Consider the following 143,221-nt stretch of genomic DNA (forward strand, 5'->3'; position numbering starts at 1 on the left):
ACAGATGTTATATTGAAAATATTTTCAATTCTTTGTCAGAATGTTGCTAGTATTTTGGTTTTTTAACATAAAACAGGACTATTGCCAATGGTGTTTATTGATGTCTAACTGCATAAAATACTTCTTAGCTAAGACCAGAATCAATACACTTTTTAGTCAGAGAAACCCTTTCTCTGACTGCATTACAGTTTAAGTCATGCCCCTATATTGCCATCAATGTAAAATTAGGGTGAACAGGTACATGTACTTATGTATACACGTGCGACCCAGTGGCATTCCTTCTACGCCACTAGCTACTTCAGGGTTCTAGCATGCTGATCAGTCATTATTACTGACATTAACTGAAGCATTTTTGTGCAGTTGCTTAAGACTGAGCCAATCCGACAGTGGCATAATAAAATAACCACACTTGTATCTTTTCTTACACAGAGCAAGCAATCACCTATACAGCAAAAGTCTTTTATTAAAAATCACAGCACACAGATCCTTTGGCCAATAAAGGCATACATGAAAGGACATAAATACATACACAATACGCTTACGCAATTACCAAGAGTTTTCATCATCACAGACAGCTTCAGGTTTCTAGCCGTTTATTTCCTATATAAATGCTGAGGAAATAAACTGTGTGCCACACCCCACCCCCAAATGCTAAAGTTATGCGGCTGCCAAAAATGTGCAATTTCATTCAATCGTTTAAAAGATACTCAGCACAGTACCCCACGCTAGTTCTTTTTCATAAAGGCACACTTATTATGAAGTATCCTTCAGCTTCAGACAGGCTATAAGTAACAGACTGATCCATTTCCAAGTTTTACTAGACATTACCTAAATAGTCTGTATTAGAAAGTAATAACTGGCATATTATGTTGGCATAAAGTAGTTCCAGTTCCAAGGTAAAAGCATATCTTACACAGGTAAGCACATGTAGCAACAGATTCGAATCTTGCAGGCAGTGTGTTCTAAATAAAATATATAATAGTGTAGGTGTTGACAGTTTGTCAAGCATACAGCAATACCAAAAACGTATTTCAACTCTGAAGCTGGAGCTGAACAGAAACTAATAGAAATGCAACTCTTAATCACCTTCCAATGCTGCTGGGCTTTTAATCAAATCTGCAAAGCTAACACTTTGGCCCCCAAAACATTAGCATTGACAGATATGAAACACAAATTTAAATGCTCAAAAAAGAGGCATTTCAACTACAGAAAATGTAACGTTTGTCAAAAGCATGGCACACAGAAGCTGTATTTGAGCAAACTTCACGTGAACAAGGCTAGACATTCGGAAAAGAAAGTATTCAGTTACAGGATAGTAATTTCTAAGTTAGGGTTTTTTTAAAAAAATCTTGAACTGACTATAGGAATTCTTGGAAGCTTGAGGGTTTTTTAAGTGGAACGGTTAGTTTATTTAGTATGGAAATTAATGTTTTAGCTATTTATTTTTACCCACTAAAGTAATTAAGTCATGTTGCACATAACTTAAAAAAATTCACTGGACAATAAAATCAACTTTCTAGTTGAGTTTAAGCCATTGTCAGCTTTAAATATTTCAGTATCAAGACTTAGATATGATCACGGAGAGAACACGTCATGAACAATTAACTCCTCTACTGTATCTATTAGCTCTGGCAGAATGCTAAATGCCTGATTTAAAAAATCATTTTTAATAAAATCTGTAAATAATAACAAAAAGCTCAATAGTGTTACAGATCAACTCAATGGTAGTCCTGAACGGATACCAACACAAGCTTATAGACTTGACACAGTTGCCTAACTTATAGTGCGTAACACACTGATATCTAGAAAAGCTGAGGTGATAATTTTTCCCCATACTAACAATAATATTAAAAATGTAAAGTAATTATGAAGAGGAAACTTGGAAACCAGCAGAAATACTATTTAAAAAAATAAAAAGCCCAACATATCACTGACCTATTGCCACTAAGAATGGCTACAAAAAAGAAGATAAATCTGTTCCTGGATAACTTTGTTTTCACAAAGGCCCACAACAAAACTTTCCAGTCTAATATAGGTGCTATAAAGACAAAAACCGCTTATTTCTCAGCAGCTGGACCCACTGAAGTTGGACTCCTCCCCCTGACTTTCAAGAGAAACAAAGATTACATCATGGTTTTCAAGTATAAAACCATCATATACTAGAACTCTGAGATGATGTCAGGAAATACGGAACCCGGTCCTGAGAATGTATGAAAGATAGCCTTTAATTACTACTTTTAAAATACTCAATTCATATGTTGTTCAAAATGTGCTTTATATTTTGCTTTGGAAAAAATGGGCTCAAAAATGAATTTTGGACTGAAACTTTAAAACTTTCATGACTCACTCATGCAATACACAGATGTTTCTTGCTTATTCAAAATAACATCAATAGGTCTTTCACATGCAAATTCTTTCTAGTAAAATATATAAAAAAAAAAATCCTGTCCTAGTTAATGTTTTTCTGGGTTTTTCCACACAACATGTGGGATGAATGCTCTCTCCCAAATGATTCAATTTGCTTTTAAAATATCAAAAAAGTCTAAACCTGTCATCTTTCACTTTTCTGGAATTTCCCAATTAACTGGGATTGAAATCTAAGCGCTATATTTGCAGTAAGCGGGTGTCTATTAAGAAAACTAAAACCACTTACCAAAGGAAAAGAATCTGTCTAACCTTCCATGTTAATCCGTTTTGCAAGTAGTGCAAAACACGGGTAACTTTAAACAGAAAAGGGTATAACGAAGCTGTGTCAGACCGAGATCCAGATATCAAGAACGCAAGAGGGGTCACCGTTGTTTCTGAGCTTCATCTTGCAGGTGTGCAGGCAGTGCCCCCAGGCAGGCCACGGGCCGTGCTGCTGTCGAGAGATCTGCTATGCCCGGTACTTCAGGGTGCACGCTGTACGCCTGACACTTGTGTAAGAAACTCTTCAAGAGAATATCTTAACTATTAAATATTTGTATGCATAACGTCTTCCATGGGGTCAAATATCAGCTGGAGATCCAGCACTTCTCTGCCATTAATTTTGCCAGCACTTTTTTTTGGGGGGTGGGGATGGGGGTTGTGGGCAGGGAGAGTCAAAGTCAACAACGTCAACAACTTCCATGAACGCAGTTATTGGTAGAAATGGATAAACAGTACATTCTTACTAGCTTAAGAGACATGCAGCAGACTTTTGATCTGCAGTTCAGATCCCAGTACTTTAAATAATGGCTTGTGCACCAATAAATTCAAGCACTGCTTGATATGTAACTCTTGTGGACATTACAGTACCTCCTTAAACAAATTTAAAATGACATTTAACTATCTTATTTTTCCTATACATAATACATTTTCAATAATTATAAATAAATACTCACATTACAAGCATTTAATCACATATATACACACAATACTAGTGAACCCCAAATGGCAAATAGATACTTTTAAAAATGCTAAAACCAATTTAAATTTCCTGTAATCTTGTTAAATTCTTGTTTTGGAATAGTATATCTTGCTGAAAAGCACATCTGTCTATCTGTCAATACATAAGCATGCTTTAGAATGGACACATGCTAAAATAACTTTTTTTTTTCAGTATCTTAATTTAACTTTGTTTTAGAAGGAAGTCAAAGATTTGGTCAAATTTTCAAAACAGAAAATTATCAGCCTCTGTGGAACACTTTTCTTAATCTTCAATAATTTAATCAAAATAAGAGAAGAATAACAAAAAAAACCCTACTTGATTCCTTTGGTATGAATTGCCAACTTGCTGATTTAAGAAGCAAAAATACAGAGATATTGGCACCCTTGTTTTTTTTTCCTTTGCAATTTGTCTCTTCCTGCAGGTGGGAACAGACACTGACCTAGGCAGAGGAGGAAATGAAATTGTATGAAAGTGCAGTGTGCAACAAACAGTAAAACTGATAATTAAGAATGCCCTTCAGGCATAAAAGTAAAAACTCTGCTTATACTGAAAGATCTGTAGTTGACAAAGGTTACTGGAAGTCAGTAGCTCTGTAGTAGTACTGGAAAAGGTATTTCTGTGCATTAGAGCACCTGCCATTCAAAAATGTTTGAATTACAGGCTTACCTAAAGGTTTGAAGATAAGTAACCTGGTGAAATTGTGTAAGTGGTTTGTTCTACTGTCAAGAATGTCCTGCCTGCATTTACTGTTCAATACTGCACCTGATGCTGACAAGCTCTGTCAGTACTAGAGTTATTTGTAGTGTAGACAGGAGTAAGGGACATAATCCCATTTACTGATGTATCACTTGAGCAATTAACTTAGACCTCCTGTAAAATTATTTTTAGTTCCACTATAAGGTGCTGTTGGAGAGGAGGGCATCCACACAGTCTAGCTTCAGGCATCTAAATGTGACTGTTTGGGGATTAGTCTCCTTAGACTGCAATGTAGCTCCTGAAGAGAGAGACAAGGTTCCCCTCAAACAGGAATTTGGGGGAATGGGGGAACCTATTTCTCTTGACTACATACAGAGTTTACTTTCTTAGCTGAGGTACCCACATTAGGGCAATCTTGTTTGAATTCCAAATAGCTTCCACTGATCTAATCCTGCTAATTTACATTTTACAGAAGTAATCCAGAACAACATAAATCTGAAGCCTACAATGTCTGACCTCGTAGTAGTCAGTGAGATTACTTAGTATTGGGAGGGGAAATGTTTCTTCATACACAGTATGTTTGGAGGATAAGCTAAGAACAACACCTATGCCTAACAACTGAAGGCTAGCTTTGTAGCGTAACTATTTGCCCCCAAAATAAGATAATATAGTCTATATCTGCCAAATACCATAACTCATCCACCTTTCTAAATATAGACTTACTCTGTAGCTGCCAGATAATTTATGTACATGATGTCTTTAAAAACAACAAAAAGCTTAGAGACAAGTCACACAGAAGGTCTAATAATTCCACTCTTGTAAATCAGAGCACTCGCCGAAGAACAGATTCTCTCTCCCTCCCTTAATGCAAATATCCTAGGTAAAATTGTTCCCTTTACTTGGCTGCTTGTGTCAATAACCAGCCACCTGTTCCCACTGGCAATAGCAACTGATTTGTGGCTCCATTAGAATCTTCAAACCTTGCCAAACTGACACTTGTTCCTTGCCAAGAAATAAACAGCAGATGCTAGTTTCACAATCTTATAGATAGCATAAAGGCCTGTCATGATCTTTAGCAAATAAATCTTAGGGTCTGTTAAAAATCTTGTGGAAACTTTTCATCCAAGTTATCTCCCCCAGATTTTCTGTACTATCCATGTTTTGCAACCTATTATTTGCCTTCAATCCTGCCATATGAGCCTTTCTACGCTTTTTGTCATCTATTTTTTTTTTTTAAACATCTCTACATCATGCCACATCAGTAGCTCTTAGGAGTTTCAGGGTTTCATTGAATGTGACATAATGAATCGTGCAAAATCTTTTGAGTAATTTTTAAGCCCTAGTTACTGGGATTCTCCCCAAGTAAGAGTAACCAAGCTTGGAGAGTCCATCAACATTCTGCCTTTTCCTTCCTCGGACTTTCACGGGATGCCATCCTTCCTTTGGCAACACTGTGAAGGAGGCACTCCCCAATCATACATGTAGGAAAGCCTGAGCTTAACCTCCTCTTTACAGAGCTTTCCTTCTTTAGCCAGGGTCTGGTGCTTTTCCAGCATGTCCTCGATGCTTTGCTTATGAGTTACTATATACTTATTGTTGCAACCTCGTGACTTATACTCAGTGTCAAAACGAGGGTCGTGCACTCTCTTCACATCGATGGGAGCCAGCCACACCCCCAGGGAGACATCTTCACTCTGCCACATGTTCAGGTAGTCTTTGCTAAGACGCAAATAGTGCACCAGGTCTGCAGAAATCACATAACCACCACCCAGAGCATATGGTAGGTAGTAGTCACAGAGCACCCAGGCGCTCTCTTTCCATTTGCCACCAGATTTGACTCGACCGCGGCCAGAAAAGAAGCCCCAATAGAGGCGACGTGGCTCCTTGGCCCTCAGCTCTTCCACGAGCACATCAAGGCGTACGAAGGTATCGTCATCGGCCTTCAGGGCAAACTGGAAGTCCAGGTGCAGATCCAGCCAGACGTACGTGGCCAGGACTTTAGCAGTCAGGTTCTCGTAGGAATCCCGCAGCTCTGGCAGAAGGAGGAGGTCTCTGTGCCGGCTCTGCTCTAGCTCCAGGCTACGAAGCTCCTCTGCCCCGAGGCCAGCCGTGCCGATCACAAAGCGGCTCCAGATGTCATCGTGAGGGGGGTGCCCGGCGGCCGAGAGCCACGTGCTGCGGATGATGCTGCGACGCTCGCTGTACTTGGGGCCGCTCATAATGAGCACGGCCAGGAAGGCGGTCTCCTCAGGGGAGGGTGGCGGGGCTGCCGGGGGATGCGGCCCCCTGGCACCCCGCGGCGGCAGGGCTGCAGGCTGGTTGTGCGGGAGCCCGCGGGGGGCTGGCAGAGGCCGGAGGCCCTCCGAGGTGCACTTGGCCAGGTAAAGCAGGACCACGGCGAAGAGCGACAGGCCGCCCAGGCCCAGGGCCGTCTTGTGGCGGCACAGCAGCCGCAGCAGCTTCATGGCCGCGGGGCCTCGACGGGGCGAGCGGGCCCCTGCCGGAGCCCCCTCCCTTCCGGGCCGCGAGGCCCCGCCCCCCGAAGATTTAGGCGGGAACGGCAGGAGTCCCGCCCCCGGGGGTTGGAGCGGCTTACGGCCGCCGAAAGGAGACAAGATTCCGGCGGGAACCCTCACCGCGCTTCGCCGTCCCTCAGAGGTGGTTTCATGTCTCCTTCCTGCCTTTTCCCCTTCTCCTCGGGGAAGCGCCGGCTCAGGCCGGGAGGAGGAGCGGCTCCGTCCCTACCTACCTGCTGGGCCTCCGGCGCGGATTCGGTGTGTGCAGCGGCCGCCGCTTCGCTCGCCGCCTGCCTTGTGGGGGAAGGAGCAGGAGGAGTGGCCGCGCCCCGCACCACCTGACCGCACACGGCGGCGCCTTGCGGCGGCCATCTTACAGCAGGGCATGCGAGGCTGAGACGCTGCCATTTTGGTTCCGGGCGCGCCGCGCCGCGCCGGCCTCTGTTTGGGGTCACGGCAAGGGAAGCCGCGGCAAGTGGCGTTTGAGGCCAGTGACCGCCTGCGCCTCGGCAGGCTGTGCTTCCAGCCCCAGGGGAAGCTGTGGTGCGTGTGGTGCTGCCTCGTTGCGGCAGAGGAGCGCAGGTAGTCCTGTGAGAGGAGCCGTGTGTTAGCTGGCTGTTTTTCTGGTTTCATAAAAGATTGCTAGTGGCGTTACAGTATTTTAAGGGCTCCCAAGCAGAACAGATGAATGAGACGTACGTATAGGTAGGAAAAGGGACCTGACAGGGAATTAAAAAGATTCCTTCACGCTTGGAGGAAAGCTGCTTTATTATTAACTGAGGTGAGGAGGAGCACGTGAGCAAATACGTTCAAATTTCTAGCACCGGGAGTTTTGCCTTCCCCGGGTCACGGCAAGCGCAAGGCCCGGGCAGCTGCGACGGGCCGGGGAAGCCCCGCTGTGAGGGAAAATGGCCGCCGCAAGCGGAACAGGGCGCTTTCTTGCCCTACTCCAAGATGGCCGCTGCCCGCCCGTCACGCACGCACAGTTCTGACGAAGTTCCTACGCGGCGCTGGCGCGGCCCGGTCTCCTCCCTCCGCCCGTGCCTCTGGGGCGGGAGCGGGCCTGGGGTCCTCCGCGCCGGCTGACGTCCTTCCGTGAGGAGCCGCCGCGGCCCGCGCAGGGACCGGGGGAGCGGGGCGAGGGGCAGCGAGGCCGAGGCTGGCCTCCCCCGCGGCCTGTCACCGTTCTTGGAGGCTGCTGGCAAGGGGCACCTCGAGCGCCCCGGAGCTCTCGGTGAGTGCTTGCGGCCTTTCCTGGAGCGGGGTCGGGACCGCCACTGCCCTTTGAGTCGGGCGGGGCGGCCCCGGCCGGGCTCCCCCTCTCCGGTGGGGAGTTAGCCGTCGCTGTTCGGTCTGTGACTCCTGCCGCGGGCTGGGCGGGTCCTCCCTGCCCAAGGCTCTGCTGTGCCTCGCGGGACTGGGTTTTGTGCTCCTCGAGGCTCTGTCTGTCGGGCTGCGGTCCTTCTCCCTGTCCCTGCGGTCTGTGAACTCGTACATCGCAGCGATTTTCATGCACTAGCAAGCAGGTCATGACAGGTTCTTCCCTGGGGTTGCTTTTCCTGCCGGCTGTTTCCTCTGTGTTTCCAGCTCCGCTTGATGTGATGGCATTTGTAATCGTATTTCCCTCGGTTATCTCTTTCCAAAATGACCTTTACGTCTTTCAGCCTTTCTAAAGAGGTGGTCTGTTGAGATCTCTGGTAAACTGTTGTGCTGTCGTGGCTGTTTCTACAGCTTGCTGGGAAGTGCAGTGCTGGTGTTAGGGACGTTGTCACAGCTGAGCTTGGGCTGCAGATTCGGACAGTAACTGCTTCGTGCGCTGGGTTGACTTCTCAATAAATGCTTGGGTTTCAGTTGTCAGGTCAGCTCATGCCGTAACACCTGAAGACAGTTTTCAGAGCAGAACTAGGCCATTTAAAGGATGCTGTCTTCCAAAGTCCTCTGACAGAGGTTGCAATTGTGCAGACTGAAAACTAACACAGATTAATTTCTTGTCGTATATTTATTATTTAACAGGCTTTTTTATTCTTTCACAGCAAATACTTGTGTGTGCGTGTAGGTTTTTCTGAATTTTAGGAGACGTGACATAATGTTCTAGAGTTTAATTTGCATGTGTTTTTTCCTTTTTGTTTTTAGATCATTTGATCCATTCACAGTAATTTAATCAGCCAATATTTTGAATAAAAAGGAAAAAATGATGTCAAGACAGGCCTTTCTCTGCAGTTTGGGATCTCTGTATTTGTCCCTTCTGTTTGTATTTCTTCTAATGGATGTTTATGCAAGGCCTGCAAATAATTCGGCCCTCAAAGAAAAGCCAGCTGACAATAAAGATGAAAATGAAATCTTGCCCCCGGATCACTTGAATGGGGTCAAAATGGAGATGGATGGACATCTTAACAAAGAATTTCATCAAGAAGTTTTTCTAGGAAAAGAGATGGAAGAGTTTGAGGAAGATTCAGAACCCAGAAAAAATAGGAAGAAGCTCATGGTCATCTTTTCAAAGTAAGTTATGTACATTGCCAAGAACAGTGCAGCCTCTTTCTCTGATCTTCAGAGTAAAATTTGCAAATTTTTCTGTGATATTTAAGAATTGCAATGATGAGGTGGAAAGCACCATACTATAAGCACTGTGCTCGTGTTATTAAGGTATTAACATACCTGTATAAACCATTCTCAGGAGTGAGAATGCATGTGTTGAGAGTCACAATCAGTATACAGGATTCATGCTGTGATCTAGTAAAATTTATGACAAAATATACTGCTTTTATGTGAAAAAACCTACCTAGCCTCTCGAGGTATGAAAATTAATATTACTTTTTCCTGGTTTCCTGGCTCAATGAATAATCAACCACACTTGTATTTTAAACCAAGGAACTGGTAAGGAAGGGCTTCCTTAGTGGTAGGATGCCCATGCAATGAATTGGGAGGGTGGGAGTTTGTTCCAGTTTTGTTCTAGCGGTAGTGTGCTCTATTGCTTTGCTGTAAGTTTGGTTTCAGTTGGCAATCTAAGTTTCTTATTTATTGTTTGGGCTTATATTCCATACGGATCTTGGTTTTGTTTCTATTGTGACTTCTGCAAATAACTGCAGAGGAAAAACACTGAAAAGACAATAGTAAAGGCGGAAGGGAAGAAAAGGGACAGACAAACAATGAGGTAAGGTTGTGGTAAACAAACTAGCAGCTGCTTTCTGTTCATAAAACTTTCTAGTAGGTGCTGAGTGTCTAAACTTTGAGCGTTTCAAATGAAATACATGAAGGTTAAAAATAATCATGCCTAACTGCACATACCAAGAATTCAGGAATTGACACGACAGCTTTCTTCATTAATTTAGCAGTGTTGTTAACAAAACATTTAGTTCCTCAGAATTTAGAAAAAGAGAATGAGAATGAAACATAAGAATAGAAAGGTTAAATTTTTCTTTTGTAGCCTTTTTGAAAACTTCATCTAGCTCTTTACCTGGTGTAAAAATATTAACTTTACTTTTAGACATTTTATAAAGCACTTCTTGTGCTAGATAAGGTTTGTGTCAACGAATAAACTGTCAGATGTTTGTAGGTCAGTAAACATAATGGAAATGGAAATCAATATCAGTGCATACTTTTAGACACTAGGTGGCAGAATTGACTTTATTTGCATTTTTGCAATGGAGGATTAATTTTATTAGAACAGCTTAAATTACATTGGTGCTTTTAATGCTGATGATGGTGTGGGGATGCGCATATACTTGAGATAAAATGAGAGGGCTTAACAAAGCTTTTTTTCTGCAAACTTTTAATTAACAGGGAAAAAATATCAATAATAACAGTGATAACAATAATAACATATTATTATTAACATAATAACAATAATAACAATAACAACATAATAACAATAACTCAGGTGTTCTCCTGAGTAAAGGTAGCTAAGGCAAATAGGCAAATCAGAGTGCTTTTTTCGTTTAGAGTAGTATCCTTTTTTACTGTGTCTGCTATTCAGACCGCTCACTTCATTGGTAGGATATATACAAATATTAAGATTGTGCTTAGAAGGTTTCATTTTCTTTATTGCTATATGTTTATTGGAAACATTCAACTGATGGTTAGTAAATTGTCATTCACAAATTGCGAACTCCGTTCATTTCTGCCTGTTTGTTATGAAAGAGGTTGTCTTAGGAAGCTTCAAGCAATTGGATTCAAGATCAACTTCACTCAGATACTTACTTAAAATTACATTCCGTCAGATGATCAGATTAGAAATGTAGAAAGGCATACTGAGGAATTTGGTTGCTTTCTAGACATACTTTTAAAGGCTAAGTGAAAAGAGAAATACTGTGAACTTATGTGAAAAGCTAGTAAGTCACAGGCTTCCAGGTGCTTTGGAAATATTTTCTTTGAAGACATAAAGAAAACACACAATGTGTTTTTAATTAATGAAAGCTGAGATTCTATGGCGTGCCAGTATGATATAAAGTAGTCAATTCAAAGCATAAATTGTTGTCTGATCGGAATACTGAAAATAAAGTTCAAGCGTGGAAGAAAAGCTCCCCAAACCATGTTTTTCTAGGTAAGCAAGATGTATGTGACTGAAAGAACAAATGGCATTTCATAATTCTGTATTTCAGTTTCTGAAGTCACTCTTTACTGGGAGGACAAGCCTTACTTGTCTACACAAGTGTTTTTTTACAGGTTAACCAGTACTTCCACTTTGCCCTGTGAAACTAGGGCATGGTGCAGAAAATCGTGGTGCACCTTTTTAGTCTTTATTCCCTGCCAAGGGTAAGTGTTCAGGTACCTTTAGGTCAAGAAAATCTGTGGGAGGGGCTTACTTGATCCTTCCTTCTTGTACTTCTCTTAATTGCAAAAAAACCCATTTGTTGTAGTCTCCATTTAGATAGTTTAAATTACCCTGAAATCCATAGATTTTCTATTCTTTTGCTGTATAGTGTAGTTTAGCTTGTGTAGGTGAGTGTTGATGGGAGGGAAGGAGGAAGGATATCGAAAGCGATCAAGTGTATTTGTGGTGACGCTGATTTTGCTAAATCGATGGCATTGGGTACTAGAATTCAGCTTGGTGAGCCTTGCTTCTAAGGGTCAGTTATCTTGTAAATTAAATTACATGTGTTGAACAAAACTGATAAATTCAAGTACAGAAGAATGTAATGTGTGTGGCTTTCTGTCAGGGTGTTTTTGTGGTGATGGAGTTACCTCTGTGAGTTTGAAAGTTGAGTATCCTTCTAGTATTTGCATTTTGCTGATGTTTTCATAGAATCATTAATGTTGGAAAAGACCTCTAAGATCATCGAGTCCAACCGTCAACCCAGCACACCATGCCCACTACACCATGTCCCTAAGGGCCTCATCTACACGTCTTTTAAATACTTCCAGGGATGGTGACTCAACCATCCTGTTCCAAGGCCTGTTCCAAGGCCTGACCACTCTTTCAGTAAAGAAATCTTTCCTAATGTCCAATCTAAACCTCCCTTGGCGTAACTTGAGGCTATTTCCTCTCGTCCTAGAGATGAGAGCTACTTAGCGGCAGTCCTAGTTGTGATTTAAAAATTAAAATCTTTGTGTTAGCTGAGTGCCTTACCTTGACGTTCATTCATCAGGTCACAGGCTTAAATACACCTTCTGTTAACTACTACCATGTACAGAGGTGTTTTGGTTTGTTTTTTTCCCCTTGTTTAAAAGTCATGAACTTATCCTTTCTTAAAGCAGAACTTGTCCTGAATCTCACAATGCTTTTAAGTGTAGCTCTCTTAGACTTTACAGCTGTGACTGTTTGTGTTCAGGTAGGGAGTGGTTTTGGCAAGATCCATGCCCCCTTCCTTAATTTCAGGTTTGTCTCAGAGCCTAACACAGTATTCATTTCTACTGGTATGTATTCTGTCTATGGCAGGAAGATGCCAGTGATGACAGCCGATGTTGGACAATATCAGGTAGAATAAAGAATGACGAGAGGGGACATTTTCAGCTTTCCTGTTTTGATATCTTCAGTTTAGATTACAGATTTTTATTATTCAGTTAAAAAGCTGTTTATGCTGTAAGCCATTGGAAGGTTTTAAGTAGTGTGTGCACCCTGATTTGTGTTTTTCCTAACCTGTACATTTAAATGTACATCTAATAAATTTTGCATACCTCCTACCATGTAAAGTAGAGCTTTGCTTTGTTTTCTGTTATTAAAAATAATTTTCTGGATCTGTTTTTCATTATTTGGATGAAACAAAAACCAACTCTAAAGTGATACGCATTAGGTGCTCAAGGAAATTGTTATCTTAGTCCTTTAGGTAAGAACACTGCCTTCCTACTCCCCCCAATACCTCGGGCAGCATTGCGGTGTTGTCATTTAGGAACCTGAAAACATGAATCTGAAAACCTGAGTGGCCAATGCTTATAGATGTGGATTTTTGAAAGGTGGCCACAAAAATCTGATTTTTAATGGCTTGTAGTTGAGAAACTGGGCTGAAGTGTTTAAAACCTGTTCTTCCAGGCTTGACATCTATATTCAATGTAGCCCTTACTATAGGCTTTTGTTAAGGAAAAATTTCCAGTTATCCTACAAAATAGCATACTTACTCAAAGGTAGTATTAACATTTAGGCTGTGAATAGGTAATGAAGTATAGTTTGAATAGTCAGTGAAGTGTTAACCTTGAACTTAGACATTATAAAGAGCTGTTATGTCTGGTGTTGCCCATTGCTGAAACGTATTAATATTAGTGGTACTTACCACGTTGCATCAACTACTGTCTGGGCTGTGGTTTATCTATAATTTTCTTTGGAATGGGACAGGTAAGCAATAAGGTAAGTTGCTCTCTGTAGTCTGTGTTTTAATTCAAATTTATGCTAACAGTAGTCCCTATTTTTACAAAAACTTTCTTTGCTGTCAATTCAGGAAGTAGTGCATCATATACCTAAGTTTCTAAAAATCTGAGATAGCACACTAGCAGAAAACCATGCTTCTTGTAGAAAAAGAGCAATCAGGATTTTTCTTTTTTTTTTTTTTTTTTTTGGAACTGGTGTATCATGAAGTTTGAGAAATCGTCACAAGATTTCTAGACACATATTGCTGAGGAAGGTTTGAGCAAAGTTGTAATCTGGGATCCTTGGATTCATCTTGTTTTCTTGAACTTAAATTCTTTCTTGTCAGTACTTGTTCTTTGGCAATTTTTTTAAGGAGTGCATTGAAATGTACCAAAAGATGTACTAACATCTTTTGAGCGTTCAGGCTGATCTGCCTCAGAGAACTGATTGCCCATCACCGTGTTATAAAATCAGTTTTCCTTGACTTACCAGTATTAGGTTGTTCGGCAACATGTAATTATCTAAGCTTGTCATTATTAGTGGAAATGTTTTCAGTAGTCCCTTCTGAATGAGATGGTTGTCTAAGGAAGCATGGACAGTCTTTTGCTTTTATCACCTTAGATGGTAACCTCACAACAGGACCATATTTTATATTTCATACAGTTGTAGATACTCCTCTCAAAAATAGTGCTGTTTATGGACACTGAAAGGATTTCAGCTCACCTTGCACAGTGGTTGCCTGCTAGTTCATGAAAATCTGACTCACTGGAGACTTCTTGTGAACTGTGGTAGCAGAACAAAGGTGTACTTTCATGAGCTAGAAGGGCAATAAATGGGATGTTTGTTACCTTTCTGCCTCACATTGTAATGTGATTTAGATGGAAAGTACAGCTTGGAAGTAGTAAGTTTGAGAGCTTTGATCTAAGGACACTTCAATGTTAAATGTTGAGGGGAAAATGCCTTGTTTTCCCTTCTCATTTTTGACAGTACCTATACCATATCAAACCCCACATTTGTTCACCCGGTAAGTGCAAGGTGGCACGAGTTGAACATAACCATTTTACTGGTCTTGCCATTGATACTGAAAAGTTGCTAATACTGAACCTGTGGATATATATGTGGAAAGATGTGACACAACATTTGAAACCACTAATACTGCATTTATTAATACAGCTAAGGGTTGTAGAAGATTAGGTGCTACGGTTGTTACTTGGCTTAAGCTTTTAACATTTAGTTGACATTTAAAGGCAAATCACATATTTAATAACTTGAGTTTCAATGGTAACACTTCAGTAATGTTAAGACAGTGATACAAACAGATAAAAAAGCCAGAGTCAAGCTGGGGGTTTTTTTTGTGTTTTTCTTTGTTGGTGTGGTTTTTTTGGTTGTTTTTGTTTTTTTTTTTTTTTAATTGAAATAGAGTGGTTTTGGTGTGCTTTAAATAGAATCGTGCCTCCTAAATGTTAGTGATGTCTTTTCAGTTTTAAATATTGTTACATCTTTTTTGAATAAATACTTAATGATATGCTCAAAAAAACCTTCAAGTGGCATGTTATTGTTTTTGTATTTGTTCTTCAACTGTAATTTTTGTATTAACTTCTTTTCAATGAAATAAGCATTAATGGGATTAATGGTGTGACAGTGTATCTTAATACAGTAAAGCAATATCGGTAGTACATTAAGGAGAACGGTGGATTATCAGATTGGACGTTTACTGATAATATTAGTCAGGTAGAAAAAGTTTAGTTCTGTAGCTCAGTAGCACAGAGTACAAGCATATCCTTTGACAAAGCAAAGTGAGCCTGATACCCCAGAAACCTAATGGAGAACAAATGTATGTGCACAACTTCTAAATGTGTTAAGAATTAAAAGCTATCAGCTGTTATGTGTTACCAGAGATCGAGGTACAATAGAGGAAACTTGGTTGGTTTGTTTGTTTCCACTTACAAGTACTATGGTCAAAGTATTAAATAGTTTGAAAGTCCTTGCATCAAGGTTATTCACATTATATTTTCATTGTTTTTAATGGTCACGACAGTTGTGATGTGATCTAGCAGACACAGGGAGGCAGCTCATCAGTAGACTTCAGAGATCTTGGAAGTCAAGGTAAAAGGATTTGGAAAGATAAATTGAGAGGGAGTTAATGGTTTGAGAGAAGAAAATTTTCAAACTAGTGAAAGTCTGCAGCAGCTGACAGTTGACAATTCTGAACCAATAGGAGATGAGCTAAGTGCCGTGAGTGATGTATCTGTGGTTTCCTCTACTTTAAAAATTTACTCAAAAACATAATACTGAAATGAGTTAACTTACAGCAAAGTGAAGTATGGCTGAATGTTTTTCACTGAGTAGTAACCTGGATGTTGTAGTTACTTAAATGTAATTATGAAATAAATGGCTAACTTGCTACTTTTTTACTCTGTAGTTCAAAGAATGTACAACTTCTCAGAGAGGTTTATAAATACACTCTTTTGTGTAGCAACCTATGTTTGTTATTGTTGAATAAAGTAATTAATTTAGAATCTAAAAATATACCACACCTCCCCCCCCCAAATCTAAATCTTGTTTGCTATTCATCCATAGGGTGGATATAAATAATGATAAAAAGATAAGCGCAAAAGAGATGCAGCGCTGGGTTATAGAAAAGACAGATGAACATTTCCAGGAAGCTGTGGAAGAGAATAAAATGCACTTCCGAGCTGTGGACCCTGATGGTGATGGTAAGATGAATGATTCCTCTGTCTCCTGATGACATCTTAAGTCAGTTCTTAGCAGCCAAACCTACTGGCTGCTCTTCAGATGTGTTGTGTCAAAATCCAAGTTTCTTTGGACTGCATGTAATCGCAACAGTTTTGATCCATACAGAAGACAATAGAGCAAAGAGGGAATGTGCCTCAGTCAGCATTGTAGTTCTGTGTTGACTGCTATGTTATTTCACTTGCGGTCGTAGGAAGTTGTAAACAAGTTAAGTGGCACTGCCAGGGATGAGGTGAGGACAGTGACATGAATAGGTTATTTTCATAAGGCCTGTCTGGTCTAAAGAAACATAAAAGTGAATCAGGTGATAGTTTTCATATTGCCATTCATAAGCTTAGTGTGATGGTTATAGTGCTGAACCAAAAGATTTTAGCACATACTGTTTTAAGTAATGAGACCAAAAGTTCGTCATTTAAGCATGCTTGTCATGTCTGAGATATGGCTCTTTCTTACAGGCCATGTGTCCTGGGATGAATACAAAATTAAATTTTTGGCAAGTAAGGGCTTTAATGAAAAAGAGATCGCAGAGAAGATCAGAAACAATGAAGAGTTGAAAATAGATGAAGAAAGTAAGTGCAGACCGTCGATGTGTGTCAGTTTTTCTTTTACTTTCTAAAACTTGAATATCAAAACTGTTCTTAATATAAGATGAATGTTTTAGTTGTTCTTTTGCTTTTACACAAATGTTAGAATGTGTAAGTCATAAGACAGAAATACTAGATTTCTTTCCAACTCAAATCTGCCTTCTTGACACTCTTGATATAAATATTTAACATTGAAAAATCTTGATTGCTTATTTTTTTCTGCCTATTTGAATAGTTTTTAGTTATTTATGTTTAACAGTCTGCTACAATTTGTCAGACCTGTGTTGTCTGTGGACCATTGTATTGTTAATGTGGGAACCAGGTCCCCTGTTGCTCCAAATGAAAGGGACCTGCTATACACGATTCCTGTTCTAAAACTGCGGTGGGGTGTATGTGCTACCAAACAGTGTTGGGTTTAAATCGGTACATGCTTAGGCACTGCAAAACATACTAGAAGTTAATAGCAGAAGGTTGCCTAACAATCGTTTCATGTTTCATCTAAGTTCTCTGTAGAGAGTGAGTGATCATTTCTTCCTTACTACTTTTGAAACTTTCATTTGAGTCTGGCTGGTATAAACACGGCAACTCTTAACAGAATAATCTCCCTGCTCCCCCCCCGCCCATCTAAAAGTGTTTAAATTTACTGTTAAGTAAAACACGAAGCCTTAGCCTTTCCTTGCAGGAATTAGTCATTTAAAAATGGGTTATGTTATATTTTCCATTTATCAAAAAGCAACTAAAATGCAAATGGGCCTTTGAATTTTATGGCAGGGAAAACACCTGTGCAGCGTGTTCTATGGCAGTGTGGTTAACTACAGTTTACAGGAATGCTCATCAGATAAAAGATTTGCTGAATAAGGGAAGTCTGTACACAATCATTTTTCTACCTAGGTAGCAAGCCTTGTTCGGGAAAATCAAATTAGTTATCTACCGCTTCCTGAGGATGATAGGCAAAACTTATTTTCATACTCTAGTGCAGTGCAAAAGTACTCTTTTTCGGTCTGTATAATAAAAAATAACTGAATGTGTGGATCTTAAGGCATATTCTGAGTCTTGCGCAGAGGCACACTACAGTTTGGATGCCAGGCCAAAACTAGGGACACAACTTTATTTAATTTATGCAGATAACAGCAGTTTCAACTGATGACTGACAGTTGAGTTTCATTTAAGACTGAGTAAGAAAGGTAGGCAAAAAGAGATTGACTTATGACTTCTAACCTTTGCATTGGCTACACGACAAAACCATAAGCAAGTGATTTGATTATTCTGTGTTTACTTGTGTCCTTGATAGAACTAAAACTTGCCATTTACAAACTTGCCCTAAGATTCGTATTAAGACTCTGAAGGATTTCTTTACTCTTCGCAAAAAAAAAAAATAATTCACTGAAGACTTAACTCTTAATTGCAACTAGCAGTTCAAAAATGTAGATGTGACTGTTGTTATTTTTTTTTCCCCTCTTGTAACTCAGCAGCCAAAAGCATGCAGGAGCTATTTAAGACAGTTTATTAAATTAAAAAAAAAAGTTTATTATCTGAAGACTATAGTCTTTCAGAGTGTTTTTAAAACTTATGAAAAGCAAATGCTTCAGATTTGTGTTTGTTAGTGTATTTTACAGATAGCAGGGTGTGCTACAGACAGTATTTTTTCCAGTGTGTCATTTAGAAAATGCCTACACTAGAAAAAGAATACTCTATACAGGTATTTTTTTTCCTGTTTGGTTATGTTCAGGACCATAAGGTGCACATAATATTCACGTTGTGTGTTGCAAGGTGTTTTTTTCTTCAAATCAGATGCATGGTTTTAGTGGAAACTCATGTACAAATTATGATTCTTAAGTTAATTTTTTTAAAGTCAACTAAAAAGTGCTTGTCTGCATGGTGTAAGATGAAATAAGTGGAAATAAAAAGTGATTTTGGTGCTGATGTATCTGTTCGTACATGTGTACTTCAACTTGCATTTGCTTCTTGAAGCAAAAATATTTCCCGTTATTAAATTATAGTGATAGCTAAAACATATGCAGGGTTTAGGTCTGAAGTCAGAATGCTTTCTGATATAGAATAGACAAGGTAGCTAAAAGGAGTAATAAGTACTTGTATCCTTAAGTAACTGAAAACTAAATGCATTTCTTGGTGCTTAGCTTAGCATCTGTTCTTGATGTTTCCAAACTTTCTTTTGTAGAGCTACCTTCTTAAATCTCTCATAGTTCCAACAAATAACATTTTTAGGCTGAAATACTGGATGATGTATCTGAGTCTAAGGATATAAGTTCTCTCTGGGTAGGTGAGTCTTTTAAATTCTGAGCCTTTGACAGGGTAAAGGAAGAAGGAAGGAGCAGAGGCAGGGCAGAAGTCTTTTCATCGCTTTCCTAGTCCTCTGCTTTATGGCTTTGCTTATACTGCCTTTTGAGTTAGATACTTTGTAAAGAACAGCTGTCCATTGAAATGTATTGTTGATTGCTGTAAAAACTAGGCTTTGATTTTTCTTTTTTGTAATCTGTTTAATACAATTCTTAAGCTTAATTCATATATGTAGTTTTGTGGAGGTGAGGGTGCTATCTGGAATTGCAGCGTGGCTGGAGAAAAAAATTCTGCACTTAAAATTGTGTGGAGTATGCATAATTCGATCATCACTTTGTGGTAGGTCACTGTACTGTTTTGTTAACTCAAATCCTGTGAGCTTGAACATAGCTAAAAAGAATTCAAAACAATAATACAACTGGTTTTGGTTTAGATAATGTTGTGTTAAGAAATGCCAAGTTGAAATAAGTTGAGTGTTGTAAAATTGGAGTAATAAAATGTGTCCCTTTGATCATGCTTGGAACCGCTGTGTTGGCAAAGAATATTTTCTTACCTGTGGTAGACTTAACAAGTGCTGTAGAGTAGAATAAACCTCTGTGGTGCTCTTAGCCAAAGCACTAGTACAATGGTGCTTCCCAGATTGGAAGCATCTTTCTAGATTTAATGATAGTCATGTTATTTAGTCTTAGAAGAAAACACGCTAAATGTTAAAGGGTTTGTTCTATGGTTATTGTTTGGGTAGGAAAATAATGGGTTGACATCTTCCTTTCTTGTAGATATTAACTAGTTCTGTGATGTCACAATTGCAATCTGAAGAATATTTTGAATTTGAAGAATGTTTTGGCTATTTCAATGCGCAGGATTGGTTTGAAGTAGAAAACAAAAATGATTCGTTCAGAAGAAAGGTACTACTGGTATTCAGTCAGGTGAAAGATTTCTGTTGGTAGTGGGCTTCAAAATATGAAAATAAGAAAGGAGAACAACAAGTACTGAACAAAGTTGAATTATTCATACCTCCTACCAGAACCAGCTAACAATACTAGTAGGGACAATACTTTTCACTTGACACGTTGAAGTTTTGATACAGGTGTAGCTAAATCTTTATTTTCATCTCCTAATTTCAATTCAGTTGTTTGGTTAAAGGATCTTTCGTAATGTTTCAGCACAAACTAGATGAAACTAATTGCACTTTGTTTCCCCTCAGCACCTGCTTTCCAGTAGTTGAACTGTAAAATAACTGGTTCGTAGGTCATCCTTGTTTAAACAACTGAGTAACAAGGGAAGGTGTATTTTAAGAACTTTAAATAGATTGAACATGATGGCTTAAATCTTTTTCTTAAATTTCTAGCACAGGAAGTTTTAGATAACCTGAAGGATCGGTGGTACCAAGCTGACAACCCACCTCCTGATCTGTTGTTGAATGAGGAAGAATTCTTGTCCTTTCTTCATCCAGAGCATAGTAGAGGAATGCTGAAGTTCATGGTGAAAGAAATCATCCGAGATTTGGGTATGCCATTTTAAAACCCATTTCTTGGGAGTTGTTTACTTGCAAACTATTTTATTGGGTAGACTTTGTTAGGTCATTGCACTGTCATGGGTCTGTCTAAATTTTGGCACATCTTGTTTGCTCTGTTCTACACATCTTCTAATGTGATGAGTAAGAAAAACAAACTTAGCACAAATGCTGGCATCTCTATGAAGTTGTCTGTGCATTTCTCAAGACTAAATTTAGTCTCTGGTTGTTAAAGAACAGCACAACATTCTATGTTAGAAAGATACTCTGAGCACTTCATACAGAGAAGATCAGCTGCCACTACTTGACACCGAAATGCTGCTGCATTGTAGAGTCACTGTGGTAATAGTAGAAAAGGTTTGATGAATAGTAAAATATTATAAAATATATTGATGTGAATGTTCCGTGAGGAGGGCATTAATTGTTTTGTACTTCCCCAGTACAGCAGCCATGTAAGAATCGTGACGTACAGTCATGGAAGTGGAAATAAATGTTGAGGTTTCTAAGAAAATAGTACTTTTTTTTTAAATTCATAAGTATTGGCACACATGTTTTTTTTTTTTTCCTATTGAGTCAATAGGAACTTAAAACTGCTAGAACACCTGGATTAAAAAAAAAAAGAGAACTGTGACTTTGCTAGTTGTTAGCTTAATAAATGTGAAGAGTTTCCAGTGGTGCTTGAGTGTGTGACACGCACAGACAGAACAATTCCAGTACACAGTCTTTTATGAGGGTTAATTTACCTGAATGCTAATACAAGGGGAGACTGGATGCAGCTGTAAGAAACTTTCTATTGCAGTCGATTGTTGAAAAAATAAGCAAACAACAATTTGAAAAAAAAAAAAAGCCCAACTTGCCACCTGGTATGTCCTTCAGGACCAGTAAAATTCTTTTTTTTTAGATATTGATGAGTGTATGTTTTTTAGCTTTCTGAAACATTGTGTGTGTACTATAATACAGAGAGGTTTTGACTATAAAAGATATAAATGGTAACTATTCTTCTCTGCTAGAGTCAGGATTGTGGACTGCTGAAACCAGGCAGACTGTACCAATGACATCTCTGACGTGAAGGAATTTCTCATTTTTAATGGGCATTAAGCAAATACTTTTCTGTTATTATATACTTCTGTTGTAGATCAAGACGGAGATAAGAAACTTACTCTTTCAGAGTTCATTTCATTACCTGTTGGTACTGTAGAGAACCAGCAAGCTCAAGATATTGATGATGACTGGGTAAAAGATAGAAGGAAGGAGTTTGAGGAGCTCATTGATGCTAACCATGATGGTATTGTCACAATGGAAGAGCTGGAGGTAAGTCTTCCTCAAATAGTAGTTCTAATGTTTTTAAAACCAACAGTTGGTTTTTAAATACAGGATTGAAACTGCTTTAGAGAATATGAAGTCCAAAAATATTTGAATTAACAGTACGAGGTGTCTATTTTACAAAACTTGGGATTGTAGTGGTGTTCTATAGTGCTTGCAGATAGTGTTTTATGCTTTTTGTTAAAGAGGAGGGGGAGTTTTCCTGGCATGACTGTTATTCATAGGTATGCTTTTAGGGTTTTTTGTCACATAGACACTTGTATGGATATGGAGTGCATGAAAGCAAGTCACAGACTTCATTAGGTGCACTGGTTAATGGGACAATGAGTCATACTTTCAGTTGCAAAAGGAGTAACTGGCAATCTATATCTTCATTTAAAAAAAAGAAAACAACAAAAAAAACCCAAAACCAAAACAAACCCAAAAAACCCAATGACCAACAAACCCTGGGGCCCCACTAGCCTAGAAAATAGCAGAGATCTCTTGTCTTTCAGAGTGTTTTTTCTTTTTTAATAAACCAAATTATTATTTTCAAGTGTGGATTCTAGTTTGTGGCCTTTTTGGACTTTGGTTTGCAGAATTAAGGCTTTCTTCTAATAATTCTGTCTGCAGAAGAGTCCACCAAACAACATCAAATATTTTGCACCCTGTAGTTGTGGCAGTTTTGTGGCCAATGGAAGAGGCTCATGGCTCGTTTCTGGCTTTTTTTGCTTTCTGGATGTAGGAATGTACTTTGACTAGCAGAATTCAAACTGCAGCATAGGCAGTGTGAAAGGAGAACCTCTAAAATGTTGGCCTTCTCCCCGAGATGGGATGAATCTTAAAGTTCCTAACCTTCTCAGTATGCAAATATGTGGGTATGAACGATAGTGGTAGTATGGATAAACAGTTATATTGTGACATAGACAATGTTAATAGCCTTTTTACTGAGAACTTTCTTTTAAAAACAGCTGTTTTATCCCTGAAGTTTTTGTATACATATACACACATAGATGCACGCACATGTATGTCACATCTTCTGGGAAGAAATTGAAGATAATATGGAGTCTTCTGTGATGAACTAAAGTGCACCACTTGAAAACTTTTAATCTATTTCAAGTTAGATGAAGGAGCAAAATGCTTTGTTTCTGAGACTTCTGACCTCTGTAGTGTCTGTCTGGTGGTTTAAAATGGAACAAGAAAGTTCTAAATTGAACATGTTCTAAAAAGATTATTTCCAGAAACAAGAAAATTTAGGTCCTACAGATTGACAGTGTGCCACTTTTAAATTTTGAATTGATATTTCTTCACAAAAAACACCAAATTTGATAGTGAGTTTAGTTTGCAACCAAAATGTCAAAAATATTTCTATTGTTACACACTGGCATAAGCTGAGAAAATCTGGATTTCTGCTGAGAACAGCCAAGGAAGCAGTGAATGGAAAAATAGCTGGGAGGTAGATGTAAGCCTGTTAAAAAGATGTGCTAACACCTTTTTCCAAGATTTATGTTCACTTATGTTATTCTCATAATTGCTGAAGCTTACACAGAGCGCAGGTTCATTATTCTGATATGTGGAAATGTGTGCTTAGTGATTGAAAATTATTTTCTTATTTGTTTTAGGAATATATGGATCCTAGGAATGAATACAATGCCCTAAATGAAGCAAAGCAAATGATAGCAGTAGCAGATGAAAATCAAAACCATCACTTAGAGCTGGAGGAGATCCTGAAATACAGTGAATACTTCACAGGCAGCAAGCTTATGGACTATGCACGTAACGTCCATGAGGAGTTCTGATCCTGCTCACTTTTCCAGAGCTCTGAAGCACTTTCTTGCTTTCAAAAAAAAAAAAAAAAAGAAAAAAAAATCCGACGCCCAAACAGACAGAAAGTTACTTTGCTGCTATCTGTGTTATATGCCTACAGTGCGTTGTCCTAGACTTAAAAAAAAACTTCCGTCCATACATAAGATCTACAGCTCTGTTGCGTTCAGTATGAGGGGCAAAAAAAGGTCCATATATAATGGGGCAGGTACTGGACTATATCAGTTCGCCCTGGTTTGTACAGTTAATCCAGCTGAAGTTTCAGCTGCTTTTGGCTAATCATATTTGGTGGAGGCTTCTTAAATATTTAACTCTTCTTGTTGCCCTCATAGCTGCTGATCCATGGAAATCACAATTAACACTGAAAGATGTTGGCTTTTGTAAAGGGGATTGTGGTTCAGATATGTGTGTTCTGACCTCATGAGAATATCCATACATAGACTGATTGGCTAATCTTCCAGTATTTTTCTCAATGCATCTCAACCTACTTATGTATTGTTGAGAATTTAATACAAGTTCTCCTGCCATTGCTGAACTATCTTTAGGAGCTGTGGGGAAGAACTTACGTTACAGAGAAACTCTTCTGCATCTACTTTAAAAAGAAAACTGGTTATAGTGTGACAGGTTTTGGGTTTGCAACTGCACTAGGAATGTGAGAGACTTGAGATTGCTTATGTCTTAAAAAATCAAATTTCATTCTAAAATGAAACAATGGGGAAGGTTTCTTCGTGGACTTAAAGATGTTGAACAGAGCAATGGGTTTCACCTAGGTGTATGATTACTACTTAACTAAAATTTATTGTTAAAATTAGTACTTGCCTCTGTGCAAATTAATGATGAACTCATGAATGATGAAGCTGGGGGAAATTCAGGCTTTGCTTTTGAACTACTTTTGCCAGAGCAACGTACAGTCAGCACTTGGGAAGCTTTTTAATCAGTCTGGTTTTGGATAATCTCTAGAAAGCATCTTGCAACACAAGGGTCATATCCACTACTGTCTAAAATAGAAAATTTATTTTTACTCTGGTTCCATCTTTACTGTAAAAACCCCTCTTTCTGAAGGGTTGCCTGAAAATCCAAGTGAGATGTTATATTTGATTAAATTTATTCTCTTAATATAATGTAAATATAAGGATTGCTGTCTATTTCTGTTTCCGTATTCCCTCTCTTTTTTTTTCTTTTTTTTTTGTTTGTTTGTTTTTAAGTGGCTTGTATCAATGTTGTCTTTACATACATATATCTTTTTTCATTAAATATTTTTCTCCATGCTTTGGAAATGTTGCTGTTTTTAGGTTTGTCAGTGAGTGGGAAAAATTGACACTCTTCAGAAGACAGACAAAATATGATTTTGAAAGAACTGTAAGAGAGGGATAAATTCAGTTGATAATCTCATGTTAAATTCAGTTGATAATCTCGAGCTTAGAATGTCTGCCATGTTAGTCAGCCCCCACTCCCTTTCACCCCCTTACCAACACCCCACATGTACTTGATTGCAGGGTAGTGAGATTTTAATATGGCTAGAATTTGGAGATGTTGAAAACAAGATCCCGTGTCTAAAAATGTGGTGCTTAGCAGAAGTCATAAGTATGGCTGTTTTAGATTGATTGGCAAAAGGTCTAGGTTTTGCTTTGCTGCTGTTTTAACTAAGGCTTCATAAATATGCAATGACCTGCACTTTGAACTGGCACAAAATTATACATGTAAACATACAGTTTTGCAATGTGATGGTTCACAATCTAGTCAAGACAAAACTTTTAGTAATATTAGTTGATAATTGTATAAATGTCCTGACTGTGTTCTTGTATTATACTCTAGTTGTTTGCACAATTCAATTTAGATATAATTTGAGCGGACAAGTTCTATCTTGTCACACCTGATGCTCAGAAAGCAAGTGCTAGTTTGTAGAGGAATTCTTGAGCAGCTGAAATATGATGATGAAATTTGGAACTTTATTTGTCAATAGAGGCAAAGGTTATGCATACGCAGTCTTAGTTTAATCTTCTGATAACGTGAGGATGGAATCCCTTGAAAAATACAGGGTAACACAGTATTTAGCTAGCAACCGCAAAAATATTAAGGTATGTACTGTTGTTGCAGTATTTGCCACGCACCTGATAAATCTGAAACTTGAGGAACAACTGTGAAAAATTCATTTTTAATGTATGCATGGAGTTCTGCACCTTAATGTGTTTTGTTTTTCTCTGCCAGAAATCGGGATCATATGTTAACTAACAGCTGTAAGGATAAAGCGGACTGCATGGTGAGATTTGGAGGTATATGAGATTATTCCTGTCCTGGAATTTTAGCAGCTCAAACTATTCTAGTTTGTCCATAGACTTATTTATTTATAAAAATTCTTCAGATATTTTATATGCACTCAATCTTTCTCAGACCTTTGTAGGCTCTTTCCCATAGGGGAACCCTTACTTGCCTGTAATCGCTAAGGAATCTAGTGACTTTGTCTTTAAAGCTTTTTATTAAGCACTAGTTTTGAGTTCCATGTTCTTTTTTTTTTTTTTTTTTCCATGTACACAAGCAATTTGCCTACTGTTAATAGGACTTGGTATCTGAGTAGTACTATCTCATGGACATGTTTTGTCTTTCCAGAATTCAAAAGCTTGTTTAGAATATCTAGAATAAGCATCTATAGTCAAAAATGATACATGTATATTAAATAAAAGCAGAACAGGAACAGGGTCTTATTTCTGAGCCATAGCATGGCTCAATTCACCACTCTGAAGCTCTCCTCTCCCACTTACAGCCAGAGTAGCTGCATCCAGGCTGTTTTTTGGGAGCAGCTGGTGGCACATGTGATGCCCATGGCAATGCCAAGCAGCATTTGGGAGAGGTTAATTTGCATTGGTGAAAATCCAGCCAAGGATTTTGCTAGATACCAAATGCTATGGGATAATCGCTGTGTTTTCTCCCTGTTTTATTTACTTGCATAATATGGCCATGTAAAGGAATCTGGCAATATCAAGCCTGGTAACACTTAAGGATGCCATATATAAAAGTTGAATTCTCAAGATGGTATATGAAGTTTGTGTGCTAACTGCTTTTTATTAAATGAGCATTTAATTTGTATTAAAGTATCCTTAACAAGAATATCAATACTTCATCATCACTGCTCTAAGTAATTTGGGAGTTTTCAGTTTAATTTTAGCAGAATTTTAACCTTACCTTGTTTGTGAACATGATAGAAGTTTGCATTTTCAACTTCTTACTGAATAATAATTGACTTACTGAATAGGTAAAGTCTGCTTGTGAAAGAGAATTGGGGAAAAAAAAATCTGGTTAAATAGTGCTGAGGGAATGACTGAGTCATGAGGCGTAAAGCCGCTTAAATGGTATTGAGTGTGATACTACAGTGGGAAGAGATTTGGATATTTCCTGCATGCAGCTACTGAGTGTGAAGGTAGTTGAGGTTCAGTTGGTATGGTTTACTTGCTGTCAGTTTTGTTTCCTTTTGAAAAGAATGGTTTTAAGGTATAACTTCTTTTCCATAGTGGTGGTTTTCCAAAATGCTTGGAAAATAGGAGAGGTAGAAAAATAGTTACTGTTCTGTAACACTTTTGTCTGCCCTTCCACTCTTAAACAGTCTAACAGAAATTTAAGAAAGCAATGAAAAGCAGCAGTTCTGGATAAAACATGCCACGATATTGCTATTCAGTCCTCCCAAATACTGCAGGCTAATTGGATTCCAAATGTGCTTTCGTTGCAATCAAATCTCCTTTGCATTTAGATGTAAATTGACTGTAGATCTGCGTTGTCTGGGAATTCTGGCTGTTTTTTAACTAACAAATAGAACATCTTTGATTACTGTAGGATGTCTGGTTTACTTGGGCCTTTGCATAAGAGTTGCTCAAGTCTCTTAGAACTGGAAGACCTAAAATTTAGATCCTAGATCAATAAGATCAAATTAGTAAAATTCTAATAATGAGCCTAGAAAGTTAAACTCACTAGTTCCTAGTGTGATCAATTTTTTCTCTACTTTACATGTTTGTGTTAGGCGAGGGCAGGACTGCAATGCCAGTGTGCTATTCAGCCTCCTCCATTGCTGTCCTGTTGTTGCTGGCTTGCACAGCCAGATGGAGAAGCCTTCTTGGGGTTTGGATTCCAGAGTTAACATGCTTCTGTGGAACAAAATAGGCATCAAAAGTAGCTGGTACGTGAATATTGCATCCTTTGCTTTCGCAGAGCGCACCACTGCTGGCAGCTTTTACTTCCATGGGAGCAAATGGTAACACAAAGTCTCTATTTCGGAGTCAGGAGCTTCCTTTTCTTCAATGGCAATGCAGGGAGTCTCATATTAAGAGTTGAAATGGAAACTGCAAGTGCTTCTCATCTGTAGCTTTTGCTAGCTCCTGAGGGCAATATCAAGATGACTGGTGATTTGTGATTCCACACTCTCCCTGAGAAGAGAAATGTATTAACGACGTTGGTTTTCATGCAGCAATAAAAGTCACGGGTCTGCCGTTACCGTGAGACCAAGGGGAGAGAATCTGTCTGTACTTTGCCTTTTAAGGAGCAAACCTATGTGGGCTATGTTTCATTTTACCTATAGCTCTCATCCGTAAAGGTTTTCAGGCATTACCTCTGTATTGCTTTAATACTCCTCTTTACAATAACAAGGATCATCTCTTCTAGTTCTCCTGGCATTCAAGGCCTGGGCTTTAATACTATGTAGAGAGGTACGTACCTGGCTGGAGGCACTCTGTTTTAAGGCTATGAATAGAAGTCTTTTCATAATGCTATTCAGCGTGCTGTCTTTCTGCCTATGAATGTTTCAGTTGTGAACTGCAAAAAATAGGTTTGTGGGGTGTGGGAAGAAGGATGAGGGCGTGGAGCACATGCTGGGAATTTCCCAGCAGCTGACATATGAATTTGTTCTGGTCACCAGTGTTTTAGAATCACTTCTCCAAGAGTTTGCTGCTATCAAAATTTTGCTGGGACAGTAGGGCTGCATTATGGTAGCTGTAGGTTTTTACTCGCATTTTTCTACTGTTTTGTTCTTGCTGCTGGCAGTCGCTATTAGCCATTGCTTGGGATTGAAATGCAAGGAACATGAATATCCTTCCCATGAAAAATGCTGCAAGGACTGTGCCCCTGGTAAGTAATTTTCTCTGGATGTGTGTTATACTTGCTGGATGTAATATCTATCAGTTAATAACCCACAGGTGGTAGAAAACAGCTTGATGGAAATATCATTCAAATGTAGGAAGCATAACATGGAGAAAAAGCATTTGATGAGGAGACTTTCATATCGGTCTAGAATGACAAAGATTATTTCTGTAATATACTAAATTTAGGAATCCTCCACTTTGAAAGAGCTACATGTTCTTTAACTTCTTATGTGTGGCTTAGCTTCCTTAATGTGTCAGTCTGGTGCATTTTTGTTGTGGGAATATTAGCTGAGAAAAGATGGTAGCATTTACGTTACGGTCCTTTACCTATCACATAAAGAAGCTCAGAAATCCTGCATAATAATGTAAAACTTCAGGTAATTAGTTCTGTGGCTAAAGATGTTTTTTAAGCTTTTTTTTGTAGCAAGGTTTATACTACTTAAGACCGTGGGTTTTTAAGGAAAAAGATATGCTTGATTCATAGACAGATATTAGCAAAGCGTAACTTCACAGGAAATGTATTTGTTTCCTCCTTTTTGTAGAAACTGAATTAGTCTGAATTCTGGGCATGCATATGTGTGGTTTTTTCCACAATCTGAGTATCTCTGAAGGCAATGCAGTATTGAGAAGCACAAATGCAAAATATCAAACTTCAAATACTTTAATAGTTGGGATTTCATTATAGAAATTACTTAGTGATGAAGAGTAACAACAATTAATAGATAATATTGCTGTTCAAGGGGCAATCCCCTTAACAGAATGGATTATTTTTAGTACAGTCAATATTGACTGTACTAAAAGAAGGGTACATCTGCGCACCTAGGGGGAGTGTAGATCATGTCTGTAAATGCAGTTGCAGCTTAAAATCTTGCGTATGTTTTTATGTGCATCTTTCAGAATAGTTACTCTTTATTTTCAAAATTAAGTCTACTACACTGGAGTGTAAATGGATATGGTATGAACTGGTGCTTCAGAGATGCTAATTGGAATAAATTCAACCTTTAATCTAAAACTTAAGGCAGTTTATTGCATTATTTTCAAAACTTTAAATCTGAGTGTTTCTGAACTCAATTTAAAGAAAGGCATACTTGTGTGCAGATACAGATAATCCTTTAGATAAAGTTTTTTTGTTCTTCTTACGCTGAAAGAACTTTTATCGGGTTTTTGCATTGTTAGCAAATCTGCTGCTGTTGGGGAAAGATTTCTTCGTGGTCTCTTCCTGATTGTGTAGATGGTAAAAATGTAGAAGTATATTGCATGTATTTTGGTCACTAAAAATCTCCTGTATTTTGCCACTGATAGCACTCAATAAAAGGCAGAGAAAGTTAGAGTGAGCAAGAGAACTTGGTGCTCATTGTTTACCTACAGAATGAGAAAATGGAGAACCAAAATGAAAGAAGCAGTCTGTGAGAATAAGGACGTATTTAAGTTCAACTGTAAAAATCCTAGTCATTAAAGCTGTCTGTAGTTCCCGGAGCCTGTGCTGTATGGAGAGAAGCTAGTGAGATAGAAGGAACGTGTCTGGCTCCTTTTCCAAAATCCACTGTTAACTTGCTGTTTCAGTTTGGGCAAGTCGCTTTGCTCACGAACCTTGTCATCTAGCGCATCAAGCCGAACTTCTGTGTAAGACTGTGTATCATACAGGTCGGAATTTGTGGGCGCAGGCATTCAGAGCTTGTTTCTAAATGCAATGTGTGATACACAGATACTGTTTGGAATAGTAACAAATGCCTGCCTTACATCTTGCGCTGTATCTCACGGTTTATGAAATGGAGCTAGTAACATCTTTGATGTTGTTGGGTGCCAATACAGATGTGTATCGAAATACAACCGCATTCTTTCATGCCTAATGGACTTTCAGAATGCCAACAGAAAGATACTACAAACATTTATTCTTGACTGCTTCAGTAATGAATTTTCTGCAAACCTGAGCAGTCCATTGCCGTCTTTTGTACCTTTTATACATTGTGCATCTTTTGTTTGGGATTACTTCAGGTTGAATTGCATGATTTATCTCATAAGGGAAGGCATCTGTCATAAAGCCATTGTATTACACTGGAGATCAGACCTATTGCTATGCTAAAAACCTGCTTTTTTTTCTAACTGACATTGGCTGCAAACTGTGATGTCTAAACTTTATGAAAAGGTGGTCTAGAGAAGTGATATTTGGAATCCACTGGGAGAATCATTTGGGGCATTGCCTCAACTCCCAGCAAGTCATCAGGCCCCTACTAGCCCATTTTAGCTGCTTAATTTACAGTGATGCTATGGATCAAAACTTCTAGGTATTCTGGCATGTCTAAATCTGCTGAATGTTTTCAGCCAGAGTTGTAAGTGGAACTGTCGCTTTCTGGGCACTCTTTTATTCTAATGCATGAAAATGAAGAGGATTTCCTTCTGATAACAATCAGTTCCTCCTTCTACATGGTCTCTGTTCTAGGTGAAAGAATGAGAAGCCGCTGCACAGCAACAACAGACACGGTCTGTGCCCCCTGTCAAGACGAATACTTTAGCAGTGAGCACAACCACAACTTCTGCCAGAGTTGTACAATCTGCAACGCTAGTAAGTCAGCTGTGTAATGGTCATTTCTTGATACGAATTTGGGAGGCAATCAGTCTTCATATGCTTTCTTATCTTTGTGTGCTCCTCAAAGATTGATGACATAAAGCCTGTCACTGGAGATGACCAAGTCCAAAGACTGGGTTGTTATTTCAATAGCTGATATCTCCTGGTTGGTAGTGATGGTAGAGCCTTCAAAGGAAGCAGCCTTGCACTACCTGAAAATTGGTGTCTTCAGAATTGTTAATAAACTCTGTTCTCTGCAGTTGTTTCTATGCACAACAGATAGGCACTGAGTAATTGATTTTTTTTCTTTCTTGTTTCTTGTCTCTCACTTGCCCTTTATTCTGTTGTTGCTAGGGAAGGGGAGCGTGGAAGTGAAGAAGTGTGAGAAGACCTCTGATAGAATTTGCAAGTGTATGGCAGGTTACATGCCAGATGTCAGCTTTACACTGGGAAGTGGTAAGTTAGTGATGTGTTAAGACTCTCCAAACTCTTGCCTCCACTTCAGATGAGATGGTTGTTATTTCTAGTGTAAAAGCTGTTGTCATTTGTGTCGTTGATATCTCCACAGAAGTGTTATAGCAGGGTAGTTGTGCAGACTGTTGCTCTGTGATTCCTGAGCTCTCAGAAGTCTTAATGCTCTCCTTGTTAATATCTGTAATTAGCCAGTAGAGAAAACAGGAAACCTTGCCAGTTGCAGATTAAAATGAACCATTGAGCATATTGTGTTACTTCTGACCTAATGACTATGGTTTTTAGAGGCTATGTGGGTTTTGTTGGGTCTGTTCTGTAAGCTAGACTATTAGTATAAGCTATTAGTGTAATTACTGTGTAGCTGTCGTACAGTTATTTTGCTAACTGAACTCAAATTCTGCCTCTCTCTTCTTTCTCAGTATGCTCACCATGTCCTGAAGGGTCTTATTCCATAGGGGAAAATGAAAACTGTCGACCTTGGACCAAGTATGTATCACTGATCCAGACGTGTTTAGAGTGACATTTTGGGTTTACTTCTGTAGCGGTTGATGCCCAAATCATGGTGTGTAGAGTAAACCTGCAGTAGGTGCAGTGAAACCATGTTCCTCATGACTCTGGGGAGCCTTGAGCAGTCTCTGTACTGGTTTGAAGCATCTGTCTGCCTTCTGCCCTTTTTCTCTTCACTTATGGCAACAACAGTATTTTCAGCCTTTTTTTTTAAAGGTCTGGATGTTTTGTGTCGGTAGCAAAAAGTTCCCCTGCCAAATGTAGCTGTGCTCCAAGGCTGTTACATGCACAGATGCTAAGAAAAACAGAATGTCAGGTTTTTTCCAGTAATAACTTCGATTAGTTTAGTTGTTCTTCAGGTATCTGTAGAATCTAGGAAAGGTTAAGCCTGAGTTTGTATTGATAAAACAAGAATTGTAATGTTCACTCACTTGTTCCGTGGAGATCACTTATAAAGTCATTACTGCAACTGTTTGAAAAACTACGCTAATTTATTTTACATCTCTAGCTGCAGCATTCTTGGGAAAAACACTCTTCAGCGAGGGACAAAAACACATGATGCTGTTTGCAGCAGCCATGTCACACAGCCAGCTACCTCTCAGAGTGTAACACCTGCTTTGAATCTTTCCACCACTGAGCACAAGAATAATACGTCAACTGCAATATTCTCACCGTCCAGACCCAGTGTGATTACTTTCATTTGCCCGGATACAAACAGCCCCACAGAGACTAACTGGGGTAAGGAGAGGGAATGACTCTTGGAAAATTGGAAATGAAATCACACTCTCAGAAGCCATGTCTGTATTTTACACAGTCTTTCAGTGAGACACCCACAGGATTCCAGACTGTGTGCTAGTCTGCTTGGCAGCTGGGACTTCTAGGCTTTGCGGTTCAGGGGTACTTCTGGAGTTCTAGGTTCCTTCTTTTGAAGCTGGAAAGCTCCATGGAAACTCCAGCTAGAACCATGAATCTTTTTTAGTGTATTCTTCTTCTGTTTTTCTTCCAGGGTCTTTATCACTTATCCTTATTTGTCTGATACTGCTCATGGTGAGTGGAATGTCCATCCTCCTGTTGATTATCCAAGCAGCCAAAAAAGAGACCAAGAGGAGGCCTTATAAAAACAACCATCAACGTGAGTTTCTTTTTATGGGGAAGAATGTATAGGAAAGAGAATAATCAGGGCCCCCTGTTTGAACTTTGATAATTGTTTCAGTCGTAATGAAGTCTACCTGGCTAAGTAGCACAGTGTCATCTGCAGTTAATACCAGTGGTTGATCCTCTATTTAGTCCTGATGCACTGGAGGTCATAGAGTTTGCATTCTTAGAGAGTACAAATTCCCCTGCTTGTTGCCACGCAGAAGGATTCTCTCTCTCTCTTTTTCTCTGATTTTAACTCCTCCTAGCTTTTTCGTCCCTTAGTCCCTGCAAAAATGATGTAATGATTTTGTGCAGGGAATTCTATTCAGTACAGAGAGGATCCAGAATCAACAGTCTTTAAAAGTGTATATTGTGAACTTTTTTGCCTACATAGAAATGAACTGTTCTGAAGTGTCTCCTGCAAACACAGGAAAGGTTTGACTGAGAAGAGCTGAACTCTATATTCAGAATTAAGTGGCAGCCTAACTCTTGAGTCAGCTCACAGCTGCCTCATGTTCCGTTCACAGAGCAAAATGGTAAAGTGTATTTTCGCTGTTCCCTACACTTGGTGTTTCCTAGCACTGGCTGGAAAGACAAGCACTGACCTAAACGTCACTCATAGGTGCCTAGTCATCCATGAAACTAGAAAAGTCCCTGGCTTCCCTTTTCCTGCCCCTTCCACTCTGTACAGTATTTTTTTTTATTATTTGTCTTTCAGAAGAAAGGAGCTTTCGAATTCCTATCCAGGAAGAACAAATTGACTCCAATTCTAGTCTCATCAAAAACTGACTCCACATTGCATTACTGTTTCCTGCATTTCTGAGCCAATACTGATTGTATCAAGTAATGTGACAGAGCATTCTGTGGCTATATGTGTGGATGTGTGTAACTGTTTAATTGCGCTTCGGTTCCTTTGAGTCTCGTTGAGCAGCCTCTTTGGCATTAGGACCCATGGGAATAGCTGTTCTCAGAATCATGTGATTCTTTCTTAGGCAGATCTTGTGCACAGCATCCCTGTTGCCAGGGCTGAGTTGATATAGTCCTCCTTGCATTTCTAGCTAATTCTGTATGTAGTGATGGGCAGTTGTCTTTGGACTGAATGAAGTGTTTATGAAGCTGTAAGAGCTGATTCATTGAGCAGACAGAAAACCAGGGAAATCAAAAGACCTGCTTTATGACTGAGTTTATATCTTGTCTTACAATTCTGAGATGCTAAGCAGAGCATGTCTCTCTGTTCTCAGTGCAGATTATCTCCAGTGTTTCAGTTTAGTTCCCACATGAACTCTCCTCACTTTAAGTGGAGAATCTCCCCTGTTGAACCTAGCCACCTTCCTTTGTGTTTCCATTTTTTCAAGTTATTTCTTGGTCAAGTTGAATGGCATTTGTCAGCTGTGCCTCTAGAGACGGTTGTTGTTGCTGGTAACTTGTGCTGGCCGTGCACCAGAATAGCACAAGAATTCTGGTGCTAGTTGTTAAGTGACTGTTGAGAGATGGCTATTCAATGCCACTTCTCTCTTCTCTGCATTTCTTCAAACATATCTGTTGAGAAAATGTCGTGTTAACATATTGAGCAGTATCCCCATTGTCAGGCCAACATGGAATTACTCATCATCACCAGGTAGCTCCAGATCTCCACTGTTTGGAAATCTCCATGGAGATCTTCATGTGTGTGGAAAGTAGAATATGTGGATTGCCAGAAGGCAAAGGGAATGGTAATTTCTGATTAGAACATTATTAGTGGAAACTGGAGTTCAAAACAGGGGGGAAGGTAGAGTACCACTTGTCTGCACTGTAAACTTCAGGAGTTTCCGTGTATAACTAATGTTTTATCTGTAAGCCCTGTGCAACCGACATGCTGTGTGCTTCCTCTTGTGGACATCCTGTTGTGCTGAATACCCTGGTGTGTCTGTCGTCAGCAAGGCTGCTTCAGTCAAGCTTGGACATCTCCACAGTAAAACTCCTTAGCTTAAACTACTTTTGGTGTGGATGTAGGGAGAAACCCGCAAGCAAGTTTGGTTCCAGACAGTGCTCTGGATTTTGGAAAAGTCTGTTAATGTCTCAGGTTTAGGAACATGTACATGGACATTTAGAGTTTTTCTGCTTATGAATGTTTGTGATGGTTTAGAAAAGAGTAACTCCTTAGATGTTCTCTGTTGATAAGAGGCAAGAGATGAACTCTTAAGACAGTGCTGACTGACTGGGCCTTCAGGGGTTGCATTTTAGCAAAGATGTGCAAAGATCATGTAACAGTGGATAGATGCCTAAACTATATTCTGACCATTCATCTGGATGATCAGCTTGTGCATGCTGTCAATGGAACCTGCATTCAGAACTGAAGAAGTGTTCTTGATTCGGTCTCTGTGCAGTTAAAATACCTGGTTGTTTGCCTGTACACTGTATGAAATGAATTTTACTTTTGTAACATTTTACCACAAGTTAATCAGTCTGTAGTTTTGGAAAGCATTCAAAATCTGAAGTGTCTGAGAGAAACCTGAAGTGTTATTGTCAATACCTTTTGATGTAATTTAAATACCTCAGTGTAAAAGTTGAAGGAGAAGTAAACTTGAAAGTTATATAATTCAGAAGTGTTTTTCACTTCAAATATAACTCCTCAGTAGATAACTCATTAGAGATAGGTATTTTATATACACAGTACCAAAGCATATGCCAAAATACGCAACAGGAAATGTATTCAAGAATACAACTGGTGTCTAGAAACATGTTTTTAAACATATGTTTTCTTGTATGTTATACATATGGTGTACTTAGCAGTGATTTCCTATTTTGAAGTGTATATACAATGTATATAAACATTTGTATTATATACAAAGTGTGATAGTGGCTTTTTGAAATAAATTGTGGTAGCAGCTAGATGCACATGTATGATGTGTATGATTGGAGAGTACAAGTGAGCAAAAAGTTATTCCAGTGTGTATAATTCTCACAGAAAGCAGGATCGCCAAATGGTCAGTCCTATGGCTTAGCAGGCTTTGAGTTCACATGCTGCCTTGCCCCTGGCTTTCTGTGCAATTTGAGAAAGCTGGGTGTAGTGTGTTTCTCTCTAAATCTGGCCTGGCAGCAGTTCTGACCTAAGAGTTGCTGGGACGTTCAAGATGATAAGGCTCAGCCCCTTCAAAAACATAGAGCCCCTGTTGTGAATGTGGAGGTCTTTGAAAGTGTGCTGTGGCCTAAACGCTCTCATCTTGCAGTGAATTGGATGGCAAAGTGCAATGGATGAATCCGAGAAATGCATTCCAGGGAACAGCCAACAAATTCTTGGAAACGATGCTGATCAAGTTTGTAGGCTGCACTGCAGAGGCAATAAAGCAAGTACGGGGTTTCCATGTAACTGAGCAAGGTGCAGATAACTAATGAGCTATCTGAGGTTGTGGGCTATATGGTGAAAACAGCCCACAGGAATGGATGAGCTGTTGGTTTGACAGAAGTGCTGCAGTGGCAGCAGAGCTCCTCTGTGGTGTGGGCTCATCAGCTGTTTCCACGAATCTTACTTGTTTTCTGGCCCTCTTTAACTGCACAGGAAGATGCCTGAGTGCACTGTGTTCTTGTGCCTTCCTACAGCTTCCTGATACAAGAGATTTCCTGCAAACTAGGGCATGGGTTCCCTCTGGCTGAAGAAGGAACTGATACTGGCCCTGGAAGTGCCCACCAGAGGTAGGGTAGCTGAGGACGGGTTGCATTTGCTCATCAACATTTGGAAAACTGAAGACAACGCAGCGTGCTGTGTGGCTGAAAGCCTGTAACAGCCAGCCCTCAGGGGCTGTAATTGCTGGCTTTTGTGCTAATGCGTGCCTGTGAGCCAGTCTGTGCTGGCTGTACTGCTGTAGAACTGTATCCAATCACTGTGCCAAGACATATAATCCTATCAGAAGAGTTAAACCATAATAACATTTTATAGGATTGGGGGCATTTAGGATTTGATTTTTTTTAGGATTTGGGTGTTGGTAGACTACCGGTTTAAATAAACTAATGTAGATATTTCACTCTAAATAAAGGAATGACAATATTTTTTAATTGCCATGTTCAGTCTTGTCACTCTTCTGTGAAAAATTTGCTTGGATTTTTTGTTCCAATCATCCCTAAAATGGCAGAAAATAGTTAAAAATAGGTAGAGAATCTTGAACAAATTGATGCTGCCTTCTGCCCACGCTTGTCTTCCTACGTGCCAGAAACGAAACTTTCCCTTCTCAAAGGGATGGGCCTGTGTTACAAAGTAAGTTCCTGTTTTTCAACCATTCAGATTTCCCCATTTTCAGGCACTTGAGAAAGACACAGTCTAAGTTGTGCAGCTTCATCTAAGGTGATAAAGATAGGGCTGTACTGGAAATTTTTTCCAGTGTGATGCAGTAACCTGAGGTGTCAGTTCTTCTTTTATTCTGCAAACCAATGCTAACTCTGGTTTTAGTGTGAACTGTATTGGCATTTAGAGTACTTGGTAAACCTATATGATTTGTAAATTAAATGCATCTTGGTTGCCATAGAGCCCTGATTCGGAAGTCACTTAAGCACATACAAAACTGTCTGCATGAATGTTGTCACTAGAATTGGCCTCTTGATTGTTCTAAGAACTATCTGTAAAACTGACTAATAATTCCTATAATTTTGTATTTCTGGGTGAGAATAATGCCATTTTCTCATTAATAACTTTAACTTCTTTTCAACTGCATTAGCCATGAGTTACAGGCCACATGGCCAGCCCCTTACATTGTTGTTTGTAATTAGCTACAGACAGAGGTTAGGTCAGATTGCTACAAAAAACCCGAGGAAAACCAAACAAAAAACCAACCCCTCTTGTCTTTGGGATTTCTATCTACAATATTTTTTCTCTCTTAATATGAGGCTATCATATATGACTGCCTGGAGTTTTAACAAGGCTATTTGTTTAAAATGGAGGTTTGTTTTGCTTATTGCCTTACTGCATTCAGTTTTGGAGAAGCATTAGGACAAGAACAGATGGTATTTGAGAGCCTCGTTGGAAAAAATTTATATAAATGAGCTGGGTTTTGCAGTTCTTGAACGCTCCTTTCAGATTTTGCAGTTCTTGAACGCTCCTTTCAGACTGCAGGTTTGGCAGTTAACATACGTATTTCATGTTTCAGCAGTTACTATAATTTGAAAAAAAAAAAACCGCAGGTCCATAAGTTTATGCTTTTTATGTTCACTTCCTCCTTTGTCTTTTTTTTGGTTTTCCCCTACAAATATATGACCGGTTTCTGCTACTGTGGCTACCCCAGATCCTTTATCTCCTGCAGTTTCTCTTCACATTCTCCTGTGACTTAGAAGTGCATCAAAGTGACTCAGGTTTGCCGTGAGAGACTTGAGAAAGGTCACATCCGCTGATACACGCCATGCCAGGTGCTAAGCTGGAAAGGAAATACATAGCTTGGTAACGTCAGGGACTTGGGGTTTTTGCCTCTGTCTGGTTTGGTTTCCCTCTATGAAATGTCACTTACATTACTGCCTGGCCTCTGCTCCATTGGGATTGTCTGCAAGGAGGCGCCGCTTTTGGCGGCCAGGCTGTGCAAACAACCCAGGGAGGTGACTGCGAGACTCATTCCGTCGGCTAAGGCAGAGCTCTGATGAGTGCACGCTGCAGGCTCCTTAGTGCTGCTCGAAGGAAGGACGCAGGGGTCTTTGCAAAGCCCAAATTGGTTTGGGGTGAGAATTTAGCTTGCCTCAGGAACCCTGTGTGGCACTACATGAATTACGCATGCCTCTGCCACCTTGTTTGACTCCTGTGCCCCCAGCCTTACCTGTTACAGGTTTGCAGGGCAGTAATCCTCCCTGTGTGCCAAAAGAGGGCAGGCATCAGACAGGCACTGCAAATACCCCAAGATCTGGAAACCCCCAGGGCAGCCAGTCCTACTGACTGCAAAATCTCAAGGCTGGCCTAAAGCTCAGCAGAGCTGAAAGGGACACAACAATTTTGTCTTCTAGTTTCAGGCCGCAGCTAAATTATTTGTCCTTCAGCTTTCTTTTACCCCAGTCTTTGGACAGTACTACGTGAGCTGTCACTACTCATACGGTATCCTTCTGGGGAGCTGGTGTCCCTGTGCCCCCTCTGGCACCAGCCTCACCATGGGCTTGCTGCAGTGCTGACCTGCGCCCCTGTTCCTCTACGCTTTCTGCAGCCCATCAGAAGTGCTGTTCTATCACGGTGTGGCAAGTCACTTCCCCTTGTGTGAGTATATCTCTCATAGCTGTCATCATATAGTAAAGGGCCCTTTAAATAAAGACTGACTGACAGTTGTTTCACGGGAGCATAGACAAGTTCTGTACAACAGAATGTGAATCCTGTAGCTAGCAATGGAGTTTTTTTACAGTGGGATGAAAACAACTTACAAGATGGAGCTTACAAGGCAATTTATACATCGGTTTAACAAATATCATTAGTCATTCAGAAATTACGTAGATTTCATGTGAACAACTTGTAGGAGAACTGCATGGCTTCTTTGGTCACCCATTATGGGTAATCAGCAAAATCTCAATGTCAGGAAACCAAATACTTTCCCTGGTGACAATACTATCTCACTGATGACGCTAAGTCCAAGGAGCGTAAGTAAAGCTACTGGATTTGCAAGAACTAATTGTGTGTTTGAGAAATGGTTACGTTCTTTTTTTGTTTTCTTTGTTTTTGTTCTTTCCAAAAGGTTAGTAATTTGGACAGTTCAGCAAACTGGCAGCTCAAGTGGCCTCAAGCAAAAAGGAAACTGTAAAATGAGGTTCCTGGCAATGTGTATAATGTTCAGCTCGTGGCTAGATATCCTTAAGGTGGGCAAAAGTAGAATTCATAGCCGGTTCCCTAAATACCCTTAGGAATCTGCGCCCTGAAGACAGAGGTACAAGTTGCCACCTCGGTGCACTTCAGTGGGTGGAGAAATCCACTGGTTCTTCCTTCAAATCTCATCCTTGAGTGCTCCTTCTAGTGGTACGTGTGCAGGTCATGGTAGGGAGAAGGGATTAGGAGATCTGTAACAGCTTTTCTTCTGTTCCATCACTGCGTGCACTTACGTTTCAGCCTTAATCTGCCCTGAGCCTCTGTATGGGTGTGGGCAGGTGCGGCTGGAAGAGAGTCCTTTCTTCTGTGGAGGTCAGGGCTGGAAGTGAGGCATTGCATTTGGGGTCTTTTGCCATACGTGTTTCTGTGCCTCCCTTTGCTGAAGGAAGGGGAAGCAATCCGTCTTCCCCAGGTCTCCTGATACAGTGAGGCCCCACACTCAGAACTGAGGTTCATTTCTTGGAGACAGTCATAAAAGATTAAAACCTCTTCACCCAAGAGGAACTAGATGCTTCGGTTCAAACTCCAGCACAAGCCATTGCAGAGTCTCTTAAAAGGGACAGTATTTGGATGCTCCTTTTTAGTGGCAACTGGGAACTCTGAACCCTGAGGCATTTCTGAACATCTCAGCCCGTAGCTTCTCCTCTTTGCCTGTTCGAGACTGTGCTACGTCTCCCTGTTTCATGCAAAGAAGGCACTGGGTGATACACGTGCTCAGACAACCCCGAAGACCATATTGCTTCCAATGGCCTTTTAACCCTTGGGATTATAATTTTGAACACAGGTCACATGGATTGAAAGCAACTCTGCAGGCCACAGAACCTCTGCTTGTGTGTGAAGGTAAAGACTGTAAGGATTCCTAATTTCTGAAAAGTCTCAGCCAAATATTGTCTAGTTAATCCTGTAGCTGCTGCTGAATAAAACCACTAAACAGTCAGGTGATGAGGAGTGAGAACTAGTGCGTATTGATGAGTGAAACAGGCATTTATTCTGTCAATAGGTGCAGAGAGAACTGGAAACCCTACCGGATCAGGCAGCAGCATGGAACCTAGCAGCACTGACATACATGACATACAAAACTGAGCAAGAAAGGGATTGACAGATGAAATGTCACTACCTTACATAGAGACAGGTAAGGTTAGCTTTAGAAAAAACCCCAAAGATTTTAAAGCCAGATAGTCAGGTTGTCTCTGAAAGGTCACTGCTGATTCTGGAGATTTAGACTTGGCACGTACAACTGTTGTCTGTGATCTGACTGTAAATGTTCCATCATCTGGCAGTATCTGTGCACGACTGTAATGCTTGAACAAGAATGAAAACGTGCAGAGACCAATTCAGAAAAAAACAACATTCAAAAAAGATAGAGGGAAATAAATTATTAGTTCCTATTCTGATAAACACCAGGTATCACATACGCTAACTGCCTGCCTGCAACCTTTGCCAGGCAAAGGGTTCTCTTGTGTACCACCTGCCAGTGTCTCAGTAGGACCTTTGGAGGTCCCTTCTCTATTGCTGTGTTTGTGACACTCAGCAAAAGTCTGATTTGTGTTCGTATTTGGTATTTAGGCAGTGCTAGTTATTGATGTCCATCTCTGAGCTTCAGGAGAGTGGCCAATTCCTCCATCTGGAACACTACACTGTCCTTGTCCTTTCTGATAGACACAGTCTACTCTATTGCTAGTGCTATACTTCTTCTAAAGATGAAGAAAGTGAGGCAGCAGGAGACTAAGCATGGTGCCTAACTTGGAGACCTGGTCTTCTACCGCTCAAGTCTTTCTGTTAGTTATAAAATTACCCATCCCAGCTGTTGCTGGAAGTAACAGTTCTTCCTGTTGGTTATTCAGCAGCATTAGTTATCAGTGACTGGTGTGCCAGATATTCCAGGGTATGGCCTTGACGTGTAACTTCCAGAAAGTGAGGCTAAATGACTCTCAGCCCAGCTTGGCATCAGAACAACTGTCGGGGTCCTGACAGGGTTTGTCTCCTCCACACCACTGTTGACAGTGGGACTCCACCCGGGGTACCAGTACACATACCAAAGCCTCAGGGAGTTTCTGGGGAGCCTGAGCTGCACCCCTGGGCATGTCTGCCAGCCACACACAGAGCTGATCCCCTCTCTTCCTATTCCTGAGTTACATTTTTCTCTGCACTCTTCATGAATAAATGATTTGTCAGGGTTACTCCTAAGACCATTTGTGACCTGTCCCACAATTTCTATCAGTGTTGCTAGCTACTGTAAGAGGGTTTGCAGCCCTTCTGGGTTTGCAGGGAGCCTACACATTATCTTTTAATGAAACTGGAAGCACCTGACCTCAAAGGCGGGTGCTGCTGGGACAATGAAGAAATCTTGATTTCAAGAAATTTGGCTTTCCTTCATGGGTCCTTTGTTCTTGCTTTCTTCATGCAGATGGGACTAAATACCTCTTTTACAGACTCTGAGAAAGACTTGCAGAGCCAGGGAAAGTCTTGGGCTGAATGGGAAGGTGTACCCCCTCCTGTCCACAATCTCTTTATGGACGCGGTGAGGAGCTTCTGAAGGTTGCTGGTGCCACATTTCCCAGTTGTACCAGCCTGTGCTGGAGAAGGGGCAAAGGGTAGGAGGAGGTGGAAGGGAGAATTTGGCTAGCACGCTGTTTACAAGAGCAGTAGCGGCACTTGTTATTAGGGCAGATGTGGGCTGCTCTGTCCCCAGGACTTCTAGCTGCAGCCACAGTAAGGTGGAGGGGCTTAGTGTGCTCCAGATATTCCTTGCCTTACTATGTGAGGAGGAGTATTTTCAAATGGTTTTGCAGCTAGCATGCCCTGGGGTGAATCTTAACGTAACCACGTAGTAAGGATTTTGAAACAAGTTCTTGTTACTAGCCTGTTCTTATAAGAGCCAGGGATAATAAAAATATGCTCAAGTTGGTCAGGGCTTGAGTGCAATTCAGAAATGGTCATAACTGATTGGTCTGCAGAGCGTATTGCTGCAGTGTCCAAGTGCTTTGCCTGATAACTTGTCTTCATCGTAAGACTATGCAGAGTTCTGAAGAGGATGAGACAAAGTTCTGCATGCTGCTGAGTGCACCGTGGTTTCTGTACAGGGGCAGCGCCCTGACCAGTACCTGTAAACCTTTCCTGTCTCTGCGTTGCCCAAGCGTTGTGGTCATGCTGTTTGGAGGAGCTGGTGAAGGGAATCCTGGCTTGGGGGACTGAACGCAAGAGCTGCGGTGTCCGTGACTCTCCGTGGCCAGCTGGGCAGCAGCCGCAGCAGGCAGCGTGTCTGTGTTTCCAGTGCAGCGTGAGTGGTACGGGCTGTGACAAGCGTGAGGAGCAGTGCTGTGTGGGGAGAGGAGGGGATCTCCTGTATGGCAGAAGTACAGAGTAGGAGGCTTTTCGTTTCCGAAACATAACAGTTGGCCTTCTAGGGGCATTATGTGGGAAAAACTGACGGCAGAGACCTGTGTCTTTTGCCTGCTTGCAGCTATTTTGGATGTCATCTTTTGATAGAAAGGTTTCACTTAGCACATTTAAGAGTACAAGCAGCTTTGCAGCATACATTTGTAAAACTAGAAGGGTCTGTTGCATACCAATCTGATTGTTTCCAACCAGTGACAGGAACACAGGTAGATCCCTGAATAGACCAAAGACTGAGTGAAAAGTGTGTTGACTGACCTACTCTTTGAGATCCATAGATGAATCTTCAGGAAGAAAGTGTAGAACAGACTGAAGGAAGAGTGACGGTGTCTGTGTGGGAAGTTTGTTCAGGCTTCATTGGCTGTATATTAAACTAAGGAATTAACAGGGCAAATGTCAAATGCTGTAGGCATGGCATTTTCTAGAGACACTCATCTCTCTTCAAAGGTCTGACTCTCCCTTGCCTTGACCTATTTGTCATCACATGCAGTGTGGAAAAGAATCCGTTAAAAACTGCTTCTGCATCAGAATTCATCTGTTCAGTTGAGAAGGAGGTTGGATTTTAAATACTGTCTTTACTGTGCACACATAAAAGCAACCACAAGCTACAGGGATAGAAGCAAACCCTAGGGTACAGTGGCAATAGAAGGGGAGGGGAGGGAAAGCAAGCAAGCTGTCTACACATAAAGCAGAGATGGAGGTTTGCATATGCATTTGTATACGGCAAGACATTTTGGAATTGAAACCCAGCCGCAGGTGACAATTACAGGCAGCGTGTCTGTGCCTGTGTACAATTTTGCTGAGCAGCTGTCTTTTGTTACCTAAATCCCAGGGGTCTGGGGGTCAGAGGAGCTGTACGTGTCTCTAAAGACCCCACTGCAGCCGTTTTCAGTTTTGGTACCAGGGCTGGTCTTGCAGCCTGTGGGGAAGACACAGATTTCTCTTGATTTCATGGTATCCGTATGGAGTTACCTCGGCTCTGGAAAATAATTCAAGAGTCTCCTGATCCAGAGTGAAGGAAGTTGAAAGCAATTAACAGAATCGGAAAATCTGAGTGGATGGATGGACTTACTATACATTGCAATCTGATACTTAAATCCCTGAAGGTTTCTAAATTCATTAGGAACTCTAAGTCAGAATGAAGTAGTCTGAGAGCGCTGAAGTTCACACACTAATTTAATTTGCATTAATTTTCAATTGTATATCAACTTACAAAATCCTTTGAAAATGAAATTACGTGATGCTACATCTTGCTCGTAACCTGCTGCTTTCTTAATGGAGTCACTGATGCATGGTTACTTAGCCCTGCTTTGTTAAGAATTTGATGACGTAAAATAAAATCTTTTCCCCGCCCCAAAAGAAACAGGAAGAGTGCAGCCACAAAAAGCGCAGTGCCTTCCCACAGTGTCAGGGGAAGGAGTACTTTTGTGGGGAAGTCCTGATACAAGCCCACCCTAGTGTGCTTTTGGGTTGTATAGCTCAAGACATGACTGAACGGACGAGTGAAGTCAGTCACCTCAAGATTCGAGCTTGCTTGCTGCTGGTGGTGTGCCTATGGCAAGGGACACAGCAGACGCTGGCAATATCATGCCAGGATGGTGAACTGAGAATAATCGGTAAAGATGAGAAGAGATGCTGCCCCAAATGCAGCTCAAACACAGGTAAGGGAATGATGTGTCTGTCTTCTTTCTGTTTGTCAGCATTGTTTTATGTCAACCAGGGTGATCAAGTGTGGGGAACGGGCGTGTGTGTGTGCGTATGTAAATGTATCTTGAGTAACTGTATATGCAAAACAAAATGGCAAGGACTTCCCTCCTCCCCCCTAAATTCATAATGTGCCTTAGCTATAAACTTCAGAGTGAACTCGTGTTTCAGATTTGTTATGTGCTTGTAGTTGTTATTCTGTAGTGGGAAAGGGAAAGCTAAGTTTCTGCGGGTTGGTCTTGCTCACTGGGAGAGAAGGTGTTCACTTAACACTGATTCTGAGCCCTTGCTCCATTCAAACGTGGTTTCAAGGTTTGTCTGTGCCATTCAGACGTCAGAGGGAATACAGGGAGTGATGCTTTCTGTAAGGCTGTTCTTTGCAATCTGTCGTCCTAAAGAGCAGGAAGCATCCCACTTCAATCCCTCCATTCCACTGACCTGTGCTTGTCCCAGAAGTAAATGCACAGACAAGGTCTCAGGTGATCATTAGTTTCAGCAGTGTGTTTTAACATCTATCCTTGCCTGATCTTGGGATGGTGGTGAGATGGTAATGGATTCTCACTTGCCTGTAATTTTAAGTCAAATTAAGGCACTAGAGGTGGAACAGGCTAGTTGCAGGACTTACTGGGTGGCATTTCTGTGCCTGTTAGGCTGAGCAGGTGATTCTAATGGCCTCTGCCATGGTCCCAGGAGCAATCATACCATTCTTCCTAATCTATTGCTGTCCATAACGGTGGCCAGAGCTGAACAGTAGGGAACATGCAGCTGTTTCTATGGCCTACAGCAAGGAATGCACCTTCCTTTTCTGTTTGTCCCGAAACAGGGTTGCTGGAAGCCATGTATAGCTAGTATGGTAGTGCTGTTCTCCTGCAGATTTGCCACAGGATTAGCTGAGAAGTTACATCTTTCATTGCTGCCTAGGTAGGAGCCTCCCACCTATTAGTAGCTTGAATATATTTGCCTCAACCGACAACAAGGACACTGAGTTCCCTGTGGAAGGAGTGAGTGGACACATGGGATTTGTGGGAATGAGCAATAAATAGGTGAAGAGCTATAGAGTCCTCAGTAGTGTGGAGACCCCAGGGTACTTCCCACTGAGATAAAGTCATTCAGCATGAGGTAGGAGAGTCATTGCTTGGTGGCATCAACTCCAGAATCACCCACTAGTAATACACAGAAAGAAGCATCCCCAAGCTGTTTCCTTTTTGCTGCCAGACTTCATTAAGTTTTGAAGGCCAGTAGGAGGAGGCCAGTGGGCAGAGGAAGGTGTGGGCAGTTCCCTGGTGGCCCTGCACATTCCATCACCAACCAGAGGAAGTAATCTTTGCTTGATCTTTGTTACTCACTGTGGGTTTTTAAGCATGCTATTGCGTTTCCCTCTGTATTTTTTTTTCTTTAAGGTTATACAGCTTCCTGGTTGAACAGCACTTCTCCTCTAACTGGTCTCCAACTGCCTGAAGGATTGCTTGATGCTGTTTACTGATGGGATCAGTATATATGATGAATCCTTTGCTTTCATGAACCCAGGAGCCTCTCAGAATTAGAGATGATATTTTTGGAGTGCAAGCAAAGTTCACAAGAGAATTCCTCTAGAAATAGAAGGACAGAGGGTAGGAAGGGTGCTGGTTCTATGGCTTGGATTTAGACCCACTTCTGCCAACAGAGCGTAGGAAGCAGCTGCTGTTTTTAGGAAAGGCATGGAAAAGGAGCTCTAGCTTCACTGGCCAAGGATCTTTTGGGCATCTCTCCTCTAACATGGCTGAGCCTAACTGAGAAGAGCTCTGGCAGTGTCCTGAGAGCTGACCGGATGGCTAGTTAATGTGTAGTGCTTCTTTGGGGCACTGGCAGTGCCCTCCTCACCCCACAGTGTCTAAATCTGCACGATGTAGTAAAGCAAACCTGCTGCCTTACTTCTGTCTACCATGACCTACACTGGTATTCCAGATAAGAGAGAAGCATTACAGTGGTAAGTCATGCAGTGCTTAGATAACCATGGTGTAAAAATCTGAGTGGTGCTGAATTTGAGTACTCTAAACTTTTTCCAGTATGCATGGGAGTGACATCTTTCTGGTATGGTATCCATTTTTTCTACCACAGCACAGTAAGGAACTATCTCTGTGTCAGCCAGTAAGACTAATGGTTAAGTTAATTTCTGGCCTCTATGCAAGTCTAATTTCTTTCTTCTTGACAGGAGACAACAGCACATGTCAAAATACTGAGGACCATGACTGCAAATGTCGCCAGGGATACAGCTGTATTGATAGTGCATGTCTCTACTGCAAAAAGCTGCCTGAATGTGCAGAGGGCGAGGAGCTGGTGAAGCTTGGTAACTAAAGAAACGCAAATGACTCTAAAAGGCAGAGTTCAATATAAGTGGCTGGCTGAGCAGCAGACAGTTTCTCTCACTTATTATAACCTGCTTTTGGGAGGGCTCATGATGCAGAGAGAAATGGCATTTATACTGTGGCCTCCGTGACTAAAACCCTTGTTTCCCTATTTTATAACTGTTCCCTTCCTAAATTTGAGACTTTTACTTTCATGCTAGGACTTTCGGTATTACTTTTCTTCCAAGCTGCTAGAACTGTCAGTAGAAGACTGTTTTACTCTGTGTTGCCTCCTAGCTTTACACCCTCTGCTGTCGATCAGACTATTCTGTACCTCTTCTGCACTAGGTCCGCCCATACACTTCCCAAAACGCAAAGGTGGCAAGAAGTTTATGTGTTTCTCCAGGGGGGTGATTCATAATGCAGAAAGAGCGTAAAGGGAATGCATTGTGCTTTAATCTGCTGTATCCCCATCTTTCAGTAAAGGCACTGACTACTAATCATGTTCTCTTTTCTTGTAGGCATTTTAGACTTCACATTCAAGTGTAAACCGTGTGAGATAGGAACCTACTCTAATGTTAAGAATGGCTGGTGCCGTAACTGGACTGAGTATGTATTTGTTAATACTTTCCTTCTTTGGAAATATGCCTGATAAAATTCTCAAATGATTAATACTTAAATTAGAAAATAAAATTGAATCAAGGATGGGATCAACAATGAGATTAAATGATTAGTTTTTAAAATTCAGCAATATATGATATTTCTCTCTCCTTTGGCTTTATAAATAGTCAGTCTCAAAGCAGAACTTAAGACAAAGTGCTGTGTATTCAACTTGCTTCCAAGTCCAGCTCAAACTGATGCAAAATTATTCCAAATGTGGACACCACTTGAAACGAAGAGACTAAAAAAAATGTGCACATAAACAATTGTGATGTAGTGTTTTCTTTGTAACTTTACCTGCACTGCTATAAAAAGGAAAGAAAGGAAACAAGTTGTGGAAAGAGTGGAGGGAAGGAAGAAAGGGAGCCAAGAGAAAGGCTGGAGAGGAATGAAGGGAAAGGCAGGGACATTCTAAATGTGACTCTATTCTTCTTTTAGTTGTGAAAGTTCTGGGTTTCTAACAATCAAGCAAGGCAACAGTACACATAATGCAATATGTGGTTTCCCTGCTAAAGATTTGGAGCAAGGTACCTTCTCACAATGATTTGTTTCTTTGAGCTTATAACTTTTCTGTCTGCTTCTCCAGTTGGTGATTTGCTGCATAGTTATCATCCAGAGCTTGCTATCATGAAAATTTGCTTTGAAAATTACTGTTGTGTTTCTTGCAATATTTATAGAGGTAGAATTGTTGACCTGGGCAAAGATTCCTCCACTAAAGCACTGTCAGTAATAACGGTACAGAAAAGCCCAACAATTGTCCCTGAATAGAGCACACTTATTTGGCAAATTATCAGAGTTTTCCGTTGGACTGCTCTTGCTGTTTTGCTAGATTTTCTTAGGAAGGCAATAGCTTAGTTAGCTGTCTAGTTCCTTTACAAGTATTGGTTGAGTCTGGAACACCCAGAATTGAAATCTCATGTCTTATCAGGGATCAGATTAGATAGGAATAAGTGGGTACAGGCTTTGCAGGCACTGAGTATCTTGAAGGCAGCAAGCTGCACTGTTCCTGCCTTTCCCCCCACCCTTGTCCCTACAATGAATTGGTGCCTTTCAGGTCTGGGCCCTTCGTTCAGAGAAATTGTTAGTTCTGCTGAGACAAACTGCAAAAAGCTGCTACTTTTAACTTCCATTAGGCAGACACAAGTGTGAAAATTTGGTTTGCTGTAGTGCTATTCAGGGAAACATTGAAGGCAAATCCCCCCCAAAAGCAAAAACCAAAACGGAGTAGATAGAACAAGTGATAGCTGCAAGAGAGAGAGACGTTGAACAATGAAGAGATCAGGCATGTGGGGTTTTTGCATGAATGCTTCTTACCGCAGACAGTGATCTATTGCACCCTTGACTTGGAGCATCTCACTTTTATTGTTAATACTCACACTGTTTTTTTTTCCTTGGAAAATTATGCCTTCCCTTTAACAATAGTCTGGGCACATGATTTCTTAATCTTTATTAAATGTATTTAATTGCAGTTCCTGTTACAAATGACTCTCTATATACCACCGTCCTGGCCATCCTTACGGCAGTGGCTGTATTTGTTCTCATCTTGCTGACCTTTTTCTTGCATTTGTGCATATGGTCACTGAAGAAAGAAAAATACCACACAGCTGACGGTAAGTGCACCTTTGTGGACTTCTATGTAGCTTTTCAGTGGCGAACAATGTGTCCGTTGATCCAGAGTCAGAATGGAATACGTCAAGTTGAATAAATAGAGTAAATACGGATTTACTCTGTGATTTTGGGCAGGTTACTTGGTGAAGCAGCACATCACCTGTATCTTTGACTTTTCCTCAGAGAGAGGCTGTGTTGGTACAGGTGATGGGCAGCTAACTGACATGTATGAAGACCTCTTGTATGTGCAGTGCTTTTGCTTATTCTCACTGCAGATCTGGAACATAACTTCCCTAGGCTGCCGGTGGCTTCACAACCGTCACACCATAGAGAAGAGACTTACAGCTGCCAGTTTCCAGAAGAAGAACATGGAGGCAAAATACTAGAAGAAAAGCCTTGCTCTTTCCACCCTCAGAGTCTACAATGAAGCAGATAAATTGCAATGTGCTGTGAGAACGGGGAGCTGAGCTCAGCTTTTCAAAAAAAAGAAGGGAGGGGCTAGGTGCGTAAAGCATCATTATATACATAGCAATAAGGAACAGGCTTTGGGGGAGTTTCACTTTGTTTCTTCTCAACAAACCTAGCATTTAGAAACAGAAAAACTGGTAAATCAGGCTGGCATTCGGTTCAGCTGCATCGCATTATTGCAAGTATCCTAGGTTGTTGGTTTTTTTTTTTTCATTGATGCTCTCTTCAACTTTGTTTGGAACCAAACATAATTTGCCTTTGCGTCTTCTGCACGTGTCTCCGTGGTGCTCCCACAGGTTGATACGCATGTAGAAGGCCGGCGTCCCGCTATCAATCCCTTCAGCGCTACAAGAAATACAGTAGCACCTGCAGGGCACCCTCACAGCTTTCACGGGCTATCTGTATTTCCAAAACGTGTCCTGATGCTCATATTAAGGGAATAAGGCCTTGTGCCTAGCAACCATATCTACTACTCTTCTCTAAGCAGACAGTGCTTTTCACTCCTGCCAAATTGCCCTCTTTTTTATGCAGCAAAGGGCCGTTCCTCTTCATCCATTCCGTACTCTCCTCTCCAATCCCAGCAGAAGGCGTTGGTTAGGCCAGTCTCAGTGCACAGAGGTGCCGGTGTGAGACTGCCACCATCTGTGCTTGCAGAGATTTCTCTGTGCAAGTTCTGTGATCGCCTCATCCCCTCCAGGGAAGCTTGGGGAAGGAGGGAGTAACATTTATCCTCCTCCTCTTCTATAACTCGGCAATCCTTGGCACCTGGAATACTGAAGGGAGACTTCCGAAAGGCTCAAACGAGGGTCACGCTGTCTAGAGAAAGACATTCGGTTTAATGCTCTCTTCTCACCTAGTTTATAGAGTAGGAAAAGACAGTGGAAAACAGAGAAAAGCCCGACATTTGTTCTTCATGCCTTTTTTCCCCACCCCAGAACAAAAAGAACCAGAGCGTCTGCGGGTGTATACCAGCATAGCTCCAGTGATTTGATCATCAGCTGAAAGATGTTCTCCTTACTGAAAGTTGTACCATGGAGGATATTTTCTTAATGTTAGATTAGTGCTCCTCCAGTTTCATAGAGCTCTAACATGGCTAGAATTAATTGTTTTGCCTGAATTTAAAGGGACAGGGTTTCAGCTGGAGTTGGTTGCTTTTTGTGAATTGACACTGATTTCAAATAAGAATCTAGCCTGTGGCTTCAACTGGTTAAAACTCGCTTTTTTTAATATAATTATTTTCGTGTCATGTGACTGCAATAATAGATTCAAAGCTCTGGATGCCTCCTGGTTTGGCCTTCTGGTGAAAGCTGCTTGGAGTAGACTCTTTTATGACCGAATCAGCTCTGGGCAAAAATGAGTTTTGACTCAGCCTTCACATGAAAGGTTATAAATCTCTCACAGTACAGCCATTACATCAGCTTCCTCACGATTTCTCACAGATAACGTAAACAGTACAGGGCTTCTAAATTAAATCCTAACAGAATAATGAAATTTCTGTTAATCACCTTAACTAAATACTCAGAGGGGATTATTCCAAGTCTGAATGACATGCTGGTTTAAGTAGGGCTCTGTGAAATTACAATAGCTGCAGAGCCGAAGTTATTGCCTCCACAGATGTGTGTTGCAAAAACACTTGAACAGAGACTCCTAAGAAGTGGGACAGGTTATTGCCTTGGTAAGCCAGTCACATAGCCTCTGTGCTCCAAGGCAGGCTTGGTGAGACTGGATAACCAGCTGCTTGTTAGGCTTTCGTTGGGGTGACTCCATGTCCTCCCTAGGCAATCCAGTCCAGTGACTGATTTCAAATCAGAGAAGAAAAGAGATTTTTTTAGTTAAAATTTATATCGTCCATTATGATTATGAGGAAGAATTGACTCTTCAGCATCTTTTTAAGCATTCACAAACTATCATCTCTCCTTGATTTCTCTAGGCTCTTATCCTACTGCACAGGCTGTGGTTTCTAGACCTCAGCCTCTCTCTCTAAGCTCTTTCCAGTTGGTCTTTCTTGAAGCCTTCTCTGGAGGAGGTCTTGGCAAGCTTGAATAAAGCTGAAGGATTCATTTTATGATTTGTGGACATGGTTTTATTGCTGAACATTTCTTCAGTGATTATGTCAAGAGGAGGAGTTATCCTGTCTTTTTTACTTTTTTTTTTTTTTTTTTGTGCATTATAGAATCTTGTAACTGGGTGAAATAATTGTAAGAGCAAATGAAGTGCAAAGGGTTTTCCCTTCGCTATAATGTATTCCTCCATAGTCCTAGTTTTAATCTTCTAACTTCTCTGTTATTGTGTTTACTGCAACTGACATCCATATACCTGAGCTTCCCCTTCATGTAGAATGAGAGCAGTGATACTTCTCAACCCTAAAAGGATGTTGTGAGACGTAATTAGTACTTTCAATGTATTTTTGCCTTCTTTGATCCTCTTACTGCTAATCCTCGTGTTGCTGAGAATTTTTCCCGTAGATATCCCTATGTGCAATTCACTTAAAAAGAGAGAGTTTTCCTTCATTGCTCTGGGAGATGTGCAGATTCTTAATTGGAGGTGATCTGGAGATTCAGCCAAGGAAAGGTGAAAGCATTGCATTGGATTAAATAAGATAACTTTTTGAAAGTGTAAGACTGTCTCTGCCTTGCAAGCGGTTTTGCTGTGGGATTTAATATACTCAGAAGTCTAAACACCGGTTAGTAAAGACATTTCTTACAGCTCCTTCTATGTTGGCCATGTTTATTCTCGGCTCTGTATTGACCCTTCTTTTTTTTTTAATGTTTTCAACAAGATTGCTGATTGTGACCTTTTGTAAAGGTAAAATAAACTTGAAAATTGAATGAAGTGCCTATGTGATATAATTAAGCAAATTGGAAAGGAAGGATTTTATTCTTTAGCTTGTCCCAGTGTCCTTGAGCACACTTAGTTTTACTTTCCCAATTCACTTCCCCTCTCTTACAGAACTCTGGCTATTTCAGCAACGTACCCCCAACCAAACTCTTCTGTCATTGCATTTTAGATCGGTGCACTTGCACTTTTTTCCCTTTTTAAGCAAGTGGTTTAACGTTTCCTGGCTGCTGGCTAAACCGGCTTTTCAGCTACCCACTACCAAAATAGGAGGAAACTGTGGCTGACAATTTTTTCCGTTCCTGAAAATGGCAGAGAAGCAGCAACATTTTGGGCAAAAAAAATTCAACAGAGCTTACTATTTGAGGAATGAAAGATTTGAGTGTCTAGTGGAAGTCTGTGCCTCTGGCAACACGCGGCAGATCTTGGTGAGTTGTACAAGACTTTCTGGGCTGTGGGTGTTGAATAGCCGACACTGCTGCCAGTTCATATTGAAACATGATGAGCAGAGCCATATTATTCATTGGAAATTTGCACAGTGGCCTTTTGGGTTTCTATATGCCTACCTTGAAGAACAGTTCCACTTCCTGCTTACCTAACCACCTGACTTCATGGCTGCTTATTGATGGGAAAAGCAACCAATTTCCTGACTTCTTAAAGCTCCAATTCAAAGGGAAAAACCCAAAGTGTGAATCATTTAAGCCCTGGAGAGTTTCAGTAAAAGAGCTGTTCTTTGCCTCAAAGCAAATGAAAGCTATTGGCTCAGAACAGTGAGCTTGTAAGAAAACACTATATTTAAATTTCCATTCAGACAGAACAATAGCTTTATTTTATTGGTGTGCCATTACTGTAATATTTGAATCAGATCATGGCTGAATTTTCAGCTCAAATCCTGGAGTTTATGGGGTTTTTCAAGTTCTGATTTGAACTTCAGCTTGATTTCTGTATATGGACTGTAGGTTAAAAAAGGCTTCTTCCTCAAATCATTTACGTGCAATTAAATATCTGTAACAATTTTTTTTTTTTTGCTTGAATCTCTTTTCAAAAGAGAAAATAAAATATCGCTGAAAAATATCCCAAAGTTTCTAAAGGCTAAGTGATCAAGCAAATTTAGAAATACAATGTTTCATTAATGTTATTGTCATGAGTAAATAGTTAAAATATGATATATGGTGATATCTAAAAAACCAAAACAAAGTTCCTTGACAGTGCTAACAAAAAGGCAAATATGCAGGCTCCAAAACGACAACATCAAACTGTGGCTTAACTGAGGACATAAGAAGTTTTACACTATATGTAGGTGAAGCTTAAAAGATATACTTCATGTTTGTGGAAAAAAATGCAATTTTTTTGTGGGACAGTTGGTAGCACTTAGTCCTTGTTTTATTAGGAGTTGTCCAGCACTTATCTTGAGCTTGTCTTGGGGTTGTCCTATGAGCTGAGGAATCTAATTGTCAAAAAAGCTCTTGAGCTGCCAGCGATGAGGAAAGTCTTGTTGCTGTTTAGTGGGAGTCCTCCTTGGATACGTATTTTGTCACACCAGTCTGGGAGCAATCTTAATGCTGACCCTGACTTCACACACTTGAATCCATCCCAGAGGGAAGGACGTGGGTCACTCCGTTACAGCTGTGGCTGGGCATCGGAGCCGGGGATGGGAGCTGGGTTTGTGCCGCCGCGGCCGCCGAGGACGGAGGTCCGGCTGCTCCACGGGCTCTGTCCCTGCCCCGTGGCGGTGTGGGCTGTCTGCCCGTGGGGAAATGCTGATCGGCCTCGGCTCGGGGCTAGCTGGTGCCGTGGAGCTCTGGCCGTGTCCGTCTTTGGCTGTAAAAGGAGCAACGCTCGGGTGATGCCTTGGGGTTGGATTTGGTCGTGGTGTCTGTCTGTCTGTCCGTGAGGCTGCCTGCTCCCGGACCCCACGGGCTCTGCGTACGACGGTGATGGCATTTCACTGGGTTTGCCCGGCTGTTAACCCAGCGCTGTTGCCTTTGTTGAGGAAATGGTAGATAAAAAGAGCGTTGCACACAGATGTGTCCTGCTGCAGCCTACCTGGGAGTGAGGACTCTGAAAAGGGGATAGCACTTAACTAAGAAATTTCCGGAACAATTCTGTTTACGCAAGAGAGGTGGAAGAGGTCTCCTATGTGCTGAAAGGTGTACCTTTTCGTTCTGCTTTCCATTCTACTTGAGACAGCCTCACAAGCTGCCAGAGGGCGTTGAGTGTCTCAGACCTGGTCAGCGAAATCTTTCACCATCTTAAGAGCCAGCTCTTTTAGCACATGTGCTTTAATAATACTTAGAAAGGAACACCACTGACAAATTTCAAGAAGCTGCTAATACAACATGTTTTGTGATTTCTTAGAAGCTGGCGTCCCTTGGCTGGCCCGAGCTGCCTTGCCTGCCCCCGAAGCGGGGGGCAGTGGCCGGCGCAGTGAGAATCGAAACTGGCCTTCAGGAGGGAAACCTCCGATTGCTCCCAGTTCTGGGGTCTTGCAGTGACCTAGCTCTGAAGTTAGAACCAAATTGACCAGCTTTTCACTGAGTATGTATAATGTATATTATTTTCCTGGTGCCAGATCCAGTGTTACCATTTAGTGTTTTGTGCTTCTAACTTGGATCTGTATTCTCAAATTTTGACTTCTAAAAGGAAAAAGGCGTGACGGCAAAATTTCAGGGCAGGGAAATGGCACCTAGCAGAGAAGAGGAGTTATCTTTCTATTTTTGTTTTCATGCACATTCTCCAAAAGTTTAATAAAAAAAATTATTCTGGATCTACAGTTCTTCAGGATTTTCTCTGTGTAAATGTTTAAGAAACTTCACACTGTTAAGACTAAGTTTTAAACTTTGTTTAAAACAATGTTTGATGCTTAGAAGTGGCTTGATGTTCAGAACCAGATGAAGACCTTCCCTCACAGTTTTAGGAAATGCAGGTAGCAGTTAGGAGAATAAGGTATCACCCTTTCATATAGTCATTCACTTAGATAAATAATGATCACGGGTGTTTGGGGCCCCAGTGAGCTCTGGGGATTTCTTCATCTTTTAGCTGCAAAAAAGAGTGAAACAGGGTAAGAGAAATGCCTGACGTATAGAAACAGCTTTTCTCGTACTAGAGGTTTTGCTCCAACAGAAGGCCACTAAGGATATGTGCAGACAGTGTCACGTCTGCTCGTGTTTCCTGCAAATTATTAGTGTTTTGAAACTGAAGGAGGTAAAACAGTATTTTCATGGGACTTCCTGTCCTTAATTCTTTCTGTCTCCTTTCCCAAGGAGAGGGAAATTAAGCAATTGTGTGATTACACACCTGTTTTTCCAAATAACTTTTCAACTTACTGCCTAGTTTCAGCCCAACCCGGCAGAGGTGTTCAGTTCTTAAAAGCCTCAGGAAAAGAAACTCATAATTTACGGTGCTTGTGGGCATACCTTTGTTAGGTATTTTTTTTCTTCTAAAATTGTTCAAATTTTTTTTTGCAGTATACGAAGCTGTCTCTTTTCTTGATTTAGATGTGGCCAGTGTAGGCTGCATAAAGGAAAAATTGGGATAGATCAGGGACCCTGGGACCACACAAAGCTTGTTCAGGTGACTTTGCAGCTATACCACAGATACAGCCTGGATGATAAACCTGCAGGTCACTGAGAACTGTTTGAAATTAAATGCTTGGTTGTTTTGGTTTATAGCAACACTTCCTTTTCAGTGCTACATGTATGTAGAGTGGGGAAAAAATTCTTAAGGCATTCAAAATCTAAATGAAATATTTTGAAATTGTCAAAATGAATAGATTTGATTCAGCCTGGAGGTTTTTGGGTTGTTCTTCTTGGAGGGTAGAAGACAGCAATGAGTATTTGGGGAAACAATTTTTGGTTTGTGAAAATTTCTAGCATTAACATTTCTTCTTGATTTGGGCAGGGAAGAAAAGGCATAGAAAAGGGGCTGTTCACCATCAGGAATTGCACTATGCCTGCCATTTCGAAGGAAGGCAACGGCTGTCCAACAGTTATCTGAATGCTGCTTTCTACACGTGGTTTAGGCTCAGGTAAATGGGTTTTATTTGTAGTATTCACACAGTATTTTACAATGTTTCTTTTTCTGATAAGAATCAGGCAATAAATATAGTAAGAACACTGAAAAAGATTTCTCCTTGAGGCATACGTACAGGTGAGGTCAGAATCGCAGGATCCCACGTCGGTTGCAATGGCCCATTCAAAACAGCAGCCAGCGGAGAACAGTTCATGTGCAGACCCTTACTCAGCTCTCATCTGAAAGAAGCTCAGCTTCCAATTTCCAGTCTATTCTTACTCATTCTTGCAGCTGCTTTGTCCCGGTTCCGGCTGGGACGGAGTTAACTTTCTTCCCAGTACTGGGGGGTGTGCTGCCTTTCGGGTTCGGTGTGAGAGGAGCGCTGGTGGCCCGCTGATGGCCCGCTGGTGGCCCGCTGACGGCCCGCTGGTGGCCCGCTGACGGCCCGCTGATGGCCCGTTGATGGCCCGCTGACGGCCCGTTGGTGGCCCGCTGACGGCCCGCTGATGGCCCGCTGGTGGCCCGCTGATGGCCCGCTGGTGGCCGGCTGATGGCCCGCTGACGGCCCGTTGGTGGCCCGCTGGTGGCCCGCTGATGGCCCGCTGATGCTTTGGCTGTTGCTGGGCGGTGCCTGCACCGGGGCGACTTTTGTTTTCCCTTTCCGGCCTCCCATGCCCTGCCACGTGCAGGGGGGAGCACAGCCGGGGCGGTTGACCCAGCTGGCCAATGGGGTAGCCTATACGTGTGACGTCACGCGCAGTATAAAAACCAGGGGTGTGGGGGCCTCGCGCCCGCTCGTGACACGCGGTCGGCGGTAGGTGAGCAGTTGCATTGTGCATCGCCTCCTTTGTGTAGTCTGTTGTTGTTGTTCTCACTGTTGTTATTACTGTTCTACCTCGTTTTATTTCCATTATTAAACTGTTCTTATCTCAACCCAGGAGCTTTCCTACTTGTGCCCTCCCGGTTCTCTCCCCCATCCCACGGGGGGGGGGGAGGGGGTGAGGGAGCGGCTGCGAGGGGTTTATTTGCTGGCTGGGGTTAAACCACGACATTCTTCAATTTCAGTTGGGATTGTATTCAGCATACCTCCTTCTTGTCATTGCGTGCTAATGTCCTGCTGATGTTGCCGGGACTTCTTAGGGGTGATTGGTGGTGGCTGCAGAGTCAGAGGATCAAGGATTTTCTCTGGCTGGAAGATATTTACAGCACGTGAATATCCTAACTCTGCCAAGAATTTACACATTAGATAAACGTAGCCATGCTCAGCTACAGAATAGCCATATTGCTTAATACATATTCAGAGCCCAACGCCTCTTCTGCTTCTAAAACATCCACTCCTGATTCACCTTTCTCTCCTCTGAGCCCAGATAGGGTTATCCACTGTGTAGGGTGTGCTGTATGTGCTAGCCAACAAAAAATGATTGACTCTGAAAACTAGAGCCTAGATAAGGTCCTGTTTTGAAGGACCTACTTGGAACTAACTCCTGTTTAGGTGGGTATAACTTCCAGGGAACTAGGTCATAAGCTGGCAGTGCAATCATGGGTGTTTTAGGAGGTAGTGTGACATAATGTGAGTCTCTAGCTTCATGAAATAGAGTCCAGTGGCCTGCCTCCTCGCCTCAGTAGTTCTGCTTATTTCAGCATGTAATTTCCATTGAATCAGTGCAAGTTGAGTGCTTAGGTATCAGTCTTTCACTCCTAGAGTAGGTAGGTGTTTGCCTAAGAGGACTCAAATTCAACCCCTGCTGATGGAGTGGTTTTCTTTTTTTAAATACCCGCTGGTATGTTACTGGCCAAATGGATGAGTCTTACCAGGAAAAAGATAGGCTTGAAGACAACTCCCTACTCAGGTGAGTCTTTTGTGGAAAAGGAGAAGAAAAGCTGGGAGGATGATAGATCTTAAATGAATCTATGCTGGGAAAATCCTAGGCTTGAAAAGAGATATTGCTGTGGTAAAGTTCTCTGACAAATACCTTCTGTAGGTAGAAGAGGCATTTTTCATAATCTTCTGCTGTGGAACAAGTGATAACGATTGGTTCTGTCAGGCTTCCTGCAAGACATCAGCAGGGAACAGTTCGGTGATGGAAAAGTGTGCAAAGTTTGCCATGACACACAGTTTATTAGCCTATAACAAGGAAAGTCACAGGGACTATCCCTTGTGGGAAGACGACTTCACAAGATAACCATCCTCCAGGCAAGCCTGAGCACCAGTGTTGCTCAATTTCTCATTAGAATCACAGAATGGTTGAGTTGGAAGGGACCTCTGGTCCCACCCTCCTGCTCAAGCAGGGCCACCAGAGCCGGTTGCCCAGGGCCATGTCCAGACAGCTTTTGAGTATCTCTAAGGTTGGAGACTCCCCAGCCTCTTTGAGCAACAGTGCTCAGTCACCCTTACAGTAAAAAACTGTTTCCTTATGTTCGGACAGAACCTCCTGTGTTTCATAACTCTCATCTTTCTTTTTCAGTTACACACCTGTAATTTCAAACTGTAACCTGCCCAGCATAGCAGACTTCTCCTTTGCCTGGATTCCAGTTCGGGGGAGTTTTCCCTTCAAAGAAGAAAAGAAAAAAGGTGCTTTTCCTTTGGCTCCTCCCTTTTCTCCTTGCTGTTCAGACACTTTCGTCACCCAGTGCTGCTCACTAGCTCCTTTGAGTTCTTCACTTATTTGACCATATTTCCTGTTACCTTGTATGTGATTGCAGTTCTGTCCTTATCCACAGAGAGGAAAAGCAGATCTTCTGGAAACAGGATCAGCAGTCTTTCCTCAGAGTCCTGTGGAAAAGAGGTATCTTAGAGACAGCAAAAACATTCAATAACTTCCACTCAGTGGATCCGTCTCAGTGAAAGGCAGAGTGTGAAGTTTAATGACTGTGACAATACACCAAAACTCGGAACTGTCTGCAGTACCCAGTTGCTCCTGTGCCACCCACGGATACTGTTCTTCGTATTTCTTATTCAGGTTGGATATTCGTTGCTTAGAAAGCTGATAGGATATCACAAAGTGGTGAAGTTTTTTTAGAATAGGTCAGGCACACATCTGCAAGGAAATGTTTGGAAAATGCTGATCTTGCTGTGTGATTGGAAAGGGGTGGATTGTCCCTCCCCTACTACTCCTTGGAAGTTGAGTGCAACTGTTTGGACACATAGTCAGAAGCAGCTTTCAGAAATACAGCTGCATTTTCTCCTGTCTCTTTAATACTGTGGGACTTTGACATAATTAGCCTTTTTTTTTTCTTTTCTTTAAGCATGTGAGCCTAAACTTTCACTGGTTCCAGTCTCCTTAAAGCCACCCACACGTCAGAGTGATATACATTGTACATTACCCCCATGCAGCCGCTAGCCACTTGCACCGTGGTCAAATACTGTATCCTTCCCAGATGCTGAATAGGTTTTCCTTCCCACTTCAGAATGGTGTTACACAACAGATGTCTCATCAGCTCCCTTTTCTTCCACTGTTCATCACATGGCACCTTTTTTTTTTTGAGACAGAGCAAGATTAGATAAAACTACAAGTATGATGTTTTTCAGGATTATAGGGTGGTAAAAGAAAGGTAGTTAGGATATATGCTTGGAAACTGGGAAACCCATGGTGAAGTTCCTAGTTTGCTGTAGGTTTCCTACCCACTTGAACAAAATCAAGTGTACTGGTGGTTTCATGAGCAGCAGCTGAGACAACCAAACAGCTTTAGCTATTAAAAGGGACAGGTCTCATTTTCCTTCTCCCCCTCAGAAGAGGTTGTTTGAGACACTGGTTTGAGTTGAATTCAAATTTCATCTTAGTTCAAAGCACTTTGGGCTTGGCATTCATTTATTTATTGGGGGATATTTTCCTTTTCCTTCGAAGTAGTGCTGTCCAGCGAAGAGGGGAGGAGGGCTCAATGTGGGCTCACAGTATGCGTGGCTATGCTGAGTTCTGGGTGGATTTCTGCCATCTGTGTTGAATCCTGAGCTAACTACTGTAAAATCAGTTTGTATCCACTAGCTACAGACAATTACGTGAACTGTAGGGAGCATCAGAAATCAGCAGCTCTTAAGGATGGGTAGGCTGGGTTGCACTTTTCCCCCCCAAACTGAAGACAAGCATGCTGTTGGAGACGGCTAAGGTGCAGAGTCTATGCCATGCTAGACATCAAGCGCAGCAGGGTGGATGTTTAAAAAAGGGAAACCTTAGCAGAACTGTTAGTAAATAACACTAGGGAGGGGGGAATGACAAGCTGGCTTTCCAGTTGACTCCTACCCTTTAGGAATCTGAGCATACCACGACATGGGCGAGAGCTTTGGGAGGGCTCGCTGCGTTGCTGTCGGTGAAGTCCCGGCTGTATGGGTGTTTTCAGTGGCAGCGTAATCCTGCCATCTTGTGACCCTTGTGGGAGGTGCAGTGTGCAGTGTGTCGCTGGTGCGACAGTCAGCATGTATCAAAAAGTCTTTTATTTTGTGACTGTAACTAAGAGGAAATTTAATTTTTTTTTTTTTACCAGTGTAGTAATTACCTCCCGGGAACAAAAACGATCAGTAATTTTTCTAAAATCTCTCAGGAACTTAAAGTAGCAGTTGCAAATTTGTGTGTAGCAAGTTTACTTGCCCATAGCCTAGAACAGCATCCTCAAGTAGCATTACTGTTCGTTTCCAGCCTGCATTCTAAAAATCCGTGAAAAACTCTGCCCACTTTCAAAGCTGCCACTGTTTCCTGTTTTCATCCCATTCCCTTTACGTCTGTTCTGCATTGACTCACCAGAAAAGAGATATTATTGTTGGGACTGACTGGGCAGTGAGCGTTTGCCATCTTGATTTGGTGCTGGAGGTGTTGAACCCACATGTCGAAGTCAGCTGAATTCTGGCAGCAAATGAGCCTGGATTCTATCATGGACCCTGTGCAAAGAAACGTACACAGCCCCTGGGTCTGAGGAAGGGCAGTTGCGATCTGCCTTTGAGTCTAGCTGCCCCTCCGCTCTGCTGTTCGTTATCTCTATAGCCCCATTCCACCTGTGCTTTGATACCTCAGGATGAAACAAGCTCATGTCTCTCCCGCATGGTTCTTGATGGCAGATACTGGGTTGGCACTGGGACAGTTAGGTAGCTTCCTTGTTCTAAATGCAGACATCCTTGTTCTAAATGCAACATTTGCCTCCTCTTTGGTTTAAGTAGAAAATTAGAGTAAAGGGGAACCTATGATTTATATTGCCTTGCATGTGAGGAATTCTAGTTAACCCTAAGGCATTCTTGGTTTAAGGCTCTGCAGCAGTTGCCTGTAAAAACTAAGATTCCGAATTCCCTCCATCTAGCTATATCTCATCCCTCTGTGTAACTATGGCATGTGCTGCACGTGAGAGTCCACTCCAGAAAGTCATGGCATATTCTCCGGCATGGCTGAATGTTGGAGAGGAGGCATGTCCCTTCTTCAGTAGTCCTCCGCATGGCTGCAGAGCCCCTCTCATCTTCTAGCCACGTAGGCCAGTCCTTGAAGGCTAGAGCATGGGTATCGCTGCTTTGTGACTATCACAGGCCCCTTCAGGAACTGCAGAACAGGCTTACCAGAAATTTCAAATGTGTGGCTGATTGCACTCGCAATCTCTCTCAGACGCATCCCAGCAAGAGGAAGGAGACCCTGGTATGGTAGGGAATTGTGTTAGAAATTGTTTGGGAACAACTTCTCTGTGTGCCACCGCGGTCCCTCTGATGTACGGCGGAATGCTTTTCTGCAAGCCAGGCTAAAGAATTCCCCATCCTTCGAACCTTTGACTTTACGGAAGTCTGTGTGGGATGACATTCAGCTCATTGTCTGAAGACATAGGAAACTGGGGGGTTATTCATGTTTCCCTACCTGTAGATTGACTGTCCTCCTTCATAAAGTGCTCTAAGGTACAGGGGTGAGCTCTACCAATAGACCAAGGCTGGTGTTGACAAGTGCTTCTTAGGAACTAGGTGGAATTTCATCTGCCTTGCAGCCTCCCCCTCTTTAATTCCTGTCCCATGCCCCAGACCATGTGAGAAGACCACACTTGTGTTCAGGACAAAGAAGCCCTGGTTTGCATTTTGGATCCTGTATTTCATAAACTGATGATTTCTTTTCTGTGTCCTCTTACACCACCAATCTTAACTGATGGAGGGACTTAGATTTTTATTGACTCCAGTGTTATGCAGATCAAGGACCTTCTTTCTGTAGTTACGAATCATAGAATCATAGAATCATAAAGGTTGGAAAAGACCTCTAAGATCATCGAGTCTGACCATCAACTCAACACCACCATGCCTACTAAATCATGTCCCTAAGCACCACATCTACACGTCTTTTAAATACTTAGAGTATTTAAACGGAGTTTAAATTTAAACAAAGTTTCCTAGTTTGTCTCTCTTTTTTTCTCACATTTAGGATCCACAGACATGTACCAAAGACAGCCATCAGGAGACACTGCGGTGCTGAAGGCAGCTCTTCTGGATATGTCTCTCCTTGGTACACCGTGTCTGGTCTTACGACCTTCTTTCGATACCTCTTGGTTGATGCCTTGTTCACTTAGCTCACTCGTACAGAGTTGCAGTCCCTCTCCCTGGGTAAACAAATTAAGTGATAAGAGGCCAGCTAACATTATAGATCCTAGAAGTAGGCATATAAATAGAAACTTCCTCTTCAATCCCTGGAGCAGACCCCCTTCCCTGTTCAAAGTAAGCTGAAAAATGGAGAATTGTGAGCTACTGTGCTAGAAAACATGCCAAAGCTCCCCTGAACTCAGTGAAGTGCTCGGCTGATGGGACCTGCACATTTGCTCCATCCTAAGCCTTCCTCTTGGCAGGGCACCGCGGGTGGGTACCCCTTTTGCCATCTACATGCCAGAGCTATGAGCAAAGAGATATTTAGGAAATCCTGAATATGAACGTGCATACAACAAACACAAAAGGATTCTTGTGCTTTACCTCATAAACAAATGCCTTCTTTGTACGATCCACTGAAAGAATCAGCAAGTGGAAGGAGGACAGCACAATGTAGCATTCACACATCTCCTGTTGAAATAAGATCAATTATATCTTTCCTCCAAAATGGTTCAATTTTTTTTTTTTAAAAAAAGGAAATTATATGTCTTCAAAGCTCTTCACCTTCCCTTCCTGTCTGCTGATGCAGCCCTTGGTGCATCTTTATGTACAGACATGGTGACAGGCTGTCACGCTTGGTGACTGGTTGGTAAGTAGGAGCTACGCAGTGTTCAACTGCTGGACTGTCTTGCACTAGGTCACAGTTTGATTGAAGCTTTATGTCAGGAATTCTAGATCATCTTTCCTTAAACGGTCTCTGTGTGCTCTCTGAGCACTAATGAGCCGGACCATGGCCTTCCTGTGAGACAGGGTGGTTTTACTCGTGTGTGCAGCCAGATAAACAGTGATGTGCAGTTAGAGAGACGTGAATCCATGGCAAAGTTAGAATAGATCTCATTTCCCTCTTCTGACCTTGTCAAAACCGGGGTAATGGCGATCACACTGCATTAGTTTTACCAGTCACCTCCAGTACCTGTGGAGAGGGCTCGATTGTTACACATACAAATTTGCAACCATAATAACCAGTCCTTGGGGAGAAGAATACAAAAAACTTCTGTCAAAAAAAACCATTTTTGTTTCCCCAGGGAAAGAATGAAAAGATTCATGCTGCTCAAGGAAATGGCTATGAAATCCATTCAGCTTTTGCTGGCACTGCTGAAAAAAGTTGAACATATTAGCATTAACTTAACAGAGGTCAGGACAAATTGTAGCTTTAGTCAAGCCCTGGGATTTGACAGTAATTTGGACAGGAGCTATGAAATCCAATTTACCCCTGCTTATCCTTTGCATATTACTCAGTGGTTATAGTAAGAGGATGATTACCTCCATGCAGTAACTTCTCAGAAAAACCAGGGAGGACCAGATAATTTCCCCAAGAGAGTGGATGTCCATCCCTTCCCAGCCGCTGATAGGCTGCGTGATCAACAAGGTCGCTAGTTCCTCCCGTGTTCTTCCCCACAGAACTTCTGTCTGAAACAAAGAAACATCAGCCTGCATTTCTTCTGGTAATCTTACCAGGCATATCCTGTAAAGTAAGACAAGCAGAGGTGGAAAAATGGAAGCAAGAGCCAAAAAAATAGTGATTTATAACACTAGCTAAAAGAGAGAAGGGGTGGTTTTGCAGCCCAGACAGTGGGAGATTTGGATGTTGACCATCTATGCGAATTTGCATAAATCACTTCCCCTCCCTCTGAGCATCTTCCCTCAACAATGGTGATAAAATGTGGAAAAACATCCAAAACTGACTTGTGATGACAAACTTTCTTGCACAGGAATTTGTAGAACAAAAGCTGAAAACCTATAGCTGGGCCTCAAAACAGAGAGAACTGTTGGTTACTTGCTTTCAAAACAAAGGGCATGTCACAGCCTCGGGCACTTTACTGTCATGGGATACTGCATCAGGATAGTGCCATGGCCTCTGATTTCTGCCTTGATTCTACATACTAATCTTTGCTTGCGTGACCCTGCTCGTACTCACATCTCCTGTTCCTGCTGGGATTGCAGGGTCCTTGGGGTGGAGGGATGCCTCACTCTGGCCTTCTGAGTTGGACCACGTTCTGAAATAGAAGAGAATATGGAAAGGCACAGAAAAGCACTTACTTGTGTTGCTTTTTTTTTTTTAAAGAGAGAGAGAAAGATTAATGCTCACTGAGCAGACAAGTTTATGCATTTCTGGCATAAATTTGGTATATTTTAGAATACGTTATTTTCGACAGGAATATTGGGTGGTAACAGCTCAGTGAACTCTAGGGAAAAAAAATGCAGCAGATGCAGAATCAGACAGCAGGCGTGTCAAGGAATAACAAACCTGAACTTTTGGGGAACATACCACTAAATGTGCCCTCACATTCAGCAGAGACTAGGTCCTAAATTCAACAAAGCACCTGCACTCCTGATTTTCTACTGGCATTACATAGAAAAGAGCGTAGGGATGATGAAGGCACTCTCGGTGTGCCTGCCTTAATAGACAAGGAAGGAATAACACCGTTTCTTGGAATATGGTGAAATTATGGAAGGAGATGTATAATGTAGCTCAACACTTGGCCTAAAGAATACTGAGGTGATATGGTAACAGCCTTCACATATGTAAAAGACCACTAGAAAGGGGAGGGGAACGATTCTTTCTTTTTGTCTGTGGTGCATAAAATAGAGACAATGGCCTTACCTGCGTTAAAGGTTAACTATTAGGAAGAAACAATGGCTTGCCTGGGACATTGCAGAACCTTCATCACTGGAGGTTTTCAAGGACAGGTTAGACAAGCATCTGTCAAGCAAGATTTAGGAAGAGCTGAGGCTGCTCCAGAGGTGGAAGCAGGACTAAAGGCCTCCTGAGCTGCTTGCCAGAGCCCCAGGAGTTAGTTGCGATCGCCGGCCCAGAACAGAGTGACATCCATGGCAGGAAGGAATGATTCCACCCTCAGTTTCTCAAATGCTGACCCTCTATCTTAAAAGACTGCAGGGACATATCGAGGAGAAGGAAGCAGGCTCTAGTTAGAAGGTTAAACGAATCTGACGCTTAGCGTTACTGTAAATTCTGGCTAGAAAAAGGGAAGAAGAGAAAGCTCTTCCTTTAAGGGAGTCAATTTGGAAAGCAAATACAGCCACCGAGTTTCAGTCTCAAGCACCAAACGTCTTTGTATTTGAGTGGAGCTGATGGGCTTTTTTTCACGTGCCCCCAAAGTTGCCACCTACCTGGTCCTGCCTGTCCTCAGCAGCTCCACCTCATCCTGGCCGGTCCCTGCAGACCCAGCCCGCCGGGCGCTCAGGCTGCAGCATCCCATGCTCGGTCCCCGGCTCCCCCGCCCACAGATGCTTGCTGCCAGCTCCTGCTGCAGTCCCAGGATCGCATGGATGTGCCTGAACTAGGGTCAATTAGAGTAGGCACAGGGGGGGAAGGAAACACGCATGTACCCTTCAAATTACGGCTCATTTAAATTTCTTTTGGGTTAGAAGCAGCAGCGTCTGAGATGTAAAAGCATTTCCTGTTGCTTTTAAACCTCTCTCCCTTCCTCCCCGTCTCCTTGGTCCCCCAAGCGTCATCGTTTCCTGCTGAGATGGTGGCCTGATACGGTAAGTACGTGCTGCTGCTTGGCTGTCGCCTCAACCCGAATGAAAAGTGAAAGTGTCTTAATACAACAAGGTTAAATGTGCAAGGCACAGAGGATCTAACGAGCGAGGGAGCTGGGCATGCAGCTACGAATGACGGGACAAACTGGGGGATTTCCACTGTTAAGCCTTGGGTTTAGTCTTTGCAGCTTCTCTCCCTGCCTTTTTGTATAAGGACTTTGTACGTAAAAGGTTTGGCCTGTTTCTGGATTGCACCGGTCAGATCAACGTTTGTGAAAGGGATGAGTTTTAATGCGGTAACGGTTGTCTCCTTTTCTGTAACTTTCCTGTAATTTCTGGCCGGCTGGTTAAAGTGTAGCTTTCCGCAGAAGAACTAAGAACTTACAGAAACAATTCCTGGTTTTCCAGTTGAAGTGGATACCTGTTTGTTTATATAAGGTGAAATGAGCTGGACGTGCACAGCACATACAAGTTTAGCTTTTATTTTCTTTCTGTGTCTTCTGAAGCCGTGAAAGCCCTCTTGCTCTGTAATGGTTCAGAGGCTTTTTCCACGATGGTCGAAGGGCTGCACGTGCGGTATAGTTAGGACAGTTTGTTGATAATTCTTTCTGGGCAACAAGGCAACCTTTTTTCTAGAGCGACCAAGCTTCTTGGAAGAGTTCTCCAGCACTTTGGCAGGGCTCTGAGCGAAGTGGTTGGTACTGCCTGTTTGTGGCCGCAGAAATCGCCCTGTACACAGGCCGGTTCTGAGCTTCGAGGGTTGTTTCTGGCCGAGGTCTGCAGCATCCTCGTGGTAGAGAAGCACGAAGTGGCAGAGTGCCTCTAAAGGCAAAACACTCTGGCCTTTGAGGCGCTTGTTGAAAACCTCGAGAACCAAATCTGGAAAAGAAGATGCAGTTAGGAGATGGTCTAAACGCTCTGACGCTAAAATACACCCAAGCTGTTGTGTGTACGCACAAAGCAGCTGTGTGCATGGGAAGGATGAGGGGTGGGGAAGGGAATTGGTTTCCAACCTGTGATCTCTGGCCTCTGTGGACTATTACTATTAAGACAATTTTAAAAAAAAAGAAAAAAACACCACACTTTTCTTGCATTCACTTCAGCCGGCTTCAGCTCCACTGGAAACATTTTAGGAAATTGGTAGGAAAAATATTGTAAAATTGCTTACAATGCAATACAGGATATGAATACACCCCAAAATAAACATACACATGCACAGGAAGGTAACTGTATGTATGAAAGTAAGCATAAGGAGGCTTTTGCTAATACCCTTCATGCAGACGCAGACTCTCCCATTGCTATTTCTCCTTACAGATACAGTGATAGCACAGAAAATCAGGGGTGAGAGAGATTTTGGTCCTTCAGGCAGGAGCAGTTCTAGTTAATGTATATCAGACTACATAAGGATTTTTTCAGTCTTTGTATAGTTCAGGTAACAGTTGCCAGCTATATTTGTGAAGTACGGTGGGGTACGTGGGCATTTAAACACTGCCACGGCTGTGTAAGGCACACGGTAAAAACCAACTTAAATTCCTGCACGTTCAGAACAACAGGCATGAGAAAAATGTGCAGGTGCAGTTTATAGGGTCATGTATTAAGATTTAGCCTTTTGTACATAAATATATAAGAAAACATTCTTAATTATAACAAAAAAATATTTAGCCACTTATTTGTACATAAATATATAAGAAAACATTCTTAAAAATAATTATAACAAAAAATATTTAGCCACTTATTTGTACATAAATATATAAGAAAACAAAAATAATTATAACAAAAAAATATTTAGCCACTTATTTCTTTCTAATGGGTGCATGGCTAAAAAGGCCGTAGCTTTTCTAGGTCTGCATGGATTAGAATTTTCAGTGCCTTCTAAATTGCTTATGTACTCAGCAGTGAGATATCTTTATTCAAAGACTGTTTTGGACCTACAACTGATACAAGAGGAGTCTTTCCTCTGACAAGCCATGGAGTGATAGGATTTTCTGCTGCTGTGACTTGTTCCCTTACCGAGACTCTCGTAGACTACGGTTGGGATGATGTCTCTCAAGACTTCGCAGTTGGTATGCAGTGCTGGGTTTGCGTTCATCTCCAGAAGCCAGACCTAGGAAAGACGAATGCCGATCAGGAAACCAGGCAGGATCTCCGTAGAGTCAGAGCAGTGCCCTTTCACCGGCTTAGTGAAGACCTTGGGAGGAAGGAGTACTAATAAATCCCAGCAAAATCCCATAACACAGGATGCCGGCAGGACAGAATTTTCGTAAGGTCTGGACGAATTAAACAAAGTCCCTTTTTGCATACATTTACGTACTTGAGAACAACACTACACAGTATTTTGTGTCTCCAGCTGATGCTCTTTAGGTTAACTCTTGCTCTGTAGGTGTGTAAAGGCACTGTGTTACTTAACATACCAGTTTCCAAAACAATTGAGTTTTTGGGATACCATGAAATAAAGTTATAAGGAATCTAGGAATCGTTTTGATTTGAGGCGGACATGGGATCCAAACTAAACAAACACGGCCCTGAGTTTTCAATGAACCCTTGACCTTGATTTCCTGGGTAAGCGTTAGTTTCAGGTAGAAACCATGTAAGATACTGATTTTACGTATCTATACTAATCTCATCTCCATTTCCCTTTGAAAGGCCAAGGTCTGAAGCTACAAGCTGCAGAATGTGATGGTCCAGTTACAAATCTGTGCATGTAATTCTGTTTACTATTTCTTTTCCCTATAGTGAGACAAAATAATCTGTTCACTTCCTGCCTCCACCATATGGTGCTGCATCTTGTGTGTAACACGTGTAGGAACTATTCAGCATTTTGTAAGGAAGGATATTTAAGCATGTAACAGCCCCAGGAGAATTTTACTCACTTTTAATTGATTTTAAAAAATAATTTTAATTTTTTCTTTTTTTTTTCTGAAGCAGCAATGAGTTTGCTTGCAAGTACCTGTGAAATGAAGTCTAAGCATTTGGTAGATTTTGACAACATGATAGCCTTCACTTTGGCACTTTATTTTGCTAAGAATAAAATACAACAATAATTTTCACTTCTTTGAAATACTTTATTAAGCAAATGAAAAGACTGGTAAGTGAGGGCAGTGAAATGTCTCGTGTTTTTTTTTCTAGAGGAGAACTGGAACAGCTGCTCAAAAAAACCTGCTTTGCAGATGCCAACAGAGGGCACCTAAGTAACATATATTCTTCTGAGTAAGTGTTCTTTTTCCTGTTCGTAAGATTTTGTGGTGACAGACAAACTCAATGAACCTTCATAATTGTCTGATTAGGTTTTGGTTTCTTCTTCGAAACAAATAAAACTGACAAACAGCAGGAAGAAAGTTCTCTGTGACATCTGTCATGCTGTTCATCTTCTACATCCCCCTGTACTATCCGAAGGTCTCACAGTTTTTAAATGCTCTTAATCTCTCCACAACAAAGCAATTAATAAATGCCCTTTGTTCTATTTCAGGAGGAGCAGAGAGAATAAGGCCAAGATTCACTGTACCTGTGTGAATATCCGTAATTTCATGGGAATTTCATGTAGAATGAAGTTCCTGTGCTTCTCCCTGCAGCTGGCACGCAGGTGCCTTGCTCAAAATTTCCTAGCAAACATATGACAAAGAAACGAAACCAAAACCCAGAATGTCTGTCCTCGACTTCCTAACCATGGACCGTCCTTTTTCTTCAGGCTTTTCAAGTGGTGAGAACAATGAGTGCCCTGTGGCTTTGCTCAGAAGTGCTGCTCTGGATGTTTCTCGGGGATGAAGAGGTTACTGCTCCCTGCAGCCTGCCAGTACAACTCCATGTTCTGTCACATCTTAAGCTTGCTCTGTCAAGACATCACAGGTAGGCCTAAAAACTTTAAATAGTAGGATTTTTCCATAGGTTCTTGAACAGCATGCCGACTGCAGCCAGATCCTGCATTACACCAGGGGGTCTCGTTTCTTGTTCTTTGTATACAGCTAGATGCACTGTTAGCACCTGCTGAATACTTTTTATTTTCATCTAGTTTGATCACTATTGTAGTCTCATTGCTGTAGAACCATCCGCCGCGCAGCAGTTCCGTGTCTTTCAAAGGAGCATTGGATGATGAGACTAGGCTCTGTCACGTGTTGACGTGGTGGCCAACAGACAGCATGAGACCTGTCTCAAGGGTCCTTTCGCTGCCAGCACGGGCAGAGGTGAGACTTCTTGGTGTGCAGGAAATGCATGACTGAGCCAGAGTTCTGTTCTATTTCTGATCAAAAACCAGTTAGTTTATTTAACTGTGTGGGTCTTTGCTGGAGCTCGCCAGGTGGAAGCTAAACATCCTGCTGGGGTCTCAGGGAGGTAGAGGGCATCGGTCCATGCTCCCACAGGCTCCGAGTGACTTGATAGCCAAGACTGAATGGGAATGTATATATCTCCCTACATCAGAACTTGTTCGTAGAGAGGATGGCTGTGACATGCTTCAAAGCCCAAAGCTATCCACAGCATTTGTGTAGCAGTAGGTGTCCAGGGAGCCTGACCTCTGGCTGGAGGTTTAAGCAGCACGGAATCATAGAATCATAGAATCATTTAGGTTGGAAAAGACCTTTAAGATCATTGAGTCCAACCATAGAAATACCAATCAGAAATAGGAATAAAATAACTTGTTCTGTGTCCTGTGTGGACATAGCTGAAGCCACACGCACAGTCACAAACCAAGCACTGGAAGGGCTGCTCAGATGTTGCCGACCCAAAAAGGGACCCACTTAGCGATAGTGGAGACCACAGGCTAAGGCAGTGGGGTTCTGTTTTCCACAGTCTTAACAAGCTTTTATCAGATTTTTTTATCATCGTGACCTGGAGTGGGCACAACCAAGTCTACAGTATCCATGTGGTACCTCAGACTCGTGGGCTGGATGAAAAGCTGTGTCGTTCAAATCAAAGGAACCGTCCCTGCTTTAACTAGGGGTTTGGGTGTTATCTTCATTTATGTACATCTATCACAAACTGGCAAATGGCTTATCTATGTTCAGTCTGCTCTCTACTGATAGCTGAAGCCCTTTACGGCTGATAAAAAATTTACACATCTGTCTTCTCAGCTTGCCTCTGGAGAGAAACCCTTTTGCTCAGCTGATGCAATGCTTTCTGAAAACAGGTTCCTTGAGCATTTAAATGACACTGTCCTAAGCTGTGTAGTGACGTAGGCATTTACAATGCAGCACAAGGAAGCTCCAGAAAACAGTAGGAAAAAAGCCAACAATAGCAAAACCACATCCATCGCTTCTGCTCCCTCTCCTCTTAAAGTACTTCATTCTTTTCTCAGCTTACATATGAATATGCAAAGCTCTACAGAAAGCTGTGGTTTCTCAGCAGGCCCTGCTTTCATAGTCTGTGCTTCTAAGAACTCTGAGGCAGGAAAAACACCTTCCAAAGACTGAATCAGGATGCTGCAGGGCCTTCAAGAATTATTAGGAATGATGCTGGGGACATTTATATCTCAGACAAATACGGAAGAGGGAAAGGCATGATAAGCTATAGGACTCAGTCAGTATATAAATCAGTATAAAGCAGATTCTACACATGTCGTGAAATAGGATGACAGGGGGAATAAGGCTGTTGGGTATTACAGGTGGAGAGGACAGGATGGCAGACCAGGAATTGTAATGTCAGCCCACAGAAAACTGGGAGTTCGCTGCACCGACCAGTGTTAGCTGTGGGTTGAAGCTGTCAGTCCTGTGTCCAGCTGTTGTACACTGCAGCACTGCAGGAACAGAAAGAGTAGGTTTGTTGCTCCCCAGCCAGGGCAAGAAAACATGGACAAAGCTATGCTAAATAAATGCCTGAATCTCCACATTACTCTCTCTCAAAGGGAGGTTCCAGGTTCCGACTAACTCTGCCACCGCTAAGTGTCCAGAAATCCTCATCATTCTTACAGATAATACCTGTCAAGAAACAGATTTTGTTTATCTCTCCATATGTAAAATACATGGGGACGTAATGGTCTTTAAACGCTGAAGTTTTTAACTAGCCAAGTAGGAATTGCCACAATAGAGTGATACTGGATCTTCTATTCTACTTAACGTTTACACAGCCAGGGCTTTGCATGCCAACGTTGCAAAAGACAATTCCCACTGAAATCCGAGAAGCACCAGTTTCTGTGTCTTTGCCGTTTACTCTCCTTTGCCATTGACTTCCTGTACAAAGGAGTCTATTGTTCGGTGCCTTACCCACTGCTGCATACATTAATTCCGTTCTTTCGTAGGGTTTGCTGTTCCCACTGCCCTTTGCTGGAATATGTTTGAGTTCCTTTCTGCTTTAGCAACAGCAGAATCTGCCAGATGGCTTTCTGTTATGTTTAGGCCAGGTGGTTTTGCAGGACTGTGCTGCGTTGAAAGCGCCTCAATCACTGTATTTAACATTTCCCTTTCCCTTTCTTCTGGCTTTTCTTGTCTGTGTTTCATTCACTCTTTACGAGTTTGAATTGTAATTCTAGCAGATTTTATAGACTCGGTGGGCTGACCTATTGCTAAGTGGTGAACCTACAGTGAACATGGAGATGCTGACACTGACACCTGAATCGATAATGACTGATTCTTCAGCATGGTGAGGGCGAGTGCTTCGTTGCCTTTGATGGATACTCAGCTAGTGTAAATCAGTATACTTCATGTGATGTTAGAGGCATTATGCACTGATTTATGCTGGCTGATCATCTGGCATGGTTTGGTTTCTAGAGAAAGAAAAAACTGAGTGGGCATTAAAATTCCCATACTTTTCCCTATGACCTCCACTTCCCTGTGAAAATTCTGCACAAAACAGTTTCAGCTGCAGTAAGTACTTTTCTTCCCATCCTGAGCTGTTAATGCCAGGGTTTCTCTGTGCAGTACATGTGCAGGCAATACAGGTGCCGTGTCTTGATGGTGGACAATGGAACTGGGAAAAAAAATGAATCCTGCACTTCATAGCTGACTGACTGAATGCGCTGTTTAATTCCTAGCACCAGAGCCTGTGTCAGCCATGCTGTACTGCTGGCATTAGGCGTCTGGCCAATATCATACTTAGTATTTGACGATACTGCATTCGTACCTTAAAGTTTTCATCAATTAAAAAGTCACAGCCGATGAGGTCAAAGTAGCCCAGTTTGCGATCCAGTTTGTGCTTGGCTGCCAGGAAGCACTGCAACATGATCTGCTGCATCCTTTTCTGAAAGGGAAGACAGGGAAGGGTCGTAACTGGTCATTGTGAGTGCCAAGGGCATAGGAGTCACTGTAAGTCACAGGTGCCCTCTTGGTTTAGGGACATTTTTTCTTCCCCTGCCTCCGGCAGAGCTCCTCTCTAGACTTGGAAGGATGTTGCATTTTGCAGAACGTATGTCCGTCCACTTTGAATTGATTGAAACCCCCTCTTGAACTTGGTTCTCCAGACTGCTGCGGTGGTGCGTGAAGGAACCTCGGCCCTTGTCCCTTGCTCAGAATGAGCTGTCTGCAGAATTTTTAGTGGTGTTCTTTCATTTAGTCATGTGGGGGTACCTAGATGTGAGCTGAACACAGCCATTTCTGACAGTGATGACTCACAACCCCCTCAAAGCTGTGCTGGACATAGTGCTTTAAAGAAGCCTGGTGAGCTACAGCAACTTGCAGTAGGTGATGCTAAGTTTAATTCAATTTGGAGTTGAAATGCACAGTGGGGAATTTCTGCATGAAGAGGATACCATAAAGTTGGCTGAAGTTTCTGATCCCCTGAGAAACTTGACAAATTCAACTAGACTTGCTTCTGAGCTGTTTTTCTAAACAAAAACATATTTTAACAAAGTTATTAGCTTTTTAATTTTTTTTGTATTTGGCTTTAAACTACAGCATTTCCAAAATGAACCTGAGAAAGCTGTGTCCTCTGCCCTTTTCATTTTCACCCCAGCAAGTCATGTAGAGAATTGATGCATCATTAGGCTCAGGCTGATGAAATGAAGTCTCAGGGACTCAGATAATTTCTTCACTTTGTTTCTTCAGTGAGAGAGGAAGATGGTAAGAAATCAAGCCAGTTGAGTCTTCTCATCTCTCCTCCATGACAAGAGAGGATCTAAGGCCTTGACATGATTTTCATGTGGCAAAATCAGATGGAAAGTGAGGGGTGAGACCAAGTCAGACAGGAAGGAGACCACCGAAAGTGTAGTCCCTTTTCAGGCTAAAATCTGTCAGGCTGGAGAGCTCTCTAATGTGTACTTAATTTTTTAATGCAGGACCACAGCATTGGGCCAGGAATTGCATTTTTATAGCTAGCGTGTACATTCTCTGTCTCAGCGGTTTACCCATTTTATTAAAATTAAACTCTCTGTGTCTTCACTTCTGTGTTTAGCATCTGCAGATAAATGGTTACCATGGGACCATCAATACCTTCTCACTCAGTGTGTGTGTTTCCTTGGGGGCTCCAGTGAACTGACAGGTTTTCTCCCTATTTCTGTCACCCTAATTAGGCAGACTAGCACACCATACACTTGCTTGCACTTACAGTAAACACAGTGAAAACCCAGTCTTTGGGGAGGCCGCTGGTTTTTCTGAACTTCTCATTAACGTAGCTGTTGAAGTGCTCCATCCGCCAAACTGTCTCATCTTTCAGCTGGCTGTACAGGGAGTTCTTCTTCTGCATGTACTGAGAGGTGGGGAAGCAGAGCAAGGGGAGGATTAGATTTCTGGCAGTGAAGAGTAACTGGGAACCAGCTTGCGTGGCAGACCTCCAACTACCCTGAGTTGTTCCAGGCGTCTGGAGTTGGGAAGAACCCCAGGATCAAGTTATAGGGAATAGAGCCCCTCACTAGCAGAGCTAAACCTGAGCAAATGGGCTGACTCCCGTTATACAACACTGCCACGGGCAGAAACGTGCCTGACCCACATGGACATTGTAGAGACGATTACCCGAGGTCTCTGCCAAAACGGTGTTTTCTCTGCCTGTGTGTCCGTGCTACGCCTGGACCAGGGGCTGGCAGACCGGGAGGGGTGCTTTCAAGTCGGAGTCATGATACTCTTTGGACTAAACCCGGTTCCAGTGCCTGTCTGCCTAATACTCTCCTAGAGGAGAGTCCATCTGGGAGAGATGTAGGGATGTACCCCCAGAGGAAACCAAGGTGAGGGCTTCTCTCTTCCGCTGTCTCATTAATCCCTGTGTCAGCTGGAGTTTATCGACAATGGGGTACGTTCGTTGTTCAATCAAAGGCAGGTCCCCTTTCCTGTGAAACAGCTGGGCTTGGCTGCAACTCCATCTGTGGGAGGGCTTGCAAAGCTTCTGGTTAGTGATGCTGTCTTTGCTGCCTCTTGTCTTTTGGAAATACAGTAGGAAAATGGCTGATTCCAGGTGGGATAAAAGGGTGAGAAGGGAATGAGGGCAGAATCAACTGTAATTTGAAGAAGTCTGACCTATTACCGGCCCCTCCTGTAAATCTCCTTTCTCTCCTCCCAGCAGGAACCCAGATAATTTATGTTCTGCTAATAAACACCTGTCCTTTGTTTAATATCACTTGTGCCATGGGATCCTACCCGAGCACCTGAATTCCCGTGTGGATAGCTCTTTAGCTGAGCAAACAAACTATTCCAGGAAAACAAGTGGCACACTGATAATAGCATATATTGCAGGAAGCAGCTACAATCTGCTGTCCTGAACTGCACTTCTGCAGGAACCGTGAAACTCCAACCGAACTGGGCCTGTCTGATCCCTCTCTAGGGTGTATTTTGCTAGTTCTCAGAACACAGCATGACACTGGGAGGAGAGAAGGGCTTTAAAAGCAAACTGTTTTCTTCCTTCCGATTCTTTTAATTCTCTCTCATCAGGGCCAGTTCTAACTGCTGAAGGGCCTCACTGGAAGCAAAAACGCAGGTAGATCTGAGCAAGGCAGGCTTCTATTTTGTATGAGAAGAGGTGTATGGGGGTGCAGGCCAGAACAGTCTTGTTCTGTTACAGCTCTCATTTGAGAAGCAAGACAAGCAAAGATGGAGATTTAAGAATGATGGCTCTTGAAGAACACATCTGCATCTTACATCATTATCATCACTGTGTTTAAGCACAACAGGATCAGCAAAATCCGTAGCCAAGGTTAAGGCTCCTGTGTGCGAGGTAGCTGCAATCAAAGGCTTCTTGCCCTAAGAAGCTTATGGTCTACAGATACATGAGAGAATAATGGCAGGAAAAAGAGGTCCAGGGAAAAAAATTGTCAGGTTAAGAAGAGAACTGGTCCATGGCAGAGAGCAGAACCTTGTCTGGTACTGCTTCTCTTCAGCCTTATTGCCGTGCCTGACCATAAGCCCACGTCCATTTCCTGGGTGCATGGATTTTGCATGCATGAGGCATTTATTTTTAGCCTTTCAAAAGTCTTTTTTGCTTCCCATCTCTGTCAACCGCACCCTCCCCTTCTTCTGGACTAAGCGCGCTTAGTTTACCTGATTGGTCAGATGAACAGTCAGATCATCAGAAGCGGCATCATAATTGACACAGGTCAACCGGACGTAACCCTGGGCAAAAAACAGCACGTAGGGTGCTGTGCAGGCAACGAGGAGGTAAGATCGGACATCAAACTTCTTCCCTTCCAGGAGCAGAGGCTGCTGAATATACCTGTCAGAGCAGTATTTCAACACGCATCACCAACAATTGCCATAATACATGGCAGTTCAAAGCTCACACAAAACCCCACGGCCAGTTCAGTTCACACCGCAGAGCTGACCTCTTTGTCCCTTTTTCAGCGCTGGTTTTAAGGTCAATGGCAGCAGAGGGCGCTGGCAGGAGAGGTTAGAAATGCCAGGAACAGCTCCTTTCAAGAGGAACAGTAGCTGTGCTGAGTCTCGGGAGCGGGAGATAATTAAAGATTTACTAATATTTACTGGAGAATATACGAAGTTTATGTCTGAACACAAAGAGCCCTTCATACAGCCCCATTGCTTTTATTGCCAGAGTGATGTAATCTGGGAATTGTTTCCCTTTATCATCAAAGGTTGCTGGATGTCTACATAAGTAACAAGGATATGCTGTTAAAACAATCAATGCTAACAACAGTTTTCAAAGGAATATGGAATCTCATTCTTCAGAGCATAGGCCATTCCTCACTAACAGAAATCAAGATGAGATCCGAGATAGGGTCCAACCACTTCTTCCCCTGGCACTGCTGCTTGTCCATGTCAAAGACCACATGTTGGTCTAACTAAGGCCCTTGGTCTCATTTTGTCAGGTAGTCGTTGTTTTGCTCCATATACCGGCTGCTGCATAAACACAGTCCAGCCTATTGCAGAAAGCCGGTAAGATCGTCATTCCAGTTCACCATTTTACAAATCTCTCTTACCCTTGTCAGTGAGGCCAACCCGTCCTTTGTTATGAAAAGAAATGTTTGGATGAACGTCAGCAGAGAATATTGCTTGCTTTGGCTAGGGCAGCTCTTGGCAAGGCTGCTGTGCGCTGTGTTTCTTGCACGGTGAAGATGCCAAGCCACGATGGCAGCATGTCAGGGGCAGTGTGAGGAACTGGTATCACCGCTTTGCCAGGACATGCACTACGTGGCAAAATGTGCTTTTGCCACGCCAGTACTACGGCGTTGTCACGAGTGTATCACATTGTCATTGCTGGCATGTCATGACAATGCCAGGCAATGCCATGCATGCGTGGGCACCTCGAAGTTTAGAGTGCCCTGTATGCCTAGCTGTGCACAACAAAGGCAACATCAAAGGCATCTGGGAACTGCAGCTCCTAGGAGAAATAATGGAAACATCTTTTTTTCATTTCTCTTTGAAAGTTTTATTCACTCATCTCAAAGCACTGAAGTGATTCAATTATAATGCATTCTTCAATTGAGGGAGGGACACTGAGGCAAAGGGAAGTCAAATTAATTGTGTAAACCTAAGCAAGTAACGTTCAGTAGCTGAAACTGTTCTCATGACTTCTGCTGCCTTATTTTTCCCTTCCTTTTTCTGCTGTTCGGCTACTCTACAAAACATTCTAGCAGTGGCTGAGAGGGTATATATTCTACAAAGAAGAACCTTCATGGTTCTTTTATTCATGCAAGGAATAAAAAATAAAACAACCCTAACCCAAAATTTTAGTGTCTGCTAGCCAATGCCTGTTCATTGAGGTACAGACTTTTGCAGCGTCGAGGTAGAGTTAAAAAGATATTTGGGAAGCTTTATTAGATTGCATGGAACAGATATTGTAGCTGTATAATTTGTAAAATGCTAGCTTTGTATAAGAACTGGGATAATATCTAATTTAAATTGCTTTGCACAAGGCTTTATGTTTAGCATTCATGTACAGAACTGTAGCATCTGGCCTTTTGAAGTCATTCTTAAATTTCCAGACAAAGGTAAACTCAGATCTTTCTGATGACAAAGATCTACCTTGAAATGACTGACGTGCAGGACAGACTAACCAGAGAAACAGCCTCTCTCCCACAGAATGAAATCTCATAGGTTGATGAGACGTGGTGTAGCTGTATTAAATACCTATGGAACCATTCAGCTCTCAGGGGCCAGTGTGCTTGATCAAGCACCCTACTCCCGCGCGAATTCCCAGGCTTCAGTCTCTACCTTTGCACTATTCTTGCCTGGGCAGCCTGGTATGGCACCCTCTTATTGAGCAGGTATTCCTCAGGGCTGTGGAGCTTGGCTTGAAGGGTGTTGACAGCAGCGGGATTTTTAAGCAGGAAAATTCCTCGACCTTGGTTAGAGCAGCTTGGTTTGCAGATCCAAATCTGTTCTTCTGCAGAGAGAATGAGTCTATTATAGTAATGTGGGGGGGTGAAACACCGATGTGCCCATTAGTGGGCGCTGAAAACTGCTCTCTTGAACGTATATGCATACACATGCATATAGATATCAATTATTACTGTGTATACTTTAATGAACATTTTAGAGAATCACATAGCTATTTAAATTGGTTGCCACCACGATTAAGACAACTCACCTTTGCAAAGCTCAAAAAAGGCATTTCTCTCATCTTTTAAGTCCAGACGAAAAGATTCTGGGAAGAATTCTTCCATCTTCAGTAACCTGTGGGAGAATCAAATACAAGTTGAAAACCCTATCCAACACGTTCATTCCTCTGTTACTTTCAGAAAGGATGGTTGCAAGTAGAAACTTGAGAAATGGTGCTTTTTTCCTGCTTGTAGACAGTTGTGTGTTGTATGTTCTTGCTGGGCTACCTCATCCCATAAACTATGTTAACGTTAAGACATTCTTCAGATGCTCAGTTTTTTGAAAACTAGTTGAGATGGCTTCAGGTAACTATGGTACAGCATTGCCATTTGGTTTTTTGGTAGGTCAAAAATATAGGAGCAGAAATGGCAATAAGCTTCTCTTATATTTACAGTGTCTGTGGCACAAGAAGTTGTGGCCTTTCCAGTAGGACGATGTACCCAAAACAGGGGAATTACTATGACTGTTGTCTTTGGGGGACCTGGCATTCCTACAGCTCCAGACATAGAAAAAGAAGATATTCTGTCTCTGATATATGTGCTTCTGGAAAAAAAGTGATTTTTCTAGAAGATAAGAAAGAAATAAAGCCCCATATACTTTGTATCCTGTACTGTTATGCATCCAGAAGAAACTGGTCCTTCATTTATGTGCTCTCACTTTCTCTTGGCATGTTTCTGGTCAAGGTTCAAAGAGGTGAGAGTTCTTACTTGGAATTAGAGCTCCTACTGATCCTTTTCATCTTCCGCTCTTGCTCTCTCAGGCAGCAGAGAAGCCCTATCTTACTGGTGAGGATTCCGTTGTTGGGAATCTGATAGAGAAGCTGTTCACCTGTATGAGGGGAAAAAAAAAAGCTTGCCTTCATTGTCCCATGCAGCAGAAGCTGCAGGATGAAGCTGACTTGATCACTGTTGACTTTCACCAATTTGCTTTAAGGCAGTAGTGACAACTCACAGAGCAATGAAATCGCTTGCTGTAACGTGTTTCTGTCCAACCTTGTAGCAGAGCAGACCGACCTGACGGGGCTTCATGAAATAGTGCATCCCTTGCCCACTCCAGAGATGCCGCTGCCGTCACACCGTTCCAGCTGCAGAATTGCACGGAGACATAGCCTATCTGCACCGCCGTATATTAGGCCAACTGCTGTAATGGTGCAGCCTGACAAAGAGCCACCACGTTGCCGTCAGAGCTGGCGGGAGGGGAAGGGCGGCTGCTGTACGTGGCCTGCTAAGGAGGCGATAGCGCACTCCCTCGGCAGCTCTGTGCCGTGATGCTCAGGCTTGCCAGGGCACAGGTCTTGACCAGCTCCCAGAAGTAAAAGAATTGCCCCAGGGGCTGTGCTTGGGGAGTTGTGTGTTTGTTGTGCCCAGTCCCGCTCCGAGGGTGCCAGCCAGAGGCATTGCTGTGGGAGTCCGTGATTTTATGCTTTCCTGGGGGGAAAGCTGGCTGGGCCCTGTGAGAGGATGCACTGATGAGACAAAGGACAGGGCGCAGATCAAAAAGTTGATGCTAATACAGCGGAGTAGTTTGGCTTTTAGTGACTCTGTTCTCCCTCGATAGAGATAGCTGGGCCTGGGATGCGTGGGGTGGCCCATCCTGGGCTGACTTGACTTCTGTCTTCAAGCGCACCCTTCCTGCCTTTTCTCCTCTCCCCACCTCCACTGCGGGGAGCGTCTCTAAATGTGGTGCACCCCCCGTGTGCAAGGCCTAGGCTCGCGCTTGAGAGGTGCCAGAGGAGGCTCCTGTGCCCTCCCTGTTGCAGCCTGTGCTCAAATCCAAAGAGGGAGGACCGCGTTGCCAAAGCGATTGTGACGGTTTGTGTTTAAATCTCTGTACTGCTCATTTCACCATACTTACTTCATTTCAATGGTATCTTTTCTCCCAAAGCTGCTTTCTTGTCTAAAACCCTCTCTTTAATTACCATGGCAATCCAGCCCTGATGTTCCTCTGAGGTCTGCCCAGAAGTTGAGGTTACCCGTTTCTCCTACCCCCAGGTGACGTCCTCTGCCCTGGGAGTCACAAGTCCAGCAGTCTCAAGTTTTTCCCAGTACCCTCTCCCCCTCAAGGCCCACAGGCACCTCTACCTTCTTTGAAATGGTAATAGGTCTCTCGGCACTTGATCTCACACCATTTCAGTGCATAATCCTCTCTTCTGTTGTCATAGATACGCTGCCAGCCTCTGCTCTGGCAATAGGTGCTCACGCTGCATGTGGAAAACAAAATAGCAAAGTAGCCTCCCTTCTATCAACAAATGCTTAGTTAGCTCATATCCCTTGAACTCCTCATAATTTTGTATCATTTCAGCAGGGTTTTTCCAATTAGGATGGAACGGGTACCCATGGAATAGAAATGTGCAGGGTCCAGTCTTAATACGGAGCCTCTCTGCTGAGGAGTTTAGGGAGGGATGAGAAGTAGCGATAGAAAAATCTGTTTGTAGACAAAACTATGGAAACATAGCAAGGAAAGTGCTGTTGCAGCAGAGATTCTGTGGTGCTTGCTGGTGGCAATGTCTAGAGAAGAATGGCAATATGCTGCAAAGAACTCAGAAGGGAATGAATGGAACTTCTGATCTGACAATTTTTCTTGGGCAGAAATCTCTTCTTATTTTTCGCTTGTTCTACATTTAGCACAACAGAATGTTGATCAACAACAGCGGTTCCTAGCTCTAGCGATGCTGCTAGCAGATTTGCTGCATGGTGTAGCTAAGTGAGTTCTGAACAGCCCCAAGAGAGAAACTTTCGTTAAACAAATAGAAGTATTTTGTTTCTTTGCAAGATATAGTAGCTAGCTACTTTACCACAGGTGGCTTCCAGTGGATACTTTCTACGTGAATTATCTTTAAATGGTTCCCCAGGTGTACCACTCCAAAAAGACAGCAAATCAAAGGAAAACTATTTGAGGCCAATGGATAATGGATAACACTGCATGACTTCATACATGGTCATACTATGTCATACTACTGTTCATATGAGTCTGCTGAGAGGACCTACTTACAGCCCAGCTCCATTAGATCCACTGATATAAAAATACGGTCCTGGTCCCATTGGTACTTTTGGTATCTCTTCTTCTGGCTGTTTTTCTTGAGCGCATGCCTTACCCTGTGTTCTGTTCTCATTAGACTTGGCTTTGTCGAGCTCCACTTCAGAGTTGGTAGAAGTAACTGCAAAATTGGAAATTGAGAAACTTCAGATGATCTGGGACCTTCTCCATAAAATCCACGTCTAGAAAGACAGCTGTTACAGAAGAAAATACTGTAAGGTAAGGGACCGCTTCAGTTGGTTTTATAGCCATCGCTAGGGGTGTTGTCTTAAAACAATTCAGAAATTATTGCTAATGTAACCTGGTAGCAGGTACCATGGTATACTGAGTGGAAAAACAGAGGAAATACAATAAAATAGGTAGTAGAAGGGAACATTCCAATCAGGCCTAGTCTGTCGATGCTAAATGGCGTTCTCCTACTTGGCAGGCCTCTGCTTCACAGGACTTTCTCAGGTGTCTCGTCTAGGTGGGTCTCAGTTCTCCCCTAAGCTGAGCACAAATCATTCCAGCTATCCAGTGGAAAGAGTGCGACAGACTGCAAGGTCTAGCGAGGTGTGGAGATACAAAGGGAGAAGGGCAAGAACAGCCTCCTAAAAAGCGTTAGCCATACACTATACATTGAAACAGATGCTCTTTCAATTGTTAAAGCCTGTAGGAATTTTGACAATCCCAGGACGTGACAGCTCTGAGGTCCCCCTGACAGGCAGCCTGGCACATGTGGAATGGTGACGATGACTGAAGGGGTGGGAATGGGAAACACCCCGCTTCAAATTGGTAACTAATCACGTCAGGTTTGCGATGGTTCGGTTACTTATTCTCGGATCCCAGGTCTCAAAAGATGGTGAATTTGTAGGGGTTAAGAATGTTTTTTTTAGTACAAAGTTAATGGGATCTGCCTAACCAGTAAGTGCTGCTGGGTTATTTGTGGAGGAGAATGGCAGAGCTTCTACCTAGCTTTAGCAGTTTGAAGAACTTCAACTTCTTGGCCTTCTAGGAATGATAAACTAAACTGAAAACATCACTTCCAGATCTTCCTCTGTCAAGAGGTATCCCTGTATAATACATAGCGAAAGCTTTTCTTTTGCAAGGCAAAATGAGGCTTCATGACTTTTCCCCACCACCCCCATGCTTTGTCCATATTTCAGGTCTCTGATGTTCTTCATACAGCACAGACAATTCTCTGGTGCAGTCCCCAATCATGTTCTAACGCATAAAGATGCTTCAAAGCAGCTGAAGCAACTCAAGTACTGTCTGACCCTGACAGAGATACAGGCCAAGAGGTCTAACACTGTGCTTTCTAATGTATTTTTTTTTAAGTAGAGTAGCAAAACTTGTTCAGGGTCTTGCCTGATACAACTAGACTGTCATACGCCGTGGTACTGTTGGAAAAAAATATGGTATGTGAGAATTTCTGTCATCTGATCAATCTTCACATTGTTCAAATGTTCTCAGAATAGATTAACACATTATAATACGTTATTATTATGTATTATAATGACATTATAATACATAAACGAGATGAAGGACATTATCAGATTGGAACTTGAATCACATTTGGAAAGAATGGCCAGTAATGGGAAATTTTATTTTGAATATGGTTGCTGCTAAAGGACTTCGGAAGAGCAAACCATATGTTTTCAGAAGTGGTGTCTGATGTAATGATGTCACCAGCCTCAAAACTATTGCTCGATTTATCATCCATTATCTTGGTCTTAGCAAGAGAGTTCTATTCGTGGTCTGATTTCTTGGCGGGTGACTCATAGGAATTGTGAGTCTGGCACTGGCTTCAGAACAGCTCATGACTACTTATAACTAGCATTTGGGATATTGATACCCAAATCACTGGCTCCAAACCTACCAAAAACATACATAGGCTTAATACTTCCTGGGGCTGAGAAACTATGCCTCTGGTTTCTCTTTGACTTGGCTATGCACAAAACTTTTGAGAACAGTAAAGCCTGTGACTAGAAGAAAAAGTCCACTCTGCCCTAGTTCTGTTCCTACTGGAATGAGGTGGTAGCAGGGAAGGAGGGAGCAGGAAGCAAGCGGATTTCAAGACTGGAGTTATCTACTCTTTGGACTGTTCTTTTATCGTTATTTGTTATAGGACATCCTGTGATCACATGAGTAAAAACTTCCATCTCAATGACAAAACTCTTTTGACTTAAGTGGAGCAAAGGTATTGGACGTCGTTATCTCTCATTTTACAAGCACTCGTTTTACGTCTGCGTTGCACTCCACCTAGGAACGCAGGTGCAGTCCACAGTGAACTGTGTGCCCACTGCATTTCCCAGCAGGCTCCCACACCCGGTCCAGTTTGCTTTGGAATAAAGGAGGTAGACCACAAACCCTTTGAGGCAGGACTCGCTTTAAATTTCTACTTCGTGTAGTACTTGGCACCAAAGGGTTCTTCTAACAGTAAAAGCCGTAGCATTCTTACAAACTGCAGCATTATCAGTGCTAATCCCTGGACTCCTGCCTTGAATTTCCTCCTTAAATTAAAACCAAAACAAACCAAAAAAACACACTAAACAACCAGTTCAAACAAGCCAGGGCACAACGTCCGTGATGGAGAACACTGCCTCGGCAATGTCTTGTAACCAGCTGAAATGAGCTTTTTCCACAGTGAATTTCAAGCTGCCTGTTACTGTTTCTGTAAGAAGACTACGCTTGCTCCTTGCAGGACGGTGGGACAGTTGCAATGGGAAGGACTCTCCAGCAGAGAGCGGTGCCTGGCCCTTCGGTCACTACCACTGTCATTTTGCCATCACAGCACCAGACCAGGCAAAAATAGAACATATTCTGTCTTCCTCTAGAAGAGACTGTCATTAGCCATTCAGTGCAATTTTTTGAACAAACTGTCTGAAAGGAGCTCAAAGACAGGGTTAATGCGTTATGCATAAGCATCAGGCAAATTAAAAGACACGCAGAAAAGTAGTACAGCTCAACTGTTTCCTAGCCCCAATGCATTTTATGAAAAGATTGTGCCGCAAAGCGGTTCCACCCCTCCAGCTACTGGTACCTTCCACGAGGGAGGCTGATCTCCCTCCTCTGCCTTAGCACGGTGTGTTATAGTGCTGTTCTTGTTACTCTTTGATATGGGAATGTAAATATTTATTTATCTATTTTTAAACATTTAATTGCTCATTCATACCTCCTGCAAGAGCTTTTGGCTCTTCTATCACTTCCCTCCTTGCCTGGATTGCTAAGAAATTAACCACTTTTAAACAGTCCCATTGATCCTGAGACATGGACACATGAAATGTCCTGCCATGATTGAAGGGCTGGTAAGGTGTTCTCCCATTAGTCTGCACACGTACTTGTCTCTCCCTCTCTAATCTTTATACAGAGACCCAGAGGTGGGAGCCTTTTATCTTCTTTTCTGTCTAATTATGGAATCTCCCAGTATTTGAGATGAACCTTCATTTCATTGAATCTTTTGACATGTATTATTTAAGCAGGAGTCCCCTTAGTCTTCATTTGTTTGTGTATTTTGCATCCTTAGATGGCTAATTACTGAAGAGGTAAGGAGAGACAGGGATGGAGGGGGTTATTCCCGTTGCCTGATTGCATAAATTTCACATGGGAAATTTCACATGCATAAATTTCAATGGGACATGGTTTAGTGGGCATGGCGGTGTTGAGTTGATGGTTGGACTCGATGATCTTAGAGGTCTTTTCCAACCTTAATGATTCTGTGATTCTATGATTCACTTGTTTATCAGAGGTGGGATTAGATGCGTGTTGGGACTTGACTTAGGGAAGAAGGGGCAGAGTGGCTTGGCTTGCAGACCTAATCAGCGGAGAGGAGTGGATATTTCGGAGGCCGAGTTTGTGCATCTGCACTCGGTTCTGCGTTGTCCTGTGAAAGAGCCTCTCTCTGTCCAAAAGGTACTTGTGGGGACGGGGGAGAGCCCTTGGGGAAACAGTCTTCTAACTCATCACATGAACTAGCAGCATGAAATTAAACAGTGTGATTCCCTTCCAGAGAGCCCACACAGGGATTGTCTTCACACCGGGTGCAGCCAATAAATTACATCGCTTGAGACAGTTTTGACTTTGGCTCATTAATTTCTTTGGGAATTGTGTGTTGGCGGTGCCTGTATAGGAAGCTCCCATCTAATCTCAGCTCTGCGTTCGGCGCACCCGGGGATAAACACACTGGCAGGGAGATGCAGTCTGCTCTGTGTCTTTTGCTACCAAAAGGAAAAAACAGCAGAGCTTAGAACACAGAACTTCCTTTTTCCCTTTTCCATGTAAAGGAAGGTTTAACAGAATAGTAGCTGACTGATTTCTCTAAGATCCAGAGTTTAAATCTAGCTGAAATTTTCACTTAGGGAAAGCTAAATGATTTAATCATCTTTCTAAAAACAAGCATCGCAGTAAAGGTTTATTAAAAAGGTTTTCATTTGAAACTAATGAATACCTTTTTTACTGCCAATGCACAGAGCTGAGTTCAAGAATAAATACATCAGAAAAATAATATTGTTGGTTTTGTCATTGAAAGGTTTGTGGCATCTCAGCCAAATTATCTCTCCATAAAAATGTAATGGTTTCCTTTCAAAGGAAGTGCTTGCTCATGGATAGCTTGTGTTTTTCTTCATGTTTTCAACCAAACACTTAAAATGTTAGTATAAAATATTTTAATGTCACTAGATATTTGTCAGCTAAATATCAATAATTTCTGTCTTGAATTATTTTAGAAGCAAAGGGATGGGCTTGTATTTTCACAGGGTTTAAATGAAAATGGTGTAAATGACGTGCAATATGTCTGTAATTTATGCCGTAAGTTAGTGGCCAGCGCTTTGGCTAGTATAAGAAGATGTAACTCCCTTGATACTGCCATCAACTGAGAACCTGGCCGTAGGACGCGGCACAATTAATAGCTAAAAACAAGGATACAAGATTCACCTCTGTCAGCTGATGAGGATCCAGCCTGCTGGTGGTTACTTCCTTGCGTCATGGATTTGGTGTTCTTTTTCCTCTTGGTTGGCACAAAGGCCATCGCAGCCCAGCCTGCAAAAGGAAAGGTCCTCGTCAGCCACTTTGCCAGAGTCACGAGTGATCTGGGAAAGCTTGTAAGATGTATTTGTCTCTTTGTCATCATTTGCTCTGTTGATTGTAGATGCCATTTTTCACCATCTTCTGCAGTTTTTCATTTCTTCAGAATCTTTATTGTGACACAGTTGTTTAGCTGGGAATACATAGGCTCTACCTTCTATCTACAGCCTCTTACGGGTGGTCTCTAGTGATAAGCTTGTTGGTGGCTGCGCTGGGGATCTGAGTGTTTTTGTATCTAATCTTTGTGCTCTTTCTACTTCCTTCCCCTTGATAGCACTCAGTGTAGCTCTTGGGTTGCCTAGTAAATTTGCTGTAAGTAACCGGGTGCTTTCCCTAAGTCTGCTGCTCATGGTGGAGCGGAATCCAAGAGCTGTTTTCAGATACATCTGGTGTTCTTTGTCTATGGCATCATCAGGCCCCAGTTGTTCAGCCTTGGGATAAAAGACAGGCTTCTTTTCAGGAAGCTTGGAAGCTGAGACCCATTTTTTGTTTTTGCAATTGATATGAAAACAACAAATGAGATATTCTATATGGAGACAGAAACCATAATCCCGAATAATTGTTGGACATAGGGTAGGCAGAATATTTTTAGCAAGTTTCATGCTTGGAATAGTCGGTTGTAAAAAAGGACTTGTTCTGAGTCAAAGCTGCAACTATTTTGTAGGAAGGATGCTTACCTTAGAAAGCACGGGGCAACTGAAACATCAGCTAGAAGTAGAGAGGGAAATATATATTTGCTACTTTTACTTACAAGCGAAAGTAAGAAATAGTCTAAGAAAGCCAAATAAATGGAGCATACACACTGTGTAGGTTAAAGTCCGTAAGAAGGACAAATGCAAAACTGCTAGTTACTGTAAGTATTCTTATGTAGGAAGATATAATGCAATAAGCTAAGTTATAATATTGAGCTACTGAGTTTACAGTTAGATACATTTGAAGCATATTTCCTTTAAAGACTGTCCTCCCCCAGAGTGATTTGTTGGAGTGGGTAGGCAAGGAAGGTGGACAAGCCCGTCAGTGTCACTGATTCGTTGTGCCTGTGGCCATGTGGCAAAGCATTCCAGTGCCAGTTCCCCTGTCTGCCAGTTGGAGTAGTAATTGCATAATTGCACATGGGTGGGACTGGAATTCTCATTTTGCAGTGCAGTCAAAGACTGACTGGTCAACTCTATTTGTTCGAATGGAATTTTATTTTCAGTTGGAGGCCAAAGACCCCTGCAGTTTCCCACGACATGACATGTTAAAGAAATTGTCTCCAAAAAACCTGAGTTTTAGAGAAAGGCAGGTGTTGTGGAACCTCAGGGCACCTGCCTTTCTCTGAACCTCAGCCTGGCAAAGCCACAAGGGGAATTAGGGGGAAAAAGGGTTCTCTCAGGCTCCAGGGGAAGGTAAGGAGTGTGGGTTGGCATAATACGCAGCAGCTGTCACCCAAAAGGGTCTGGCAGAGGGCTTTTGCCAGGCAGTAAGGTGAAGCTAGAAGATGCCCTGAAGTGACAGGGAATAAGAAGCTGTTCCTCTAACACCACTCTCGCCCTCGGACTGGGAAAGAACTGACAAGAGTTCTTAAAGTGGGGATTTGTTAGACTTGGGTTAGGGTGGTGACTCCAGCATGGTGCATGGAGCAAGGGCTGCTCTGGGTGGAGCTGTAGAGGAGGGAACGCGTGGAGCGGGGGACAGGACGGGTAACTGGTGTTTTATGTTCAGGTGGGTTTGCATTTGCTAGTCCACTTGCAGTAAGGAGTCTTGCAGTGCTTTCTCCTGCACTCAGAATGCCCAGGTCAGGGAAGGAGTAAGGCTCAAGCATGTCAACAACACATACGAAGAAATCCTCATCATGCTGAAGAGATACTTAGTTTTATCTTCCTCTTTCAGTTGTCCCTGCTGGGGTGTTGAACATCAAAAGCAGAAATCTTCCTCGCAGCCAAAAGCAGCTCCTGCGTTCTGCTGGCGTTCTACTGTTTGCTAGTTTCTTATCCCAGCCTCTTCCTGTAGTTTCATTTTAGGGTAAATGCTTCTCAGAAGTTTCTCTTCTCGTGTTGTTGAGCACTTACACGTCACTTCCCGGTGAGGCTGAAGGACTCGAACTGAGCAAATAACTGCTTGTGAGGAATTAGTGCACCCAGTGGCCTCACACCTTGTGCCTTCCCATCCAGATACCAAGTTGTATGGAAGTTATTTTACACACTCTCCTCCGAAGTAAAAAGATCTTAAAACAGAAAAGTCTGCAGTAAGTGACAAGCCTCCTCCTTATGTCTGACTGTTTAATGATGTGTGTCTCTGTAGCACCTACTTAGTAACAGGTACTAATACGTACAGTGATTGCTGGTAATAAAGAGATGGTGCTGCTGTATCCAGAGTTTATGTAAAGCCTTTTATGTCAAAGAACAACATTTTAGGCATCATCTTGTTTGTCTGGAGAGGTACTACCTAGTTGTTCTGCAACAACTCAACAAAAGAGTTTGTTTTTACCAAAGTATATCTGATGACAGCAGGTTGCCCAGTTTTGGTGATCTGATGAGCTCTCGGAGAAGAGGCTTTGAGGATTTGCCACGTCATGTTTGGAGTAAGGGTCTTTTATTCACTCTAAATATCACAATACAGATGCAAACAGCTGTTTAGCTTATAAGTCAGCACTGCTGTCATTAGATGACACAAAATGGCTTCAGCATCTTACTGAGAAATCGCAGTATACCGTATCTTCACAGAGATTAGAGAGGCATTCCATACAAGCACAACTTCTTGCCTTTTAGCCCCTTCTTTCGGAGGCTAAAACCATATCTTAAGCTAACAAAAAATAATGGAAATTCTAACCTTTGCTCAGCAGTTTCTAAATACTTTAGAGGAGCTTTAACTGCTCCCTGCCTTCAGTTCGCAGAACTTGCACTTGGCTGCTAGTCGGGCCATAAACAGCTTCTAAAGAGACAAACCATCCTGTGGTGGAGCGGGTTTGGGCTCTGGAAGAGTACAGGCTGCCTTATTTCATGGACTGAAGAACGCTGGGTTGGCAACAGCAAGCGGAGGCGCAGAAACCCAGCCTGCTTCTGCTTTATAAATACGGAGATTCCGTCGTGCCTGCCCGGGAGGCTCGGGAAGCCTTCGGCGCTGTGAGCACAGGCTGATCCCCTAGCAACAGCTGCCTGGCTACTGTTGGTCGTCGTGCAAGGGTTCTGCTCTTAGACGTGCAGAGGGATTTCTGCAGCTTTTAGATAAAGCTATCCAACAGCAGCGTTACAGGAGGGCTGCTGAGCGAACCGGCGCGCGTGTATCAGGGTTGAATTGCGTAACAGAACAATAGGAAAACCAGTTCTCTGAGTGTCTGCTGGCTGGCACATTTTTGCTCACTCTGCTGTGGCTTTCCTCAAGTCTTCTAAAGGTCAGGTTCACCTCTGCTTGGGACACCCTTGCCACATGCACTGCTCCGAATAGCAAACCAGAAAGTCCGATCTCATGCTCTCCAGTGCACAGTCACCAGTAGGACAACATGAAAATATATACTTTGTGCATAACGTAGTTTTCCTTGCTGAGGCAGAGTTTGCATGGCTCAGTACTTTGTTGGACTTTGTTAATGCTCAGTGCTGGAGTTGGTCCAGTGCAGCGTGTGCTGTTAAGTTTGCCAAGACTAAATCAAATTGTGAAAACTGGTAACGGGGCAAAATTAGTGTCCTAAATCCTCATAAGTCCTTCTGTTTCTTCAGTGAACAGAGGCAAATTCTTTTGCAAAGTTCTGAGGAGCAACTCAGAGGCCAAAGGCAGCTGCTGCGGCAGCCCTCGAGAGCCGACCAAAACTGCTCTGTGCAAAGGTGAGGTCTGCAGCAGCGAATAATCCCTGCAATAGAAGGATCTGTAGGGAGAGGGAGAACACCTTTTCCATAGCGTGTGCACTGTGGACACCAGATCATCAGTGCCAGCCATTACTGGTGGGACAGGGTCAACCTTCCCTGGTTCAGCTCTGTCCAAACAGAATCCAGTCTATGAGACCACCCAAAGCGTACTGAGAAGGAATGATCGTGATATTTCTGTGAAAATTGCATGCCAGATGTGATCAAAAGCACACCTGCAAACTCACCTATAGCCATTAAAAAAGGCAGTGGTGACGCGGTCAAAACACAGCTCACACTTGTACAAAATGATACTGATGCATATCAAAGACATAAATTCAAACATTTTTAAAAGGGGGAATAAGCTAATGATAGTGTGAGATAACTGCCAAATGCAGAGATTTACCTTACAAGATAAATAATTGGTTATTGAATCCCTTGAGTAGTTTTATTGTGTCACTAAGCTGCAGCTACTGGTGAGCTGAGCCTGCAATAATCCAGGGATTAATTGAGTGTAAAGGAAAGGAAAAGAAAGAAAAGGAAAGAAGAGAAGAGAGATTCCTGCATTCCCCTCTTCATCCCAAACCTCATAAGGTCCTACAAGCGTTTCCAGGAGAATGCTGGCATAAGCATGGAAAAGAAACAACTTTATGGTTTTGGGTGTTTCTCCAAAACAAAGTTCTAACCAAATGGAGTGCATCCTTTGCCAGGTTTATGACTAAATGAACCATTTTATGACTTTGACAAATCACTGTTGCTATAGGAGCCTCTCCTCCCTCACAGTTTTGTTTTTATTAGACCATTAATTATCTGAGTGCAATGAAAATTGGCTAAAACAATGGGACCTTGATTTTTTCAGGCAGCCTCTGTGTCCTACCAAACTAGCAATAATAAAGGATTTTGACAGTTATGGAGCCTCAGTCAAAAATATAAAGATAGAAAGGCCTATTTATGTAGCCTTAAATTCCTCTATATAGATTTTTCTGTCCTTCAGATGCAGGAGCAAAAAATAAGGTGGTTTTTTTTGTGACCTCGGCTGGATATGCACAAAGAGTAGGTCATCTCCAGGGTTAACGTCAGAAGATAAAGCTGGGAAACGTCTGCATTTTCTCCCAGGCTTTCACGCTTCCAACTGCAGACACAACAGTTCAGTTATTGGCCTACCCGGAAAACTTCGGCCACGTCTGCCCGCAGCACCTGAGATGCTGAAATCTGCCCTGTGAGGAGAGAGATCCCCTTCCGGGGAACACATACAGCTCCTCACGACTAAAACTGCACGGGAGGAAGAATGAAAATCCAGCAGTAAACCTGTGTTTTCTTGGGTGGTAACTCCCCCACACCCCCCCGACCAAAAGGGATGAGAAAAGTGGATGGAAGGTGGAATTTGGCTTAGATTCAAGCTCCCTCTGGGTTGGCCCTTCATCCTCCAGTGTGGACGTGCCAAGGCAGCGTGAATACTCTGGCACTGCTCCTTGGCGGTCACAGTGACCTTCAAGAACATTCTCCGTATTTTCCTCTTCATGCACAATGCCTCCGATTAGCTCCAGCGCTCCCGCAGAGCCAGTCAGGATCCTGTCCTTGCCTTACCTTCAGCCTTCCTGGATTACCTCTCGTGGCCAACCCACCCAGCCCAAGCTCCCCGGTCACACAGGGAACAGCGTGGAGCGGGAGGACGGGGGTGTTGCAACCCGCGGCACTGCAAATACTTTCAGCAAACGTTCCACCCTCTAGGAAATATTGCCTAATTGTTGGAGAAGGGGAGAGGCTGACAGTTCCAGAGTTAAAGGAGGCGTTTCTCTCACCCGAGACGTTCATACGCGCTGCTTCAGCTGTGCTCTGTGTACGGCGAAATAAGACGTTCCTTAGAGAAGCACCAGAGAGGACCGCACTACGTGTTTGCCCTGTGTTTTGAGGTCCTAACACGGGCTATTTTACATGCATTTTGGACACCTATTTTCCTGCCCTTTTCTGTTTGAATCTCTAATGCTAAGCCCGTCATTCAAAGAACGCTGGAGGTTTTCCTCTGGATGGGAGGAGCGGGGGGGGAAGGGGCGTTCGTCACCTCGCCCTCTTCTCCTCGGCTGCCTCTTTACAGGAAACCTGCACGAGTGTAGGAGGCCTCTAAAAACTGAGGTTTGTAGAACTTGACCGATAGGTTTAAAAGTCATTTGAGTAAGAAATGACAAAGACAAAGTGACTGTGTAATCCTTATTATCTTGGAAAGCCAGGCTCAAAAAATAGCACGCAATAGAAAAGAACGTGTACTGCCAACACAGGTAGTTAGAGACGGCGCGTGTTTAATTCAGCTCTGCTGTCAAAGAGTTTCTGTGACTTGCTTAGCTGTACAAGCGACATTTGAGTCATCTGTTCGGGGAGTCAGACAGTGGGACAGCTTACTGCTGCTTTTGGTCTTTGTTTAAGTGGATGAAGTTGGAATGTTTTGATGTGAAAGGCCCATTGGCATTCCGTATTTCTGAAAGTCTTATGGGATCCATACGAAAGACAAGTATAACAAACTAGTCCCTTTGTAACATCTATCAAGATTTCTATAAGAAATATATTTTCACTATAGAAGATGCAATAATAAGGCTATAATTCTTTTTCAAGGTTCTCATGAAATCCAAGCTACAAAAGCAAGGAGTGCTGTATAAAACAAAAACCAGTAAAAATTCAAATATTAAACCACAGAAAATTCCTTTAAAAAAATAAATGTTCTACATCGTTACTTATGCAGAACCTTGAAGCAAGCAACTGAGCCTCGCTGTTCAACAGCCAGGAAAACAAGGGAACAGAGAGCTCACGTCACACATCGACCCGTGCTGCAGGTAGAAGAGACAGTCTCAGAGGGTCTGAATTTTTCTCCGTTTTTGTAACCACCTAATAGACTGATTTCACAAAGCATACTGTGGAAGGAAGCAAGCTACATAAACACGTGGTAATATTTTCTTGCTGTGAAGAAAACAATCTTTGCTTTATTGCAGGAATATTACGCTTTTTGATGCCTCTCTCTATAAACAGATGCAATTTGAGGACAGAAAACTACTGTTTCCGTGGCGTATGAGAGATGCCTTAGCAGCTCCTGATCCCGACCATCCCGGTGTTCAGGTGAGCAGCGCTGTTCCATCCAAAAGCCAAACCCCGCGCTCGGGGCTGGGGTCCGCACGGCCAGGGCTGGGTACCAGCTTCAGCCGTGAGGCGACAGCACGGAGGTTTCACCGCCTGCTGCCGGTGGGAGAGCGGCACTATCGAGACAATCTCTTGCAATCACAGATTTTTTAGGAGTGACTCATGTGCGTGTGCTCCGGCTGCCCTTTTTCATCGCTAACTGGCGGGGCAGAACAGCACGTCTCTCAGAAAACAATGTTTTAACCATGTTTGGAGGCTGCTTCCCCCATCGCCTCCCCCCCGCACACTTCCCAAAGTACCTCTGGAGCTGAGACGAGGTCAATGCCGATGCGGGTTTTTTCCCTAGCTTGGCATTGCTATTTCCTAACGGTAGCAGTGTTTTTACAGAGAGTGCTTTTACAGGGGCTTCCAGCACCACCTGGGAGGGAGAAACCCACCTTGTGGAGGCAGCGAGGAAGGACTATGCCCAGTCGTGTACAGGTATTTTCTTGAGTGTGCAGCAGGGCTGTAGGGGTCAGGAAGCGTCATCTCCTCTTGGTTCTGCAGGAAAGCCACTGTGAGAGGTGGGGAAACCCATACACTCTTCTAGACTTTCGTTTTCTTACCTGTACGATGGAAAAAACCAATATTTACATGTTGTGGACTTCAACAATAATGGATAATTATAAATTGCTTTGATATGTTTATTGAACAATGCATACTTGGCCTCCCAGTAGTGAGTTGGGTGGTCCCCACCCAGGACCAAGCTGCAGTCATGGCTTGCGTGGGTTGTATTTCAGTACCAGCGGGGAAGCAGTGGGAAGCGGTGCGACGTTATCAGCTTTCCTAAAGCAGCGTGTCGGTCTAGCCCTGCCTCTCACTGCACAGCAGGCATGCAGGCCACAGACCCGTGGAAATTAATGATTAAGCCCAAATTCTGAAACAAAGCTGTGGAGCTCGGAGAAGACAAACCCTCTAGATTCAAACGTGAAATCCAAGTTTCTTGGCTGGCTGCTGGAATAGTTTTGTACTGAGGCCACTCAAAACCACCCTACGACTGTGGAAGGTTCAGCACAAGCGCCCACGTCACGTACCCTGTTTCTGAAACCCCGTGTATGCAAGGAGACTGGGCCATCCCCTTCCCACCAGTGTTTCTTGCAGCACAATGGGAAAACAGAGCAACTGTGATCAGCTAAATCCCAATTTACACCTACATACCTGCATCAACAGGTGAATTCTCTGCACAGTGATTCCACCAAACCAGTTTCTCATAACAGGACCAGTTTTCAATGTTGCTGAGCACCTACAATCCTGCTTGAAAGCAAGAGAAAGACAGGAGCTCATCACTTCATGAGAGCAAGAGTTGTGAGAGGAAAGACTCTGTCAATCATGGAAAAAGGAATTTGACCTCAAGTCTAGTGAAGTCTGTGGAAAACTTCCAAGGGTTTCATCTGGCTTTGTATCCGTATTTTGAGGAAACTGGGAATATTTCCTAGAAAATGCACTCCCTTCCTCTCCCTTTTCACCTGCCTCTGTTGCTTTGCTGTTGCTGCTTTGTTTTGGTACCGAACCCTTTCTGATGTTTTGTTCTTCTGCCTTGTTCTGATTTGGAGCTGCAACTTCAGAAGCAGCGAATCACCGGAGTAACATGACACGCAGGCAGCCATCCCAGCTCAAGCAAAATCCCACCCACTGTCTAAGGTGTGGCAGTGGGAAAAAGAAAGGTGAGAAAGAAGTAAAGCAAACAGCCGTTGTACATGGTCCTTCCCACTGCTCAGGTTTCCCACTGCTCAGTTGTTTATGTGGGAATCGGCCGCCCTGCCTGAGCGTCTCCTGGTAGATCCGCAGAGGCTCGTATCGCTGTAGAATCATAGAATCACAGAATCATTAAGGTTGGAAAAGACCTTTAAGATCATCGAGTCCAACCGTCAACCCAGCACACCATGCCCACTACACCATGTCTCTAAGCACCTCATCTACACGTCTTTTAAATACCTCCAGGGATGATGGCTCAACCACTTCCCTGGGCAGCCTGTTCCAAGGCCTGACCACTCTTTCAGTAAAGAAATTTCTCCTAATGTCCAATCTAAACCTCCCCTGGCGCCACTTGAGGCCATTTCCTCTTGTCCTATCGCTCGTTACTTGGGAGAAGAGACCAACCCCCACCTCGCTACAACCCGAACGTGTTTCAGCCCTTTACCTCCTGACACCTCATTAGCCATCTATCTTCCACCAGCAAGAACACAGGACGTCCCCATAAGGATCAGACCTGAGGCCAGTCCACCCTTGCACCTCATCCCCGACAATGAAGAGAGCTTCAGCGGACGGAGGGCTGAAGGCTGCAGGACGCTGAGTGGGAAGCGGCGTGGCCTCCCTGCGTGGGAGGCAGTGCGGAAGGGTCACCACTGAGGAGCCGGAGGTGAGCCCAAAGGGCTGGTGAAGCTGAGCTGCATGCTGTGCCGTGCTCCACTTTTTTCTTGTGGAGCTGGACCACTCTGCAGCCAGGACCTCTACTGTCTTGAGAACAAAAGAGAATATGTGGGAAAAGTTGTTGGAAAAGTGTCATTCTGCCTGCCTGCTTTTGCCGTTGTTTTTCTGCACTGTTTCTAAAAATGCTCCCTCCTTGTTCGCACTCCTTCCCTTCCCTCCTGTGCCCCTGGCTTTTCCCATTTAGGTAGGGAAGCGACCTGTTCTTGACACAGCATCCGAGGTAGATCCTGTGACCGACCCTGGTCCCCAGGCTTGACAGAAGACTTGCCAGGTTCTTTGTTTCTGGGTGGACCGTGAGGAGCCCTTTGCATTTTTTTCAGGTGATTTAATCCGCAGTTGGCCGTGCCACAGACGGCTCTTTGCTGCTGCAGGTGCATTGCCGCACGTGGCACGTGAAATGCTGAGCTTTCTCAAGAGCACCGAAATCCACTTCTGTCTGAGTTGCCTCCATGCAACAGATGATGGCGTTGTGAAGAACAAAGAACCATCTGCAATGGAAGAGGAGTGTGCTGTGGTGAATGTTTGCTCTGCAGCTGTTAATGATGCAGAACCTCTGGCTGTGGGAAAGCAGTGACTCTGGGCTGCGTGTGAGACCTGTTGATGTTTGTTTCACACTAGCGAAGGCAGGAATGCAGGAACAGTTCTTCGCTTTCCTGCCCACAGAACTCTGCTAACACATCTGCTTTTGCTCCGCACCACGGCGGAGTCTGTTGTTCCAGCAAACCAGCACAGCGGTTACAACACAAAACAGCGCGAACCTGGGCCAGCTTCCATCCGCCGCCCTAGCTTGCGGCTGTCCCACCATTCAGGTCCAGTTACACCCCCTGTTACCTGTCTCCCAGAAAGACAAAATCAGCCTCTGAAAGGGCCTTACTGACATTGCTATGAGACGGGGTTTTGAGCTTTTGTAAGCACAACTGATGCCACGTAATGAAGACCAAGAAGTAATGAGCAGCCTTTTACCTGCCCCCTGTTTGCTTTGGCCATGTTACGTTGTGCCAGGAGGAAAACCAGAAAACAGCACAAGGCAATAACTCAGAGGAACTGGCAAAGAGCTGGAGGAAGCACTTACAGAAGAACTAAGAAGCTGCAGTGGAATCATAGAGGATGAAATTAATGGCTACAGGTACCCAAACTCATAGGGCAGCAGCAGCGAACTACGGCCACTAGTTTGGCACTGACAGAGGTTTGGGCCAATGCTCGTGAGCTGCAAATATTTTTAAATAAGCTGAATAATAGAAACCAAAACTGCTTGCCATCACAGGTACATGGAGATTGATGGTAAGGCTGTGCTCTCCTGCAAAGCAACCTGTTTTGGCGGCAGGGAGGCAAGAATTGCCCCCTCAGCCAGGTACGCGCGTTTTCCAGGGCAGCTGGAAGATCACAGGATTGTGTGGCTCATCTTTGCACCCAGTGAAATACCTAAATTAGTAACTTCAGCAACTCACTGCCACAAATAAGGTCATGCCTTTTAAAGCTGGATCCAACACTGAACAAGAACTTTAATATAAAAAAAAACCAAAACAGTGTAAGTTACAAGGGCTGAGTTCTGATTTTACTCGCAGGAGAACAAATCACCTGTGATTTCACTGGCTTCAGTTTCCTACCTGGATAGCTGAGTGACTGGCCTCCAGTTTCTCACCAGGATAGCCCACTTCCAGAATTCCTAGGAAATTCAAGACGGACACGAGCAGGAGTAGTAATTGTGAATGAAAAAGAGTGTTTGGTTTTTAAAGATAAACTGCTGCCAAGGTGTTGCTCTTGCCTGTTGCTCAGCAAAGGGTGACCATGCTATTCAAAGTCCCCCCCGCTTGCCTTTGCTTGCTCTGGTCACTCGATGTATACGGTTGAACTCCAGGGGAAGGGCAAGGGTGAAATTCCATTTCATTATGGAATGAAGCCATTATCAAATAGTCCCCTGGACTGATTCACTAGCGGTGATGCAGGTTCTCAAATCATTTGTGGCATTTTCAAAGGTCGTGGGGTGTTGAGAACCCAAACCCCATTGAATTCCAATTTGATTTGGGCACTTTGCTGCCTTGGCTCTTTCAAAAACGGAAATTTCCAGCTGGAAATTCCCCAGTCCTGTCTGCACCCTGCTGCATCCACATCCAGCTGGAATAACCGCAGTGCCCTCACCGAACTTCCCTAACACAGCGATGCTGTCAGCACTACCAGCGGAGAGCCGGTCTGTAAGGGAGACGTTACCGACCCAAAGCCATCCCTGTTTATGCTGAGCTATTTACCTTCGCCTCCCTAGATGAGTTTCAGTGTTCTTTTATTTACTGTGGTATTTTCTCCAGGCGTTTTATTTCATATATTTGGGAGGCTCTCAAGAGCTTTCTAAGTACAAACCATCGCCTGGCAGGACTTTTCCTGAGACTGAACAAATTTCTCATTGCTGTACCAGTCAGGCTAACCAGGCATGGGTCCTCTTTCAAAAAATGCCTTTGGTTCATTTCAGAATCCACCGCTGCTCAAGTCTGGACCTGTCTCTTGGATGCCTCCAGGACTCTGAAGTGATGCCAGGGAACCGGGAAGTCGGGAGACTCCTCCCCTCGTCCAGCAGCCTCCCTGGGAAGGTGAGAGGGATGCCCAGACGCTCTCCGAAATGAATTTCTGATGAAAGCTAATATTCCAAGAGTCTAGGGGCAAACCGTGGCAATCGTTGCAGTAGTTCTATGGCAATCAGATTGCCATGTGTCATCCCGGTTATTTCTTCCTCCGCCTTGTGAGCTCTTCAGACCCTGGCGGGGCCCCATCTGTTCCTGAGAGTTACTGGCAAAGTGTGTTGCAGTTCAGAGAAGCAGTTGCTTCACAGTATCGGATGGGGCCAAATTTTCATGTCTGTTGTCAATCACGTTTTGCATAAACCGCAAAGACCGTCCCACGGAGCCACGCTGCTAGCTATTTTTATTTTTTCACTATGGAGAGCAACCCAGGGAACTTAACCATTTATTTGGCACAGCCAGTCATCTGCGAACTGTTTACACTGCCGCCCCGTCGCTTCGGATGAGGAAAGATTCCCCTGTAGTGCTCCAGAACTCGGCTTTCTTTTGAGATGCTCAGTTAGCATCTACCAGTCCAACTCCTCGTAACATAAATGGACACTGGCGGCTAGGCTGAAGAGACCCTCACTTCACCCCGGTCACTAAATACTGATAAAAGGTCAGTGTGATTTTGGCAACATCAACCTGGAATAGATGCGGACTGCTCACTTAAGAAATGGCTATACATTTTTGAGCTACATGCAGGTGCAGCCTGTAAATTCTGTTTTTAAAAAAACATTCGATATTCTGCTGGCTTTTTACAGACAGAGCTAGCTTCTGTTTCCATCAGCTACCTGCCCCAAAGGAGAGGTACAGACTGCTATGAATAACCGCAGAGCTCGATGACAGATGAACTTGTCTTTGATTTATCAAGTTTATGAAAACGCCCTGAAGGGCTGGTGAGGTATCACTAAACGTCTGACGGTTACAGCTCTGGCCTTGAATGGCCTCACCAAGATCAACTCTTACAGTTCCGAAAGAATGATTAACTCTGCATTTCATTTCCACAGAAATAGGATCTCACGGCTGCTTATGCAGTATTTCTGCAGGGAAGTGCACCTCAGTATAAACAGAAATGGGTAAAAACTATTCACAGTTGACCTCTCAAGTTGAACCTATAGTATTTACTGGCAAAAAAGTAAATTTTTTTGGACTCGGCAGCAGTTTGACCATAGTACCTGTGAATAGAAGTAGCTGAATTTACTAACAGTGTATCAGAGAGAGCCACTGCAGGTATTAACAGGAAAAAGATTAGGATATTCTTGGAAATAACGGGAATGAGGGACACGGCAGGCTTACAGCCACATTTCTCTGAAACCCCCTAAATACACCACATACAGTATGTATATGCTGAGCCTTTGCAGATGGGAACTTTCATCCAGGATTCAGTTCTGACTGAAACCATAAAAAGGCTCCAAAGCGTTCAAAAACCAGATTCCCGGTTGCTGGAATTTTGAGAGCTTAAGCAAAACTGCTTTAATTTGTGTAACCACAAGCAAATGTAAAACCTCTGCGTTACGATACCGACAGCCAGGACCAGCTCTAGGACAGAAATCATAGGAAGCATTAGGAGTCCGGAGCACAGGCAGGTTTACGGAGCCTCGGGGAATGTGGAAGAAGCTGGGTACGAGCTGAAGGCCAGCGAGAGGCGAGCGTGAGGGGCTGTGGCTCGGGGTGCCCTGCGGAGCACAGCTGAAGGGAATTGCTTATCCAGGGATTTGTAGTGGGAGGCACCTGGCCAGGCAGGGGGGCTGTGCTCAGGACCTGACCAGCAGCTACTCTGCGAGGTGCTGAGGGGCTTCCAGGTAAGAAATGCGTCCTTTAACCAGTCTGATCTGTGGCTGTAGCGTCTCGGAGCTGAGGCATCGGTTTGTTGTGCAAACAGGGCAAGGGAGCCGGTCCCCGGGGTGTTTGCTGTGGGGCTCCAGCGCCTGCCAGCTTCCTCGGCGCGTGGTGCTGGTTCCTGGCTCGCTCCCTCCCCGTGCCCAGCCTCTTCCTCCGACCCAGAGGAAAGATGTGTGTTGGGAGCAGCAGGCGTTTTTCCCCGTTTTTCCCTTTATTTTCCTGCTCTCTTCTGGAGCACGGACTCGCAAACGCTGGCGTTGATGTGAATAAGGAGGCAGCAAAGTGCAGTGGCTGAGGGAACACAAGGCTGGGAAGAGGAGGGGGGGGTAAATCTCTTACCATTTATTTAGCTGCCAAGTTGGTGTAATATTCAAAACAAAACACAACACAGCCCGCTCCCCCCACACCCTTATCCAGATGAAGGGCAGGAAAATGGGATATAGCAGGGAACAGGAGGCCTCTCAGTCCTGCCATAGTCATACCTAAAACTTCTAAGTTGCAGCTATGGGAGAAATCCAATTAAAAAAAAAAAAGAGTTAAATGCAGGCTGAATCTAATTCACTTTGTTCACCATATAACCACAGTTAGCTCCGACTCTTCTAGTCTTCTGCTTGTGATTTTTTAAAGTATATTTATAGGCAGTTCCTTTGTTCCCAAATAGTTCTAAAATGGCCCTGATTTTAGGACCTGTTCTAAGGGAGATAAAGGCCAAAGACAAGTAAGCAAGCGGGGGGACTTGGATGTTATTAACTCATCCTCGTTTGTTTTCAGGTTTCCCTTTTTTCCAGCGGTACTCGAGGCTTTTTCTCTCGCTCTGCATGCGTTTATTGAAAGGATAGGCTCACAAACAGTCATCAAATAGCAGATAGTGAATAATGAGTTAGGCTTGCACACAGAAATCCAAAAGGGTTTGTTGAAAGTGGTGTTTGGTATGCAAATAAAATTAGCAATCCAAATGAGGTTGTTTCTCCTCACTGTTTGCTTAGCCTCTCCCTGGCTTTGGCTCCCAATTGGAGGGACTGAGGTAATGGTTTAATATAACCTAGTAAGCGATTTGCGTTTGGACACCAAAATTAAAATGGAATCTTTATCAAGTATCAGATCCTTTCGGTTCTGCCAACCCCCCTTAAGCCACGCGGCTGTAACAGGGTTTAAAAGCGAATAGGCAGGGTTTAAAACAGGGTTTAAAAGCGAATAGGCAGTCTCGGGGGGGACGGGGAGGCTGGGCACGTGCTCCGCGGTCCTCGGGCGCTCCCCAGGGCTCCCCCCGGAGCAGTCCCCAGGGCAGTGTCACAAGCACTAATACTCTAACCGGAGCTCGGAAGTAGTTTTGATCCCTTGTACTTTTAAAGCAAGTTCACGATATCTGGAAAAAAAAAATGCTGTTGCCTTGAAAAAGGTAGATAGTTTGATAGAAGTGGATGTTATTCATTAAGCAGCTTCTTTAATACTTAAATCCACCTTCGCTGAGTAAAACGATCAAATTATATGTTGATAGTTTCTGGAGTCTAAACGACTTGAACTTTGTTCTTGAATCAGTTTAGATTGTAACAGTTGTGCCAGGAGGTGCTTGTTAAATTTACTGCCCTGGGAGCTGACTCCACCTTTCCTCGCCTAAAATAAACTGACAGAGGAGTACGAGCAGAGCTTCTCCCAAGCAGAAGTTTCTTAAGGGGGCTAGGTATTCTGTTTTCCTTCCCTACCGCCCAAGTATCTAAATAGCCGCCTACACTACGTTCAGGGCTGATATTCCGAAGACGTAAAGAACATCCATACCATACTGAGAACAGTCCTTTCTATTGATTGGGCTTTCATCATACTTAAAGGTGATATGAAGTGGTTTTAAGGCACTGGAGTTTTTATTGCTTCATGATGACTAATAAAGTATTTAGAAGTGTTCAAGCTGTTTTCCCCCTAAATGTTTTGATTTGTACAGAATACTAGGAAAACTAAATGCTTGTTCTTTGTCTTTGCTCAGCTCCCTGGTTTATTTTCGCTTGTTTTTAAAATTGTTAATTGTAGGAGCGGAAAGGAGGTGCTGAACTTTTCTTTTAAACCCATACATTGCTATGCCAGTATGTTAAACTTTAATGTTGGTAAGTTAAAGCCAAATAAGAAGTCTGAATACTTGGAGTCTACAACAAAGTCTCTTCGTTATTTTCTTCTGCAACTGTCTGGACAAGTTATTTTCTGTGTGTGCCTGAGCTTTCCCAATTGTACCGTGCGGGTAATACATAGCAATTGGATTGCAATGCTGTCTTCAGCTAATAGTTGCAAAGTGTTTGGGGGAGAAGGGGACGCGGCTCTTGTGAGACGAAGGGTACAGCATTAACAGGCTGGTGACATTGCTGTGACATATTGCATTATGACAGCAAACAAAGCCAGTTCTGAAACCCGTCCTAGTGCTCACAAGCAGCATCAATAATACTTATGCATGCAAACAGGAGGTATTTGAGGGCTGTTTGGTAAAATGCTTTCCCCGGTCTGATGCTGGGCTTGATCATGCAAAGGCGTAATGGGCTGTGCCTGACGATGTAGAACAGACTTGCATATTCTACCTACTGGTACGTAAAGTGTAATGCAACAGAGTCCTCGGAACTTTTTTTTAATGCCATAGCACAAGCTGTAGGCTGGGAAAAGGATATTTTATTTAGTTCTTCTTTAGGAGAATCTGTGATCACCTTAGAATGTTAAGCATGTTGAAATAAGGGCTTCAGGCTTTTGGAGGAACAAATAAAGCTGAAAAATTTCCCTTTCACAACTTTAAAACCAATATTTGTCACTGCTTTTCAGAATTTTCAGTACCAAAACATTTTAAGTCTAAGATTAATAAAAGGGAAGCAGACCAAAATGAAAGCTTGCCCGATTTCTTTTGGCCCCAGTATAATAATTTGCTTACAAAGTTTTGTTACCAAAAAAAAAAATCTCTACTAGGTACCAAGACTGAAAGCAGGGATTGAGAAGTTTGCCCGTACCTAGACTGTACTAGGTGCTCTGTTTGGAGTTTCTGTAGCCTTTTGCGTATTGCTGAAGGTATTGCAAGTAGCTGGAAGGTTCCTGCTTGCCTTGCTCTTACGATGAGTCCTCAATCAACAAAGCGAGATGTAATTACAGTAGGCAGAAACGGATTGCTTCAGTTTTCACCTTGTCTGAGCCCAGGCTATTCTGAAAGCAAAACATCTTCCTACTCTCTGCTACTCAATTCAGATAACCTGCCCAGGGTGTTCCCTTGTCAATCAAAGAGAAATACTGGTTTTGCTAAGATAGATGTTGCTTATTTCCTTCCTGAGCTTGCCTCGGAGGGCGATCTGTTTTAGGATCTCTCCCCCTTTGTGAAGGTGGTATCTGCCTTGCTAGTTTAAGGATCATAAGAGGGTATTCAAGTCAAAAATCTCCTTGGCTTGTTCCAGACTACAGATCTGGAGGACAGACACTAGCTCCTGGCTTGCGTAAGGACCATTTTTTCTGGATAAAAGGTTTTTTTGGGTGGAAGCGTATTGAGAAATTCCTCCCCCCCCACCCCCTGCCCCAACACACACGATGGCAGGTCTTTTGTTCAGAAATCAAGGATATTTCGAAGTATATAACATTTCATTGCTGAGATGTTACTGAGTTGGGTTCAGTCTCCTGTGGCTGGCTAGAAGGGGGGCAAGGATAAGGCAGCGTTTCATCAGCATTGTCTAGAAGCCCAGTTCATCCTCACAGAGGTGCAGCCCCTTTGAATGGTTGGTCGTGAGTTGTGTCAGCCCCACGTGCCGCTGTACCAGTCCATGTCGTATCCAAGCTACCAGGAGAGGACTCTGCGGAGCTGGCTGTGTCCCCACGAGGAAGGGCCTCCCGAGCAGCAGTTACTGCTCTTGGACGGGAACTGTCAGACTGAGTTCAAGCATTGGGGAATACTGTTTACTTGGTTTGACACACAGAAATCCGTATTGCTTCAAAATAAATTCAACTCAGAGCTGGGTTGAGATTCAATTCTTTTATTAAATATAGAACTAAAATGCCTAAAATTAATCAGCTCTAAGGCAGTGAAACAGCACGTAAAATAGCATGTAAGATATAAAAATGTATTTATACAATAGCAGCTAGTGAAATTGGTCTTCCTACTTCTACAAAGAAAACGATCTTTCTGTACGTGTTTATCCGCACATGTGGATTCTAGTGATAAAAACAGTGACAGCAGAATATTCATCAGAATAATTACACTATGCTACTGGTAACAGAATATGTGAACACAGCATTAAGGACTAGAGTCATATCTTCAGTCTCTTTGCCTTCTCTGAGAACGTTTTATGCATACCTACCCTTTAAAAATGACTGCATAGGACATCTCATGGGATTTTTTTTGTTTATTACCAATTTACCCAAGAACACATTTTAATAAAAGGCATGTAGTTCTTGTTTTCACTTCTTTTAAAGATAATTAATAAAGGGTAGTGCTGCTGAAAGGTCAAATCTGTTTCATTTCAAGAAACACCGTAACTCCAAAAAACCCCTTCATCATATTGAGCATCTCATGAAGACGGAAATAGAAACATTGACGCTTCCAATAAGAGCCTGTAGCTTCTGTGAAATCCAAAGGGTAAGCGTTGGACAAAGAGAGGCATATAGAGGAAAGGAAAACAAGAAACCCAACAGTTGATGTTCAGGCATAGCACAGGTAAAAGTATAAAATGTAGTGGACTAATACCTTGATGAGACACTGCAGTATACCAAAAGAAGTAGCAGGTTTCCATAAAATAATTGTCCTATGAAAAGGAATACCGTTTGTATCCTGCAAAATGAGACTTGCCAGCATGAGTCATTTTAACCAGGACATAGATACCATCTGCACCATCTGAGTAGTTTTGGGCAAGGTGATTTCCTAACTGGGAAATTCCTGACAATTTAGTGAGACCTCGTTGATGTAGAGAGCCACGCTATCTTCATTCTCGTGCCTCAGGGCACCGGGTGCTCATCGCTGAGGTCAGGAATACGTTGTCACGCTGCTGCCTCCCACCGCTGTCACATTGCCCAAGGAGGGTGCTGTATTGAGAAATCCGACAGCTGGCACAGGCTGTTGCTGCTTCTCGGTGCGGGGAGGATAAAGGCTGGCAGCCGTGTGCGGGGAATCGGAGCACTTCTCAGGGAGGCCACCTTTCTTACTGTATGATTTGACTAACTACACCTCAAAGAGAAGGTTTGCTGAACTGAGGGCTTTGCAAACCCTTTCATTTTATATAAAACCTTTAAAAGTACTTTTCTGTCAGTGTAAAAATAAAGCAGACCTTACTCGAAGTTGCAGGATGCACTGATCTATTGCTGAATTTTGCTCATTTAACAAATAATATCCAAACAGAAGCAGCTACTTAAACTGACAGCAATGACTAAATAGCCCAAGTTTACCCAGAGAAATTCTCTTTATCTTAACCAACAGCAAAAAAGCCTCGTGTTTTCTGTATTGAGTATAGGAATAACTCTTTACGATGAAGATCTTAAGGTTTGGAAACTATCAACTCCCTATGCCATGGCGCTGGGAGTTTTCAGCCGTGCTTACCATCCTTGGGAGCAGTGATGGTCTCTGCTTAGCTGATTCAGTTTTATGATGTCTTTCTCTTATGATGTCTCTGTTATATCTGCACCCATCAAATTTTGGGAAAGCCTGAGAAAAGTTACTAACTTACAGATAGCTAGCGAGTTCAGGAGCCTGGTTTCTTAGGGAAGCAAGTTCAGACAAGATATCTTGACCTACTGACATATTATGGACATGCAAGCTTATTTTCTCTTGACTTTTCTCATCTCTCTTTATACTTCTGCAGGCGTTACAGTACGTGTTTGGGTGTTAACAAGACAGACATGAACCCGTGCACTTGAATAAGCTTTCAACGTAAGCCCGAACTCCAGTGAGAAGGAGAACATCAGACTTCGCTGATTCTTCTGATAAAGGCAAGCTTTTTTCTCCATATTGCTGTCAAGACGAAGATTTTTGCCAATGCGATTGACGGCATTACCAGACAGTATTAGACAAAAATAGCTAGATCTAACTTTGCCTGGTAAGACAGCAATCAGCAGGCACTCAGGCTAAAGGAAACCACCAACGTTAAAGGACTTTCTGCAGATGCAGGACTAAAAAGATAGGGCAGGGAAGGGCTGAGGGCCTCTCCCTTAGACAAAGCAATAACCAGTAAATATTTAACTTGAAATACTTGCTGATTATGAGGCAGTACAATCATGAAAACACAACTGGATCCAGTTCACTGGTATGTGAGTTAAAAAAAATTGTAAAGAACTTAACTTACCGACAGCTCTGTCCACTGCATCCATCTTGCTGTGGAACCGCTCACCGTGCCCGGCTCCTCAACAGCAGCACAGCGAGGCCGTGGATGCACGTCTCGGCTGCGCTCTACAGACCGTGCCCTCATCAATACTAAAACTCCCCTCGGTGAGACCGCTGGTTTAGAATCAAGTCTGATGTAGACCAGGCCACAGGCAGCTCTTAACCCACCCTGAGGATCAGTGCTGCCCGTGGAATTGCTCTCCTGTGAAACTGCTTTCCGTGAGATGAAAATCAGCAGGAGGAGGGAGGGAGGGAAAGGTACTGAGGCAGAAGGGGATTTTTCTGGGTTGCCCCTGGCTCTCGTGACTAACTGTGTCTCTCTAAGAGAAGATTGAATGGACACTTTCCTAAGCACACATCATCATGGGGGGGTAGGGGGGATTTCCCTGGTCTCCATTTGGGTTTTTTTAAGGCGACATTCCCATGCCTGCCACGGATGCCCAATTAGAGTTATATCTGCTCTTTTTTTTTTTTTTTTTTTTATTTACTCATCCAAGGTAAGGACCCATACTTTGTTTTAAGAAGAGATGGACGGGAGGTAGGTGTGCGCTCCAATTCATCTTATTTAAATGCTTGTTAAAAGCCAATTTGCAGAGTCACTCGAATTTCACACCATTTCCTCAATCCCTTGTGAACAAGTTACTTATTAACACAGAGGCTAATCACCAAAGAACGCTTTCCTGCTTCTTCCTTCTCTCGTTTTCCTGAGAATTACAACCTGCAAGGGCAAACACACAACTGAGCTTGTTCCAGTTCGAGTCAACCGGTGGAGTTAAAGCAGGCACAACCAGCTCCGTGCAAGCTGTTCACATTGTAATGGAAACAAGTTTAAGTTATATACCAATTGGTTCACTTTTCCTACTGTTCCTGTATTACCTAGTAGTTCTGGCAAGGAATCAAACACCCAGCTTCCTGCAAAGGGTGGAAAAAACATTTAGAGATTTCCAGAGACAAAGGCAGGGAAAGCAGAACTTGCTCGTGTACCACCGTGTTGCTATCCCAGTTCTGTTTCAGAGTGAGGGAGGGGTTTAACACTAAGTTGAGGATGAGGAAAATGTTTTGGTGCTGTGATTCAAACACAAAACAATACTTGGAATCCATTTAAAGATCTGGGGTGAGGCGTGGTCAGAGTTCATGTGTAACTTTGCCTTATATTTTTTACAGAAAGGAGCTGAAAACCAATGGGTGCAAGTACAAGGTCTGTGCACCATCCCACCTCGAGTTGGATCCCCAAGAGCGCTAAAATTTTATGCAGGCAGTATGAAGTTGTGTAGGAACGAATCTCGGCTTGTATAGTGGACTGTTAATGAGTTCTGATACGAATTCTTATCCTCTACAGATGGACCAGGTTGTCTGCAAAATACTGACTTGGATTAATCCGTCAAGGGCTAGGAAGGACCTGCAGGGTAAGCAAAAACTGGCCCTGAACATGTGCAATTCAGGCAGGAGGGCAAGACTTGCACCTAATTTAGTCCCCAAATTTGGCCTGCAAATATATGCTTCGTTTTAGACCTGTGAGTGATCCCAGAATCTGCTTGCAGAATCAGATCTTTAATGCAGCAAGCAATATTACCACTAGCAGTGCTGAAACTTGTGCTTTTTTTACTAAAGCGGATGGAGCGGGACTATATCTGGCTCAAATATGACGTGATAGGTCACTCAGATAATACTCTTAGAGTAAGCAGAGGTCTCCTTCAAGCACTTGCTCCTCTGTCACCCCAGGAAACTTGTTTAAATGACCTCTGTGTCATTTGAGAAGTACTTTTTTTCCTTAAGGAGTCCCAGCTTCTAATCAAAACCTCATCCATTCTCAACTCAGTGCAGCAGTGTGCTTCTACATGAGTTGAATTCTTGTGAGGTGGCAGCTCTTCACGTGCCTCTGCGTGGTTAGGAGGAGCAGGGTAAGCATTCAGTAGTTGTTCCTTGCCTGGGTTAAATTCCTTTGTTTCCTAATGGAATGATTAGAGTGATTAACCCACCTGTTCTATAAGCTGAAAGCACTGCCTATAACAGGGCAGGTTATAAAGTTGAAAGTTCATAGGCCGTTCAACCATGGAGGTATAATTGAACTGTAATTGGGAAGAATGACCTTTACAACCAGTATCCCGCACTAACCACCTTTCACAGCCAAGCATGGCAACCTGACAAGCGAATCTTAGCCTCGTGGACAAGAGCTGTGGCGTGCAAATACATCACAGCTCTAACCACTCTTTGGAGAGAAGAAAGCACCCCGTGCCTCTGAGAAGACACGCATTCGTGTGTTGGACATGTCCTGTCTCGCCTCCTTCACAGCAACATCAAGGTTCAGTAAGCACCTAACGGAGTGGTTCCCAGCAACCTCTTTGTTGGAAGTATTTATGATTATAGCCATTTACTGTATCTAAAAATACTTGTTAATGATAGCCAACATCCTTACCCTCTTGTCCAAATGTTCCACTTTGGCCTAAATTGTGGTACAGTGGCTTTCTGTGAGAGCTCCTCCTGATGCATGTTGTTGTTTGGTTCACCCTTTAAACATCGTTACCAGACAGTGTTAGAGTAGATCCAAAAAATCCAGCACTGTCTAGTAAGATGCCCACAGAGGACCATAGTCTGTCCAGCAGTTGGAGAAATGAAGCATCTATTAATGATTCCACATTCTTCAGATGTCAGCATTCCATAAAAACTAACAGAAATGGCTTGAGAAAGATTGCCTTACATCACTGGGTGTGTAAATAATTTACCAAATATGTGATGGGCAGAAGGAAGACATTTGATATTAAAGGATAGTTTGAAAATCATGGTGGATTTCAGGAGACAAATATAGTATAAAAAGTTGGTTTAATAAAGATCTAAAATAGAAAACATAAGGTTAAGTTCTGTTTCAACGTGATGTAAAAGCAGTAAGGTTTCTTGTGTTTGTTTCTTGGCTTCCTCACTCCTTCCTCCCTTTTGATTCACAAAAATACCAACAGATTCAAGTCTTCCCAATCAATTAAAGAGACATACTGAAAACTGGTATATAAAGAAAACAGTATTAAGAAGGGCACAAAAAAATGACAAAGATGGCCTAGCATTTAACACAGTTAGTTGCTTTTACAACAAATACTTTATTGTACTGGCTTTAGTTTAAGGGATGCAGACAAATCTGAGACTTAAATAAAAGTGACAGGACACTTAGGTGTACAGTTGTTAGACAGTGATGTAATTAAGCATAGTGAATACTAATGATAAAGATGATAAGGTATCTGGCTGCTTCGTTTTCTTTTTTTCAGAAGAAGGGGAAGTTTGCTGTAGAACATCACGCAACAGAGAAGGTAAAAACCTAGCACATGCTTTTCGACCGTGAGCATTTCCCTGTGTCAGAGCTCTGCGCCATTCTAAGTGGGGCTGTTACTCCACGGGCTCTGTCGCTGACCCACTGCGTCACCCAGGAGGAAGGCAGCAGGATTTGTTTCGTCTTCCTTTCCTCACCCCTTGCTGTTAGTCTTACCTCTCGGGGTAGTAATGGCCTCTCCCTACGTGATAGCTTAAGAGAGCTCTGCTCTGAGCTATACTGTGCAAGTACTGTTATACTGCATGTCATATTTATTATAGCCCTAAGATACTCGTAAGTCTTTGTGGATCCAGCACAGTATTTCACATGGTATATGTACAACCCTTTTATCAAACGAACTGTAAAGGAATACATTTCATCCAAGCTACACGTCAGTGAATCATTTAGTTGATACTTCAGAATAGGCTTCAAGGAAACAACTAACCTTCTAATGCAAGTAATTAAAAACCACAGCACACCATGTATCAGTCGGGGATCCCGAGGGGAGGGTGGGATAAGGAGGGTAGGGGGCAGGATGCTGCTGTCGTTGCATTTTGCTGCTTAACACCTGCCAGGTACACCGAAACACCTGCCCATAAAGCCATGTGTCAGGTAAAAACATCCAACAGCAATAATACCCCTTCTCAGTGATAGCCTTTATAAAGCATTATTTACAGTACCTTTAATGTCTGATAACTGGGGAGTAAAACTTCCTGTATTGTTTTAATTCTCAGTAAAGAACAAAAAGCCTCCGTGAAGCATTTAAGACAACATTCTCCACTAAGTCCCTTTAGACTGAGCTAGTTCTTTCAAGGTGACTTTAACTAGTATAATTGATTTAGGGAAAGAAACCTCATAGAATAAGAATCAAGCCCATCATATTTTAAAATGTATTATGAGTCCACTTAAGTAATGAAGACAATCAAGGGGAATGGGAGTTAAGTCTCGGTCTCTCTCTCCCCACCCCAAAGAAGTGACATGGATGTAAAAGTATAGCTGTATAACAATAAAATTTAGAATGTATACATTACATAAAAGTTCAAAGTTTTAAAATAAATGGCTTTGCTATTAGAATATTCTACCGGAGAAGAGAAGTCTAGAGGAATTGCTGTGAAAAGGGAAGAGTAAGTTACAATAGCAAAGCTGAACTCGACTTTTGATTTCGGCAGTCTAGTTCTTAAATTATCTTATAGTTAGATGAAAAGAACACTTTGATTTTGAGAGAAAATTATGAACAAGAAAACTCAAATGTTACATTTCAATAAAATGTTTAATTTCTTTCTCTGGAAAGCTACCATTGTTTAAAAGTAAATAAAAAGAACATGTTTGGAGCAGAGTACCTACATTCATCTTACCGCTACAAAACTTAACATTTTCATTTGAATGTATTCTATTGTTGCAGTATCAAACATGTGCTCTGTTCCACATTCTGCACGGTTTTCTATTTACAGGCTCACTCTAACATTGTTTTATCATTCTAGAATAAGGACAAGATTTTCTTATGCTTGCTTTTACTCTTTATTCTAGAACCCAAAGCATTTAATTTTAAATTTACTTATGCTTGGGGAGGTTTGACAGTCAAGCATGGATTTCTCTATTGGCCACTAACCTCTGTTTCCAAATTCGCTGTTGAACTTTTCCACGTTGTACATGAAACACCATAATCATCATTACCAGGCAGTATTAGAAAAACAGAAAACATCCAATGCTGCCCAGTAAGATGGTAATGGCATCTCAGGATCATGGTCTACAAACAGCAGATATACCACAAGCTAGAAAGCCTGACTATTTGGAGTAGAGAAAAAAAAAGGGGGGGAATACCACCTGTAGCTGTCCCTCCTTTGTGATTTCAGCAATTGTCAAATGCTGTGCATTTGGGAGAGGCGGAAGCAGCAACATTTGAAAAGGTATCCCAGAAATACTTGTACAGGTCATATAGTCCTGCTCTTCCCACCATCCCCCGCCTCCCCGCACACCCCTTCAGAATTGTCACTTACCAATAAGTGGTCTTATTTATATTTACACCTAATGAAACACACTTACGAACTGAAAAATGTAACAACTTTATGCCCTATCTGCTACTGCAAATTAAAAATGTGGGGAAATGCAAAATCCAGGAAGCAACACAGGTTTGCAGACTTAGGTATATAACTCTTACCTGTCTTCCAGTATCTCCAACCATTTAAGCTTTATCTATGGTTTTATTAGGCAATTCATATTTGCCAATTCCTTCAGTTATCTTTTAATCAGATTTAGGGAATCCAAAGATCTTGCAGAGCATCGTTATTACAAAGAAACGAATATTAAAATGCTAAGAATGTTTGGAGCCTCTTACGCTTTGCATCATCTCTTAATGTTCATAAGATTTTTGCGTGTGTGTTTTTTTATGATATTGATTCACAGACATGAAAAAATATGCCTGGTCCTCTAAACAGCTCTGGAGCAACTAAACAAATGACTACAATTTGCTCAGCACAAAGAAACGCAGCATGGACATTTAATACCACTGAAGAGACTCGTAACCTGACAAACACTTTCCAGTGCATTCTGAAACCCACTGGAAATCTCTGTTTGCCAGACACCGCAGGTAGATAAACCTTCCACGGCCCTGTGGCCACACTGTGGTGTTTGGCATTCTCTCCCTCCACCCATTTCCTCTTTCACCGCCACAGTTGCTAAGGTTCTTAAGCAAAACCATTTTGATTAGGGATAGAGTACAACAATAAAATGACCTCCAGCTCAGCAAGCACGGAGGGATGCCAAAGGTGCAAGTAAAAGTAGGGTGGTTCCAGATAACTCCAGGTCAGAAGGGCTAAATTCCTGGATAAAGGGAGCTAGTGTTTTAATTTACAAAAGCAACAAGAACAAAAATGCCCTTACTGCTTGCATTGATGACTTCAAAACTGCAGTAAGGCGAAGGCCATTCCCGAACGCTCGCAGCACAATAACCATGTGAACAAGAGGACTGCATTCAATATAAAGATGGTGAAAATAAAGTGAAAAATAGCTAGAGCAAAATGTGGTGAAATGACAAAGACATTGTTGCAACTAGAATCCCATCCCAGTTTAAGATACCTACATCTGCAATGTCATTATGTACATTACCCGATGGTTTAGATGAGTCACTACACTACATATCATTTAACACCTCCTCAGGATTCACTTAAGAGAAATTCCAGTCAGCTTCTGATGTAAAGAAGTTATATTACAAAAGCTCTTCCATCAAGCTACCCCAGACAACTTTTAAAGTCTTGTAATGTACGCCATGCCCTTACAATGGCATTTGAGTACAAATACACGTTTGAGTCCCCCACTCCATTTCAGGTTGACATTCTGCAAATGGCTCAGTAAACGACTGCAAAAAAAACAGGGGGGGGTGGGAGGTGGTTGCTTTTTGCATTTTGTGGTTGTGGGTTTTTTTTAACAAGATGACACTGAACCTCATCAGCCCCACTAAAGCAGCTAACAAGCAGACATGCTCCACTTAACCATTACAACAGAAAGTGTCTTCTCTACATCAATAACATGGAATAAAGAAAGTCAACAAGAAGGAGAATTAGACAATAGCTCTTTGTCTAAAGTACCCTGCATGTTAGATGTGATAGCTGTAGCTGAAATAAAAGTAGGTAGAATGGAGGCTTTCTAAACAATAAAACTCCAGGCTGTGTTAAAGTCTGTTTTGATACATAGCAACCAGATCTGTTACCCATTTGATATGGATAATAATAATTTGCTAGAATGACCCCAGTTTACAAAAATCCCATGATGCTTAGTTACAATTACAGCAAAAATATTCAATTGCACATGACTGACTGAGGAAATGTTAGTCAACTGACAAGAACAATTTAGAGAAGACGCGAAGATTCTAGCTAATTTTAGCCTTTTTGCCTGAAATCTAGTGCCTTGCTAGGGTGAGATTTGTGAGCCTTTTTCTTTGCTGCCACATTGATAGAACAGTCAAGCAGAAGTAGCCAGAAGTTTGAAGTTCTCATTCTGTTGCTTCAACTTCTATTTTAGAGGGCTTCATGGCTTTTTTCACCCCTCTTTCATGGCTGTGCTGTCTCTTCGCAGTCTGGGGATTTTCTTTTTCAAATGACAAAAAAAACCCAATTCTCTTACAGATATTTTTCAAGTAGGACAGGTGCATTAAAGGTAGATGTTTGCACAATTGTACTAGAACCATATCATACAAAGTCTCACTTAATGACCGGAATTAAGTAACTATTATAACAAGACATTCTCTGCTAGTGTCCCATTGGTACTGACACGTCAGGTTTTTAATAGCGCAAACAACACGTCTTTCATTCCTTGCGAAATTACCCCTTCCTATTTGGCATCGATACTGGAGGCTAAACAGCTGAATTTTCATTAATTCTTTAGAGACTGAAGGTGCTGAACACATGTAAATAGGCCTGGATTGTCAGACCTACAACTCCTAACAAAAGAAACCAGACCATTGATAGAAAAGTCCATTCAGCACTGGAGAATCAGAGGCCAGAAACACATTGAGAGGCTATAAATGTGGGTTCTGGTCTCCTGTCTGTTGGGAGAGTCGTACGGTTCTGTGAAGAAGGTATTTTGAGGGGGTTTCAGAATAGATAGCAGTTTTACTGTTGCCACACTTGAACCCTTGCCATCCCTTTCACTGTCAAGTAAGAAAAAGGCTTTTTTTAGCTCCTTGGTTTGGACATTGATACAAGAGCTGCCAAAACAAGAGTTGTTACACTACGGACTTACAGCAAAGGATGCTGTTCCACATAAGCCACTTCTTCAAAAATCCGTTCATAGATTTGTCTAAAGTCATGAAACTTAGTCCCTTGAATATGCACTATAATATGATGTATCCCATCACTTTAGAGTGAGCGTGGGATTATATATTTGAATTTATCTATCTAGTTCTGCCCTCAAATACAACGTGTAATCCCCTTTGCTGCAAATGGAAGCTGTTGCGTGGGTAGAGTTTGCCAGTGCGTCCTACAATTGCGGTGGACAAGGGAATGTTTCTCCCTTGAACTTGGAGTAGAAAATACCCGAGATGTCAGTGCTTATAGAGAACATAGAGGGTTTTATTTAAGATGTCCTCTTCAGCTGATAAAAGGGCCTTTGCTTAATCTTAACATTTTAACATTTCATACAACTGTAACCTTGGAAGGCTGCCAAGAAACTACTTTCTCACTTAAAAATAGTGAGTGCAAAAGGAAAAATGCATAAATATTTTACATTAGCATTCAAGTGCGCTGTCATTGCCCCTCCTTCTCGTGACATGGAATGGAGTGATGCTGAGTGTGTCACTGACTGTCGGACCTAGTGCGAGATGAGAGGTGGTGAAAACGGCATCCTTGCCACTTTTCTGAACTCAGCTGCAAAAGGCCCTGAGCTACCAGATCTAGCTTTAGATCAGCCTAGATTACCTTTATCAGCCCAACCCAAACTAAACTTTCTATGATCTAGTATTTCTGACGACATCTCAAAGGTGCCATAAAGGCAATTCAAGGCAATCACCGTTTAATTTCTGATGTACGGGGCACCGCTCCACAGGAACAGGTGTTGGCATGATCCTGCTATTTTCTAATGGTGCAGGAATATTTCAGCCTGATGCAAAGTGTTTTCATCTGCGGCCCAGCTAGAAGGTGACATCTCCTGCTTTTATGAGCGTGAGAGAAAAACTGTCCTAGAAATACACTGTAAGCTAACAAATCACTGCCCTAAGGCATTCAGCAGCAATCCCGCCCCTCCTGGGTCTCAGGGGATCTTTCCCTAAGCCCGTTTCGTACTATCGGAACCTTTCAACAATTTCAGAGCTGTTGCACTGACCCAGACGTGTTCAAGCCATAAATGCCACAAACTAATGCTTAAAAGATATAAAATCGAGATCTTGCCAAGAGATTCAACAGGATGCTTCTTTCTGTGTCCAGAATGTACAAAACAGTGCCAGCGCGCTGGTACCTAGCGAGCAGTATTATACCATCTCTCATATCCCTCCTGCTCACCAGAGGGGGAGAACACCGAAAGTAAAGAGAGATTGCAACAGGAAAGGAAAGCCTGGGTTCTTTCTGCAATAGCTGTAGGCAAAAGGGAAGGTCAAAAGGGATAGGAAATGAGGAATTTTTTTAGGACCTTTTCCTTTAAGAACTCTTTCACCCTCTGACTTTTGACACATTTTGTGATAGAGAAAAACCCTTGAGGTCAAATTAGCTCTAAGCTTAACGCCAGCTCTCACTAGAAATGCCCTTCCTTCTGCTAATGCTGCTTGGAAGGTCAAAGTTTCTTCCATGAAGCAAGGTGAGTAGATTAGATGGGTTCGTTGCAAAAAAACCCCAAGGTACGTGAAGGGGGCAATGGCCGTTTTTCATCAGTACTGCACAACAGTCGGGCATGGTCTGTCAGTAACCCTCAGCCCAGGCGTTCAGGCAGTTCTCCAGCGACCTGGAGAGAACATAGTTCTCCATCTTAATTTAAAGCTCCTTCACTTCTTACCTCGCCTTTTGCAATTGCAAACAAAAGGCTAAGTAATCTATGAGGGGTGTGCTGTTGCGAATACACCTGTTCCGAAAGGAATGAAATTGGATCAACCAACTCCCTTCACACATGCCGAGAGAAAGACAAAAAAAAAGTACCAGTCTGGATTAAATTCACCACAGAAAGGGGAAAGGCGTCAGTTCATTATTCGATTTCCTACGTCTCCTTATAGGAATGGAAAAAAGATGTTTTTAATTGAAATCCTTTTCTTAACGTACCATCTCCTCCGCTGACAATTTTTACAATTCATTCATTCTGCTCTGGCCGGGCTCTCTCTGTAGGCTGCACGCTAGCTGGCCGTTTGCAATCGCCGTACAGCGGGCACACACCAGAAATCAGAACACTTGATGTGGTACGACTGGGTGAGGAGGTTTGGGCCAGCTACCTTCTGCCTCCACCCCCCGCAGCTAGCGACAATACAAAATGCAAGTCGCTGCCATGGCAGGTACATCTGCCAAGAGCAGGATTTGACTCACAGTATATTGCTATGAAAAGACAATACCGTAATATTATGCAATCAGAAGTTAGAGCAGACCTGCTAAGTCATCCAGTCCTTCCTCCGTATCCAACCCTCGACAGAACTGTTCTGAAAAGATTCCTGGGCGTTAGGGCTGCCCTGGACTGGGCTCCTGAAAGCCCTTGCATTAACCATGTTCTTTGCAATGCCCTCCAGATCTGTTTCCAGTGAAAATACGGGCTCTTTACTGGTGTACAGTGTATCAAGAGAGTATGGTTAGCACACCGAAGGTCAAGCTGCTGCTTCTAAAGGAGCTAAACCCACCATTCACAAGTGCATCGGAACTGCATCCCGGTGCTACCAGGCAGAGCTTCAACAGTCACTGCTTAAGGCCGTGTGCTGTAGTGACTTCCAGGAGAGCTAAATACCTGAAGAGCAAGTCAAGCAGCAGAACCTGCATCTGGAGTTAAAACAAACAAACCAACAACAACAAAAAACCCACCACAAAACAAAACAAAACCCCCACCTCTGCATAGGTTTCATAGCTAAGCTGGGAAACGGTAGCACGTCACGATAATTACAAAGGCAGGTATTTCTTAGCTGCACAATGCAGTTCTAATAAACAATCCGTGTGCCTTGCTGTTGTGTTAATCGTTATTGAACCTGACAATGGCTGGTGAATTTTCTTTTCAAACCTTTGTATCACTTACGCCTATCCATCATCACTGTGCAATGAAAATGTTGTCTTTTGCGAAAAACAAACAATCAATCAATCTAACACTGTAACAGACAAAAAACTGTGAAATAGTTTCCAAGAAGACTTAAGTCCTTCATAGGGCTCTTTCTGGAACTCTTTCAGAGCTAATCCATTAAAATAATAATAATAATCTGCTTGGTTTGCCTAACTGCTGTCAATAACAGATCACAGCACAAGAGAAAGAGCCTTTGTGTCATCTTCTGCACAGTACTGCATCTGTTTAACTTCTTTTCCCATTAGTACCGTAGGAGATACTTTATATATCTTTATATATAAAATATATACTTTATATTTATATATAACTTTATATATAAAACAAGAAGTTTCAGAAGTGAATTATAGATAACAAATTCAAGGAAAACTTACACTACATGTGGCAATTTTGTGCTTATATTAGCAGACAAAAGACCAACACCAAACCTTGATCTCTGCTAAGATGTTATACATCTACAATACCAAATAAAGAGTTTATATAGTTCTAATCATTACAAAACTGAGAACAGAAAATTAACTTTTTTTTAATCACGGGTTTAGTACATGGAGTAGCTGCTACTTTAAAAGTTTAATAGCAACTAGTATGAGTTAGGGAAACGATTTTATAAAAATTAGCTTAAATGGTTAAGTGGAGTTTTGTGTGATATTTTATTTGAGAAATGCATTTTGATCTTCGCTTTAGCATGGGCAACTCTGTACGCAGGATGGAAAGAACTTTCACAATTCTTTTTCTTTACTACAGGAGCTGCCAAGAATTTCATAAACTAAGGAATGTTTTGCTTAGTGTTCCCCAAGAAGATTACTCAGAGACACAGCCAATACTATATAATCAACATACCATAGCCACCTGCTAGCCAAGGCTATGCTTGCAGTGACAAACTCCAAGGCACCGAACCCCGCAAAAGGCATGGTATACCGTACAAATGAATTATGGATTCTTTTAACCAGCTCAACCTACGTGAAGACAAGTCAAATGGAAGCACTCACTTTTAATGCACACGTTTCTCAGATGAATCCTCATTTCACCCCCAATAATAAGTCTAGATCTTTTGCTTTTTACTACTAAATCCCACATGTTTGTTTCTATCTAGTTCAGCAAATAAAAATAGTTTGTTAGAAATGTTTATTTCCCATTGGACTAATAAACAATTTCAGCTCATTTATTAAGTCTGTTTTGTGTAAGACTTATTTAACACCTAGCAAGCACATGAATTATTAGTATTTACCGAAAAAAAAAGAAAAAAAAATGCCAAACTATCCAACTTGCTGCTTACATTACCATTGCCAGTGAAATATGCAATTCATGCCCATCAGAGGCCTGAGAATCAGGAGAATTTCTGGTTCCGTAGAAGATGGCACTTGCTTTTAATACACTCAATACAAGCGTGGCGATAGCACAAAATTAAAAGCAATTAAATGCTTTGTCTGGAGAGAATAACACTAAGTTATTATGGCAGAAGCAGGACAAGTCTAAGATACATCATAAAAAATACAATAAACTCTCCAAGTCAATTAATCTAGCATATACCTAATATATTGAGAAATAAATCCTTCCTTTCACCTCCTTTCGTCTCCCCAAGATAGTATTTTACAGGTAGGCCGGCAAACGGGGGAAACTATACTTCAGTCATATGCAGATTCTTTCAAAAGTGGCAAGTCAAGAAGAGAAGGAATGAAAAAGACAGGAGAAGAAGGGAAACATGGAAGAAGGTGGTTATAACCTTACCGTTGTGAAGCATCGAGGCACGAAATGCAAAGTAAAAAACCACAACGCAAAGAAACCCACCACCAAAAAACCCCAAATGCCCATCTCATTTTTCCGAGTCCTCAATAGTGTGCTTTCTCTGGCTATTCGGTACCCATGAAATATAAAACCACCCTAATGGTCGCCCAGGTTACCGACTTCATTTAGTTAATCATCACCATTATTACCAATGTTCAGGCCTTGAGAAAAAAGGAAAGAATGACTGAAGAGGAGTGGAAAACAAGGAACTTAAATGAACCCCACCCCCACTTTTTTTCTTTCTTTTAAACGGCACTAGTAATTAGCTTTGTACCTATATTACCTTTCTTTCTCCTCCCCTCTTCTACTTCCTTACCTGCCTCCCCCACTCACTTCTCAAGTACAAGGACAAAGTTCCAGCAGCCTTAAAACAATTGGGTATCAATTATCCTGCAAGTGGGAATAACAGAGATGCCCATTTTTACCCAGTAGCTGCAGGTCTGAAAAAGAATGCAGCTCCAGTGGGGGAAAAAACAACTTGTTAGTTAACCTGTAGGGCTGAGCCTTAATCAATAGTCAACGACGAGGAAAAGAACAAAGCATGTGAAACTTAAGCCTTTATATCTTCGAGCTCCATCAGATAAAAGCTATACCTGGAGTTTGAAAGGACAGGCAGGCTTATTTGAAAGCTTAAAAGCATCAATGCAAACTAAGTTCTGTTTTAGAGTTCAGACTGCTTATTCGTTCACGATTACTTCTGCCACAACCTAAGATTAAAGTAAGACCCTAAAACTAACTTCTCTGACTCTAATGACGGAGCCATTTAAAAAAAACTAAAGTGAAATGTGCATCCCAATTGTAAAATGTAATTTCCTCGGGCCACTTTCCCCTGCCCAAAGTATGGTAAGAACATTCTAATTAACTTGTTTTGCAAACAAAATGTCTAACAAATGAACATCTGATTGCATGTATATTTTATGTCCAGTTTGCATTTTTGTAATTCTAAATCTCACTATGTGCCGTTTTAGTAGAGATACAGAAAATTATCACTTCAGCCTTCCTCCATGTTTTTTAGATTAAGGACACTAAGAAAACCCTATTTCCTACATAAGTAAAGCATCACAAAAAAGGGGAAGCCTAGGAGAATTTTTAAAGTTTTATGAATATCATATTGAAACAATTTTCAAACACTATCATTAACTGGTATATATTTTAATGTGTCCTTTCATTGATTTAGAGTCTGATTAAATTAAAAGCATTGTTTCAGGGAGGATTTTTTCTTATCTTTCTGAAATAAAGAAATACTGCTCAATTTTTATACAGCAATATGTATCAGTAAAACTGTGTCACTGGGGCAGTTTCAGGACTCGCGTTGCTTTGAACTCATTCACTGCATGGACCAACATTTCAGTTAGTGTTAAACGGGCAGGCTCCAGACCAGGACTGCCCAGTAGAACCATCAGAAGAATTTAGCCCCTGCTCCATTTGAAAAACTGAACAGCATCACCGTATCTGGCATTTAGAGCTCCATGCTGGTCACCCCCAGATCTCTCATTCTGTAAGATGCCAGATGCTTAAGTTCTGATTGTTAGCTTTCCTGAAATGTATTAAAATAGCCAAGGTTGTGTTCATGATTACCACTGCGAGTAAGTTAATTCACGTGAGAAATACCTGTGTCTTCCCTGGGATCATCGCTTGCTGTGCAGAATGGGAAGAGGAGACAGAACTCAGTGTTTAGCTAAGAGTTTCCAAAATTTATATAATTTTCTACAATTCTGTAACATTTTGGTTGCCCGAATTTAGTTGCCCATATACGAAAGAGTGTCTTTTAACAGCCCAAATTCTCATTCAGTAATAATTTATAATAATGATTCAATAGTTAAATTAATGAATTGTGAGAGCGATTTAGACACCCACAAAGCAAAGGTGCTTTCGAAAGTCTTGTCATGTAACACCTCCAGCTCTGTGTAGGCACTTAACTTCAGAGACCCACGTTTGTAAGCTGCAGCGTAAGTTCAAATTAAAAAAGGTATCAAAACCAATTAAAAAGACCAAGACCATTCCTGAATTTGCAAAGTCAAAATTAAATATTTAGTTCTGCCGATAAAACCTTGTAGCTGGCTTGAGTATTTTGGTATTTGCGTACAGATAGAACAGCACACAATTTTTCAATATTAACGCTGTTCTCCGAGATTGAAGCAAGCATAAACTAATCTTCTGTTACAGAGGAGTCTAGAATAAAGCAAAATAATATTTAAATCATTTTTTTTTCAAATAAAAGTTAAGTCAGCTGAATTTAAATACTTGCAATTACAAGAAAAAAAAAAATCAAGAATTAACCTCACTGAAAATGAGGGCGTAAATGAACTAGCAATATTTCATGCATTCCTGGCAAAATTTTTCAGAAAAGAGCTATTAAAGACCTCCTTGAAACTCAATAAATCAAACAGCATTTAGATCGGGACAAGCTTTGCCTCCTTATGTCTGAAAAGTTAGATGCTCTGAAATTATTTCAGCCGAAAGCTGAAATTATTTCGAGCTTTGTGCCTCGCAGAACTTTCTAGAAGGCTGTTTTACTAAAGGGGTGGAGGGAACGAGTGAGCAAACATTTTCTGCTGACTCCCTCAGTGTCTACAAAGCCAGCCTAATGCCTCTTCCTGAATCTGAGCAGAAGAATTATACAAGAAGCCTGCTTGCTTACAAAACACCTCTTACTCCTCATCCAAAATTATCACATCAACAGTATCACCTACCAGCTGCCAAGCAAATTATAAAAGACGAGAAGGGGCTTTTTAGGTACCTCGATCTTCCAGTCTGAGAAAGCAGCACAGCTATTGCATCCACCCCACAACTAGACTTCACACTTCAAAAAATGAAGCAAACCACTTTGTTTTCTCTTCTGTCTCTTTGGTGTCCAACTAGCCAGCGCAAGTAAAGGCTAGTCACGGCTGGCACAGGTAGCTCCATAACGAGAGTGAACTAGCACGAGAGTGAAGAGAAGATTTAATTATGCTCATTTTGTCATGCACAAAAAAAGCCTCAGGTAAGAAAAGAATAAACAAAACGAACCCAAAATGGCTCCTCCATGCCATGAGCGGAAACCGATGACTAAAGCAGAACAAGATCTTTCCTTGACTTCCACTGAGTTTAAACAAAAGTGGTGTTTGAAAAATTCCAAATCTGTTTCCTTCACTTCCAGCACCCGATCTGAGGAATCCATTTTGGCTCCAAAGGAGTGGAGAAACTAAAACTAGAGGACCGGGCATTTTGCAATTGCAATAAAATGCATTAAAATGCCCGTTAATTTAAAAACTAATTGAAAAATGGCCATCATTACACAGAAATTGAAAAGGAGCCGATAGCATACTTGCATTTAGAAACGTCACTGCTGTTAGTACCGAAGCTGGATCCTCTTTGAAATGCAAGGATTCTCTTCTGAGAGAGCTCTCTTGAATTTTATACTCATTTTATTTTAGTCACAATAAACCTTTTCCAAAGACTTTTTTTTCCAAGCTCACCATGACATCTCGGTGAAACTAGCTTTCCCCCACTGGCTCCCTCCTATTCAATTTCTTGGTTCTGCTTTTACCTGCCCTGACTGGTTTGGCTAGTTGTAAAATGAACGTTTGAATTCATGTGCTGTTCTCCCCTCCCCCATAACTCTGAGCAGACAAAACCTGATACGTATAACAAAACCCTCTTTAATCTACCTGGGGAAAGGAGGAGGAAGAGAAAAGAGGACAGAGTCCTATAGAAAGTTAAGTTGAGAGGAGAATATTGACGAACAAGTTACGAAAGGCATTAAAGAAGTCATTCTCCATGCTAGTTAGATCACTTTTTACCACAGTACCTGGACACTATGGCTTACCAGGACCATGAACACACACACACGCAAGCAACTTCAGTGCCGGAAGCACAACCACCTTCTCCCAAACCAAGATCATCAGCCTTCAAGTGGGTAACAAAAAGGACGTAATGATCATCAGGAGGGCGCGCACAAGAGTTTTCATCTTCTGATCTTTCCGTGTCCTGGAAAAGACGAACTTGGAGCGAGAGGCTTTCGCAGTGAAATTCACACGAAAGGAACGAAGACAAAAATATAACTGTACCTGAAAAAACAACACACTTCTAAATTGTATTAGACTACCGAAATAAAACCAAATTTAAAAAAAAAGGAAAGCAAAGGATTAAAACGTGCATGGTTTTCTTCGCAGCCCAGAGCGATGTTGCTTGTTTAAGCTGGAATTGAGAAGAGACGGCGAGTGTCTAAGGCTCGTCTTACATGTAGTCCTTCACCCCTCCCTGCGCAGGTGCATTCTTTGCATCCAGCCAATCTCCTCGCCTCTAGCTATTAACAGGTGTGTCCTCGCGTTTTGGGAGCGGCCAGGGCGAAACCAGCCTGCGTGCTGCAGACATGCTCTGCGGGAGACCGGCCTCTCGAGGGGCTTGCCGGGCTCACCACCTCTGCCACGGCTTTAACAAAGAATGCATTACTTACCGAGCGCAGATTCAGATTCGATACTGCTGTTCCACAGTCTCTCCTGCTCCTGCTCTACAGCCGTAAGATTTGCTTAAGAGCAGAGGTCTACTGGCAACCAAGAGTTCAGGATGAAGGAGCGTTCTTCTCTCACTTTAAAAACAACCTCCAGACACTCTTCTATTGCAAACCAATTTCCATCTGCCCACTGCCATGACTACCATACTGCTGCGTTGATATTTTAAAAGCCAACTAATTGTTCAGCCAACCAGAATATGGCTCCCGTTGAATCAGAGATTAGATTATTTAACTGGAACTCTCCTAGGTCATCTGACCTGCAACAGAATCGCAGGGACTTGGATGGGTTGATGATTGCTTTTCCAAACAAAAGATGCAACATATACAGAGACAATCTAAGGCACAAACAGACAGAGGCAAGGACTTGCTGAAGGACACCCATACAATTTTGCTGGTAAATTCACAAAAGCTGATATTTTTCAAAAACTTAGCAGAAGCTTGAATCCCATCACCATCTAGTCTTGACAGGCAAAATAGTTTTAGAAATTAATAAAAAGTCCAACCAGAACTCAGGTCTCCCAATATAAAAGCTAATAAGAGAACTCAGGTCTCCCAATATACAAGCTAATACGAGCTAATAAGGGCCTACAACTGGATTCCTATGTCCATTCACGGGCACCATGATTGAGATTACAATCATTACAGGACACTTCAGCCCAGACCTTTGCGGTATTTATTCCTAGATTAGTCAGGGAGAAATTCCATTTTTGATGTGGACATATGGGAAGACCAAAAAAAAAAAAAAAGGTCCCTATTTTGGCTACATCATACCGTTTTCATCCCCCTTCAAGGAAGTTTTCAGAAAATTCTCATCAGTGTCATGAAAAAAGAAAAACAAGTAAAATGTTTTCTCCTTGTTATGAAGGAAACGCACTCATATTTCCCATGAAAGATGTAGCTAATGAAACAACAAATTATCATGTTAATTAGCCCAGCTGGCAGAAGAATTCCCCTAAGACACAACTTATCCTCATAACTAACTCAAGAGAAACCTTGGAAACCTTTACTTGCGAAAGACCGATTTCTCCTGCAAGGGTATTACACAGCTCACAGTTCGATTATAGAGTCAGCTGTGCTTCTGAGCAAGCCGGCTTGTTCCTTTTCATCTCTGACTTGCTGGAGCTGTAGCTTCACGACACAAATTTTCGCCTGGGACAAGTCTAGCCCACAGTATTTTGGAGAGGAAACTTATGCCTGAAATAACTGAATCTGTATTTGTGTACCCTCAAAAGAATTTAAAAGTCAAATAGCTTTCCAAATACAGGATTTCTGTGTCCGATGCCTTGGCAGGCATAGTTAGCATAAATAGCACCCATAAACTATAGAAAACTACCAACCTCCTAAAAACGTACCCCATCGGGATACACGCATTGCAACTGGGCGATGCGACAGAAGTCTGTGGAGGCATGTCTAAACTGTTGTTTGTAGTGATGCTAGAGTGACATTGGCCACAATATAGGTGGTAAAATCAAGGTGCCAGTGTCCTACATTTCTTAAAAAGATTAGGTCTCATTGATCTTTTCAGCTGTGTCTTGACAGTGATTCAACACCCAAATGAATAAAACCAGCACAAGTCTGTCAGCATATGCTGCAATACCATCCTGTATTGCAATATAGATACAGCCTGCATCCGTATTAGGCCAGGCCACCTGGACACTTAGGACATTTATTTGAGATTTTAACCTGTTTAGACATCAGCTGCTTTGATCTATTAGAAATCACCCTCCTGTTCTCTCTCTGAGGCACCCATCACTAAAAATTTTGATACAGTTCATGAACAGTCAGACAAGCCAACCAATCAACAATACTTAGTTGACGCACAACCTATTTTCTCTTGCATCAGTAAATGGCCAGGACGTGGCTTAGCTACATGAATTATATTCTGATTCAACCACTCTCTGAGGCCTACATCTGTTCCTGACCTCTCTCTGCCTGTCTGAACAAAACCTGGATCTCCGATCTCCCTGAGGCTGGCCAAAACAAATTCACATTTTTCCCCTTCTGTACTGTGTAAGTCACCACCGCCTTTCATAACCCACCATGGGCCACCATCTCCATCCTGCCCGTTATACAGGCATCTGCCTGGAGCCACCCCCATTCTGACTTTTTTTCTGTGTCCTATTCAAGCCACCCCCTAAGTTTGAGCAACAGTAATTCTAATCCACACAGTAACAGTCTCAGGATCCCTAGGAACTCTTCCAACCAAACCCCATTTCCCCACAACTGTACTCTTCTACCCTCCGTTCATTTATAATGTTCTAGCTGGCCTTGAGGGACAACACACAAAGAACTGAATTATTGTGACAGAATAAGGCAATCATATCTTTCCTTAGAAAGAGAATCATTAAATGACTGCAAATAAGCCTCTCTTTTATCAGCAACAAAAAAATAATTAATTATCAGCAATAAACTGCACCCTGTCCTGGTTAATGCAGAGGAGCGCTTTGATTGCAAAGACAGCATATTTACATATGACATACTTGTTTGGTGGTAATCCTAAACTTCTCTACCATATCAATCCCATCTCTATGTGGCTATTGTACCTTGTTTCAAGCCAAGAACAGTAGCCCATCATTTGCACACTGTAAGGTGCAGGTCAGGAAGACTTACCTGGTGTCTGTATCAAGAGAGTTATCATAATTTTTTCTACAAATTTCTTTAATGTCTCTAAAGCTCCCACTTGAAAACCTCATGTATGGTAATGCGAATGACCACGGATCCGTCTTTGTGAAAAGTCTCCACTTAGTGTTTGGATATTTTTCAGCCCAACAGCACAGTGTCTGTGTACTTTACAAAAGTCATGATGTTAGCTTGAAAACCTCTATAAAGAATAATACGTTGTTTTATATTTGAGGAATTGAATGGGAGAGATTAAGAGAGCTGAAGTGACTTGCTCAAGATCACACAGAAAAATCTGTAGCAGAGCCAGAATATCCAGCCCAGTACTTTGATTTCTCATACCTTCCTACTCTATTTCAGTCAGTACTTCTATTGACAGCCAGTGGATTATACTGCCATATAAGATTGTGAAATTAAGAACAATTTTCATTTCTGTTTTTCCAAAATTGTTTAACTCCAAACCACCTATTTAGATTAGAAATAGTAATGTACTGGCCAGACTCAGAAGTACTCAAGTTTTCAATAAATGGTTTACAGAGCAAGAACATCAAGTAGCAGCAGCATTTCATGGGATATATATAATGCAGCAGAAGAGTAAGCCATACAATACCTACTGGTGCCTTATAATGATCTGGTCAGTTGAGTTTCTCTTATAGTACAGCAATAGTAAACAAATCTCTTTCTGGTGTTTGCAGAGGTGAGACTTCTCAAGGGCTTCATGATCTTTGAACATCAAGCTTGAGATTTCATTCATGGAACACTGTAATGATGTATTTATGCTGAAGGTGTTGGCTCTGCACTTTATAAAGCCCCATGAAGTAGAGCAGAGAAGAACTTCCTATGTATTTTTCATCTTTGAAACGATTAATGCGTGACTTATTACACTTAATACTGAAATGTTCATTTTTGTGGTTATCAAAACAATTCAGCTATAATCTGGGCCATCAATACTCAACAGCAAACCAAATCCCTACATTAATAATCCTTCCTCAGGTAAATGCAGATAAGCTAACGTGAACAGGAATCTTTCCCAAATGGCAGTTGGGCGAAAACTGCAGATTTAACCCAAGAAATACAAATATACAACAGATTGCGGTTAGAAGAACTAGTATTGTTAAATACTGTGTCGTGGGGTATTTGGTGACTGGTACCCAGCAGCGTAGCTAATTCTACTTTCACAATACAAAAATCAGGGGACAGGCTAGCATAGAATGGCTAAGTATTAAAAACTGGGATGATAAAGGAGGAAAAAAAGGAAAGAAGAAGGAAAAAAAAAAAAAAAAGACCAAAACCAGACCCAGTTAACATAACTACACCACAGGTTGTCACTGACACCAAAAGTTTGGTAGGAAACAAATGATCAAAAGAAAAGACTGAACATGGCTATAGGAGAATGCCCATGGCTTTAGATTGGATAGAGAAAGGAAGGACGCAAACACTCCTTGCCACACAGTTCAAATGTAGCATTTCTTGTGTCGAAAATAAACATCTTCTATCAACAAATCATTTCACAGCCATTCTTCACAGCAGTTCATTCTTTTTTCAATAAGCTCCTGCTGAGCAGTTCTTCAAAACAGACTAGAAAACACATTGGACTTCTGATCCAATGTTACAATTCTTTCCTCTCAGTGCCGCTCTGCAGTAAGGGGTCACATCCGTGCAGATCCATAAAGGTGTTTATTTCTTTCATCTGAGGGCTATAGCCATTAGTATCACTTCCTGCATCACCTCAATCCCTTTCATCTTCTTACCTGCACTCAGCAACTCATTGCACAATCTATAGAGTTAAAGGCATGAGATTAAACGTGTGGAATCCTTCGCCCTCATTTGTTTGTGTAGCAAGCCCCTGCACTCAACAGTGCTCCTTAACCCAGCACCCAAGACAATCGCAGCAGCACACCTTGCCAGAACTACTAAATTCTGTGCAGATGGGCAAGTCCACTAAATGGTAGGCTGATATGTGAAACCCAACTGTGTTTGTGAGAGCAAAGTTCAGTCCAAGGCACCACCTGTCAGGTCAGGAATAGGAGTCATAGCAGGAGTAACCTCCCATGTCTTAACAAGTTAAGCAAGCAAAGGAGGAGGGGAGAAGCAGATTGCTCTTTGCAGCATTTGGAGAGGTACAATAACCCGGAGGGATAGCTTGCATGCAACCAAGCAGTCCACAGCTAAAACATGTTTTGCCGGTGTTAGTGTGTAAGGTCACAGGTACATTTCACTGTTTCTTTACTGCTCTGAAGATGACACAAGCAGTGGGCAGGCTAGTCAGACTAACCCGTGTTTATTTGAACACGGAAAGAAAGTTTTATAATCTTACAAGCCTTACCTTCTCTTTGCCCCCCTCTTTGCAAACAGACTAACTTAAGGCCAGCCATCCAATCTGCCAGACTTAAGTTATGTTTCCATAGGGCACAAGCTGGTGAACAAGCGAAAGGTTGTTCACTACACACACAAACACCACAGCAACGTGGCATTGAAGAGAGCCCCAGGAGAGGCCGTCAGCTGTCCCATTAATCAATGCACAACACTCTTGAAGAGGCCTGGTTTGCAGTGTTGTGTATCTCTGTTAACAGCTAGAAAAACTGTTCCTGTTCCAATCAAAGCAAACAGAGGAAAAAAAGAGCCTAATGACAGTGTATTTACAATGAAGCTAAGTCCAATTTCTGAACGAAACACAGCTCAGGCAATGAAACTGAGCCTCAGATGATGATTGTCTAGCCTTTTTGCTCACCTTTTAAATGGTCTTGGACTCAGCACATAATTTTTGAGAATCCAACTTAAAAAACCTTCCTTGAGACCTTGCTTGCAGAGATGCTGAGCAACAGCCCTCACTCAAGTCAATGAAAGCACCACATTCCCTTCTTTCCTATCACCAGAATTTCAACCCCGTATCTGAATTGAAGCCTACACTGTGGTCATCAGTGAGTCCCCAACCCCATCTTCCTCTGAGGTAAAACTAACGGGGGTCACCGAGCTCCTAAACAATGATCGGAAAGTTTCCACCTTTTCCTTCTGGCTGAGTTGTCTGCCACTCCTCACTGCCTATTATAAAGTGCAGCAGCTTGGCATCTGGGTTTGCCTGAACTCCCATCTGCCTACTCCCCATTTGGACACAGTTGAGTGAAAAGAAAAAGGGAAAAAAAAAAGGGGGGGAGGGGTGTGTGGAACAAAGTCTTTCATCTTCATAGCAGCAAGATTTTAGATCTAAAGAGTTGGGACTCTCAGCTGCTTTAAATTGAGGGTTATGGCTGCCAACTGCCAATCTGAAGCTACATATTAGTTTTCATCCAATCCTGTGTTGTTCAGGCCATCGCTTTTCTTGCCCTTTGTTTCCTCTCAGATCAGTTAAGTGGAAGCAGGTGTTTTCCTACCCTGCTAATCTCTAGTACATTCAGACAGGCCCAGCAACTGCCCCCGTGTCCCAGACAGGTAAATGGAGCCAGGCACTTAGTTGCTGTGGAAGGTAGCCATGTCAATGGCTCCATACAGCAGCCCTGTTAAATGTTTCTCCTTTTGCATGCAGTTTCATTTTGTGTTGTTTCCCTCTTCACAGTTCATCCTTACACAGACCTTTGTTCTTAAAATGAGGATTTCTAAAATGAAGTGAGGTTTTGAGCCTGCTTTGCGAAGCTCTGATAGTCAATCAGAGCTTCAATGGAACATGGCAGGGTCCTGAATGCAATGCCAATGAAGGCCACGGCAATAATACTATCTTCTTGCATTTTTTCATAGCCCTAGAGATGATCAGTCCAGCAGAGCTCATGTAATTTCACAAAATGTGATTGTGCTTATTTTAGCAGCACAAATTTGTAAATGCCATCAGCCCCCAGATTTTAAGTTTTACAGACAGACCCACCCAAAGATCTAATCTAATCACAACTGCCAACACAAAGCCCTTTCTTGCAGTTGGACAGAAGCACTGTCTTTCAAAGTTGTGCAGCCATCGTTAGTGTGCAGCCCTGATTCATGCTGGGTTTTAGATTTTAAGATGTTTTGGTGGCTGACATGAACCAGTTCCTTGTGCTCAGAGCTGCTGGAACATGAGTTTAGCATAGCTGCTAGGTAAGTGCAGTTCGGCCGGTACCAGACCACAGGCTGGCCAAGTCATCTGGTCAAGTTACGCACTGAACTAGTGCTGCAATAAGGCTGTTAGGTTAGCAGGGTTAAGACTCTCACGAACCTGCAAAAGGCTCTGTGGACATACCCACAGTACCATAGTCTAAATAAAGGCAATAGCCGAGAATACCACAGTATTTTACTGGAATGACTGACTGACCTTTCCAAACACTATAGCACATATAATAGGTAAAGAAAGGGCGACTGAAACAAAAGCCAGATAGCTAGGACCATAAGAGAAAGAAGAATGGCTTACATGCTATTTGCCTATCATGCCTTTCAAGAATTGGCAGCAGCAGCAGTGCTTTTCCAACCGTCACAGTCCAGCAAAGAACCTCTGAACATTAATCCAGTTTTCTTCCCCCGCTATATCTTTTTATTAGGGCAAACAGTATTCCCTTTCCCTTCAGACCTGCTTAATATGCAATCAGGAACCCACTGGGCAACAAAGCAGCACTGGCAACATCTCTGCCCACACAGGGATGGTTTCAATTCTAATACACACTCGCTAGTTCAGACAGCAGTCACCAATGGAGCAGCTCTTCCCTAATCGCATTGCGTGACAGTGCAAATACAGCCCTGACTTCACCACCACCTCGTGCCAGGAGTGAGCATGAACAGGAGAGTCAGCACTCTAGTTCTGCAAGCGTATTGCCTCCAAACTGCAGCTTGCTGTGCCGGGCTAATGGCATGCGGGCCTCTGAGTCACCAGCCCACGGTACACCTCAGTGAGGAGGTTTCTTCCTTCCCCCACCCCTCCCATCACACTTCCATTACGTGTTGTAACAACTTTATATGTACCTGCTTCTCCAAATCCTGCACCTGGGAAGCTGATGAATCCATGGAGGGAAAATGACCCAACAGCAAAAGCACCAAATCCGCAGCGTGATTCAGTGCCTAACACTGATCCTCTATAAAACTACAGATTATACAAGAAAGGAAATGGTTAAAGACACAGTTCACTGCAGCCCAATTTTAACGTTTCTATATTAAGTAAATAAAGCTAACATAAAATTCAGGTCAGGAACTATTTGTTCAGGGTCAGGTGACTTCAACTCAGCTAATCAGTGAGACACACCTTACCTTTTGAACAATCTCCCACATTAGATCTGCAGTTAAAAACAGGTTTGCTGCAGATCAGGTCAGTGAATTACAGCATAAACACCCACAAAAACTAGAACAATGGGCATAATTTTCACTCCTAAAAGCATGCAAACTCCAGATTACAGCAAGAGTACGGATACCCCAACTAGAGGGAACAGAATCTTGTTATGCAGAGTCAGGTGCAGGACCCAGAATATACCATAAAAGACCCTAACGGCCAGAATATACCATAAAAGACCCAGTGTTTAGAGTAGTGGCAAAAAAATCCACCCACCTGAAAGCTTACTCACTTCAGATAATGTTGGCTACATGACTACACTCAGCCCTGTTCACATTGAGGGTAGCAGGTATTTTGCCATTGACTTCAGGAAAACGTGTTTCGGCCCACTGACTTGGCCAGCTTTGGTACAACTGATGCTGGCCACTTCCTTCCCAGTAAATTTAATTTTGGTATGCAGCCATAGCGTTGCTCAATTCCTTATAGCACTTTTTTATCCTTTCTGTGAAGTTAAAAGCCTCGCTGGGCCTTCCTCTCCTAGGATACCTCGGACCACAAACAGAAGCTCTCTCTCCTCAGTTTGGAGCAAGGTAGTTCTAAAAGTGCATGTAGTATCCTGACAGGTAACGACTTCTGATACTTGTATTGCATTGTTTTCTCAGATATTGCACCACGAAACTTTTAAAGCCTGTGCCTTCTTATAGGAAGAGATACCACTTGGAGAAACAGAGGCTTGACTTCAGCCTTTCTCATTTCCTGCCATTCTCATTTCCACTGAGAATATATTCTAGCCCACTGCGTATCACTGACATTCCAACCTACCTTTGTTCAATCTGTCCATTTAAATAACCCTCTATTTTTCTACAGTTACTCAGATTTTCTTCATACGTGGTAAATGTTTTTCTGCTTCTGAGGTATCTATATGAAAATGCCCACCTCATATATCCATCCTTCTCGTGCAGGTTCAGCTCTATCATAACAAAAGAACAAAAACATACAGAGAAGGTCCCTTGCCCATTCTGAGATTGGTATGCGAGTGCATTTTTATATATATACACATATATATATTTATATATATTTTTTTATATATCCATACATATCAGTAACCTGAGCTTTTCTACTGCTTCCATTTATTTTTTGTTGGTGTTGATAGCCTATCGGTTTGGAAACTGGGGTAGGACAAATGTTCTGATGGGCCATATCTCACCATCAAAAGCTGTACTGAACTATGAACACAGCATTGAAACAACTGAGACAGATGTTTAAAAATCTGTCATGCTTGATTGTGAGAAGTTGCCTGCTCTTTTCCCAAGTTCAAACACTTGTGGATAAGCAAATGGCCCATATGCAGTTAAACCTTGGTTCACACCCACAACACAGATAACTGAAATTGTAAGTGATAAGCGGTTCATGGTATATTTCCTTCCTGTAAATATTTAGAAACAAACTGGGAGGAAGAACTGACATCTTTCTTCCAGAGCAGATCCTTAAGAATTAAATCAAAGCTTTTGGTCTATGTTGCCAGGATGACAAAGATTTTGGATGCACTCCATTTTACATGCAGCAGCCACGCCACTACAGAAAGCACACACTTCAGAAATGCCTACAAGGCTTGTCATTTGTTTTTCAGTGCTCCAGCTAACACAGCAGATTGACTTGCTCATGACTCCTGCAGCACCAGACAGTGTTGTGTGTTCCAGAAGAGGCAGAAACCAGCTGCATTACCTGACAGAAATACACCTTGTTTCTGTCCTTGCAAAAATAAAGGAACTAAACAATGTGCCTGATACATTCAAAGCTCTGACCCTTCAACTTCTACCAATGATAAAATGTTGAGGCAAAAGAAACAAAAAACTAGTCTCATTTCTGGCTTAATGCATGCAACCATCAACTCTGACATACAAATCCATGCGGTGCTGAACAAACATAAGATTATCTTCCTGAGCAGCTTTAAAAATCTTGTTTCCTGGTGTATTTTTACCCAAGTCTGAAACAACAGACTGTTGTTTAAAGCAACAGACTCCTGCGTAGCAAAACCAGATCTAACACCCTGATTAACCTCATGCTTTGAACAGCAAGGATCAGCTGCATTTAGCACTGACTGCTAAGAAACCCTTTATAACTGAAAAAAAAAAATCTGCTTCGCTTTATTGGACAGGCAACGCTTCCGTTTTATTTTGTACAAATTATTTCTCTGGGTTGGGCTGAATACACACATAGATTGTTTGATTACCCAGTCTCGGGTGAAGAAAGGTGCCTTCATGCTGAGGTGGGGTTTCATTGTAGGTACTTAATGTGCTGATGTCTTTCTCTGTTGGGAAGACAGACTCTCCACCTAGTTAGCTTTGAAGAAGTCCTTTGGTCTGCAAGAGTAATGAGTGGCCTAATTTAAGCCTCATGATTTCGGTTGAGCCAAGCTGGAATTGTTCTAGCACCAGGTGGAATGAGTAGACCTTATGCCTTTTCTCCTCATCTTAGGGCTGGGCCAGAAACCACAGTACTCACCTGCTTTATGGCTCAGATGCAAACGCTCCCCAAGAAGTCGTCAATGTATACAGAAGTACCAGATCCACATCCATCTTCTACACTGAAAGAGTAGTCAAGTGGGTAGACAAAAAGCCGTGGAATAGCCATCTCTTCCAGGCACAAAGGGAACACCCAGAGCGGTGCACAGAACCTGGCCTTTGAAATAGTCTTCATCACAGAGATGGGACAGCATGTAACAGAAGGGTATATAAAAATCAATTTACTAGTAACACACATAGGAACCAAACAGCATCTGTAAAATTAGATTATTTAATGAGCTTTTCCAATCTCTAAACAATATTACTCTATGAGTACGCAGCACAGAGACAATTTCTGTAAGGGTCAGTCATGGGTCACGGTATTCCAGGATAGCATTTTGTTCTGAGAAATGCACATCTTGTTAGACTTTGTTAGACATCTCACGGTCATGAGACTGTTCCATGGTAGGGAATAGCTCAGCTTTCCTTCACAGTGTATGGTCACCTACTTGTGTGCTCAGAAGACTCAGCAGTGCTTCGGTCAGAATGGTTCCAAAGAACCCACACAATTTCAGCCTGAAGTTGCTGAATACCTTTGTTATTCACGTGACATAGGCGGAGGGTTTAAGTTATGAATATTGAGGAACATCAAGCCCAGATGCTGGTTTGTGGCAGGTGACAAAACTTCATAAAGTTTGTCAAGAGTCCGATGTGAGTTTTGATCTAAACCTGTCTCTAATGTAAAAACAAAGATTGGGGAAGACCTATTCTTTCCATAGCAATCCACCTTTTCAATTGCATGTGTCCCTTCGGTCAACTGCAACGTGAGACACATTCATGCAGTGTCATTTGTACATTTACCTGATGGAGTGATGTTCCTGTTCAGCTCCATGAAATGAGGTGATGTCCGTGTCCCTTCCTGCATGTATGTTCCTCCTGTATTTGAATGGAACAGTCAGGGTGTGTCAGAGCCACCTGCTTGAAAACAAATGTCAGGAATTACTCATTCAAATCACAAGTGGCAAGGATGTGGGTGATGGTAAGCATGCAACTGCAAAGGAGATGCAAGGCCTATACAAAGAAAGTCACATTACCATCTCATGTAGTGTGAAATATATGCAAAGAACAAGAAGATACCAGCTTTACCTCATGCCAGCAAATGGCATACCCCAACTGGAGCTAGCAAAGCTTCGAGCTCTGCTTTTTTTTTTGGAGGGGGGGAGTGATAGAAAAGCAACATATCAGATCTCTGTAGGTCAGCAGCAAGGTACAGGAGGCTGACCCTTGGAATGATATGTGCGGGCATCCAGGGATTAACAGCCTTGATCTTGTGAAATGTAAAGTGTGTGGGGTTCTCAGTAGCTTCAGGGAATAAAAATTTTGCAGTGTCTCAGCTTTGCTATTTTCATAGGCAGATACCTCCCACCAGCACCACCCAGGAACGCTGTCCCCAGCCACGACTGCAGCACAGACGTGCCACCTCCCCAATAAAATCACCTCTCTGACAAAAATTCTGAGCATAGCTGTACTGTATCAGGGCCACTGTTAGCTACATAAACATTTCCCTTTGTAGACTTGGTTTTCATGTAGGAGATTATTTCCATTGGGATTGTTTCAACTCCAACCAACTGTCCAGCTATTAAATTTAAACCAGCTTTCCTAATCTCTGCTACGCGCACCTGTTTACCTGCTACTACCCATATTGTTGGCAACTGCATCTCTTTCAATAGATAGAGTAGGCCTGGGTAAGTCCAACCAATTTTGGAATACAGCAAAACAGTCACTGCTTGCTAGATGCATCCCCCTAGGCAGGTAGGGACGTGACAGATCTCAAGTAGCCAAGCACATTTCGGTGCCTGCAAGCACTTACCTTGTTTTCAGCAGCAGATGTGAGCTGTTTCAAAGGCTGGTGCCAAGGCCTGAGTAACTATAAGATTATGTGAGCAAATACAAAAGGAACGTGGATGTGATGGAGTTTCCTTCTTGACATCCCATTTATGATACAAATACATTGGTTTCCCTAGACAAGCTCAAAGTATTTCACAAACACAGTGGGCAAACAGAATAGAATCACATACCCGTGAGAAGAAGGGGCTGAAAGGTGACATGGACATGGTATTTTGTTAGGTCTTGGAGGGGTGAGATGGCAGCAAGGAGAAATTTTAAGGGGAGAGATGGAAAGGCTACCAGTTATCTCTACCTAACCCAGCTAAATTTTAAAATTAGTGGGAATACCACTTACATTGTGATTTGTCATGCCGAACTGAAGTAAATCCACCCAACTCAAGCAATTTACACTAGTCCCCAGTAAGCTAATCAGACTCAGACCCATGTAAAGCAGTATTAGAGAGACTAAAATACATAATCCAAACTAATAATCCAATAGCAAACCTGATCAAATGCCCACTGTCAGACGTGGAAAAACTCCCAAAAATTCTGAATGGGCAGTCAATTATCTTGATAACTTAGCTTTGACAGAGACCTGACTGCAGACTGTGAGTAGTATTGGCAAGGCAGCTATACAATGGGACAAAACCACTACCTGACATGGTGCCTTTTATATCTGCTTCACACAGTTTTATGATGAGGAGTGCATCACCAGGCCAAGAAGTATCAAGTCTCATCCCCAGAGAGGTGGTAAAGAAAAAAAAACAGAACTAGAAAGAAGACCAAAATCACAGCTATAAACGTGCTACACAGTGAAAACTGAGGATGCCAACAATATGACCAGTTTCCTAGGTCCTTACAAAACCATACTGGATTAAAACAATATTTCAAAAGCTGACACATTAATAGCAGTCTTTGTGCTACAGACATTTATACTCCTGCTTCCTCCTCAGATAAAATGTGGGTGATGCCTACGAAATGAGAGTTTGTGGTACAACTTCAGTAGCAACACTGCAGTTCCAGGAGATCTTCTGGACCCTAAACAGCCAACAAGCCAATGAGGAGAATGACATTTCAAAACCAGAGATCAACTTTGCATGGATAATTCAAATGTATTTGAATGTCAAATAATACAACAATAAAAACACAACAAACTAACTCAACTGAGCCGATCCTAGGACGCTGTAAAGGAAAAATACCACAAATCATCACGGCAGACTCAGCAATAGGACAGTGACCCTTCTACAGGGTCTTACTTAAGCGTTTAATGGTAAAATTGGTTAGGAAAAAAAGCTTTCTGTTTAATCAAATTTTATACTTCAGAAGAGATGGTTTTCCTTCCTGCTCCAAGGTGGGGAAGATGCACTTCTACCTATCTGCAGGCTGGGCTCTCTTCCCACTGAGATCTGGCATCCCATCGTTTCTCTGGTTGTTTGAATCACTTAGAACTAGATTTGATCAGACCTAGGGAAAGTATCAGCAAAGATGAGATTGCAGCCGTGTCTTTGCAGACTTTTGAGAAATGCAGGAAGCTACACCAAAGGCCATATTCACTGTCCAGACAAGACAGTAATGGGCAGAGCCAAAAAAGCACCCCGGACACCAGGATAGCACTGGTCTGAGCGCACCTGGCGGTTTCATACGCTATCAGGCAGCCCAGCGTGCTTCAGGACCTGCCTGGACAGGCAAGTCATGCGGCAGCCCGGTTGAGGGGAGGCAAACAGAGCAGAGAGCATGCCGAGTTCCCAGCCACTCCCCAGACAGCTCTTCTCTTGTTAGCTTAGACTACCTGTCCTGATGGAGTGCAAGAATCTTTTTGGTCTTCCTGGAAAGCAACGGGCAACGCCAGTATCCTGGTTAATATCCTCCTGAAAAAAAATCTGGACTGGAAAAACCACTTTGTACAAGGAATCACAGAGAAATAGTGGCTATTTGACCTTTAGGTCTACGTACTGCTAGAGCCAAAGTGTGTATAAAGTAGAAGTAAATAGAAAGGATTATTTTTGTTAGATTAAGCAGAGCAGTAAAATCTAAAATGAAGCCCCAGCAAGCTGGAGGCCTGCTTAAAATAAGCAGTAGAGAAAAAAACTTGTATCAAAATGTATTTTAAAAATATTTTTAATTAAAATCTAATTAACTTTTTATAAATCACACATTCAGTATTAGAGATGTGGTTAACAAAAGAGAAAGTTACACTTTTCAGCTCACCAACAGAAGACCAATGCTAATTTTTCTTTCCCATTAAAACATTTATCATTATATGGGAAATGGTATACCAGTTTTATAAATCCCACATGTCAACTTGTCCCAAAGACATTACACTTGAGGAAACCTCACTATTTGTCTTGTCATGACATGGATTTGTCATTCTAGAAACCTGGAACGTAGCTATTTGGAAAAAGGAATTGTTTAGACCTACTTACTGGGCTTGGTTCTAGACTCCACTGGAAGCTGCTGCAAAATTGTGAAATTGCTGCAAAAACTAGAATGATCATTTGTCTGCCAACATGGAAGATCTCTTCTGGAAGGAGTATCTTCAGGTAGATACTGTTGCCACAATTTTTTAGCATTGGGACTCTCCAAGGGGTCTAAACATCACATTTCCCAATACCCCTCACCCCCAAGTAGTAGCTCTTCAGAAAGAGAGCTGTATCTAAAGTTTTCAAAGATGTAGCTGAAGAAAAAAACCTTGAGAAAGTTATCAGTAGCCCTAATTCAAACCTAAGAAACATGAAAGTCTGCCCATCCAGAAAACGAATAAAAATAAAAATGTAGCTAGTTCATACTGAATGTTTGAACAGAACATTAAGGCTTGAGATGAAAAATGCTACAGCAGCAGAGAGCACTGTCATTTTACAGTGAGCTTCATTTGACAACACCATCAGGCAAAGGAGCAGGAAAAAAAGAAGAAAAAAAAGCTTTTTACAAAGCAAAAAAAGGAGGCAAACTGTGCCTTCCTGACAGCTGGCCTCATCAGTGGCATTAAGTACAGAAAGGAGGCAGGTATTATTCAAGAGACAGCAGTGGCAGGACTGGTAGGAGATCAGTAGTCAGCACAGGAAATGTTTTTTGAAAAAATCCTAATTATGGTCCTTCTCTCCCAGTCTATCCTGTGCTGCACTGTAATTACATGAACAAAGCTGAAAAAGGGGCCTTTTCTCAAGAAAGAAGTTGCGATACAGACACACGAGAGCAAAATCCAAAATGTGTTTACAGACAGTAGAAGTGGTGCCCACACTAAGCTAAGAGAGAAGACAGACAAAAATGGACAGATGAAGAAGCAAGAAAGATACAGTGACGTCCTGTATCTCTTTCTCCGTGGTAGCCACTTTTGCTTTTTTAGACATTTTTTAAAACCATGCATAGCTCATTTTTTCCTTCTAAGTCAGAGGAAACAGGAGGGGCAGAGGCACGAAAGGAAGATTACAAGTCGCTCCATCACTGCATACGCACATCTCCTGGTGCCGACAGAAGCCTAAATACACTGAGGTCAATGCATTTATTTAAGCCTATCTTTTATTACCTATAACTAACTCCAATGACTGCCTGGATTCTGACAGATTTCAGTCTTGGGACAAAGCAAAACTATTTCACTAAGAACTATTCTGCTCTGTTATGTGATCAGGACCTTCAACAGAGCTGCAGAGCACTACCACTGGATGGCATGGACCATCTTTGCTGGTGCAAGGAGTGGAAAGGGCAGGCTCCTCCAATATCAGCATTTTCCTCCTGTAAAATTTAAACTACAAGTACAAGCAGCATTAATCCAGCTTTGAAAGTGGAAGAGAGCTGCTGACAGTAAAACCTGAGAAATGACAGATGCCTTCTCACGTGCTGTCAAGTACTTAGCAGAAACTCACCTGCATACAATTAAGATAAAAACTTTTTTGGTGCTAACCTCATCGGGAGTTTCACTGAATCCTCTTTGCACACTAGAGTTATCTTACCATAGAAGAGACTGCTCTGTTGCTTCTCCAAGACCCAGGTTGGTTTTCCAGTGGACCCTTGTGTATCTGCAGGAGGAGTGTGCACCCCAGACTGCCAGGGAAGGTACCCGCCTCATGTTGGGCCGCCAGCCAGGATGCTCGGCCCCAAACAGACAGGCACCTGCCATATAAGCCATGGGGCTAAGAGCCTATTATGGATGCGAAAGAATACCGCAGGACTTAAAGATCCACAAGAATAAAGCATGGAGGACCTTAGTGCTACACAAATCCTTCACAGCATCCCTCTTCAAAACTGTATCAGAACATGGAGGGCATAGCGCAAGCTGTGCCATCTCAGGGCCCCATCCAGACATCACCCCTCACACTCCTAGGTTTACATCTATAGGACATCACATACATGAGACTTGACTCAGGCAGTTTCCTAGCAGCTATCATACATGCCATTGCCAAATTGCCCCAAGGTTTCCATCTGCAAGGCTTACAAAGGGTCAATCCAGATTTTTGCATCTTACCAGACTTGAAAAGTTGCATAAAGCCCCAGTCCCCATTTCCCACTCCTAGCAACGCTGTTCTGTGTCTGACTTCACCTACAGTAATTGGTCTCTGAAGGACAAGAAATGGCAGTAACTTGCACTGGGTTGCAAGGTGTGGGAATGGAGGAAATTAACACCAACTCTTTTTTCCATCCCAGTGAATAATGTGATTACTGGGGAGGGAGAGGGGGAGGGGAGAAGGGCTGAGCCTTACATCAGCTGTGAGATGGAGTTTTATCTTTTTTTTTTTTCTCGTTTTAAAACAAACAGATGGGGAGACCATTAAATTCACAGCCTCCACCACACAAACATACATCACAGCAGCTTTTGCCAATAAAAGAGTTAAATAATGTGTTACTTAAATCATCAGCACTCTTGTGTAAAAAAAAAAAAAAAAAACAACCAAAAACCTCTCTAGGAAAAAGAAGGCAGCAGCATAACCCCAAGTGATGCCAGCATGTTGAAACAGGACATTCTGGACAATAGCCACAGAGTTTAATAAAATGGCAGAACTGAACTGGTCAGTTATAATGCATCCTTTTTTCAGTTATCAAATAATTACCACCTCCACATCATTTTGTTTTGAGTCTCACCAGCCGAGGTCTAAACAACCTTCCATATGCTGCTGCTTATTCCAGACTAGGATATGCCTGCGGAGAGGCATGTTTTTCTTACGAGAACTGCTTGAGGAGAGAGGGTCATCAGTGTAGCATCTTATTGT

At 42.4% G+C, this 143,221-nt stretch overlaps 5 protein-coding genes across 8 annotated transcripts; 2 read left to right on the forward strand and 3 right to left on the reverse strand.

Moving 5' to 3' along the window:
* Positions 1–445: 445 nt before the first annotated feature.
* On the reverse strand, positions 446–6,691 carry B3GALT6 (beta-1,3-galactosyltransferase 6). The gene has a single exon (XM_075172392.1). It carries the CDS (start codon positions 6,568–6,570, stop codon positions 5,527–5,529), a length of 1,044 nt encoding a protein of 347 aa, XP_075028493.1. The 5' UTR covers positions 6,571–6,691; the 3' UTR covers positions 446–5,526.
* Positions 6,692–6,744: 53 nt separating this feature from the next.
* Positions 6,745–24,485, forward strand: SDF4 (stromal cell derived factor 4). 4 transcript variants are annotated; one of them, XM_075172389.1, is made up of 7 exons: positions 6,745–6,763; positions 8,755–9,120; positions 15,980–16,116; positions 16,609–16,722; positions 20,384–20,542; positions 21,684–21,859; positions 23,473–24,485. In XM_075172389.1, exons 2-7 carry the CDS (start codon positions 8,813–8,815, stop codon positions 23,647–23,649), a joined length of 1,071 nt encoding a protein of 356 aa, XP_075028490.1. In that variant the 5' UTR covers positions 6,745–6,763; positions 8,755–8,812; the 3' UTR covers positions 23,650–24,485. The 4 variants fall into 4 exon arrangements, with proteins under 4 accessions (XP_075028490.1, XP_075028489.1, XP_075028488.1 ...); XM_075172388.1 differs by lacking the exon at positions 6,745–6,763 and adding an exon at positions 7,016–7,402; XM_075172387.1 differs by lacking the exon at positions 6,745–6,763 and adding an exon at positions 7,433–7,855.
* Positions 24,486–24,767: 282 nt separating this feature from the next.
* LOC142092393 (uncharacterized) lies at positions 24,768–54,283 on the forward strand. The gene is made up of 12 exons (XM_075172385.1): positions 24,768–28,783; positions 31,238–31,360; positions 31,718–31,819; positions 32,254–32,320; positions 32,850–33,079; positions 33,348–33,473; positions 45,149–45,331; positions 47,566–47,700; positions 48,220–48,307; positions 48,797–48,885; positions 49,828–49,968; positions 50,242–54,283. The coding sequence occupies exons 1-12, from the start codon at positions 28,642–28,644 to the stop codon at positions 50,391–50,393; spliced, it is 1,578 nt and encodes a 525-aa protein (XP_075028486.1). The 5' UTR covers positions 24,768–28,641; the 3' UTR covers positions 50,394–54,283.
* Positions 54,284–57,076: 2,793 nt separating this feature from the next.
* Positions 57,077–67,852, reverse strand: LOC142092394 (putative pleckstrin homology domain-containing family N member 1). Its single transcript, XM_075172386.1, has 11 exons — positions 66,999–67,852; positions 65,785–65,863; positions 65,130–65,276; positions 64,191–64,277; positions 62,814–62,886; positions 62,014–62,150; positions 60,605–60,751; positions 59,967–60,053; positions 59,754–59,829; positions 59,254–59,330; positions 57,077–58,469 (listed from the first exon to the last, which is right to left on the reverse strand). Exons 1-11 carry the CDS (start codon positions 67,085–67,087, stop codon positions 58,377–58,379), a joined length of 1,092 nt encoding a protein of 363 aa, XP_075028487.1. The 5' UTR covers positions 67,088–67,852; the 3' UTR covers positions 57,077–58,376.
* TTLL10 (tubulin tyrosine ligase like 10) lies at positions 67,852–108,479 on the reverse strand. Its single transcript, XM_075171904.1, is given in 18 exon segments — positions 67,852–68,036; positions 68,038–68,252; positions 69,384–69,477; positions 74,421–74,537; positions 75,840–75,980; positions 77,759–77,930; positions 79,886–80,057; positions 80,262–80,347; positions 80,980–81,100; positions 82,354–82,472; positions 83,264–83,429; positions 88,220–88,352; positions 93,352–93,404; positions 95,751–95,867; positions 97,050–97,152; positions 99,390–99,448; positions 99,922–99,972; positions 108,455–108,479. Coding segments are annotated over 18 exon segments (2,025 nt in total). The 3' UTR covers positions 67,852–67,955.
* Between the last annotated feature and the right edge of the window lie 34,742 nt (positions 108,480–143,221).

This window comes from Calonectris borealis, chromosome 23, assembly GCF_964195595.1.
Source record: "Calonectris borealis chromosome 23, bCalBor7.hap1.2, whole genome shotgun sequence".
Classification (NCBI taxonomy): Eukaryota; Metazoa; Chordata; class Aves; order Procellariiformes; family Procellariidae; genus Calonectris; species Calonectris borealis.

What these genes read in the sequence shown, in the direction of transcription:
- LOC142092394 (XM_075172386.1), bottom strand. Translation starts at nt 67,087, where the DNA reads ATGGGATGCTGCAGCCTGAGCGCCCGGCGGGCTGGGTCTGCAGGGACC. An exon ending in ACAATAATATCTCTTTTCTG is followed by an intron (nt 60,752 to 62,013) that starts GTGAGTCAATGC and finishes AAAAAAAAAAAG; the next exon opens with GTGCCATGTGATGAACAGTG. An exon ending in TGGCTAGCGGCTGCATGGGG is followed by an intron (nt 60,054 to 60,604) that starts GTAATGTACAAT and finishes TCTTTTCCACAG; the next exon opens with GACTCTGAGGAAAGACTGCT.
- SDF4 (XM_075172389.1), top strand. Translation starts at nt 8,813, where the DNA reads ATGATGTCAAGACAGGCCTTTCTCTGCAGTTTGGGATCTCTGTATTTG. An exon ending in TGTGGACCCTGATGGTGATG is followed by an intron (nt 16,117 to 16,608) that starts GTAAGATGAATG and finishes TCTTTCTTACAG; the next exon opens with GCCATGTGTCCTGGGATGAA. An exon ending in AGAAATCATCCGAGATTTGG is followed by an intron (nt 20,543 to 21,683) that starts GTATGCCATTTT and finishes CTTCTGTTGTAG; the next exon opens with ATCAAGACGGAGATAAGAAA.
- B3GALT6 (XM_075172392.1), bottom strand. Translation starts at nt 6,570, where the DNA reads ATGAAGCTGCTGCGGCTGCTGTGCCGCCACAAGACGGCCCTGGGCCTG.
- LOC142092393 (XM_075172385.1), top strand. Translation starts at nt 28,642, where the DNA reads ATGGTAGCTGTAGGTTTTTACTCGCATTTTTCTACTGTTTTGTTCTTG. An exon ending in CAAATGCAGCTCAAACACAG is followed by an intron (nt 45,332 to 47,565) that starts GTAAGGGAATGA and finishes TCTTCTTGACAG; the next exon opens with GAGACAACAGCACATGTCAA. An exon ending in CGAGGAGCTGGTGAAGCTTG is followed by an intron (nt 47,701 to 48,219) that starts GTAACTAAAGAA and finishes CTTTTCTTGTAG; the next exon opens with GCATTTTAGACTTCACATTC.